Raw genomic sequence first — 117,749 nt, 5'->3', positions numbered from 1 at the left:
CCGCATATATTATTTCCTCGCACTTCGAGTTATTATTGTTTTATGTAGTGACATATATTTCTTTTTCATGACTACTTACTTAAAGGGATAGTCCGGGCTAAAAATATTTATATCTAAATAAATAGAGTAAAATTCACAAAGGAAAAAAAAAATTCATAAAAATCGGATAACAAATAATAAAGTTATTAAATTTTAAAGTTTATCAATATATTGTGAAAACAATTATATGCACATTGTCATGATGATGTCATATCCCCACTTTCCCTTTTCTTATGTTATTACATGAAATCATAATTTTTAAAAGAAATTTCATACATGTGATGATGTGTAAATGTGTCTCCATTATGATGAAGGAAGCTGCACCAATAAAAAACTAATGCACTTAATCAGTTGTCAATCCACTTGTTTTAGCTCTTGGTAGAATTTTTTTTAATAAACTTGATTTTACATAATAAAATACAAAAGAACAAGTGGGGATATGACATCATCAACCCACCTAATGAATATTCATGAAGACATGCATTGCATGCCTAGAACTGCTTCACCAGAATATTGCGAATCTTTGAAATTCAACAACTTTGTTATTTGTAATCAAATTTTGATCAAATTTTCAGCATTTTGTGAATTTACTCTATTATATGAGTTATAAATATCTCCAGCCTGGACCATCCTTTTAAATTAATTGCCCCATTTTAAGGTCTTAAAAGGTCCCTTATCTGAATATCAAAAGTTTCAGCTCGGGCTTCGCGCTCGCATCATTCGGTTAGTGAAATACGTATGGTATAAGTAAATTCCTACAAACAAGCCTTAAGCCCCAGTCACATATAGACACGGATCAACACGGCAATGCCGGCATGATCCGGGGAGGTCCGGGATAGCTTTGCCCCGGATGACTGTAAACACGGCATCAACACGGCAGCTTCACACGGATCTACACGGACCATGCCGGCAGAGCACGTCGTCAACACGGACCGACACGTCAGCAACACGGACCTACACGTCAGCTACACGGACCAACACGTCAGCAACACGGACCAACACGTCAGCAACACGGACCATCACGTCAGCTACACGGACCAACACGTCAGCAACACGGACCAACACGTCAGCTACAAGGACCAACACGGACCAACGCGTCAGCAACACGGACCATCACGTCAGCTACACGGACCAACACGTCAGCTACACGGACCAACACGTCAGCTCAAGGACAAACACGGCAGCTATATTGACCAGCACGGCAAATGAAAATCTGTTCATAATAATGAGCTGATATTTATTTATTTAATTTTTTATTTATTTATTTATCTATTTATTTATTTTTTTCTCATCCTTGTCGCAACATTATATTATGTTGTTTTTTAAAAATATATCAAAACTCAAAACTTCCGTAACCAGTAAAAACGCTGTTTTTTTTATACAACACAGTTTACTGTTTTAAAAGTAGTTGTTAAGTACTTTAAATCTTGAACGACAAATTTAATTTCGATTTGATTTGATATCACTTTATTGAAATCACAATAAAGGAAAGAAATTTACAAAGTCAATAGAAAACATAATAAAAATTAAGATAGGCCCAGGTCATGACGCATAACTGTCGATGCAGGGCAGTAGTATAACACTTAATGTACAATTTCGATGTAACAGGTACATTACATAAATTATATACATATAACATATTTTAAAAAAATGAAATGTGAAATAATAATAACAGACAAAGTTGGGGTAAATATTAGAAAAAAAAGAGAGAAAAAAAAATATTCATACATGCACTAAGTTTACAAATATTAGGTTGGGGCCAATATCCAAAGCGTAAGAAAATATCCTGAATCATTTAATCATCCATTTAATCATAAATAAATTGAGCATGTTTGTGTCAACTGTTTAACAACTACTGAAGTTCATAAAGTAAATAGCGTTGTAAATATTTGATGGGAAAAAAGAACACGGACTGCCAAGGATACTCCAGGCAGCCACACGGACTTACACGGCAGCTACACGGACCTACACGGCAGCCACACGGACCTACACGGCAGCTACACGGACCATCCCGGATGGCTTTGCCAACCCGGCAGTCCACGGATGACGCCGGATGTTTTTGACAGTCAAAAACTGCCGTGTTGGCCTCCCGGACGTTCAAGGACCAACACGGACCACCCCGGACCTCCAAGGATGCCCAAGGCGCCAACACGGATCTCTCCCCGGACCACCCCGGATCAGATCCGGGATGGTCCGGGGTGGTCCGGGGTCTATATGTGACTGGGGCTTTAGAATGCACCTCCTCAGGTCTGCATTTCCTAAATATTCAGTTCGGTCTTCGCGCTCGCAATATTTGATAAGTGGGATGCGTATGATAATCATGATTACAATGACTACAAAAAGTGCTTCGTGTGTTTAAATGTAATTCTAACAAATCAGCAGGCGATTGGCACTCGCAATAGATGACTATGGTGAGATATATATCCTCTTAATGGATTCCTTAAAAAGATAATCCTTAGAATATCCCTGTTTGGTGTCAATATATACAAAAATTTCGGCCCATGCTTCGCGCTCGCATTGTTTGTTTAGCGAGACAGGTACGTATCATGATTACAAAAATTTGTTTTTTTATGTCCCTTATTAGGTCTGAATATCAAAAAATTTCAGCTCGCGCTTCGCGCTCGCATTATTTGATCAGTGACATACATATCCATTTAATGGCACTGTCCTTAAAATGTCCTAGGTCAGTATACCTAGCCATTTTGTTTGCTGGTGCCCCCCCCCCCAATGTCGTGACCCACGGTACGCCACTGCCCTCGCTCACCATTTCTTTTATTTTTATATTGTTTATTGTACAATATTTCAATCAATTTTTTTTTACAGATTTGACAATAAGGACCAACTTGACTGAACCACAATTAATGTTAACGAGAGGATTAAACATTGTTTCGCAACGGATGATGAGAATAATATTATACATTTCATATAGGCCCTATTGAAATACAAAAAAAATAATTAAAGTGAGTGGACCGTGATGTCATCAGTCCCCTCATTTCCGGGCCTCATTTACATATAACTATTTTGTGCCAAGCGAAAGTTTTGAATGTCATAACTTACTTATTTTACATCCGATTTGATGAAATTTTAAGTGTTATATGTTTGCCCAGGGGGGCAGTCAACTGCTGTACACATGCGTGACCCCAAAAAACGCGTATTGACACTGAATATGGAGTACTAATTCCAAATAATAGATCATAATGCCCACCAAACATAAATGATGACAATGCCCAACAAGAATTTCTCGAGAAATCCGATCAAGCGGAGATCAATGATCTGTTCTTGTTCTTTGGGTATACTGCCCAACGCCCAACCGGGCAGGAAGTGCGCAGACATTGATGGCATGGAGACAGAAGATGCTCTCCTCTCGATATCTGATTAGTGCAGGTGGGCCACTACACCGGGATTTCCCCTAGAGCCTCTTGTCGAGGCCCTGGCGGCTGCTCCCCGAGCGAAGCGAGGGATTTCCTAATTCGCGAAGCGAAGCGAATTAGGCCTTATCCCTTGCTTCGCCATGTTCGCTCGGAAAGCAGCCGACAGGGCCTCGACAAGAGGCTAGATTTTCCCCTACTCTTATACCAATAGTGCAGTGGGTTTTTAACGTGCAAAGGTGGTGACTCTCCTCTACACGGGGCCTCCATTTAAGTCCACCCCATCAAATTTGAATAAAAAGAGAAAATCCAACAAGCATAACACTGAAAATTTCATCAAAATTGGATTTAAAATAAGAAAGTTATGACAATTTTAAGTTTCGCTTAATTTCACAAAACAGTTATATGCACATCCTATTTGGTATGCAAATGAGGGGACTGATGACGTCATCCACTTACTATATTCTTTTGTATTTTATTATATGAAATATGAAACATTCTAATTTTCTCCTCATTGTCCAGTGAAACAATGATTAATTCCTCCGTGAACATGTGGAATTTGTTTAATAATATATTATTCAGTCAGGTCGGTCCCTATCATGGTCAAATCTTTAAAAAATGAAATATTGTATAGTTCAAACATTAAAAAACAAAAGAAATAGTGAGTGATGGACATCATCGACTAACTCATTCGCATGTCACTGAGTTGTGCATATCACTGATGTTTTGTGAAAAATAAGCGAAACTTTAAAATGCCATAACTTTCTTATTTTACATCCAATTTTGATGAAATTTTAAGTGTTATGCTAGTTTGATTTTTCTCTATTTATTCAAATCAACATCAATTCATTCATTCATTTAGGGGTTCCGTGGCCGAGTGGTCTGAGGCGCCTGCCTACACATGGAAAGTCCGGGGTTCGATCCCCGGCCGCGGCACCTACTGCCCGTGAGCAAGGCATTTAATCTACTTGAAGCTCTTTTATCTTGCTTTCAAATAAATGGAAATGCTATATGCATTATTGCATGGTAACTAGGTGCGCACTTGTTAAAAAAAATTCATCTCGATAAATTACTCTTTTAATAACTTAAATATGCATTTTTATATGTTAGTTTTTTTATTGTTCTTCTCGAATTTCAGGCAATGAGGCAAGGCATGTTTTAAGGTTTTGTTAGAATTCATATTTTAGTTTCTTCTTTATTATTACTGTTATTTCTACTATTTTCAGCTTATTATGTCATTATCGTATCGTTGTTATAATCATTCTGCTGATCTGCACATTCAATTGTTAAAAGTCATCCTCATATTATTTTTGCTTGCGTGTTTATTTTTTTTCCCGTCACAATCTCGAGGATACCATACACCGTGCACTAAACTATTGGTTCCAATTTCATGCACCGCTATGCACCAATCAGAATTCGACTTCAGCTGTTGTTATTTTCATTGACGCGGCGTGTTTAAAAAACCTCGGACGTCTTTGCCTTTTTTGAGACTCGAATAACTCTCGTCTGGTTTTTTAGTTTGTGAGTTATTACAACCTATCTAGATCTTCTACACCAATTTTGCAGAATTTGTGAATGATCTCCTCGTGAACACCGGTCAGAGCGATACAAAATCATTTAATTTTCAGGTAAGTGGACGGTCTATTTCGAGCCGGGCGTCTCGGGTGTGGCTGAGCTGCGGCGGGTAAGGTACCGTAACGAAATTCAGCTCAGCACAGGTCAGGAGCAGGGCCTCTCCTAGACCAACAAAAGCTTCAGTCTCTGTATTTTGGTTGTTCCGCTGAACTGCGTTGGCTCACTCACCATACATAGACTGAAGCGGAGGGGGCCCCTACCTACAGCCAACGTATAGTGAACTAGCGTTTTATAGATCGCGATTTAAAACTTTTTTAAGGCAAAATTGACATTTTCATGGTTTCCATTATCAGTGTAATATAGATAACTTAAGCTAATTGCATACCTTGGGCCGGAGTTATTGAAAAAAATCCTCTGGATGATTGAGAAATCTGTCATCTAAGACATTTTCACCTGACCTGACGGTTTTTCTTGCAAGTTGCCATCTTGAATGACGTCATTATCGTTATTAACTTTTTCATGTCTCGATTTATCGCGATTATAACTAGTATCGTTTATCTTCGTGTAGTGTATCGTATCGTATTATTTTATTCGTATATTGCCATGTATAACGTTAGGTGTGCTGATTGCTGGTGGTAATTTTATTTGATTCATTAATTCATTTTAGTAATTATGGCTGACTACTGGTGTTGTAATTGTGACCGTAATTTGAATAATCATCCTAATAAAAGAAGATCTTTGAATGCAAAATTGGATCACCGTGATTACACCACTGCTGACGCTGTCGAATCATTGGGAATTAAAGTGACACCAGATCAAAAATCAAAAAAATTCATTTGCGACAGATGTTGCAGAATAATTTCAAAATTATCTGAATGCAATTCAAATGTAATTGAAAATAAATCCAAATTAAAGAAAATTAGTAGAATCAATGTTTACCTGGGGAGGAAAGTGAAAGTGACCAGCTATGCTTCGCCATTTCTTCGGAAGAAACGAAGAAGACTGAGCCTATATTTTGGTGAAAAATTCCTGCGCTTCCACAGAGATTCCAAGTTATGACAGCCCCTCCCCCATATTCACGAAAGTGTATATTTAAAGGATGTTTGATTCGTTTAAGGTCCATAGTTATCATCATATTTAAAAGTCATTGGAATCTTATATTAAAAAATTGAATTATTATAAACATATTCCCATTACGCAGTGGATATAAATTAACCTCTGCAATAAGCTAAACGTAGTGATTGTCAAGGCCAAATTAGATTAAGCGCGGGGCAGAGCGGCCGAGTGAGAAATTTTTCATCTTTAAAATGGAAAAAATTGGCCAATTTAAGCACCTTGACTGCATTTAAAGATAAATCCACATACTAAAAGTTATTGACCATTTGATAATTAAAGAATATTTTTTTTCTGTGTTGAAAAGTGTGGGGGGAGGGGATGCATACCCCCACCCCCCTCTGGATTTACGCTCGTGTCATGAAGAGTAGACATATCTCACCAATCAGTGGAGTGACTACGGGGGACATGGGGGCACCCCCCCCCCCTCGGCTGGCAAAAATATTTAAAAAACGGGAAAAGGAGAAAAAGAGGGAGAAGGGAAGAGAAACGTAGCTTTTGAGATATGTACATGGATATGGATTCCTAAAATAGGCCTATTGTCCTTAAAATGTCCCTGTTTGGGGTCAATAAATACAAACATTTCAGCAGTTTTGCATTGTTTAGCGAGACGGGCACGTATCATAATTACAAAAAAATGCTTGTGTCCCTTTTTAGGTCTGAATATCAAAGATTTTCAGCTCGCGCTTGGCGCTCGCATTATTTTTTATCAGTAATATACATATCCGTTTAATGGCACTGCCCTTAAAATGCCTCTATTAGTATACTCATTTTTTTTTTGCTGGTCCCCCCATGCCGTGACACACGGTACGCCACTGTATGGCCAATGCACTAATGTCAACGTAAGCACGGACTGGAAATGTTTTATATTTAGACCTTAAATGCGGCAAATGTAGTAGTCATTAAAAAAAATCAATGTCACTACATACAATAATTTTGAAAAATCCGAATACAAGGAAATATATTTGGTGTATATTTATGGACTTGGAAACGGGATGATTTAGAACCATTTAATCTCCTTAAACAGGATTATTTATCTCATCAAACAGACAACGCAAGCACCAGTAGGGACTAACATTTAAGCAAATTATGTTTCATAAATAGTTCTGAAATAAAAATACACGTAATATAATTTCATATATTATAACATACTTTGTATTTTTCTCTCTGTGTTTTTCTTTCTTTCACTGCGCCTCGGGCACCCTGCCGAGTGGATTTGGCGCATTACACATCCATTATTATTATCATTATAACATAGGTCGACAATAATTCTTCTTTAACCCCACTTTCTTTCTTCCTTTCTCTTTCTCTCCTTTTTTTTCTTGCCAGCCGATTGGGTGGATCTGAATTGGCGTTCACTCTGTGTAGCATTAATTGGTCTGATTGTCTTTAAAGTTTTGCGTTTTTAGAATAGTTAGACCTAAAGGTCCTACATGAGAGTATAAAGGTCAATATGGATCTAATATTACGAGTCGTCTTAAACAAGCAGTATAGCCTCTATTGTGGTGATAATAGCGACGCAAAGGAGACACTCCCCTTTCCTTCAAATTTGAATGGTTCGATGATAAAGCCTATAATTGGAGCCCTCAAATAACACTTTGAATAGATAGCTATTGCAGAATTTTAACATCATTTCTTAGAGTTTGTTCCCCCTTTTTTTTTTTGGGGGGGGGTGTTTGAAGGTTTCTTAATCAGACATTTAAATATGATAGGTATAAAGATGTTGGAAATGTCTTTTCAAAATTGACTCATATCCCCCTGAGACGACAATCATAGCAACTCTGTACAGCGATTTGAACGTATAGGCCTATACGAGAAGATCCAGGACTTGACTGTGTGGATTGCAATAATCGACGTTATACTTAATTTCAGTCAGTGTTCACATAGAAAAGATTTAAAAACATTGAAATAAACAAATGCATTCAATGTGGCCAGTCATCAGAATAGCCCAACACAAAATAAATAGTGTAAAATGAAAGAAGAATAGAAAGAATAAGGTGTAAATAAACGTAATAAATTGTGTATTTGATTTAACTGGGACTGTATGTCTGGTCAGTTGGAGTAGTGGTCTATGGGAACTTCTAACCTATAAAAATATTTTCTGTTAAAATCATTTTTTCACTCATTTTATGTTCAGTGTTAGACTAGTATGCAGATATAGCATCATATAAGTGTTTTAGTGCCATTTGATATTCAATTGAAACGATTATGTAGTATAAATAGGCCATATGTTTATACTGCTTGAATTTAAGTGATCCACAAACCTAGATCTGGGTCTAAACGATGAAAGCTGCATTTTGAATGTCAAAGTTAATACTACGGTAGTTATCATTTTCCCAATATTTTATAATAAAGTAGGCCTATTAAAAAATTAATAACCTTTGATTTCCATATCGGAAAGACGGTGAAAATCGCCGACTTTCCATGTCCAGTGGGGAGCTGGACCCACAGGTCTCTCCCGTCCTCCAAACACTGTAGCGCTTCCCGCTGGTCAGGCTTGAGAGTGAAGTGTTCCCCGAATATCCCCTTGGCTACAGCATCCATCATGCAGGCCTTTCGTTTATGCTGCTTGAACTAAAGTGATCGTTTGATTGTCGTCTGCTACTTGTGATCGTAGCGGTTTCGCTCGCATAAGGAGCAGATCGTATAATATCGAAAGCAATATCGATATCACATTCGTGATTGTTGACGCCCTCTCCGTTCGTTTGTAAATATTTCACAGTTTGGCTGCCATATTGACTATTTTGATCGTGTTCAACCCAATTAAACATCGGTAAAGTATAATTTTTCATGCCTTTTAATCTATATCGTTTAAAATATTGCCTTCACTAAATATCATGGTTTAAAAGTTTGATGGCTATACATCCTTAGATTGTAAATTCGATGTGTAAAATTACATCAAACTTTGGACTGTGAATTGACAAAAGGGTGGGAATGAGAAAACATGCGAGCCCACACGTATACCCTACCGTCGGTTAATGGGGATTACAGTAAAATGTCAGAAATTGTTGAATAAATCCCCAGAAACGACGGTTATTCCTGTCTAGGCCTCTCCGAGCGGGCGGCGGCGCGGCCTAGTCTTGAGAGTTGAGGACTCTACTTCTCCATCATGGAGTCTTGAATCCCTTCCCATACATGCATAAGAGAATCTTGTAAATACAGATGGATTTCCCCAGGAAATCCATCTTTTTTATTAAAAATCACGAAAATTAGCAGGATTTTATTATTCTCTACACCTTCCTTCGCCTAATGCATAAGATTAAGAATAAGAATGTTTTAAAAAATATTGAATAAAAATCCTACGTAAAAATAAAGGTTTCTTACCAGACCGATGTCGTGTAGATCCTTCGCTCCACATGTACACAGCGCAAATACAATGGCGACGACCCTTGAACCGCTTATGTATGACGTACATGTACGTAGGTAAACACAGAGAAAAATAGTGCGCATGCGTAGCTTATTGTGCTGCACAATAAGCTACGCATGCGCACTATTTCTCTCTGTGTTTACAAGATTCTCTTATGCATGTATGGGAAGGGATTCAAGACTCCATGATGGAGAAGTATATGTCAAATTTGTTTTAAAAGACATCATCATGGAGTCCTCAAGACTAGGCGCGGCCGTCTCGTCAAGCGCGCGGAGCAGAATCTATTTCTACTTCAGTTTAGCCTGGACTGGAGGCTTCTGGAGAGTAAAAGTATTTCTACTGCCCGGGGGGGCCACTTACATTGACGAGTGGATACCATGCGCGACCAAAAAAACACGTAAAAAGGATGTCTTTTTCAAAATTCAAGATAGGGCACGTTACGTACTAGACAGGAATAACCGTCGTTTCTGGGGATTTATTCAACAATTTCTGACATTTTACTGTGATCCCCATTTACCGACGGTAGGGTGTACGTGTGGGCTCGCATGTGTTCTCATTCCCTCCCTTTTGTCAATTCACAGTCCAAAGTTTGATGTAATTTTACACATCGAATTTACAATCTAAGGATGTATAACCAACAAACTTTTAAAACTTGATACTCCATTATCAAAATACTTTAAACAATATAGATGAAAAGGCATGAAAATTATACTTTACCGATGTTTAATTGGGTTGAACACGATAAAAATGGTCAAAATGGCAGCCAAACTATGAAATATTTACAAACGAACGGAGAGGGCGTCAACAATCACGAATATGATATCGATATTGCTTTCGATATTATACGATCTGCTCCATACGCGAGCGTACCGAAACACCGCTACCATCACAGGTAGCAGACTACATTCGATATATCGAGACATTAAAAAGTTAATAACAATAATGACGTCATTCAAGATGGCAACTTGCAAGAAAAACCCTCAGCTCAGGTGAAAATGTCTTAGATGAAAGATTTCTCAATCATCCAGAGGATTTTTTTCAATAACTTCTGTCCAAGGTACGCAATTACTGAAGTTATTTATATTTCCCTGATAATTGAAACCATGAAACTGTAAATTTTGCTTAAAAACAGTTTTAAATCGCGACCTATAAAACGTTAGTTCACTTAATACGTTGGCTCCAAGCTCTTCAGTCTATGTATTGGTGAGTGGAGCCAACGTAGTTCAGCGGAACAACCAAAATACAGAGACTGAAGCTTTTGGTCTAGTTACGTACTACTACTAGTATTATAGAATGGATGGGAAAATCCCTGCAATCTGATTGGTTGAGAGCAATGCAAGAATTTTTACTGGGCTGCATGAACGATATCCCGATAATCAAAACGATATCCACTGTAAACAAGCTATCGTCCGAAAAGGTCATTGTGATGTCATCGCGCATGTACTGTTACGCTTGTTTACGTCAAAATTTTGAATTTTCGATCAAGGGCAAGGCAGAATGAATCAAATAAAGGATGCAAAATGATCTGTAAGTACAAATACGTTACCGTAAATGTCATAGGGATTAAAACTGCCTGCATACTCGTTAGTTGAGAAGTCCAGACATACGATCTAACGTTTATAGATCTACTGGCACTGCCCTGGGCTGGCTGTGCACAGCCAAATCTCCAGTGCGGGCCCAGGCAGCCGTAGGCACTGGCCACCAGAGCGGCCCGGGCATACACACACAGCTATGGCTGCCTCATAGATCTAGTCAATCACTCAATGCAAAGCTGTATCTGGCATTTTGGGTATAATGATGCCTTTGTGCCAACATATTATCAAGTTAGGCATACATATTTATGTTTTCCAGGGTTATCAAAGGGTCTGCATTACATTTTGGAATTTTCATGCATCCGGTAAAAAATCATGCGTCCAGTAAAAAAAATCATGCGTCCAGTAAATATTTTCATGCGTCCAGTAAATTGAATTTACTGGACGCATGAAATTATCATGCATCCGGTAAATCATTAATTTTTGTGGTTTATTCAATAAAATTTTTCCATTCTATAAAACAGATGATGCATGGGTTTCTTTCGTGGGTCAGTGGAACTGTGCACGCGGTAACTTTGGCATTATGGTCTAAACTCACTCGGCTGCGCCTCGTGGGTTAAACCATGCCAAAGTTACCTTGTGCACACAGTTCCTACTGACCCACTCTAACCCATGCATCATTTGTATACTGGCAGCCGTCTGTTTCGAGGAATTTCGTTAATTTTTTTTAATTTCTCCTCGTACACAGCTCGCTATCGTGCAGCCACCATTAGGGGACTTACAATGCAAAATCCCCCGGTCGGGGCTCTTCAATTTTTGTCTTTAATGAATCAAACTTTTGAAAATTAACGCCACCGAAATGCAAATTAATATTCCCTCTTGGCATTAATTGCCAAAAAACGTGGAAAATCAAGTTAAAAGGAACAAAACAGTGACTTACCTCGGCTGTCGCGCAACTTCACTGCCCTGTTTTATCCGAACTTAATACACATAAACATATGGCCATTGAGTCCCCTGTACAGATCGCGCTATTTGGTGAGTGAAGCCAACGGAGTTCAGCTGAACAACCAACATAACAGAGGCCGAAGCTTTTGGTCTAGTTACGTACGTAACGTGATACGGGTGTCAAAAACACAAAATTAATGAAAAAAGGGTATCTATTTCGCTAGGAAAGTTCCGTGTTTAGGGTCAAATTTGCGGGGATGATAAAACAAACATAAAATGTTAAAAAGGATGTCCTTTTTGCCCCAACACTACATGTTTAGAGTCCGATTTGCGCGAGGTGTGGAAGGTACTAAACCAAATGATGTGTAAAGGTAAAACCGACGACCGAAGGACATATGACATAACAATAAAATATTCCTGTACTTGTTTAGGGGTTCATTTCAGGGAATACTTGTCAACAGTACTTGTTAAGTGTAGGGTTTTACCAAGGAGATATCATAGCTCCTTGGTTTTACACGCCAATAGGATGGGGGATCGGGTATCCGGACACTTTATATTTTTGAAGCCTTCTTTTTTGTCTTTGGATTACACTAAAAATACGAAATCAATAATTGTAATCATCTTCTATTTTGTTCTCTATAATATTTCCTGACATTTTGTACTAAAAATTGATAAAACTTCCCTTGTAAATTTTTCCAAATGACTTTCTCAAATTGATCGTCCGGACACACAACCTGTCCGGACACACAACAACTGGGTATACTTGTTAAGGGGTGCATTTTCAGTATATAGAAAATACGTGTTTAGAGTGCTTTTCGAGACCCCATGGTCGCGCATGGTATCCACTCGTGAATGGAAGTGGCCCCCCCGGGTTCTACTGTACGTAGGCTAAAGGCCACCGCACACCTTACGACCCGACTGGTCGGCGACTGGCTTGCGACTGAGTGAGGGGAGATGAGTCGCAAGGTGGTCATAAGCCTCGACACCGCACACCTTGCGATCCGACTACCACGCTGTCTGCGACTCAAGCATGCGCTTTTTGCTTTTTGCCATAACAACTGAGAAAATGCGCTTACTACTGCGTATGCGCGTTATTCATCATTTACGCGTCGTACAACTCTGCTGTCTGATTGGCTGGAAGTTGGATTGAGCTTGCGATCCAGTCATAAGGATTCGACATGTCAAATCCTTCCGATTTTCCTTGCGACTTGTCTCTGACCGGTCTGCGACTCGAAGCTGACAAGAGCTGTGACGTCACATCTTCCCTCACCCAGTCTCAAGCCAGTCGGCGACTGGTCGGGTCGTAAGGTGTGCGGTGGCCTTTACTCTCCATGAAGCCTGGGATGGGATGCCATAGGCCCACACATACCGAGTATTTTGGAGACAACAATGTTGCTCCTACTCCTAGAGTCCTAGTCCTAGACAGCTGGCAGCCATCTGTTTCTAGGAGTTTTTTAACATTTTTTTTTTCCTCGTACACAGACGGCTCGCTAGCGTGCAGCCATCATTAGGGGTTTAACAGTGCAAAATCTCCTCGACGGGGCTCATTGATTTTTTTCTTTATTTCATAAAAATATATTAAAAAGAACTGTACTAAAATGAAGATTATTATTCCGTTTTGGCCTGAAATGCACCAAAACGGGGGAAAAACAGTGACTTACTTCGGCTGTCACGCAACTTCACTTCCCTGTTTTATCCGAACTTAATACATAAATATATGGCCATTAAGTCCCTGTAGGCTGTACAGATCGAGCTAGAACTTCGGTCTCTGTATTTGGTGAGTGGGAGCCAACAGAGTTCAGCGGAACAACCAACTTAACAGAGACCGAAGCTTTTGGTCTATGTTGCTCCAAAATACTCGTTCTCTTTAACTTACTAATAGTAATACTATACTTCTTCTGTACATGTCATGAGCTAAAAACCTCATTTCCCCCACTTGGAAAAAATTAAATTCTTTTTACACGAAAAATAATATTATAAAATAAGTAAAATCATGATGAGCAGTGCCAACTTAGATTTTTAAAAATACTTGCGTCGGCCGATATCCTGAATCGTAAAATATCATGAAGTGATTTCATGATATTTATTAACTGATGCAAGTATTTTACAATCCATGATATTTATCGGCCGACGTAAGTATTTTTTCAAATCTAAGTTGGCACTGCTCATGCCTCTATACCGAGTCTGTATATGTGGCTACAATAACAAAGACGGCAAGATGGCGACGACCACTCACACGTATTGCGAGGTTAGTATATACTAACCTCGCACAACCAACGTGTTTACGCGATGGATTTTAGAGTTGTCGTTAACATCGCTTCATAACGTGAATGATGTTAGCCGAAACCCATTCCGCTACTCACTAGCAGGGTTGCTCACAAGGGCTTTTTCTGGTGAAAAGCATTCCATTTTTAACATATTTTTTTATTTTAAAAGGACACAAAAGCAAAATCGCTTACCTCGGCCTGGAAAGTGGCTTCGCATGTTTCTTCCATGGAAATAAAAGGAAGGTCGTTGTTGGCGCTAATACAGTTCACAACCTTAATTCAGCTTGCCGGTATTTTTAAAACTAGATTCTTGATTCATTGTATGCGCAATTCTAATGATTGTTTGATAAAATAGAGACACCAATAAATGCAATAATTTAAAAAAGGAATTTTTTATCATTTTTGCTGACGATAATACTTTTTGGAAAATATTCAAAGCGATGACAAATTAAACAAAAAATATAGAAAATTCTACGTACCTTGAACGAAGCCCCGCAAGTGCTACCCGTTCGTTTGTCAATTAACATTCCACCAAAGTCTTTACAGTAAAAAGATTGGACACTTTGCCAACTTCGTGTAACGTTTTGCATCGATTTACGTGTAAGATAGTTTTTGTGTCTCGTCTTTCCCTTGTAGTGTCTTTGATATGAAGATAAATCGCGCGCCCTCTTTCGCTCATTAGACAAAAAATTTGAGAATTCGCAAGGTTGGGCCGTATTTTGTCAACGAGAAGAAAAATCAACGCTTAAATGACTCTATTCGAGGGATATTCATCATATTAGGAGGAATTGACTTCACATCGTTTGGTAAGTTTCGTAGGAGGACTTCATTCTGTAAATCCTCTTATTAAATTTGCGGGAAATGTTTAGTATCGTTGAATGCGCCGTGCCTCCAATTTTCCTGTACACGGCGGCAGAGATGCACCCATGGGTGGGCGACGATAACATCTGTTAGTATAGCTCATCTTCTTACATGATTTTACTTATTTTATAATATTATTTTTTGTGTAAAAAGAATTTGATTTTTTCCTAGTGGGGGGAAATTAGGTTTTAGCCCATGTACAGAAGTATAGTATTAGTAAGTTAAAGAGAAGGAGTATTTTGGAGCAATATTGTTGTCTCCAAAATACTCTGTATGTGTGGGCCTTATGGCATCCCGTCCCAGGCTTCATGGAGAGTAAGCCTACGTACAGTAGAAATACTTTTACTCTCCAGAAGCCTCCAGGCTACTTCAGTTCAAGATCGTGAACCCAGGCTGTTCATGAACTTGAATCTTATTCTTGATGAAGTGAAAAACTCAAATTTCAAAGAACCCATGTTATGGCCATGTGAAGACTCGCCAGGCAGAACCAAGGACAAAATAGAGAGTGATGCTTTAGGAGGAGATAGCCTAAAAGGCTAAACAAAAAAAAGGGAAAGAAATGGTCGGGCTTGCCTTAGCCTTGAGCATGTTGCACTCCGTGATGATATTTAAAAATATTTTTACATATACTTTTTCATCACGGAGCCTTGAAATGCTTGCCATATATGCATAAGCGAGACTGTAAACAACCCAAAGATGGATTTCCCTAGGAAATCCATAATTAGAGTTTATAGAGGGTGAAATCGGTTTGTTTCTCTTGATTATATTTAGATCTTAGTATCTATGAACCTTCATATGCCTAATGCGTATGAAGGGGTTAAAATTATTTTAGTATAAATATGAAAAATTAGAGGTTTCTTACCAGACCGATCTCGTGTAGATCCCTCAATCCATTCGTAAACACCACAAATACAATAGGCTTGACCCTTGAAGTTGAACCGCTTCGTTATGACGTACATGTAGCTTAGATTTTAATAAGCAATGTTACAAAATGCTGTTTTGAGATCAATTTATAGATAAAAATTATTATTTAACAAATAATAAAATTTGAAACTTGATTATGAATAATTATTATAATAATAATTATTTATAGTCAAGTTTCAAATTTTATTTGTTAAATAATCATTCTTATCTATTGATTGATCTTCAAAACGGCATTTTGTAACAGGCACCGCTTTTCCGACAGTGAAAAAGTTGTTTAAATCGTGGGAAATTAGTGTGAAAGATGTTTGTATTCTGAAAAAAAGTGAGAATGTTATTTGCATTATGTAACTGTATGTAAGTAAAGAATATAAGTGTAAATGCTGTATGAATGAATGTGAATGTTGTGTTATTGAAAATTTGTGTGATTTTGGTTTTAATTTTAAGTCTCACCTGCATAGCAGAGTGAGACTATAGGCGCCGCTTTGGCAACGACAGCGGCGGCGACGTCAACACCAAATCTTAACCGAAGGTTAAGTTTTTTAAATGACAGCAAAACATAAAAAAGTTTTGGACCTAGTTCATGAAACTTGGCCATATGGTCAGTCAAGTTTTACTTAACATCCTTCCTGAGTTTCAGGTCACATGACCAAGGTCAAAGGTCATTTAGGGTCAATGAACTTAGACCATGTTGGGGGAATCAACATCAAAGTCTTAAACTAAGGTTAAGTTTTTGAAATGTCATCATAACTTAATATGGACCTACATGTAGTTCATTAAAACTTGGGCATAAGATTAATCAAGTATTACTGAATATTCTGCCTGAGTTTCAAGTCACATGACCAAGGTCAAATGTCATTTAGGGTCAATGAACTTTGGCCAAGTTGGGGGTATCTGTTGAATTACCATCATATCTTTGAATGTTTATGGATATGATTCACCAAACTTGGACATAAGAGTAATCAAGTATCACTGAACATCCTGTGCGAGTTTCAGATCACATGATCAAGGTCAAAGGTCATTTAAGGTCAATGAACTTTGACCAAGTTGGGGGTATTTGTTGAATTACCATCATAACTTTAAATGTTTATTGGTCTAGTTCATAAAACTTAGACATAAGAGTAATCAAGTATTTCTGAATGTCCTATGCGAGTTTTAGGTCACATGATCAAGGTCAAAGGTCATTAAAGGTCATCGAACTTTGGCCAAGTTGTAGGTATTTGTTGAATTACCATCATAACTTTGAAAGTTTATGGATCTGATTCATGAAACTTGGACATAAGAGTAATCTAGTATCACTGAACATCCTGTGCAAGTTTCAGGTCACATGACCAAGGTCATGGACTTTGGCCATGTTGGGGGTATTTGTTGAATAACAATCATAACTCTGAAAGTGTATGGATCTAGTTCATAAAACTTGGTCATAGGCCTACTGTAAAAGTGGAAATTTTCGCGGATTTCGCGGCGAGCGCGAATTTAAAAACACACAAATTTATGAGCATCTATTTTAATGCAAGTTTCGAACCGCGGTTCAATTGCGTGTATAGTTTGGGCAAAGAGACTGCATAATTTGACCTATAGAGGGCGACATTTAAGCAAGCTAGCTTGAGTCCCAAAATCACATGCATCGCGAGAATTTGTTCCTTCGTTTTGCCTTCCCCGATGTCCGCCCCGTAAAGAAAAGTTGCGCTAAATGTCACAAAAGCTCATGATTGGATCAAAACAATGTTGAATTACGCCGCTTTAGAGCTAGAACTATTATCAGAAAATGCAATTTTGTCGCTGAAATATTAATTAAAACCATTCACAGATGGGGAAGAAGGAAGTGACTTTGTGATTATGGAGTGTGCAGCGGGAATTCAAGAACCCGTGAATATGTTTTGAAGCCGCCAAGCACGAAATATTAATCCCGCAAAAATAACAGCGTTTACAGTAAGAGTAATCAAGTATAAATGAACATCTAATGCAAGTTTCAGGTCACATGACCAAAGTCAAAGGTCATTTAAGGTCATTAAACTTTGGCCATTTTGGAGGTAATTATTAGATTGCTGTCATAACTTTCAAAGTTTATAGATATAGTTTATAAAATGTGGATATACTGACTAGTCTTAGGTTGCATGATCAAGGTCAAATGTCATTTATTGTCGAAGAACGTTGTATTGTATCATTATATGAATGGTGTTTTTTGTGAATAATTATTTTGTAGTAGTTTTCAAAGTCAGCACTGCTGCTATGTTGAATCGTGCGATGCAGGTGAGACTGCCAGAGGCGCTCTACTTGTCATTCTTCCATAACCAATCATGGCAATCAACACTAATACCCTCTTCAAAAATTTCCTTGTTCCTCTTCCATATCTGAAATTTCAGCTCTTGCACCTCAGTTCTAACACCTGTATCCAGATCTGGTTTGAGGATGGCAACTTCTTTTCAGCATAATGTAGACACTGAGAACCCAGGAGGAGTAATGGCTGGTAAACGAGGACAGATGCTGTCTGCAGGACCAAGGAGAGGTATGTCTAGCCTGTAAATTGCCACTTGGTCTCATCCCACACGGTCTAATCCTAGTTCTCCTACCAGTCCTTCATTTGGTCCAATTGTCACTTAGCCCACTTACCACTTTGTCCATTCTCCAGTTCGCTATATTTTCATTTGATATCCACTCGGTATTTAAGTCTGAATCTATAAGAGGGAAAAGTTAGTAGATGAAATAGAAATTAGACCTTGGCATAACACTATATTGGACAAAGTGGAAATTAGACTGACTTGATGGTAGACCAAGTGGGTTTAGCCATGATGATAGATATTAGAAAATTATACCATCTGCTAATACACCAACTTCACATCAAGTGCATATGAACCATTTATCTTTCCATCGTCAATGGTTAAATATGTCATAGCTTTCGTATTTTACATCTGATTTTGATGAAATTTTCAGTGTTGTGCTTATTTGGTTTTCTTTTCTTTTTTTTCAAATCAAATGTTTGTTGGGGTGGATCCAGACTTCCCCTTTAATAAAGAAAAATTATATACCCATTTTCTCTCAATCTCCTGATATGCTGGTTTAATCTTCTGCTTCTTCTGAATTGCACACATTATATGAAACATTTGCACTCTCCTTAAAGGTAAAATAAAGTAGTTGCAGCAAACAATTATCTGAAAAACCAATAATTCTGATGATCACTAACACAAAAAGGCATATGGGGGATAGTGTGTTAATATTGCTTTGAAAAATACCTGACATTTTATGGAATTCCGTGCTTATTTTGCTCATTTCTCAGCAATTACACAGTTTTTTCCAGAGCCATTTGACACATATTTTTTATTTATACATACAAACAAATTGGGTGGTCATTTTATTGGATTCTGTTCAAACTCATTTGAGATTAAGCACTTTTAGAAACGTACATAGATGACTGGTACGAGATGACGTCATTTTTTTGCGTTCCATATGCCTCGGGTCCTCACACACGTCAACTATCAGAATCGCGCTGTTTCACGTGGACGTACGTACTTGTACGTACACGTCGAGTGAAGTCTAAAGTATTCGCATCTGTAGTGAACAAGGGCAGACGACGTTAACTCGAACGATCAGACGACTGCTACGTCGTTCTCGTTCACTGCTCCTAAACCTCTCTGTTACCACAACTGGCAGTTATCTTTAAAGAATCAAGCATTAGTGTTGATATATTTTGTCAATGTATATTACCAGGTCTGGGCAAGGTCTTTTCATCCAATGAGAACTCTCTAGTGACGCCCCACCGGAAGGCTCTGGGTGATCTGAGTAACAACAAGGCTAGTCGTCAACCTTTAGGGAGTCTAAGTAACACCATTCACAAGACTAACCAGGGTAGTGGACTCATCAAGAAACCTCTTGGTAGTCAGCTCAAGACACCAGGGCCTGGCATCAAGGTGTTCGGAGAAGGACCAGCGCTAAAGGTATGGATTCAGGATCCGAAACAAAATGTTAATAGTACAGTAGATGTTACATATGTCAGCCTCCTATAAGTATGATAATCTATTATCTACCAAGTTGAAGCATTTTTTAAGACCCATATAAATCATGTTTTATTTACATCCTTTCAGTCAAATTTTTGTATGTCATTGTCAAATGTATTTCTGTGGACCAAAGAGATTGTTGCAGATTCTACTATGAATAAGTTGGAATTTTAAGATTGATTGATATTTATTTCATGAATTCCTGGATTTCACAAGTCTTTAGTATTGTATGATTAATAGATTACTTATAAAAGTCCACAATCGTCTGGATGTAGATGTCCATCCCTGTATACACCCACTGTACCCCTGCAAAACTCATATTATGAATGTGCTGAATAGTAAATTATTCAATGATAGAGTAATGGATATTGGATGTAGCTAGTTTCACTTGCTTATTTGTGTATTTTTTTTTTCTATAGGTGGACCAGAAGTTATCAGGAATTGAATTTAAACGTAAACAGAATTTTAGGGAATATAAGTGCTCAGATATGTTCTATTACCAACATATGTAAATTGTAAATTCTTTCCCATGTCTGAAAAATAAATCATTCCCTTTGTTTTCCCTTTACAATTTTTTTGTAAAGATGTCTTTGAAAATTTATAAAGTTAACAGCATGGATTCCTGTGTATGTAGCAATATTTGCTTAGGTACAGTGTACTTATATATTTCTCATTGTATTTTTTAAACATTATTTTAGGGTATAGAGAGCAAGAAGAGAGCCCCCAAGGTCAAACCAGAGATCAAGAAATCCTTAGCAAGTAATCCCAAACCAACCTTCACATTCCCTGATATAGAAAACATGAAGATCTTTAAAGATGATGGTAAGATCTTTTCTCAAAGTTTTCAAAATTCTGGTGATATGAAAAATGAATATTCTTCTGAGTGAAACGATATTGTGAAAGTTACAAATTGGATGTGACAATGGCTCACATCTTCTTTTTTCAATAAGATATACAGGAAATTGGTGTAAAAACTTAGTGTCCGTTCTTTCTCAAATTCAAAGGAAAAAAGATGGACACCGCCATACCCTATGTCTTCATTGCGTAATGTCTCACTAGATATTTGATTTCTAAAAGTTCTGACCCCTGTGAAAACATCACACATTATTATTAGATGATGATTATAGTACTGTCTCTCTCTTTCCTAGACCGGACCTTCAACAGGCTTCCTGCTGAGGATTGCTTGTCTTCACACCTAGATCGTCTTGGTACCATGAAGACCACTCTCTTTAGATACCCTGTCAGAGATGTTGATGACATCAATCCAGACTTCTCACATCTCTCTTTGGATAAGATCATCAGACCAAGCCTATCAGGTAATATATCACGTCCACTGGTTCTCAAAAAGGGGTTTGGGTAGAATGTTTGTTTGTTAGATTATTGGATGGCTCGGGATAGGATGTCAGGGGCCCGTTGCATCAAACTTTTGCCATAAAAAACTCTGGCAAATTTTTTCCAGAGTCTTTTAATGTGTAGTTTTCAATAGCATAATTTTGTTTGCCAGAGTTTTTTTATGGCAAAAGTTTTATGCAACGGGCCCCAGGAGAGCGTTTCATCGCTATTTCTCTTCTGACAAGTTGTGAGATCTGACAAATTTTTTTAAAACTGTTGGATAAACCTTGCTCTGTCGCATAAAACATCCCACAGATTTTTTTTTTCATGAAAGGCTCCCCAGAAGTATTCCACGAGTTAGAGAATATTGCACAAATCGTAGATGAGTGTAACATTCAGGTGCATAGCCGAGGGGGGTTGGGGGGTGGAGGCTGTCACCCCCCCCCCCCAAAAAAAAAGGAGAAAACGAAAAGTGGAGAGAGAAAAGGGAAAGAGGGTATAGCTTTATTATTTTTCCTTCTTATTTTTGGTCAAAAGAGTAAAACCCTAACGAGACGTTCTTCTCTGTTTTCATACAAAATTTTGCTTCCACGCTCTGCGCAGGAATAAATATTGAAAATGTCTTTCCTCTTTGTTTCCCACACCTTTTTCTACTCCTTTTTCCCCTCCTCGGATATGGGACTCGTGTATTTCTTGCCAGAAAGTATAAAGTATACATTGGTTATGAAATATGAGAAGTAAGTTTTGTTTAAGTACATTGACACAAAATTTTCGCTCTTCTGGTCAGAGATTAGTAAAAAATACCGCCACTCCCCGAATCGGCACACGCTATTTGTGCTTTTCAGAAAGCAGTTTTTGGCAAGTATCTGCTAAAGGGGCAGACATTATTCGCGCCGTGCTATATACAAAATTATATACAACAAAACTTTAGTCTACATTGCTGCCCATCCATTTAGTTTGTGGTGCTCATAATTGCTTTCAAAAACAAGTTTTTTATCTCAGCATTTCAATTAAATTTGAGTTAAATTCGATACTAGAGACGCAAGAGACCTCTTTTAATTTTGAATTTGATGAAACATCAAAAACTTTGGGGAAACTCCCCCCTCCCTTCACCCTCCTCCCTAGGGAGCGCGCTTTGCGCGCTCTGTAAGTGTTGGCATGCTTCGCGTGCATGTACCGCCCCCTACAAAATTAAATCCTGGCTACGTGGTTGGCAACATTGGCTCTAATGAGTTGAAGATTTATGGCCCCATGTAGATAATAAAGCAGATGTGAGGTGTTGGTGTTGAGAGAAAAAAATCTGGCTGCTGAACCTTCCAAAACAGGCCTTGGGTTTAAAACATGATTGTACCTTTACCAGCCTCAACATCAAGAAGATCATTCAGATACTGTACCTGAAATCACCCAATGTCTTTAGGCATAATATTTTCTATCATGTTACATGTAGAAAGAAAGTGGCAGTGCATGTAGCATTTGTTACTTGAATGGGAGGAGGGTTTCCTGTATAGGAACCATCTTGTCTCTCTCGCTTATTCTAATTATGGGAGCTATTTAGACATATCAGGGGCCATGATAAGTTTTCGGTTTTCAGGTTTTTGTGGACATAGACCAAAGAATCATGCCTTCGACAGGTTAGGTATTGATTTTTTTTTACTGCCTCCTGTACATTAGATTTTCACCCAAATTGCAAACTTTGTGAGATTATTGAACCCGTGGTTAAAGTGTAAGAGGGGAAACTGCTGGGAATACAATTGAACGGTGATTAGTTGTGTAGATGCAATTTAATTTTCCATCCTTCTCTTATCATGTATTACAGATGATGATCTGCTGATTCCACCTTCATCGACTCCAATGGAGTGCTTAGATCTTCCACCTGTAGAATCCATCGACTTCCTGGATATCAACAATCTTATCTTTGATTGAACCCTTCTCCAGCAGACAGGGTGCGGACATCATCCAGGAACTTCTGTCCTCTGAAAGCACTCCTGAAACAGATATTGACTGTTGCTGTAAAGTAATCTATCTAAAGTAACTTATCTTGTATGTAAATGCTGTCTCATTGCTGCTTTATGTCAAGCCAAAAACTGAAGCTGTGATGCCAGTGGAGACTTTGTGATACAGGTATTAAAAAATAAAGTGGACTTCTCTTGATTTTGAGACCTGTCTGGCAGGGATTGTTTGAACCGATGAAAGATGTTCACATGGATATCTTCAGTGCGCTGCAGGATCTATGGACACTTTCAAGATCTTTTCTCGAGATGATGACCTGGACAGCATCCTTGGGCCGTGCCAACATCATCATCAGGTGATTCTACAATGTTTGCTCCTGTGACAGCTGCCCCATTGGAAACCTGCACATCGAACTCAACCTCAAACCTAACACCAACCTTAATTCCTGATGTTATTTTGACCCCAAACCCTATCACAACCCTAAACCTATGGCCTATTCTCAAGTCCAGTTTAAGTTAAACCATGAACAAACGATGTGCTTAAATTATGGAAAACTCAAATTGTCAAAGCTTTACTTACATTACTGGTTTCTTATATTCAATTTGTTCTCCATGTTTAATGATGACAAAACAATTCAGATAAGTAATAATTCCCAGACAGTTATGAATTACTGGGGTACCAAAAGTACTGGGGAAAAAAATGAACATCTAGTGGCTATCAATAACTTTAAACCAGAGGTTGAATCCAACAAGATTTCAGATTACATCCCGATGACTTGCAGAAATTGTCACAGGAGCAAATGTCCGCTCACCTTATCATGTAGCCCTGTCATGTGGAGCTTTTCATTTGAAGAACAGGTGACCAATCTAGTGAGTGCCATCATACCATTTAGAGACAGTGATTTTCCATTTAAAAAAATTGTCTTTTGCGTTTCTGAAAATCTGTAATTCCGTTTCAACTTGATCTGAAAATGGAAATTCCGTTTTGTCACTGAAAATGTACACAACAAAAACCTGAATTCCGTTTTGCAAAGGTGAATTCCATGAATTTTTACATGAAAAGTGTAAGAACCAAACGGAATTTCCGTTTTATTTACCGGTAAAATGGAAAATCACTGTCCCTAATCATTACATCTCTTAAACACCATACTGTCCGACTTCAGTTATCATGAAGCAACATCCTTGTCAATGCCACTTAGTTATATCAATGTACTGAAATAGGAGTCTGTGATACCCAAGGTATACCACTGCAGAGAAGGACTGCATTCATGGTATCCAAGGCCAAAACGGGACAAAAACTCTTCGAAGTTAATTAATAACTGTATATATCATAATCATGTACATGTATTTACCATCAAGATGTCTTTTTTAATGTATTTTAAGATGATAGCAAAAAAAATCATCCTGGGTCCTGGAACCCACACATATGAAAGAACAATTTTGATTGGTTAATAGTCAGTCTGTTTGACAAACAGTGCATACAACAATGATCTTTATTAGCCATTACCAATCCGTGAGCAATTGATGACAAAATTCTTTGTCACATAAATTATGTCAAAGATCAGGGTTTTCCAGCTTCTTCATTTCAATAGTTTTTAAATCTGTTTCTTTATTTGAACACATGTAAAGTGCTGCTTTTTTTAATAACAAATTTTAGACTTATTGAGCATTTGTCCATTTTTTTTTAGGAATCACCCATAGTTGATAATTTTTCTGGTGTAGATGATGTGACTATCCTTTGTATTTTTTGTCCAAAGTTTTGTTAAAAATTGAAGAATTCACATCTTACAACCTGATAAACTTCAGTAAGCCATCGAAAATAAAAGCAGAAAAATATATCCATTTATGGTATTCCTCTCATACGGGTTAATTATACAAAAAGATTCAGGGGGAGGGATCTAATTATGAGTGACTACATCTATTCTCAATGCATTATCTTTCATTGCACTGCTAAAGTACATTTGAAAAGGAACCAATATTGCATCATGTCTGATAAATTAGGTAATATTCCAGGACTGATGTCATAAAACAGAACAGGATATAATAATTATTCTTTGATATTTTTCTTAAATTGGTGGTATAGAGATAGATAATGGATCTTTTGGACAAAATGTTGCATCTGCAAGCAGGGCAAGTCAGTTCAGTTTGAAAAGTTTGCCCACTCCTTCTCCAAGATTGAAAACGATCATGATACAATGTGCAAAGTTATCAAGCTCAAGTCTCCCTCAACCTTAAGTTGTTTGAATAAATGAAGAAAACTAAAATAAGCATCAATCTCAATCTGGATGTAAAACTGTGAAATAAGAGAGTTATGTGATTTTAAAGTCTTGCTGCATTTTAATGCACAACACATATGATATTCAAATGAAAGAGCCGATGATGTTGCACTAACACTAATTCTGAGAGTCAAATCAATTTTCTTCTTTTTGCAATTTTTGAGAGTAAGTTGGTTTTTTTGTGAGGGTTGAATCATGGAATATATAATGATGGTGATCCCATATATTCACATTGTAGTCAAACCTTGTTTGAATTACAGGAGGGAAAATGTAAATATTTCATGATAATAATGAAATACACAATAGTGAGTGAGTGATGTCAATAGTTGCCTCATTTGCATAGCGCCCCATGTTGTTCATTAACTTGTGAATTCTTTGCGAAAATAAGAAAAGAATATGCCTTAAACTTTCATATTTTGCCTCCAATTTTGATGAAATTGTCAGTGCTTTGCTTGTTTGAGATTTTCCATTTAATACAACTTGATGTTTCACAATCGTTAAGCTTGATATGGAAGCAGTAGTTGGTGTTGATGTCCTTATTTTTATGTGAAGTATTACTAAATTCATTTTGTTTGCTTTAATTTATTTTGTTGCTTTAAATATGGATAGTTTCATTTATTTGCTAGTACGAAGGGAAATTGCTTGCTGGAGACGGGTGGTTGCTTTAAAAAGCCTATATGAGAATGATGAATTTTGGTAGTTAACATGAAATCAAACTTCTACTATCATCTATCATTGTCACATTGCTTTAAAAATGACAGGAACTAAGTGTCAAAATGTGTATTATAGCAATTCAAAACAATTAAAACAAGACTATGAAACAGGACCCATGTGTAATGAATGTCATGAAGATTTTGTTTAGGGCTTTAATGAACCAATGCTAAAATACTGTACAGATGAAATCAAGATGCCTGTATATGACTATTTATGTGACATGAGAATAACAGCATCACTCTCTAAGTAATTAAAGTCATTTTTGTTGTTTTTGTTTTAGTTTTGTAATAAATTTCTTTATATATATGATATATTTGTCTCTTTATTTTTTCATTTTTTAAAATTATTTGTAAATAGATTTGTATTTTTTAATGGTACGTACTCACTTTTAGAATTCTTGGTTCAAATTTAGAAGTCTTCGTTTGACAAAGAATGGTAAGTATCGAAAGTCATTGAAGGTCACATGACTGTCATTGGTATGCAATTATTAGATATTGACCGGCTTTGGGTGAGATACTTCCCAAAGTACATGTAGTCTCATATTGCCCCGAGTGATAACAAGGATATGGGTCTACTGAGAGAAATGTGACAGTATCTCCCAAAAACTAAAGCTAGTCAATATTATTACCTGTAGGCCTACAGCTGTATGATCTGTAATTTGAAGCAATTTTTTGTAGCAATTTATATCTGTTTGCCTGTTGGTATTTCTGATTTCATGTTATTCATGAAGATGATGAAGTAATCCTGGGGGTGTTTCACAAAGATTTAAGTATGACTTTAGTCGCACTTAAATGCTGATGCGTACATGATATGCAATGTGCAATCTTATTGATAGATATGCGGTGTTGCGCGTCCTCATAACACGATCTGACCAATGCGGTCAAGCCTTTCATACCATACTCAACTCGGTATTTAAGTGCAACTCTAAGTCATACTTTAATCTTTGTGAAACACCCCCCTGGCTAAGTAATTGTGACGTAAAGTGTACAGTACAGGCCAAAAGTTTGATGCCACCCTCAGACTTAAAATATAATCATACATAACACTGCATTCTGCATGTATGCAAATGTATTGATACTGAATGGGCTAAGACAGTTCCATGACATCACACAAGCATGTTACCAACCAGGTTTTGACTGCACTTCTGTGAACCCCAGTCGGTTTTCATAATATATTCAAATTTATGCAAACCTTTAAACTTTAAAGGTATGCATAAAATATGAATACATTTAAAGCAAAGGTTGTTTTTGACAACCTGAAAGTTTGTCTGAGGCTTGTATGACATAAAAACAAATGTTAAAAGCTAGGTTTGTATGGTGGCATAAACAATGATATCACTGAAGTGGTTTATATGGTACACCAAGTGCAAAGTCCTCGAAAGGACGGATAAAAGTGGATAGAGGTCGAAAAGAAATGGAAAGGCAAGAAAATAGAGAAATCTTTCAGAAATGAGTGTAATGTAAAAAGGACTGTAAACTAGGCAGAAAGTTTGGGTGTAGGTAGGATGAGAGGCTTGAGTAGAAGGCTGGTTGTGTTTGAGGGGTGAGAGAAGATTGAGTAGATGAGAGTAGGCTATCTTGAGTTGGCTAGTGGAGTTGTCGAGCAGAAGTGGGAAAAGACTCGACGTATCAGGTAGGTTGACTGTCCGCTGTCAGATAAGCTTTCAGTTTGTCAAAAAAAAAACCTTTGCTTTAAATATATTCAAATTTATGCATACCTTTAAAGTTTAAAAGTATGCATACAATTTGAATATATCGTAAAAACCGACTGGGGTTTGACAGAAGTGGAATCAAACCCAGTTGGAAACATGCTTGTGTGATGTCATGGAACTGCCATAGCCCATTCAGTATCAATACATTTGAATGAATGCAGTGTTTTGTCTGATTTTCTTTTAAATCTGAGGGTGGCCCCAAACTTTTGGCCTGTACTGTATATAGCGCAGGCTCGCATCATGCATGGCGCACGCAAGTCTAGTTCTAGACGATTTCAATTGAATTCTATTCTCCGTCGTATCGTACTATCCCGTACGTGCTTCGCCCAAGCCAGGTGAGCACACATATCCGTGAACCTTTACACCTGAATTTTTTTTTTTTTAAACAGGAGGGGTGTATAAATATCATGGTCCCTAGTCGTGCAGTTGAACCCTGGCTCGGTCATTGTGACGTATTTTGTGTCGAGTCAATCAATTAGACAAAATACACGTTTATATGAGACAGGTAATAATCTAATTTAACTAATTGCATTTTGTATATATATTTTGAAAAATATGAAAGTAAACTGTGATTGGGATTCGGAATACACTCAAGTACACCTTACGAATGGTCCATGATCTGATTATGGAACAAATCACATTTTACTTGTTATGAAAATTTGTATGCGAAGTATCTTTATGTTTGAGGATGAAATTACCTTTTAAGAATAATAAAACAATTTTAGATGATCGCAAGCCCTTATTTGGAGTAAGGGTCAAATTGTACCCAATCGTACGATTGCTATGACGTCATTACGACTAGATATTTAATTCGCTTTTATTCCATTCAGGATGGTCACAGATTTGAACATGATTCCATGAAATCATTTTGCATACTTCGAACTCCAAATTTTATCTCCTTTCTTTACGTTATGAACTGCTCAGGCCAATAATTGAGAGCATTACCATGTGAACTAGAAAATAGATAATTAATTTCAGGATGGTCCCACTTGAGAGGGTCAGATAAACATATTTGCGGAATTATCCTTCAGTATATTTTAGAATTGTATGGACTTGCCAAAGTCAAACTTGCCTAATGTAAAGGACAAGTCAACCCAAACAAAGAGTTGATTTGAATAATAAGAGAAAAATCAAACAAGCATAACACTGAAAATGTCGTCAAAATCGGATGTAAAATAAGAAAGTTATATTTTTAAATTTCGCTTGATTTCACAAAATAGTTATATGCACATCCGGTCTGTATGCAAATGAGGGGACTGATGACATCACTATTTCTTTTGTATTTCATTATATGACATAAAATATTCAAATTTCCTCCTCATTGTCCTGCGAAAAGAAGTTTTATTCCTCCCTGAACATGTGGAATTACCAATGTTTTAACATTTTATGGTTCAGTCAAGTGGGTCCTTATTGTCAAATCTGGAAAATTGAAATATGGTACATTTCAAACAATAAAAAACAAAAATAGTGAGCTACATCATCGAATCTCTCATTTGCATTTAACTGAGTTGTCCTTATAACTGTTTCGCGAAACTTTAAAATATCATAACTTTCTTATTTTACATCCGATTTTGATGAAATTTTCAGTGTTATGCTTGCTTGATTTTTCTTTGATTCAAATCAACATTATTCTGGGGTGGACTTAACCTTTTAAGTATTCAAATTTCACTTCTCATGATCCCCAACAGAAGCTTTATGAAAAGATGACACACCTTTGAATGTTTTTTTTGGTAATATATAAATGTCATTTTTCCCTTGTAGTTCCTCTTTAATCCACCCTCCAATTGCTCTCTTTATGACTCTTGCCCTTCTATTTTCATTTCTTTATCATCTCCTAAACACTTTCCACATTCTATTCAAATTTCTCTCAATACTCGTCTAACTTCCACCTCTCTGTTGATATTGCTCAAGTACAATCTTGTTCCTTTAATCATACAGACAGAATGAGTATCCAACAAATCCCCTTCATAGCCACACAAATAATAGAACATCACAAAATTGGAAGTTATTTTTATGTTTTTGTATTATTTGTTTTAGTCAACTGTATAACAAGATTTTCTTCATTTTCTTCACTTTTTTTAGCAAGCCAAGCCATGCACAAGTCAACTGATTTCATAAAATAAGAATGTCATATTCACAAGAATTTACAGATAAACACAATTTCCTTTTGACTATAAATTCTATTTCCAACCGAAATACATTTCATCGTCTTCTGTCAACTAAAAAGGTCATCAAAGTGATCTCGATTACAAACTCATAAAAGAGTGATAAGGAGACAGGAATCCCTATCCATACAAAAATATCACTATGACCCTAAGTATATACATTACCACACATATTATTCCCCAACACAACAAACACAACTACAAAGAAATCAATCTTTGTTGTTTCTTGTAAAAATCAATTTCATATAAATGGGTTTTATCAACAGAAAATATCACAATCAAGGTGCATTTTTGTAATTGTGTTTAAAAAAAGAAAAAAAGATATCACAGCTTTTCTAAGAGAAAAATCCATTTTGCTGCGAGACAAGAATTAAGATATAAAGTACATAAATGCTATATATCTATCTCTCACATATTTACAATGATCATATGATTTTTGCCATAGTGACAAACATTTGATTCTGTGCTACATATATTGTTCTCTACATCGCTGTACAAACTACACTCTCACGAATCCATTTCATCACAGAAATGACATAATTTCCATAAATGAGGACAAGATTCAACTATACATGTACAACCATAACCTACAAACATCTGGAAAGTTTTCAACTACATGATGCTGACCTAGCCTAAGCTGAAAAAACCCTAAATGTACTTGACATAAAATGGAAAAGGCAGTTTAATCAATGAATGCAAAAAAAAAGTCCTCTGAACTATCATGAACACACACTTATATAATTGTATGGACATAATTTTAACATAAAGTTATTCCTTCTTGTTCTAAAATCAATCATGGATCAACGAGATCACAGTTTTTATATTTCAATATTTCCTTATGCCAGTCACATCCTATACCCATTTCTACAATAAATCGCCCAATTTCATTCATTTATTTATCAGGCACATTTAGTTTTGGTCAAATGATTTTCTGAGGTTTTTACAAATCTTGATATAAACAAGAAGAAAAAAAAATCACTACTAATAAAAAAATTCATATGGAATGTTTGAAAGAATTGTAATGAAATCAACAATGCTGCATGCCATGCAACCAACATGATAGCTATACATACAACACAATGGACTGCCAACTATAGAAAAAACATAAATAAATTAGTTATCCAATCCTTATCACGACTCTTGTACTATCAACATTTCTAACCGTAATGCATCGCACTTCTCTGCAACTCATTGATACAAAAACAGAAGTGATCATTTGCTCGATTTGATGGTTAATTTCATTCAAACTGTCCATTTCACATTTTGGCCAAGTCAGGGTAATAAAATACATGATAAACATAGCGAATTGAAAGCTTAAATCATGCATATCACAGTTCAGTCTTATACATGTATGTATGATAACTCCTGGCGCCCTTCGTTATTATTAGACAGCCAAAAGACACTTCCCATTGCTTTTTGTTGATTTCTTCATTTATTACATCTTACCGCAATGTAAAAAATAAAAAATAAAATTATGATCTTATAAATTTTGGTTTCCTTTTCCTTCTCAAAATAAGACATTAACTAATCGAAAATGGCTCCTAAAACAATGGATTTGCAAGTGATTATGTCTTTCTTGACATCTACACCTTTGTCACTGCTGCTGTTCCAACACAAAGCAATGAGGCATTTCAAACCCTGTTCTGGGCACCTAGCCTTCACTACATGAACCAAACAGGATGCTCTCTCCTGCTTTCATTCACTAACTTTGTACAGACACCTCGTCGTCATATAAAATCAATTTCAAAATTCCATTGGAAAACGCATAAATATATCTCACCCATTTACGAATTCATCGAAAGTTAGAAATAAAATACTTGAAATTCATTTCCTCCATCCTTTTCAAAATCTTCCAATCCATCTCTCTCTTCATATTCCAATAGAGGTCATTCAATATAGCTCTAATATAATCTTCATTTCTTGCTCCATGTCTAAATTAAATTTGCTATAGAATTAGAGCACCTTATCTCCACGATTGCTGAGGTATTTGGACAATTAACATGTACATCACTGAGTCTTCTATATACTTTGCTTCAAGTACATGTATACAGTGGAAGAGACAAAAAAAAAGAGACAAACTAACTTGATTAACGATCATCAAGCCAACCACAAAATGTCTTTCTCATTTCATTTACAAGTGTATTTTATTTTCAAAAGATTTGCTCTGAGTAGTAAGCAATATCCATTATGACATCCCTTATTTTGAATATCTAATTGGCATACTCATTTTGGAAGAATCAAAACCCAAGAAGGGATCTACTTTCAGTAAATCAACAGGTTCCTGGCACTTTACATACCTCATGGCAAAATCTGTACCCCACTGCTTCTCGCTCCAGTCCCCTGTGAGTTTGTTGGTTTTTGACAGACATTTCTACCTCTACCTAAATAGAATATATTGGTTCTTTGGGGTTTCCTAGACTATTACACATTGCAGCTCGTCAGGTTGAACAATGACAAACATCTAGTTTACTTGACACCCGATCCTCTCCAGTTGAAACGCCCGTTTTTCCTTGGCTAATTGTCACGAGCTACTGCAGGTGTTGTTGCTTGTGACCGGTGGCGTTGACGCAGGAGAGGGCTTAGACTGCGGTGATTTCGCAACCAGTTGCTGGGGGACCAGCTGTTGTTGGTGTTGTGGCTGCTGATGATGTTGTGATGTTGCAGTGGGCTGTGGCTGCTGCAGCAGAAGTTGCTGTTGGTGTTGCTGTTGCTGCAGTGCTTCAAACACCTTACCAGCTCCAAAGGGGTCGGTCAACTCCCCGGGCGGTGTCTTGGTCACCAGCAGCCCAATGGTGTCCTTAATGGCATGGTAGATGATGTTCTTTACTTGCAGTTTGTCTTCATGGTTGGAGTGGGTAGCACTGAGCTGACGGAACTCCTGAGTCAACCAGAAACATTCACTGATGTGCTCTGGAGAGACAAAGTCCTCTGCAACCTTGATGGACGAGTGGACATTCCTCACCTGAAATGAAATCAAAGTACAGACGTGGTCACAACAGTCTCATGAAAATCACAAGTATTAAAAAACCAAAGATTAAAATCATCTGGATGGATCACAAACCAAACATCCTACATATTTATAAATGAATGGGTTCATAGAAAGAAAGGATTATTGTGAGAATGATTAAGAACAATATGCTGCATGCTTAGTAAGATCACACATTCCTATCGACTGCTGAAAACTCCTTGTGCAACTAATCATAGTTGAACGAAAATCAAATTTAGCTTATGCTTCTGAATGTATACATACAAAGCAGGGCAAACAACATGTTCCATATGCTGATATGTGATAAAAGAGAGCCTAACAAAGATTAACCCCATTGGACATAATGATGGCTAGAAATCAATCAGTACACTAGGAAACAAACTTTGAGATATTGCAGGATCATTTCTCAGAGCAACATATATATATATATATATATACCAGTCCCTTGCATGTATGTTGAAACTTGTACATAAAAGCATGTAAAATATGTATTTTTATCAAAAATAATCATGAATCTTCAGATTGATATGGGTAAGCTTACCTGATGTGGAGCGCCGGCAGGAATGAATATAGCATCACCCCAGCACTGAGCGATAGCCCATCCCTGTACCCCGTACTCCTTATAGAGACGATCCAGCAGCTCGTTGTCCAGATACCAGCTCTGGTCATGGATGGGGTCGTGGTCGGTGGGCACATCCTCGCCCTTCTCTTCAGACAGCTGTATGCAAACGAGATCAGATGGGGATATACTATTTAGAAAGGAAAATCAGTTTGCTCCAGAATATGGTATATGGTTGCTTATGACCTACGTATTACTATCTTTTGGTACCAGACTGAGAAGTCAAAATTATAAGCTGGAGGAATCAGACTTCTGTATGTCACTTCATCGTTCACATTTACTATTGTACAACGCCTGCTTAGCTTGTTGTACGCAAGCAAATGAGAGGCTGAATGTCAAACATTCGTACCGTTGCACAAAAGACGTACCATCCAAAATGTACCGTCCAAAATGTACCGTTGCACGGCTTTAGGAGGTGACGTCACAATATGATTCAATTCATTGCGCTCAGTAAAAATGCAGGTGCAATACGCGTATAGCCTGCTGGCTAAATGCACAATTAATGCTGCCCGAGGTGTGTGGGATTTTGCTTTTCGCTTTCCATATTTTTGTCCTTTAGTCTAAAGCCAAGATGGTTTAATTTCCACTTTTGTCACCGAAAGATAGTCATACAATGCATGTTGTCAAATGAGAATTTCATTCATGAATGTTACGTACTGACAAAAAAAGACACCTATAAATTGTATTGAATGAAAGGATTATACTGAACAGGAAGTAGACATAGTGGGTGTGGGCCAAGAGTGTCCCAATGCCATTGTAGTCTTGAATGGTGGAAGGCAGACTCACCTTGCAAAGAAACTGTCTAATCTTGTTAGTATCAGCAGCCCTGAAGAGATGCCAGATGGCTCCTGGTCTTTCCTCCTTCTCTCTGACTCTCTGTTTGGTCTGCTCATCCATACACATGTGATTCACAGCCTCGATTGCTTCTGAAAAACCAAAACAAGAATAAATCCACAATAATTCACATCAATTCACGCCATTTAGACAGTGTGTTCATTTAGTTTTTACTATTTGCTCCTCTAAAACTTTTCTTTGACAATAACGTAAATCTTGATGGTCGATACAAATCCTTATCACAACCCGAGAGCAAACCATAGGTCCTTAAAGAGAATTAAGACAGCAACAACTTGCCAAAAGTTAGTTTGCAATGATGACGTAGGGTGCTGGAGGGGTCTAAAGGCAACTTACCCCCCCCCCCTCCAAATACTCCATCTGATATAGATTAAAGCCTGTATCCACTCACCTTTTTCATATGAATCACATGTTTCTTGTCCGTCTACGCTATGTGGCTTGCCTACATATACCATCACATTGACAGCATCAGAGATGTCTAGATGAAGGTTGGTAGTGCCGCATGATGAATAGCGGGCAAGGCCTGGAGCAAAAGAACAATAGGAGAATGTTCCTTTATCAGGAATGTTCCCATGTAACAAAAATCTAGTGCACTATTTATGGGCACTACGATCTAAATGTTGGTGAGCATCATCATTTGTTTTCTTCTATTTCTTTTCATCACTTTCCTACATACCATTTCTGAGGTTTCCAAATGCACCAAATTCAATTAATGGAGTTGAAGTGTTTGATCAAAAGATGTAATGCTCTCAAATTATCATGGCTTGAGAAGTGCAATACATGAAAAAAGAATGGAGAAAAATGGAGGCCAGATGTTTAAAATGGATTGGCTATTTTTTTTTTTTTTTTTTTTTTTAGGGGGGGGGGGGGGGTTAAATTACCAATAAATCAAAGCATATTCAATTAAATCTGAAGTGTGCCCAATTTGAAGAATGCATGATCAGTTCAGTTTGTAGTTACTTAGGGGTATATCATTCAGCACAATACCATGTCACTGGTACATAGTCATGCATAACTTACAAACTGCTTTATGAAACACCCCCCCCCCCCACAAGTCATGATCGAACATCAACTCACCATAGGCATTGTACATCTTTGGTCCAAGGTCGGGTTTGACGAAGAAGTCTGGCAGTCTAGACGATAGATTGAACCTACCATCCCTACGGGTGTAGTCAGGCAAGGGTAGGTTATTCATCAGATCCTGAAAGTGTCGAGGTAGAAGCTCGCTGAAGTCTTGCGCTGGTGGCCAATCCTTCAGTTTCAGGATGATGGGTAACCCTTGCTTCGTCTCCAAACGATCTAATCAGAAAACAGGAATATTTCAATTGTTTCAGTACGGTCTTATAGATATTGAATAGAAATTTCAACAAAATGAGTAAAAAGTTACAATCAGTTGTAAATAGTACCTGTATCTCTTAAAGACACACCCCTGATGACATTACTGTCAGACAATGGTAAGGAAGAATCAATCAGAAACCGAGGTGGACATATGCTACAATTTCACATACAGCACCTTACCAGACAAAAGTCTGTGGTGCATCTTTCAGCATGAATCCTCCTAGAAAGGAAGGTGCATCTCTTCACAGCAGATTTTCTCAACATTCCATTTGTTTTGTCTATGATGACATGTGTACATTGACAGTGAAAATGCGGCTGCCAGGCCCCAGATCAATTGGGCAAAGCAAATTTTTGGAGTATTTCATTTCATGACTATTTCAAACAACACAATAAAATATGCATTTAAATAGATTCTTGCTTGAAAGATTCTTCTGGAAGATACTTTTGGCAAGGTACCAAAACAATAACACTGCTGTATTTTTAGAATATACGACTACTGCTGCTAATTTAATCACTTACTTGAGATATCCTCAAAACCATTCCAGAAGTCTCTCATAGGGGCACCTGTTATAACGTCCCCTGATCGACAGTCTACAAGGTCATTCTCAAGGTGACCAAAGTGTTTGTTGAAGAAGGTTGGATGCCATAGGTTATCATCAAGCTGCTTGTGAACATTGCTAACCAAGATTGGCTGGGTACAGAGAAGAAAACAAAATTTATTCCAAACTTAATAATAAATATTGACTTAATACAAAAGACAATAATATTTTGTTAAATAGCATGCAGTGCTTCAAGGATGCATATTTAGAGCTTAGATACACTTAAGTTAGACAGAGGGTCATTGGATACTTGTTAGCCAAACCACATGGTGAATGCGTATTCTCCACTCCCCAAGAACTGTTCTAGCAAGACACCATAGTGCTTACAATATTGAGTAAACTACATTTTCTTTCACACCTGACCGGTAGTCATTTAAACCAAGATGGAGAAGAGCAAACTATGTAAATCAATGCCTTACCAAATGAAGGCAGTGTCATAGCAGGATTCAAAATCATCTCAGTTTGAGATACAGTATAAACAGATTTTAGCTTAGCGAAGTATAATTACAGAATTTAACATTCTAATTATAGAGAAAAGTGTCAGATTCCCATTCTGAATGTAAGATGAATATGGCTTGACTAATCTAATAATATTAACACCAATAGAAAGAGATTGTTCTCACCTCTCCTTTCCTCCATTGTTCTTGAAAGATACGTAGATTACCAGCATGAGAAGGATCATGTAATCTTAGCAGCCTCCCATCACATAACCATGAATGAGGTACATCAGGAAATGTTACACTAGATTCAACAAGAGTGTTCCTATTCCCTGCAGTCTTTCCTTTCCTCTCCACTTTGCTGCTGTTGCTTGGTGACGTTGTCATGTCCGTGACAGACGATGTGGACAGTCGAGGAGTCTTGACACCGCTTCGATCCTTCCCAGGAGCGGAGATATTCTGCTCAACGACCGTGGCGATGATGTCTTCAAATGTGCTTGTCATCGTGCGGGACGTCTTCTTGGAGATGCAATCGACTTTGGGCAGTAACTGCGTGAGAAGGTTTCCATCGTTAGGTGATGGTTTGCATAGCTTCCCGGCTGTCTTGGTGAGTAAGTCTCTGAGCGTGGAACAAGGTTCACCCTTTGCATCAACGTCAACAGAACACGCTTTGTCAACTGATTTAGAGTTGAGGCCATCCACACCACGTTTGCCATCCTGAGACGTAGCAATATCAGCTAGGAAGGCCAGTGGTGAGGCCGACTGTGGAAGAGATGTCAGCTTGGGCATTCTATTCGAACGAGAGTTTGAAAGATGACCACTGAGGGCGGTAGATGATAGAAGGTCATCCCTCTTCCACTCTGAAACAATCTGGCCTCTTGTCTGTACACAAGAGAAAACACAAAATGATTTAAATCAAGACAGTGTGCGGATTGCTTTGACAAAATAACCTCATTCCTAAAAATCAATGCACAGTCTTCCTTTCCATACTTTATGATTAAAAAAAATTTGGATACATGAACTTTTCAAGACAAGCGGATGGTAGGAAATCATCTAGTAGGACCTACTATTCAGTCAAGACAAAACAACCTATTTCCATAAAATCACGCACTGCACATTAGCATTTCAACATAATGCATGGTGTGAGATTGAGGCACTAAGGGCTTTCTTGCGCCAGAAGGTGAAGGAGTTGAAGATTGGGCTTACCGGTGACATGCCGTTGACGGCTGGTTTACCATCTCCAAGACAAGGACAAGCAGATGGTATCCTCCATTTGGTGCAGACCTGATGCATCAGCTCTCCCACATCCCACAGAGCTGTGCAATTAATACAAAAGGAGGGAGATTATTATCATCTGCAAGACATTCACCAACAACATGCTGCACTCTACCCAGTTTAGTAAATAGATACTTTATCACAAAGAGCAATGGATACCACTCCCTGATGAATTGCTTTATAACCACTGTTACACACCGAGAAAAGAAATGATTCATACAAGAAAACGACTAGGCATTTTGTCATTCCAAGAATCTGGAAAAGGCATACTTAAAATATGCATTTAAGGATTTTCATTGCACAAATAAAAATTCCCTTTCAACATGCAAACTTTCATTGATAAACGAATACATGTCCTCTTGAACATAATTTATAGCAACAATGTTCAGTAAATACTCCCTCAAAATTTACCGCTCCCCTTCACTTTACTCTTACAAATTTAATTAAATTGGTCTGTGATATCACCTTCCTCTCTTTTCCAATTTCTCCCCTACCATCCCCTCCTCATCCCCCTCCTTTTTTTCTCCTAAAAGAAAAAAAAAAGAAACTGTAATTGAAGAAAGATCCTCACCATTTCCAGGGATCATCTGAGTTAGCATGAGACTATCGGGTTGATGAACTTGATCTTTGATACACTTCAACCACTTGGGTCCATTCTCTGGAGTGTTTTCATCGTCTGTAAAGACAGGAAATACACTCAATCTTGTTATCAATCTTAAAGGTAATGTTACACTTTTTAAGGAGTTGTGTTTGAAAAGTTACAGGAAACAATCATTTGAAAGGTCTGTGACATGGTAATGATTACTATGTTTTTGCATTTACATTCCTGTTTCTGACAACCTGTTTCTGACAAAGATAACAAGAGTAGAAACCGAAGCAAGAGTAATATGACTCTAAATTCTGATAATTGATTAGCTTCACATTAATGAATGAATGAATAAGTTTAGTATAATTCCATTCTTTGTTTTCCCCTCTTGAGTAATGCTGCATCTAATTACTTATTTAAGGCATATCAATAAAACTCTTCAGATTTACATGACATTATCATTTACAATTATTCCCAACCGAAGTTATATAGTACAAGATGTCTTAATATTGAACAGAATACTGACTTTAAAAATAAAAGAAATTTCCTCAAAAACAATGGAACTTACTTAAAAACATTTACATTTTGAGAAAATTTAGCAACACAAAGTAATGTAGTACAAGATGGGTAATATTGTGCAGAACAATGACTCCAAACAATTGTAACTTCCTCTTTAAAAAAATTAGAAAAGTTTAGCAACATAAATAAAAAAGAAAAGATATCACAGAAGGTTGACTTCTTTGATCCAAGAAGCGTGGCAGTTGAACACTTGTCTAACAAGTACAATAATACAGCATTGGGTAACATCACAAGAGGACATTCCCTGTACTATGGACTCGTAACCATCCATTTAAACATACAACCTGCTGAGAAAAGACAGGGCACTTGAACAGATGCTGTTTATAAAGGACACTAAAGAGGTACTTACTCTTTTCCTCATTGCTCTTTGAGTGGTAGCAATCGAGGCAGACCACAAAGCCACATTTAGAGCATGTCCAATGGATATTGAAGAGAGTAGTGTCACAGGTATCGCACATCTCACGAACACCGATCACGGCCCTCTTCCATGCTATTTTGTCTGTGTAGGAGAGGAAAACGGACATTTATTTAGAGAAGAGTCAACCAAGGTTAATGATTCATAAGCTTCGTATCCTATCAATGCATTGCAGCAACTGCTATCCACATAATTCAGTTGCCATTGATACGCCACTTTGTGAATTCGATCATTTTAATTCATGAATGTACAAAACAATTGACAATTTAATGAAAGATAAATGAACTTCAACCATATTAAACCAAACTGTACATTTAAATAATATTCTTCAGTAACGCTACAGTCACAGCAAGGAAACCGTTTTCCCATTGGAAATAATGCAATAATTTGGTTGGTCTGAATGTGGCATGATGGTGCTGTTTGTGAAATTACAGCAAAGATGATATGAACTGACCTGGGGTTGGACACCAAGTCTTAGCCTGCTGCTCCTGCTGCACCAGCTGACAGAACTGAGGTCCGACCCTCGATAAGATATAAAGACACGTCTCTAGATCCAGCTTGCTCTCGGAGTCCGGAGGGTAAGGTAACCAGGGGCTAAGGTCTTCTGAGTCACACTGTTCAGGCTCAGAGAACCCGGCTAAGGTTAGGTTACCTTTGGTACTGTATTTCAGTCTGGAGAGGAGGAACGAACAGGAAACTTGTGATTATGACGGTCACAGGCAACAATAAATCAACAATGCCGGTAGAATGTAATCATCATTAATCACAAAATTAAAGGGCCTTAATCTAACTTTCATCCAAATTAGTGTTTAAGAGCTATTGCCTAAATATTTTGTTAAATTAGTCTCTTACATATTACCTGTGAGATATTTGTCATGTTCAATATATTTGTATCTTACATTTTATATCTTTATGTTACACCACTCATGATATTTCATTCAGACAAATGGATACAGGCAAATCGTCATGTGATTATTAAAAAACTTTCAGAAAATCTTTGTACCAATGAAGGTGTAAGACTAACAAAATCATTGGAATTGAAAGATGAATTAACATCTGTCAGAAACTCAGAAGCCCCAGGAACTCTACAAAAGGAAATGCCAATACTAATCTGAGGTTGAAGGATCCTCGAAATGCACTACCACTGAAAATACTGTATAAGGAACATTGACCTATGGAAACTCTTGAGGACAATGGCTTTATTTACCTTCGGAAGGCATAGAATCTGCAGAAAATGTTATTGAGTTTAGATTGCTTGGATGAAGGTTTGATCCGACATTCTCTGCATTTCATGAGGTTTGGAGTGATGTCGGAGCAGTAGCCATCTTGAAGAAAGGCCTCTCCAGACTTCTTGAGTTTGGTCACAGTAGGCTTGGTCACAGCAGGCTTGGTAACCTGTCTATTCAGTTGACCTGGGGGGGGGGGGTGTATATTGTCAAGTTATGTTTGTGGCTCATTTTCAAATATGTTGCAGTGAAGATTACTGAGTATACTGGAACTACAATAACTTCATTTCTGCTCTTTAAACATCAGTGTAAAATAACATCATATCAAATGCTTACTAAATGTTACTGTAGGAATCTTACTAGGGTTCTATAAATTAACATGTTCATTATCATTACTTGCATATCACCGTTTTATTGTAAATAATACCTATCATTCACCATTGTAATCATCAACATGCACTGTCACATTGCACAGACAATCCAGTTAAGCTTTCTGGCAAAATCATTTCTACAAAGTATAAGGTATTATTAAGTTTTTATTACCATTGCATATAGAAGGTTTGTAAATTCCATTACAAAAGGCATCAGAGCAATACTACATGCTGCTAATCTTTTGTCATTAATTAGTCTTATTCTACTATAGAAAAAAAAAACTGTTCAAATGAAAACATACCGTCTTTACTATCTTTGCTGGATCTTGTAAGCTTCCTTTTCTTTGGGGATTGTGCTATCAGATTTAGCAGTTCTGTGATCTATATGTAGGAAAGAGAACAAAGAAAATCATGTTCATCAATCTCATCCTTCATCAACTCATTAAATTAGTTATAACAAAGAAGTATGATATGTAGGGCTCTCTGCAATATATCTGTGATATCCTGCTATGTACATAAATTGAACAATTGCAATATGGACCTTATAGGAATGATTTTTCTACATAAGTACATGAACCTACACATGACCTTAGACTTGTTTACTTCATCATATTACACACATAATATAATGAATTAGGGGGGAAATATGATACATTTCCTGATTTTCCTTTTAACAAATGAAATGTCTCTTTTATAGTAGCGTATTATAACACTTTGCCATTGGTAGCAAATTCTAAGGTGATACAAGGATAATGATACATAACATATTACATAAAACTTACAATTCATGGCAATAATCATTCAAAGGCTACAACTCTCTGACAAATGTACTCTCAATCAAGCACATAGTCATACAATTATATTTCAAGTCAAATAAAGTTGAAATGTACATTCAGGTATGTGGACCTGCATGCTATATGTAGCCACTATTATTATTACAATTATAAAGATATCAAACTTTATTCAAATTCATTAGGAGAGCCTTTATGCTCTTATTTTGGCATTCCATACTCCAGTCTCTCATAAGGTTATGCATAACTTTACAGTTTTATGAAACAGTCTGAGGCCCCTTAATCAAGATATGGGTGAGAATCATTGTAACATGAACCACAGAGGAATACATAGTAAATTCATCTCCTCCCTGCCTCTAAGGCAATGATCCAAATCAAATAATAAATAATAAATGATCCTGATGAAGATATCAAAGGACAAGGTCGTTTGGAATTGAATAAAAGAGTGTGAGACATGAAATAGGGACATAGAATGAGAACATTGTGCCAAAGGACAAGAAAAATAAAAGTATAGATATTATGTGACCTATGTCATGATTGCGAGGTAAGTTATGGCAATGAACACCTATACAAGACAGGGAGATAGAAAAAGAAATATTTCAAATCAAAAGGTGGGGTAATTATAGGAATGAGGGGGAAAAAATGGGGGAAAACAGAAGGGGTGAACAGCATCAAGCGCATACACATCAAAACAATGATTTAAAAAAAAAAATGCAAGACAGAATGAGGATTTTTTTAAAAGATGGGAAAAAAGGGGGAAAGGTAATAGAAAGAATCAAGAAAGAAACAAATTAGTGTAGAAAATAAAACAGAAGGGGAAAGACAGAAGTAATCAAAACACTAAAAAGGGGATTAAAGAGAGAAATAAAACCTGGTGAAAATGGCATACTTATTACAAAACGGAGGGAAAGTTGAGAGAGACTCAATAATGAGAGGGGTATTCAACGAGGCCGGGTTGCGAGTGATAGAGTAAGGCCTAAAGGCAAAGGAACTATGGTTGTTGATCCCTAAGGAACATGAGCATCGCTCAGCCCTTCCTTCCCGCCAGTCACATGCCATCATATCACTAACCCAGCTGATGAACACTAACCAGCTTATTAGGATATTCCTTCATAGTACTCCCTAGTACACACGGGCCATGGGAATTCAGTTTACACAGAAGTTAAATGAAAACAATGCTAAAGTCAAGTTGGAAATGTCAGATGACTCTCCCAACAAGATACTATGATACTTGTTCAACATTCCTCTACCTTAACACTCAAAGAATAGGTGCCAAATTTATTGCAGGGTCAATATCACTTGTTTCCAACAACAACAAAAATGTCATGACACTTACATGTTAATACTAAAAGGGTTTTGTTTTTAATTTTCTTTCAACACCTTGTGACTGTGTCAAAAAATTATTTCATAAACAAATGACTCCTTTAATCCTATCTCTTAAAAACATAATTGGTGGGATTTCTGCCTAGGGTTGTCCTTCATGTCATACTAACACTTGAGCTGTTTGTCATATATGATTCATCATCAATTTAACACTATGCTAGTGTCATGTCAGCAGGTGACACTAATTTGTTATAACCAACCTCACCTTGATCTATAATACATGAACCTCAGCTTCTACAAAGCTGTAGTGTTGTTAAAAATAAACCCAATGTACTTTTTAAGTCGAGAGAGTCAGTTGAATTTAGAAACATCACCTCCCAATAAATAATACTTTTTAAAATGATAAAGCTGATTGTATTATGTGTATTTCTCCCCATATTTTTTTCTTCAATTAAAAAAAGAACATATTATATTCATAAAATATTTCTACCATTAAAATCATGAACAGTGCGATTTCCCTATACTTCAGAAAAGGTACTGAAATCCTTTCACATCCTGAATCAAAATAACTGAAGATTACTCAATACAGCTAATAGAGATCTTTGCTAATCATGAAGTTATCTATCATGCAATCATAATACAGTCAAAGCTGATGAATCAACAACCTGTATAGAAGGATCACCTGTCTATTAAGACCATAACTTTAGTTTTCCACATTAAAACATGTGTATGGTATTGCAGGAACATTTCTTTAAAGACCATGTACTTATCAAGACAATTTCTGGTCTACCATGGGTGGTCTTTACTTACACGTTTCATGATATATATGCACAAGAAATTATTTAACACGTAATGTCAATGTAAGAACTGTTCTTGAGCTCCCTGACTCTGTGCCTATGCGACTGCGTGACTAATCTAAACCCCTTTCCTGTTCACCCCATTAGGTACTTTGAGTTCACTATTAATTGACCCTCATAGTGACTCCCTATATCTGGGACACCAATAAGAACGACTACTTCACCCCCTTTGCTTGCGAGCGAACATCTTGGCAAGACAGGAGTAGATTTTTAGGGTTGGGTTTAAATTGGCTGCTGACGGTTAACTCTTGAGCGGATCTGATTCTGGTTTCCTGGCAGGGGATGTAAGGGGAATGTACATGCATTCCAGATGAATCATGTTCTTATTCAATGAATTCAGTATGCCAACACAATCCCACTGTATACATGTACATAACTGAGGTGGTTGATTTCTATCATTGTTAAGACTGCAACCACATTTCAAATGTTACATGGAGAATTAAAATTTGGGATGCTGTTCATTTTATATCAAATTATCGACACACATGAAAAGAATGTTTACACATGTAGTAATATTTAATCAGAAAAATTATCTCCTTTTTTTTTTAAAGGGGGAAGAGTATAACTACTCATTATGCATTCATGAATGCAATGCCATTTTAAGAATTGCTTCAAAGCAAGCTTCATCGTTCATTTACCTTGACTAAACACAAATAAAACATGATACATGACATACATGTACAAGGCTGATAAGCATTAGATGCAGAACCAGGAGATATGTAATGCTAATTTCTATGATACAGATCACGATATAATTTGTGATGCAAACACAACACATAATATGCTACATATGGTTTGTAAAAAGCCAGAAGGATATCAACTTGAAACCCAATTCAATGGACCACCATAAATGCTTGAACATCCAATGACTATTTTTTGTTCATTTCATGGAATTATTTCCATGGAGTATCGATGAATTTTAGACCTACAATGGTTTTATGTAACAATTACCAATATATTTAACGATTACCAATATATTTTAAGTACAACATACAAAAAATAATGCTCTTGCTCCAAAAAGATATGTTTTCATTTACATGGAGTGATAAGAATTTAATTACACTGACCTGTTGAGTACTTTTGCTTTCCATGTTGTTTGACATAATCCTACAGGCTTCCAGTCCCAGCACATATTCCGACTTTGGTTTTTCACAGTCACCAATCTTTTCCTCGCTCTTATCTCCTTTATCTTTCCCATGTTTCTTGGATTCAGCGGGGGAACCATGACGCTTACGATCCTTTTTCTTAGTCCTGTCCTTCCCACTTTTTCGCGATCGCGACTTGTGGCTGGATACCGTGGATGCTTCCGAGCAGGTGGAGGATTTGTCCTGATCAAAGTCATAGATGTGGTTCGGAATGCTTTTTGGAATGTCATCAATGGTGACTGATTTGTCAGCGTCCATGCTCTGCGCCACCTGTGCAAAGGTACCACCCATGAGATGTCCATTAGGAAGAGAATTTGAGAGCTTGGATGAAAGACCAGGCTCTTGTTTAGGATCAAGGTTGTTTGTGGATGATGCACCTGCAGAAGGCATACCAAACGGTGTCTTGCTCTCAGAGTGTCTGGCCAGCCAGGCCTTCTTGAGATACATATGTCCTCCTGCACGGTGCGGTGATGCCGACTTCAAGCTACGCCCCTCTGAAGAATCACTGGCAGTACTACGCGGTGAAATACACCGGTTGCTTTCACCATCCGAACACGTCCCATTTGGCGTTCTATGTGTCTCACCCGACAATAGAGACGCTGGCGCTGAGGAGTCTAGGCTCAATCGCTTGTACTGATCAACTTTTTCAATTTTCAGCTCAATGTTTTCAGTCGCTTTACAAACCGTAGCATTTCCAACAGACGTACTATTATGAGCATTGGGTTCCATCACAAAATTATGGTATTGCTCGATGTAGGACATACCAGTAGACTCCTTTTTGTCCAAGTTCCCACTATCACTGTGCATATCCTCCTTTGTTTTTGGTCTCTTTTTGTGGAACATGGCAGCCGCTGCCTGACTGGGCTTTCGCTTCATAGTACCTTGATCAACCTCCATGGCTTCACTCACTCTCGTCATGTCTTGAGGACGAAGAGCTGACATGAGGAGTGAGTTAGAGCTCGTTGCTGTAGTTGTTTGGGCAGTGGAGTAGACATGATGGGGATACACCCCCATGGTTGTTGTGGTAGTACTGCTGACAGAATGAGAGCCAAGTTGAAGAACAGCCGCTGAAAGCTGCTGTGGAGTTGCCACTTTGAGAGGGGACTGAGGGGGTATATGAGACTGTCTTACCAACTGACTCGCAGTGGTCTGGCCTGCCGAGCTATGCAAGGGAGGCGGAGTGCCTATTGTATGCTTGATGACCGGTACCGAATGTGATACCTCATTGTTTGTTCTTACATCTGACAACGCAAGATGCTTGCTTGCCTGTGTGAAATGGATATCATGACTGGAACTGGAGGCGGTAAACACTGCTCCAGCATGGTGCATAGTCTCTGGTCTTCGCTCACACCTGGATGCTTGAATCACACTAGAATGCAATGCTATTTCAGACCTGTCTGGTTCTCTCTTAATAAGAGGTGGTGGGGTTGGGATTGCTCGCCTCGCTCCCTGCATAGCAGCAGCATTAGCAGCCATTTTGTACTCGTCGCTATGCTTGCTAAACGTTTCCCCTTTCTCCCCGCCATGACTAGTGATGGTGTGCAGGAATGGCTGATATCCCACTAAATTATCAGGTTTAGGCTTGTAAGCAGATGCCGTTGCCATCTGCCTATTCTGTTCAGTCCTCACTGGCACACCTGCTCTGGGTTCTTCCGATTTCATAGACAAGGTATTGTAGTATGTTGTGTGTGCATCCGATCTGACTGAAGACTGATATGCCTTGAAACCTGGCCCATCGTGAGTCCTTGCATTCAATTCTGTTCTTTCAAGTTTAATTTTGGGCTCGTGTTTGAGATCCATTGGGTACTTTGCCAGTTCTTCCTGATATCGCACAAGTCCAGCATGCGCTAATGATTGCCTGTAAAGTGGATCATCGTAGGGATGTTTGCCCTCTGAGACAGGATGTTTGTACACGCTCTCACTCTCCATACCAGGAAACTGTAAAGGAAACGCATAAAACAAGATTCATATAAATATCATCCTGCTAAGAGTAACCTTGTCAGGAAATGCCCTCTCGGTTTCCTTAAGGGGGATTCATTGATTCCTTTGCTTCATGCTTCATCACATGAATTGAGGGAAAAAAACCTAACATCAAACCGATTGAAATATAACTGTGTCAATGTTAGAGACCAACTAAACCTTAAAAGCACAGTATTTCTGTTTAGGTAATTTTTTTCTGTCATATCTTATTCAAGTATCATAAACTCCAAATCATTTTCAAAGTAATGGCAGTACTAACAAGAACAGCCTTATATCATATATATTTTTCTTAATTTCTTAATCACATAAACAGTATTAATAAGCGTGACTAACACAACAATGATGTCAGGGACATAATTTACTATTACTGGAGGGGATGGGTGAACAGTTTATAGCTTATTCAAATATCTTATGATTCAACCTTCAGGTTTCAACATTGAATTTCAATATTTGATAGGGTTCTAAATGGATAAGGTCAAGTTTGACAGGGGGAAACGCCTTTACACCTTCCATCTTAAATGAAGCGGCCTCCAGAAGTTAGTGTTAATGACTACAGGAAGACATAATTAGAACATTGAGTAACATAAGTGCCTGGCTTCGTTGCCTTGACATTTTCACTGTTTCACTTTTCATTGAGTGATCAAAACTAAAATCAAACCATTACAGCTTCCTGAACTGTGGCAGCACTTCAATGTGAGCAACCAACTTGCAAAAGAATGTCTCACTTATCCAAGTGTCACTCAGAATCATGGGAAATTCGATATCCCCTTTCCAGATATTTTAAAGAGCGTCAAAACTGATCACCAACATTCAAGAACTAATCCTTGTTCACAGCAAACACCGAGTGATCATCCATACCATCATTCCACATCAAAACACATTGTGTCATCTGATATGATCGCTTAGTCCTCAGTAAATTTAAATTAGAGCCATGTGATTATACCTTTAACAAAATACTTGTATCCCAATATTCTTATCAGCATACATTCCCATTTCCACTTATTTCAGCATATTTTCAAGCAGTTACATAGATATTAAAAGGGCATAATTGCAAATCCTTGATGTTTTTCATTCAACTATTCAAATTTCTGTCCTACTTACTCTTAGTCTGGGATCAGAGTCTTGGTGCTTGCGCTCCTTATCTCTCTGTATTCTTTGCCATTCAAGTTCTTTCTCTTCCCTTTCCCTCCTTAATCTTTCTTCATGCTCTTGCCTCTCTTTGTGCTGTAAATAACATTGCAAAAAAAAAACTTCCACTTCATCTTTCAAAGCTTGATTAAGAGGGCTTTCAAACATAAATGGGGTCGTCTATCTAACACATGCATTCAAATATCACTATAAACAGGCCAATTAAGTAATGTAGTTGATTTTGAAGCACAATCGTTTTTGAGGTACTTGGCAGGGACCCCCGAATGGCCAATTCCCTTTGTAAGTCATGCACACACACATGTGTTTTCTTGCAGTTTAAATTCCAATAGACCATGATAGAGATCATATAATCCATACAAAAAAGATCAATGTAAAAAAAGAAGAACTTCAGAAATTAAACTTTAAAGGAGAATCTAGTTAGAATTTCAGGAAGACTATCAAATGAGGAAATCAATGTATGAAACAGAATAAATTGACCACTGAAAGTTCTTCAAGCTATTCAAAAGTGAATAATTTTTCACTGAGCCTTGCTGACCACAGCTCTGGCATGACCTGAGAAAACTCACCTGTCTGTCCATGGCCTCTTTGGGAAGTTGTCCTTTGTTCTTAGGAAGAGCTGTACCTTCTGTGATACTGCCACCTGTTGTAGGTGCAGAGAAAGAGAAGGGCACCTGCAGCTTCCGCAGGGACTCCTGGAAGTGTTGCTGGACAGCCGCCTGGATATAGAAGGTGTCAAAATGATTATTCTCTATTGAGCATTATGCACAAAACCAATTGCCAATCATGCAATGAGAATCCCTCTCACATGATCACTTGATTCAAGGCCATCAGTGAAAATTTGTTATCTGAAAATGCTACTATGTATAAAGAAATCTTCAAATCAAATATACTTGCAACCCTTACAATGTATACATTCTATTATATCTAGAATCTAAAAGGATAAAACAAAAGGGCGAGGCTTAACTCTGTAAGATCTACAAAAACATCAAAACTGTTTTGTTTAGCAATAATGGTAAAAAATATAGAAGTTAACTACACTTATATATACTCTGTAATAAAAATTTTGGGTGCATTACAATCACACACAAACTGGGAAAGTAAGATGGACCAAGAAAGATCCTGAAGACTGTACACAAACCCAGGGGCTGTTTTATAAAACTATTCCTAGAGCATTTGTAGAAGTACACACAATTTTACAAACTACTGGGGGGAAAAAAGCAAAGCATGGTTCAAAATCATTCTTAAATGCATTAGCTGAAATTTTTAAATGCTGATGTTAACAGTGATGTCAAGACTCATTTAAGCTACAGATTGATTAAATAACATTAATGTTTAAAAAAATCTTGTAAAAATAGAAAGTTTACCGTTTAAGTTGAGGACACCATATTCCACTTGTTCCTATAGTCCGGCATAAGTTTATGAACAGCTTTTATGAAACACCCTAGGGGGACTTCTAATTATAAACTTGACCTGTACCAATATCTAGTGCTAATAATAAAATGACAATGCATCAGGTTTGCCGTCTTCTTACTAACCTGTGCATCCAGTTCCTGATACTGATGTCTAGCATGGTGAGCAGCTACTGCGGCTGCTGCTTCATGTCCTACAAGACCCTGGGCACCACCCTGGGCAGCCTGGCTGACAGACATCAGCTGGGGGTGTGTGTGATGCTGAGGGTGAGAGCCTGCAGGGAGATGGGCAGGATGGGGTTTCTTGTCCACGCTGGAAGCAGCTGAAGGGGTAGGGTCGATCCGTACCTGGCTGGTTGGGGCTGATGGGTGGTGGGGTAAGGCAGAGGAACCCTTTTCAGCTGCAGCTGCGGCAGCAGCCTGGGTTTTCTGCTGTAAAACCAAATGAAACATTGTAGATCATTAAGAAGAAATACAGACAAAATTACATGGAATAAATTTACTTTGAGCTCTCTTTAAACAGAAATATTAACAGACATTCAGCAAAAACTAATATGTAGTTTGATATGGAAAATTTGCAACAGACTAACAGACGAACCATCCATCCACCCGACCTCCCCCCAGCACACCGTAAAATCACTACTTGCATATATACAAATTCATATACCTTCTGTCATTTGAAAGAATGTTTAGTACTCTCTACATGAATGTTCAAATAAACTTTAATCCAATTAGCAACTCATTTCAGATGCATCAGCTAAACAACTGATTTTAACAAGATTCATTTAATGATAATTGATTGAATGAACCAACCTGTTGTAGATGAGCCCTTTCCAGCTCTTCCTGCTGTATAACCCAACTTGGTGGCAGTGGTAAGCCAGGATGCTGTTGGTGTATGGCCTGCAACTGAGCTTGTGTCAAGCCAGTGTGCATGCTCCCCTGAAGAGCAGTAGCAGCATGTTGTGGAGACACAATCCCATGTATACCTCCCAATCGAATTCTGGTCATAGGATCAGGCTGGACTAGCCCAACGAGGCCCTGGGTATGAAGCTGTTGCAGCGAATGCCGATCCAGACCTGCGAGATGGTGTTGCGGGAAGTGTCCCGGTACGACCAGCTGCGAGGCCAACGGATGCTGCTGATAGAGTTGGAGGTGCGCAGGAAACATGGCGTGACCGTGGTGTTGGATGGGATGGTGGGCTGGAATGTGACCGACTGAGGGTGCAGCCACGAAGGCACTCGGCGAGGCAACAATGGCGCTGGGATTGGGAGGGGCTGCTGTGGCACTGGGATTCCTGAGTGCGTGTGGGGATGGAGTGATAGGGTGTTGTCCCGGGGAAGGGGTATGCTGTGCCTGATCCCCTATCTTCATCAAGTGAGCTGGATGATGCTGAATTGAATCCACATGAATCACTTCCGAGTCTGACAAATTCGGATCCCGATAAACCTGTACTGGAGTCTTTAGGTCAGTGACCAGATTTGTCTTTTTGTCTGTCCTGGACTGATCAGAGTCTCTGCTCCTATCTGTGGAAGAAGACTTCCCACCTTCACTCTTTTCACTTGTTGAACTACTTGTTTCTCTTCTTGGATCTCTTGCTTCAGGTCTTGCAATTCTTTCACCAAGCACTGGGTGTGGAGCAAAAGGTTTGGATGAAAGATTTGTAGAGTTTGATAACTTGGTATTTTCACTTGTAATTCCAGAGGAGTTTCTATCCATGCCTGGTAGTCCTGTCAATCCGCCATTGCCATGTGATATCACAGGTACAGAGTTTGATGAAGCTATCGTCCTATTTGGTAACACACTCTGCTGGCTACTACTTGTATATAACGCTGTGGTTATTGGTCCACTTTTCACTGATCTATCACTAATGCTAGATTTTGTAATACTACTATTGTTTGTTATTTGCTGACATACACTTGATGGTTGTATTTCCGATGTGGAAATACCTGATGTGACTGAATTAGGTTCTGGTTTCTTACCAACACCTGAGGAAACATCTGAAGAGTCTCTATTCAGTTCCCGAGCAATGATTCCAGCAATGGCCGATGTGAGTGATTGTTCTCTCAGAACATTTGACGGAAACTCTCTTAAGTTCTTCCTGTTTGCTTCCTTTTCAGGAATAGGTGGCCTCAAACCACCAGGCCCAGTTGCTTCAGTTTTGGACTCGACCATCTGTTTGGAGACACTGGTTGTCACATTAGTAGATGCAGTCACTCTGCTTTGATCAACAGCAGGTATTACTGGTGGAGTATCCTCTATGGGTTCTATTTGTTTGAGTCTGTGCTCCTTCTTTGATTTTGACTTATGTTTCTTGACCGAGTCCGGAGTAGAGGAACGTGAATCCTTGGTATCACTGCTAATGGCTTGTTCCTGTTTATTCACTGCCTTATTCTTGGTTTTACTGGAATTACAGACCACATTAATATCCTCTCTCAGTTTAGATTCCACTTGCACAGGAGTAGTGTTCGATTGCCACACTTTATCAGGTTTTGATACAGGTTCACTTTTATTTGTTTCACTACCAGGAATAACGGATTCAAGAGTTTCACCTTTGCTCAACTCAACGCGTTCTTGCGATGTTTCAGAATTCCCAGAATTTGACCTTGGTCGCTTCTCAGGTGTACAAGATGGCGGCTTCTTCTCCTCTTCAACTGGTTCATCCGATTTTCTCTTCCTCTCCTTCTTGCTCTTGTGTGCACTGGCACAGGTTCCTAAGGTTTTCTCCTTGCCAGGTTTTTCTGCAGGAAAAAGCAAAGGTTAAAGAAATATTCAGGAGGCATATCGTTTAGGCAGACGTACCAACTACAACCTGTTGAACAGGCATCAGCGTAGCAAGCTGAATGAAGGGGAATCTAACACTATTCCAGACCGATGACATATCTCATTGAAAGAGGAAACAGGATGACGCCAGGCCTACGAATCATCAAGCCACAATGTGGTTTGTGCCGCCAAAACCAACCAGCACAAGTAATAGCAAAACCACCCAACACTCAAACACATAACCCACTGGGGTTCATGGAGTTACCGCAAATGAAGCCCGACATTCGACTGGTAATTACTAATGACTGTTAAATAATAGAAGTAATCATACAATGAACAACTGAAATGCTCAGTCATTGCCTGAGCAAAAATCTAATTTTGATACAAGGAATAGGAAACTGCCAAGCCTAAGATCAATCGCTAACCTATCGTTTCATATATACATTGTATCTCTACTTCTCCCCTTAAAAACATATACCTGTACTTAATCGTAACCAATAAACTTCAAACCAATAGTTTTTTTCTTCTAAAATAACCAAAAAAGAGTAAGTATAAGATTTTCATAAGTCTATAAAGTAAAAAGAAGGATCTTTGCCGAGGTGCAAGTTTCATCTTTTTAGTCATCAGCACAGGAAACTTGTAATCAGTAAAATTATCCACTTAAAAGGATCTCTCATCAAGAGACATGGCTAATCATAGTACCTTGACACCCTGCGTGTTTGACCCCAATACCCTTCACTCATACACTCTAATTACTAACTAATTGTCAAGAACCGTCTGAAAGCATGTTCACATGTTCTGGCCGTCACTCACACACTCAAATTACATAAACTGTAAACATCTGTCTGAAGACAATGTGAAAGCAGCATAACTCACACACTCAAACTACAACTTTTAAATAAATGTCTGAGAATGTATTCACATATAATAGGAAGTTAACTGGAGCAAGAGCATTTTGCGATGTGTAAATCAATGAAACTTTTCCTAATCTTGGATACAAGGAATGAGTATGAAATAAATAATTTTGAACACATCTGAACGGGCTTCTGTCAAAGTCCTGTTGACCTTTTGGTTTTTCTTCCATGTCTCATGAATATTTTCCTCTGTAAGCCAATAAAAATTATTAAAGGTAATATCTACATGCATAAGAAAATAACAAATAATATCTAGTGTAGCATACCAATGGCATTTGAGTTTCATTTGAAAAAATAACAGTCTTTATATCGGAATAGGATAACCCTTACCCTGGTATCAAGACTTTATATCGATAATAGCAGTGATTTAATGTTAAACTTTGAACAAAAGAAGTTCATAAAAATATTTAAAAATTTCTCTGCCCCTCCCCCAAGGAAGATAATAAATATAATTACAAATAAGTATAAACACCTTACTTATCATCCCACAATGTAAGAATAAAAGGATTAAGTACACAGAGAAATTGAAGACTAAATCAATAATATTATTTAACAAAATATAACAAGCTTCATACAATATCAACAAGTGCACAATCATTAAAGTACATTGACAAGCCTGTTTTGGTTTCACAAGTATTTCTTTTTCATGTATCCTTCTAAACATCCTTTCGAGCACAAACTATGCTCTGACTATATAAATAAGTACTTCCCATCTTGATTTGGCACTTTTCCAACTGTTTCTCCCCTGCAACGTTCCAAAACATGGGTTAAGGTCCCACCCCCCCCCCTCTCTATCACATTACATGTAGGGTTCAGTTGTTTTCTTATCCTCCTCTTACTATCCACAAATACTTTTTTTATGTCAAGTGATGCCAACATGAAGGCCTGCATTTCCCACCATGTATTCATTCCTCCCATTATCCAGTGAGGCATGCCTCATTGGCCAGCCAAGGTGTTACCAACGTCTGGTTGATAAGACTACATGGGAGTGTGGGGTGACTAACTCCATTAGGTTTGGTTTTTTTGGAGTGCACCAGGGAATGAATAACAACTGCTTTCCTGATGGCTTTCAGGACCATCAATGCTGTAAGAGGTCAGGTTTAGTTGAGGTGTAAACATGGGGACAGTTGTCTTTGGACAACAAGATTAATGCTCCAATTGTTTCAATCTGACACTTATTGCCCTGCTCTAAAAAAAACTATGATGCCCCAAACCCCAAAGCCTCAAGGTTATTAGTTATGCACCTGATGTAAGTCTAGAGCAAGTAAAGGACTGTAGGGAGTCATAAACTGTACTTGTTTCATATTGAATTGGGAATTTATCAATCACTTTCTATAAGTCAATGTCAAATTAAAAAGAATCATGTGCGCATAATGATTTAAAATGGACAAATAACTGGAAAATTCTGGCCCATGATATTCCCCTCACACAATGCAAATACAACCTTAAAGGTCAAGTACATCTGAGCAAAAACATGATTTGCATGAAAAGAGAAAAGTACTGAACAGAAAATTCTTTCAAGATTTGAACAATATGGATCATTCTATAAAGAGGTTTCAACTATACCATGGTACAAAACCATGGACTATGCAAAATTTGTGTACATCACGCTCATTTCATTGCGTCACTTCATACACTTTAAGTCCAATTACAAATATGCCCTTTTTGTAAAGGGTGCCTACATGTAATTGAAGCACAAAAATACAAGAAACCCACATAGTCCATGGTTTCGTACCATGGTACAATTGAAACCTCTTTTAAAAATATGGGCCTATGAATTTGCATTTTTTTCACAAAACAGTGACATGCACATCATTCATGGGCTGTATGAAAATCAAGGAGCCAATTTATGTCACATATTTATTAGGCCTACACATTTTGTATTTTACTACTTGAAATATCAATTATTTCATTTTTTTCCGCTGATGATGTGAAACTTTAGATTCGTCATGGAACATGTAAACTCATTTTACTTTATTGTGGCTGATGGAAGAGCTTAATAATCAAATCATTATCAACAAATTAAAATATTTCATATGAAGTATAGGCCTAATCGAAGAATAATAAAATACAAAATAAATAAGGAGTGTGTGGTATCATAAACTCCCTCATTTCAATATAAGCAATGATGTGCATCTACTGTTTTGTGAACACAGGAAAACATAGAGATTAGAGAAGCCACTTTCTCATATTTTCGCTATTTTCTCACATTTTCCCCATTTTGAAGAAATTATCAGCATTATACCATGTAATTTTTCTCTACAAAAAAACTTAGTTATTTCTGAGAAAGGCTTGGCCTTTAAAACAGTCTAACTCTTCGGTAACTGCTAATGTGCACATGATATCAAACACGTGTAATAATCTCACTGCTGAATAGTGAATACGTGTTAGATGAACATGATCTAATTCATTCACTTAACGCAATGACATGTTATGAATTTGTGTAATTTCAAGTTGCACCTGCTTGAAAAACATCCCCCAGGACTGACAGCGCAAACACCTTTATCACAATTGATTAGCCAATGTAGTAAAACCACAAGGTCAAATAGTAGGCCTGTGTCCTTTCTGAATATACAAAATAATCAAATTACAATTTCATTACAAAGCAACATCATGTAACAGGAATTAAAGTATAAGACCATAACAAGAGCATGTTTTCAATTCAAGATCTAATAAAATATTGAAAAACAAGCAATTAGGAAAGCCTAACCGTAAACTAGCATAACAGATTCGGTACATGCTGTTTGCAGACAAGGATGCTTACAATATTTCTTAATCCCATGGTACATTGATTTTTCAAACGATTAATCAATAAAAATACCACAACACACAACAGTTAATGGTGATACACACCACAGCCCCGAAAGGACAGACCCACAAAATGATGTGTGGGAAATATCTTCACACATCCAAGACAAGGATGTATATATATAGCACTTGAGAATTTTCACATTCATGGCATGTCTGATTGCCATGGTTATAAATCATCACATCTGTAATGCCCATTAAACTTGGGTTTCATGATCATAAAACAGCCCCATTTCTATTCCATGCACATTTCTTTATCTTTAACCATCACCCATGACCTATAATCACTTGGCAAGGTCAGCCAGTTAGTTATATTGTCAGAGTTTATTGGAATGTGGAGGAGGCCTTGCTGTGGATTGATCTCTGAACATTACAATGTCTTCCTGGCACCATGAGTCATAGAATATGAGAGATAAGGAGGGGGGGGGGGTGATTTCAAGTAATGTCTTTGTGGTGACTGACTGATGCATGAGTTGGCTCTTTCTTCATGTTTCACCCAAAAAAACCTCTGCAAACAAATCAAGCTTATCAATCAGGATTTGTGTATGGAGAAAATAACACACTCCTTTGACCCTAAATTGCATTGTGTTTCCAATTTTATGTTGCTATTTAGAAGACAGGTTAATCCGATAGAGTTAATCCATATGATCCTATTTTTAATTGCGCATTACTCAAGATAAATTAAGACTGGACAGGAAATATCCTCTCATTTGCAATTTTCAACTCATAAAGACAAGTCAAGGCCAACCCATCTTTGCTTTACAAAAGTGCTAAATACAGATTAAAATTCAACTGATCATTTTCAACACTACATTTTTGTCAATGGAGCAACAGATTCAAATTGACTGAAGACAAGGCAAGTAAGTCTAAGATATCTATGCCTCATGTAATTGATTAATATGGAGATGCATACTTATGCCCCCAAAACAAAAAGCTTTTTAACAATTAACCCTGGAAATTATTCCTATGATTGATTACATATATTTGATATAATGATCAATGTGAACCTTATCAAAAGTCAAGGCTGCATCTTTCATACAAATATCCCACAAGCATCTTTTCATAAAATAATGGAGCACGAGCGTATATGGTAAAGCAGGTGTAAAATAATAGCTGCATGAGAGCGTAACTATGATCAGCTCATTCAATGGTATCAAACACCATGAACTTTCAATTGACCAACTATCAGGAAAACACTTGTTTTTCATTTCCTCTACTAACATTCTTGATAATGTAAAGAATTAGAAATGACTGAAACACCTTGGGCTAATCCAAGAACAATCAAGACATTTCTTCCTGTGAGCAGCAATTTTTAATGAAGACAGGAAAAATATAGTGAGATTCAACACCTGTTGTAGTGATAACTGTGCCACGGTCAACATCCTAGACTCGCTGATATCCTGATCACAACCTCAAAAAATAAAAATACTTCACTCAAAATAACAAGAATTAACCTCAACCTAACCCTAAAACTCACTAGAAGAAAAAAAATCTGAGACTTACGACACTAAATGAAACCCAAAATCTCATGACAAACTAAGTGAACTAATCGTCCTTTCATTAATTCCTCCAATTTTGGTCCATGTCCTAGGGACTCAAATTTTTGTTCAGTGCTGCAATTACTAAATCCACACACTTTTTAGATTATTTTTCTTCCCATGAGTAAAATTAAAAGATTTTGAATCTGAAGATTTGAATCTGTCAACTTTGCATATTTTAAAAAAACATTTCTATTTATTCTCATGAAAAAGACAACAGACAACAGCGCAACTTTAGATGTTTTTTTTCTTCAAATATGTAGTTCTAAGATCTTTTCTTTACAATTATTCATGCAGGTTTATTTGACCCTACATTAAAAAAATGCACATTGGATCCTAGTTGTTTCAATGACTTTAAAAACTATCACTTACCTAAAGTCTTGTCAGCTTTCTCTGGTTGTTCTTGAGGGACAACGGGCGGGGTGGAGACTTGGGTGACATCTTTATTTTCTTTCCTTTTCTTCTTACTGTTACTGCTTCCACCGTTACCTCCGCTACTGCTACTGCTGTTGTTACTGATAACTGTAGTCTGGGGTCCAGAAGGGGCATGACTTGGACTGTGGCTTCTCTGCACTGTCCGGGTGTGGGTTGTCTGGATAGAGGGAAGGTGATTGAGAGTCAAGATAGGGAGTCATCACGTGCATGACAAAAAGGGTATTACAGGCACTGGTTAACCTCTATTTGACATATAAAAATCAGGGGCAGGAGTCTCTTTGACAACACTACATGGTCGACCAGAACCAAGAGTTTGCTCAAGATCCTGCATGGTTACATTTACAAGAATGCTCATAAATCAAGTAAATGCCATGTTAGAAACTAAATTTTAGGCTCGAGATCCAGAAGAAAGATTGTGAAATAAAAAATGGGATTAAGTTCCTGAAGAAATAAAGAAAAAAATTCCTATAGTTCCAGCCATATCAATTTTAAACTTCTATAAAACATAATCAAAGATAACCCTTTAAGATGTGACTTTTAAGTATATAAAATCTTTGTTATACCATTTGAATTTCTATTGAAGAAAATAAAAATAAATTCAATCCCGGATACCAAATCATAATAGAAGATTATCAATAGTTCCCAACCAGGAAACTAACACTTGAAATTCAACAACATACTATTACTTCAAGATCAGCCTACAGACCCAGCAGTTTCATTCTCTGTAATGTGACTAAATTGAATATAATACTAATAACTTTCCTCTAGTCCTAGGAGGCAATCATCATTCTAATCTTACTCAGTCTGTAAGCTCTTGAGATTGAACCAAGTCAAGGAAGGACGCAAGGACTACGACAGTCGAGAACACAAGCTTTCAGTTTCATTATTAGTTATTTGAGGTCAAGAGGAAAACTTCAAAGCGGATGTGATATTTTGAGATAGCAATAAAGAGACAATTTCAAGGGATCTGGAGTGAAAATAGCAGCATGTAAATATTTCCTGTACGACTAGTACATTTGGATAGTATTTCATGAAGCATTAGGTCAATTTTTCAGGTATCTGTTAAAAGCTACTGAAATCCTTCAATCTGATTGGCCAATGGCAATCCGTCACTGAAAATAACTGAATAGATGGTTCATGAAATATGACCTTATAATAAAACAGAGGTTGCAGCCCTGTTCAAATATTGGGTAGTGCATTGCTTTCACAAAGTGATCACACAACTTTGTTTTATTATTCAATCAAGGCCTGCATAACTGTTTTAAGATTGTTATGTGAATTCATAATTGTTTGCATATAGAGTTGATGTAGCAAACAAATGAAACACTCTTTGTAAAGACCCAAGAGAACAATATACAAAAGATTTTATATCAACTGTAATATGAAGTGCAATAAAACCATCTTCATCCATTTATTTGGTACATGGTACATGTAGGCTGCTATAGTTGTTTGAAGCAGATAACTGTATCACATATGAACAAGGCTCTAATGGTTGTTGGAAAGTCTGTTGCATTGAAGATTATCTGATCTGTAAACACAATGATAACTGAAGACCTTCATGCAGACAGGCATTGAAGGGTATTTAAAGGACAAAGGTGATTCCAAGGATAGTTCTTGCATGCCTTGAGTTCATGTGATGGGTAAGATACTTTCATACCAATCCCATCACAGAAAACATCAGGTGTTTGCCAGTGGGCAAGTAAAGTACTTGTAATATCCCTGAGCCAAAAAGTAGGGAAGAGGTAACTTGGGTAATCTTTCATACAAATTTTTCAATTCTGCATCAGAAAAAAGGAGAACTATAACATGTGAGGCGAGAAGAAATATGCATATATTTAGGCTTAGACAGCTTGTAACAGATTTATTTTGTTGATCAGGTGGGTCTGAAATCACCTTGTTTCATGTTATTCAACTTCAAGTTGGTCTACTATTAGGCATCATGTTAATATGCATGGAGATAAAATCAACTCTGGGAAATCCTGTTAGTCAGACTTGAAAAATATCACATGAGAAATCCTCATTGACGATTCTTGATCGAAATTAAATAATATTCTATATTGAATTCCATGATTTTATAATATACATCACATAGGGCCTATCTACTTCTTTGTTCATGGAATTTCTTTTGAGATTACCTCTTATCTTTCTATAAATAAATAAAGTTACCTCAGCACACATTTAATTTCAACCCTATTCAAATACCAACCAATTCAATGTGTTCCAACTGCTGGTTAATAACCCAATCTACATACATGTACATGTTAAAAGGGTTTACAACTCTTTATACATCACCATTGAGGTAATAAATGAAGCGCAGGCTTGAAATGCAAATTTTATGCAGCACCGGCAGTAGGATTACCATTCCACACAAACACACACACAGGATGTATAATTGCAAAACGTTTCAATTTGCGAGTGATAAAAATCGTTCCCTTTTTAGTCAACCCATGTCTGATAGTGTGTGTACTGATCACTCTTGATGTCAGTCAGAGTCGGGTTTATTATCATCACGCTATATATAGGCCGAGATACATTAGGAGAGGAAGCTTTATCACTGATCTTCTTGATGGCATTTGAAGAGCGCAAGTTGACGATTCTTGAGGCCCTTTCTTAGAAACGTTGATCATCAGACCCATATAATAAGAGAGTTTGATAATACTCAGCGGGAAAGCAAGACAGTGGAATAAAAAGCATCACACTTGTCATATTGATTGCCGTCTCTCATTGTTCATTCCAGCAATTATTAAAATCAGGGAATACGAGCTACAGGCGATCGCGTCGATGTGACGCAACCGCATCTCTCTGAATTTGATCTTCCCCCGTCTTCTTTCATCTATTTCACAAACAACCCTGACCTCGTCCTCGTTTGGAAGATTTCTTTATTATTTTGGTTTGTTTTGGGCTTTTCGCTTACAACAAATTAATGTACATGTAGGTCTAATTACCCTACACTGCTATTTCAATCAATTTACAATTTAATTTCAGAGTGGGATAATATGCCAATCTAATTTTCGTGCTTCTTTGTTGTATTGTTTTTTGTAATAATGTGGACATTTTTTTCAAAGTGCATTGAATTAATTGGAAAAAAAAGAAAAAACCTGAAGACACAGTGATAGAGAGATGTGTAATACTTACAGTGGTAGCTTGGGTAGTAACAGCTGGAGCCCTGTTAGTACGTCTTGTAATCCCAACGTTTTCTCCCTTTAGAAGAGAATTCACAACTGCAAAAAAAAAAAGAAGAAGAAACATAATATTCAAACTTAAATAAACAGTGGTCTGACTTAAAAATATATACTTAGATCATAAAAACATTAGTTCTTCAAAACATCCAGGAAAAAAGCTGGGGAGTATTCAGATATTTCATCCTGCACAGTCAGATATTCAGTTCCACAGCAAACATAATGCTTCTTATCCAATCAAATACAAGGACAGTTTTCAGATCGAACAAATTGTCCAACAACACAGCACAAATAATTTATGAATATCTGATGGTACACAGGGGATAGCACAGTTTCCACAATAACAATAATCATTCAAACTTATTTTCCATTGTACAGCATTCATAAAATTTTTCTTATAATCAGAACCAAAATTACACATATTTTCAATAACACTACATTCACATTCATTCATACAGCTTTTACACTTAGCTCCATGAACTTACATTCTTTACTTACATACATACACTAATGCAAATAACATTCTCACTTATTTTTCAGAATACAAACATCTTTCACACTCATTTCCCACGATTCAAACCACTTTTTGACTCGATTTCCTTTAAAATAAATCAACAAGCTACATGTGAATGGCAGAACATGTGACACAAGAATCATACAAGGAGCACTATGCAGCATTTTAATCTAAATGTATCATTATAATGGAGCTGTGTTTAATGTTCCATGCTAACCCATTGTTCAAATCCCAGTCTACAATCCCTATCTTTCCCACAAGCCACATACTGTCAATACAATCTTTGTTTGCTGAAACCGTACTCACTGTTGACAGAGCAAACCGCCTGAGTATATTCCACAGTTAAAACATAATGCAGATGACCTTTTAGCAAAGTTTGCCCTGTGAAGCTTTTGAGAGGCTGTCTCATTCATTTAATGCAATTTCCTACATTAACGACAGATTAAAATGAAATCGAGAGTGACATGTGTTCTGCATGGAGACTTGGCTATATCGTTTCAGGAAGTAGATCCCCTTTATAAAATCCAACATGGTTGCAAGGCAGATTTATTCATATGGATGTCATTGATAGTGCCTCAAAGTATATGCCAATCTACAACACTACTAAAAACACAAATTGGGAATGTCATATATCACGAACTTGTTGGATGAAAGCTCAGTCCAGAGCACATAAATTAGGCATGTTACACTGTCATATTTACCACAGAAGGATAATGTTCTTAAAAACTGACAGTTCGGAACCAGAAAATGATTCATCTGTCATATCATTCCTCATTTCAATTAAAGAGCATTCAATTTCAACGAATACAAAAGATTTCAATCCCCTCCGAGTGTTTTCCATCACTTGGAGTAGAGCCAGACAAGTCCTCTTGGTGTTTTCCTATTGAAAGGCAACTCATGCATAGCAGAGCTACACAGTTAGGGATCACCTCAGAAGCTCAGTCATAGCCATCCAAGCAATGTGGGACAGGAGAGCAGATCACTCACTCACTGCTAATACCTTCACGGTTCTGTGAGTGTATCAGGTAACAAAAGGCCACTCAACAATGTCCTTCCCTTGAAAAAAGATTATCCATTTCCCCACCCACAGGTCATTGAAAGAAAAAAAGATTCCAAACAAATTGTAACAGATATGCTCTCTCTCTCTCTCTCTCTCTAAATATATATTTATTTTTTTGCTGGTATACAGCAACTATTCATTTCAATGGATATTGTACTAGGTACATCATGTAGTAATGAAACAGAATTGATTTGACACCAAATTGACCTTAATGTAATATAGTTGTACTAGTTGTTACTGTTTTTTTATTTTTATATATTAACAGGTTGATTCTGCAGACTGCCTAGTAATAATATATCATAATCAACGTTAATTCAGTAATGCAGACAGAGGTAAGCTATTTGAAACAGATGACAATTCACTTGCATCGCGCTTCTAAGAAGTAGTATCCATGATAAATACACCTCTCTTTAAGACAATGAATGAATATTTACTCTATGCAAACTGGTACTGTATCTGTATGGTCTATGCACAAACTACAAAGTATAAGGAATGACAGAACTTTGAAGTCAACAGGATAATTATCATTAGAACACCTCCCTATGTGTACCTTTGTCAATGATATAATTTTAGCAGTGTTACAGCTGTAGACAAACAGACATAGTTTGAAAGATTGAAATATCTTATCTCTGGTCAAACATGTACTCCTCTCTACCTTCACAATCATACCAAGAAGATTCTATGACTGGAGTTCCAACAGGCAAATTAATTCAAGCAGCTGTTCATTTCTAAAGAAGCACAAAAAGAAAGAACGGCAATAAGGACCTTTTGATGTCCGCCTTCGAAGCTGCCAGTTTCAGTGAAGAAATCCGAGGGGTGAAATTTTACGAATATCCGATTGTATCAATTTCCCATCTTTCATATTAATAAACAAACTGAAATGTGAATGCATGACAAAACATCAATAACCAAGCACTATTACAACAAGATATTTGCCAAGATTATATCAATTAACCTTTAATTAGTGAAAAAAGAAAGAATTTGTCCTTTACTGAAACCAGATTTTAACACTTTCCGATCGTTCGTGGCGAATAAAAATTTCAAATGTGGTCGGTGGAATATTGTTGTTCATTACTGTATATGCCAGATGAGTGCCCGCACATGCCCAGTCGAGCAAATTTGAGTCATATTTCAGGACATATTGCATAGTTTATTTTCGCATGCTTCCGAATTATGTACTACACATATAACCAGACCAAGATGCGGCGAAAAAGTAATTATCACAAAAGCCTGATTTCCCCTTATGTATGACCTATAGCTGAGGAGTCATGCGGGAATCATTTGTCTACACAATTGCAAGAGATGTTGAGCAAAGTGAATGCCTGACATACTTCCTGCTGGCGGCTTTTAACCTTGTTCAAAGAGATTTTATTTGCTGTTACTCCATCTCATTTGAAACCTCCTTGATCATACCAAGAAAATACTAATCCAAAATGAAGGTTACTGTATTATAGGCCTATAGATAGAAATGAGATCAAAGTATCACACTGGTTACAGTTAATCACCTTGGGAAATTGCATCACAATCTTATGACCACTAAAGCACATCCCGAAACCAAGATTCTAATGCTACTTCACATGTTGCAATTGAATCTTGCATCATTTCATTATACTCTTGTATGTCCCAACACTCGATGACTAAGAGAGAGTCGGACAAATTTGCATTCCATCTAACAAGTACTGTATGCATTGCATTTCAAATGTGTATTTCTTGTAAGTCTGTCTTTCACAAACTTTACTATTCTATCCAGTTTGTGTAAATCACAAAAGGAACATGTCCTTATCTCAATTGGAAATGCTTTTGAGTGTGGCAGGAGGGGTCTGTTTTTTTTAGAAATATGTTTGCATCCCTAAAATCCGATATTACCTCAAACCCTGTCGTATATTGAAGAGGCTCAATACCTTAAATGATCAACAATCACTCATTGAATGGCTTTCTCTTACACAGACCATTGGTAATATTATTAAAATCACTTTCCGAAGGCCATTCCCAGCAATTTGTCCCAGAAATCTCTAAGTGTGCAGGTGCATCCAATTAGAGTGATGTATCTATAGAAAACATCCAACATTACAGAAGTAGACCTATGTTGTTGAATGCATATATACAGTAGCAAACAAAAGAGGAACATGGGGGAATTGTACCCCCCCCCCCCCACACACATAAAAGGATATCCTCACCACCTACCACATCCAAGGATGAATTACTAGCCATGCCATATTGCATGTTCCTTCATAACTTGGGATTGCTAATCTTGGCATGTTATTCTAGTATGCTTTGCCATATTTGGATGAATAAAATAACAGAGTACTTCCCTCATCTTCTCTCATATCAGGAAGAAGTTTTTCTTTCTTTTAGTAATATTATGGAAAAAAGAGGTCAACTAATTTCCTACCATTCCCGATCCCAATGTCTTCCTTCGACCCATCACCTCCTGAAATAATTGCATTCTTGACTTTCCATGTGTAACCTTATCCACCCACCTACCTACCAACCCTGAGGCAAAGGATTCCTTTGTTCCTCAGCATGCCTAGAAAAGGAAATGTTTATCAAGACTCAACAATGACTAGTCTGCCCTTTGAACCCAACTTGACCTCTAGGAATCCAGGCCCAGGGAAATTAGATTTAGTGATGGAGTCATACAGAGTCATCACACCATAGACAATTTATCCATATCCTAGACACCACTGTTTGAACAGACTCAAACATTGGGGTAATAAACATATTGTAATCATACAAGCCCCTATGGATAATATGCAAGTATAGAATTATGACACAATTATGTATTGACCCAGCTAGGGAAGATGTTAGTTGCAGAAAAATATTTATTATATTATAATAACCGATAGGCAAAACCAAAACAGAACAATCACCATCACTCACCGTGGATTATAAACTATATCCAATAGTCTGGTCTCCAAGCTGACAAGCATCTGGCAGAATCACGACCACACACATCATCATCATATCTTATTGTTTCCATCTCTTGTACTTAGAACAAGGAGAGTTACTAACAAATGATTTCACTCAACAAGACGTCATTCATCACTCCCAATTGCGTGGCAAAAATGCAGAGAGAAAGGGGCAACAAATATCCTGACCACATTAAAATTGAATCACGGGGCGAATGGATGGAGCCAGAATGAGGCGCTGCAAGGATAGCATGCGAGGATAGTGAGATAGAAAGACAGCCGATCTTCTATGGCATCCCCGCCATTCACTTCGAAGTAGGACTCCACCATATCATCGTGAGAAGAAAAGGAATAAACCATTTATTGGGTACTTCCTTCACTGTAAAGTCGGGCTAGTAATGAAGAGGAAAAGAGGGTAGCGACCCAATTGCTGTATTGCACTACACCTCTAGCCTTCATCATTCGTTCTCTCTTTCTCAAAGACACACACCATACACACACCATACACACACTCACTACACAACAAACACAGACGAGACGAGAAAGCCAGGCACATGCTTCAACACACAGCATGCAGCAGATTTCCTTTTAATCACCCCTGTCCTATTCATCACTGTATAGTGCCCTCATCAGTCTACGGCAGACATGATCCACGCATCGAGGCAGACATCGCTAATCCCACTTACTGTTACCCTTGAAGTGATCTTTATAACGTCCCTGACTCTTTGTTATCAATGGCCCCACCCCTCCAGTTTTACTCAAGTAATAAGCTTTCTGCATTAGCAAACGTAACTTGACAGACATTTCTCAGACTATGCAAAAAATCTATAAACCACCCCTTTTGTCTAGAAAGTCAATAACAAAACAATCAACTGACAATAACCCTGTGCCCCCACATGCCTGGTCAATAATGAATGTAAACCAACATCTAGGCCTTACATAGGCCAACATCATAATTGCAACTGAAAATAGAATAACATTGATCTATTACAATATATGTGATAATGAGGCTACTCACAACTATCATAAGCATGACTGAACATCGCTGTATGTTGCAACCATTAACCATGCTGTTCTTCCATTACCCCGATCGGTTTCCTCAAGATTACCTCCAACCACAATCAAAAGCACACAACAAATATGCTAATCCACATGTAATCATGGACTCCTTTCCCTTTTACTGTTAAATGATTCTGTTGCCAGGTCAGACGAATGAAGAAATATCTGTTCATTGAAGGAATAGAGCACACAATGTCTGCAAATGGCAAAGGACTATCCAGCAATACCTTTCCAGCTATAGCGTGTGAATGGAGAAGCACTACACACGGATTGCAGAAATGAGAGAGCTCAAGAGAGCAACGAACATGAGGCAAGGAACGCACAACTAAACAACAAGCCTTGCTTTCCGCTGCAGCAGAGAGCCTGCATGCCTGGCCTGCTATTTGCTACACAGTCTTGTCTGCGAGCCACACTGGTGTCCTTTTTCACCGCACAAGGTCACGTACACAGTTCAATGCAGGAAGAGGAAGCATTACACATGTGTGTAAGGCCACGCTGCACAGACTGCCTGATACACAGTCACATATTTGCACCCCTGCTTCTCAACACTTGAAATGTGAGGTCAGCAGGGGGCAAGGAGGGGCATGGGGAGGGGATGTGAGGAGAGGGGTATCATAATGAGGGGAGAGAGAGAGTGGGAAGGCAGGAGAAGGGAAAGGAGAAAGATGGGAGGGGGACTACAGAAATTGTGACAAACATTCACATACCGGTATTTGCACCCTACTTCTCATCACTATTAATTGTGTGAGGTCAATAAGGGGCAAGGAAGGGTATGGGGTGGGGGACGTTGGGGGAGAGGAGGATGGTATAAGTTGGTACAAATGCACACTGTAGTGAGGTCAATTAGGGGCATGGAGTGCAAGCTGGAGAATGGGAGCAGGGGTTGAAAAGAGTTGGTTGATGAATGCCTTCAGGTGCAGTTTACAGACTAAATCATTGAATCATACACAATCAATATACATGTAATGAACACAACACAATCACTTTATGTGCCCACATTTCTCAATGAAGGAGACATTCGTCCGGGACAAGGAAGGGTTAAGAGAAGACAACCCAAATAGGAATGCGAAGAAAATAAAGCATTTAGAATTACATTTTAGACTTACATTTCTTGACTGACACATTTTACACTTCACTTTAAAATGTCAGATGTCTCCTTTCAAGAAGGGTGATTGCTTTATCCCAGACCTTGCCACGCCATATTACTATTGATTGCAGTGCTTCACATGTAGTACATATTAAACAGGCTTGCACAATGTCTTTAATTATTGAATCAATAATGCAGCATGAATGAGCCAATAAAAGCAATCACCCTTTCAATCAAAGACATCTCCTACAGCATTTTGCAAAGCTTGAGCATATTCCAAAATTAAATGAGGTCAAGAAATGACAAGGTTTTGAATGAAATATAATAATCTAGCTTATTTTATAATGTAGTGACAGTACCCTTGAAATATGGCTTCAGAATCTTACACAGTAATTATGTGGGTGGCTTCCCAAGAAGCTTATCAATAAAGAGAAAAACATCTGCTGCTAATTTATAAAATGTAGACATTTTTTGTTAGAGAAATAGGTTAATATTTAGAGCCTATAGATTTAAACAAGCATTTGAAAAAAAACCTTGATTTGATACCTCAAACGTATGATGTGCACCAAAAACATCTGTAAGCATCACACTGACATTTAACAGGATGTGTTTAAAATTAAATCATGAAAAACCTGAGCCAATATTTGATAACATTCTGTTTCAATTTCCAGTTCTTTTAATGGTCGTTTCTATTCCTTGTTAGATCTAAAGATCAATTTAAGTTTTGTTTCTTAAAGATTGTATTACATGTGAATCAAAGTGTAAAAGAACAATCTAATTGTCTCAAACTGTTTTATCAAAAGAACCGTTTCAAAATAGTGAAAATCTAACAAATTTAGGTCCGAGCCAATCAGATGCATGGATTTCAGTGGCTTATAACGAATACACCAATGTTTCATGAAACATTCCCTAGGAGAAATGGAGGTGAGTAATCACAAAGTTCATGACATAAGACAAGGTGTCCATTGAAAAAAAGAAGAATGAAATGACTTGGAACTGGAAGGGGAAACTGAAGAACTTTGCTCTGTTTGAGCTATGTTGCCCCTTGGGTATTTATCTCTTCATTGCAGCTTCACATGAAATGCAGTACACCATGCCTCTCTCATTCATCACACTGCAGGTTCATTGACACACGAGGGCAGCTAACTTCTCTCTAAATTCCCTCCAAGATATCCCATTCCTTGGCAGACAGCAAGGCGTTATTCCTTCCCACGGACTCCGCCAATGTCTTTGGGAATATATTTCATTCATAAGAAAAAATTAAATCTTTTCCCAACCTCATCATATCTAAATGCAATATGCCAGACAATTTCAAATATCATGCTATTATAAGCAGCTACTTATATTTCAAAAATGCATCTGATGAAATTCAGCATGTCTGGAATACAGATGACAGATTCATCTCTATGTGGATAAACTGAGGGACACATCTCAAAGGTGTATTAAATGAGAAAAAATATCAATAATATGCAGTTACATATTCTTCCTTGTAAGCTTGTGTCTTCTAGGCGGAGACAACTTTTAATTTTAATTATGACTAGCCCAAAGGGAGAAATACATCTCATGGTCATGTAATACTACAATATAAACAAGGAATAGACCTTGGGGCAGATTCGGTTTCTAAATAATTGTGTAAGATGTTATGTTATATCATAAGATCTGCAAGGTCACATTCTCCATCCACACTGTCAAGTTTTGAAAAGAAATGATCTGGTAGATCTAAAGAATTAATACTAATCTGATGTAGTTATCTATTGAGAAATGAAAAGCCGTAATACATTTTTACAAGGTTGAAATTTTGCTCGCTACTTTTTCAAAATCTTGCCCCACATAGTATGTTCTGCCCCCCCCCCCCCCCTCGGCTGTTTTTGGCCCATGACGCCACTGCCTCACATAGAGTCATAGACAGACACATACTTTACATCATGTGATTACTGATTAGGCAGTACACATGTTTATTCAGCATCCAAGGGCAGAACTAAATAATCAGTTTATCGATTCTTAAAATGTAAATGGGAATGAAAGTTTGCCTAACCCATTGGTATCTGCATAAACACACATGAATTCATTCAAAGTTTGCATAAGGTAAACACTGTGTACATATTTGCAGACTGTTGGTTGTGCGAATCACGCAGATAGCTGATGCTGCTGCTAAGTGCTATAAATAGTGACCCTTGAAAGATGAACTTTAGAACCACACGTCAGTCTGGCATTCTCTCTCCATATCAGTTTTGCTCTTGATCAAATCTCATAACCTATATATTTTGACAATCAATAGAAGACTTTATCACCAACCATGTTCCCAACAAGTATATGTGTTAATAATTTGCCAATAGTGCAAATAGCAGTCAATCCTCCAGTCATATCTCTTGCTAGTACACATCTTGGCCTTAATGTCTCAATGACAGATATCTACATGAAATATTTGCTTTACCATCATATCTCCATGGTACCAGGGCTTCAATAGAAAAAAAAAGTTCAGGGAACATGTAAATTTGCTGCATTTTCTTGGCAGTGTTTGCACAAGGATACAAAGATCTGAGTAATAGGGGCTTCCTGTGTGAAAAGGGCAAAGTTTTCATCAATACATCATGGAAGAGAAGAGGGGGGGGGGGCCATTTTGAAACCAAAAGGGATAGACGGATGACTGGAAATCTCTGCAATTTACTCAAGCAATGAGCTGAATAATTCTAATTAGGAAGTTTATGAATTTATTGTTGCATTGCCCTTGATTCTTATTCTCAATCTCCTGCGATCCTCAAAAGAAAATCAACAATCATATTTCTCTAAATCTAGTATGAAATGTATGATCATTTATTTCCCCCATTAGACTATCGGTGCCACCAAAGTGGGCATAAACTTGTGAAGACTCCCGTTGGCAAAAGAGTGCAGTGTGACAAAGCCCGACTGCCAAGTCTAAATACATTCAAAAGGTCTTGCACATTTCTCATCATCTCATATGAGATAACAGGTTTGAATGTAAACAAACATTTGGCTCAGAATACAGCCCTTGAATATCAGGTGATAATAGAAGTGATTAAGAGTCATAAACAACCCGAACACTTATAAAATGGAATATGGATTCAGAATAACAACTTCTCTCAAAATACACAAACATGCAATGTAGGCTACATGTAAATATGGAACGAGGGGAGGAAGGTGGTGCCAGCGCTAGTTTAGTGGCAGAGTAAAAAAACATAAAAACAGAAACCAACAGCACAATTTCTCACTGGGTCGGATAACCTCCTCACGACCTGGGGAAAACGAGCCTCTCACCGCAGACTTGGGCTATGAAAAATAGGGAGTAAATTTGAGCAGGATGTAGTTGCTTTGTACAGACTTCAATGTGATAATACCACATGTTATTTCCAATTCAATTGTCACTTTGTTATCAGACCTCATGACCGTTCACTAACGATCTAATATGGTGAAATTGCTTTATTTCAAGGTTTTAACCCATAATGCTTTTTAATTTACTAAGAAGTATTGCTTCTATCAGTAGCTTTATGTTAAGGCAGTTAAATTATCAATGAAGTATGATTCCAAGCCCCCCCCCCCCCCGGGAAGAAATAAGACTTCATGAATATGTTAATATGAAAAGATAGAATTACAAAATTACCAAAAAGCTATATGTAAGGGCCATTTCTAGTATCTGCCTTGGATCACGGAGTTGAAAGTAATTTTCTGAATGGACCAATCAGTAGGCCTACAGAGTTCAGAAGAGTCCTGGGTCCCGTCAATTTACAAAGAGTTGTGATTGATCCGATCAATCACAACTACGGACGGCCAGCAACATCAATATCTAAAATGCAAATTTGTTCAAAATATTTTCTAGATATGTTTATTCATACACTCATCATTCTCTTGAAGATTCAGTGTGCTTCTCTTTGTTTACTAAGGAGATTTCCTGTAGAAAAAAATTATGGTATAGATGGATTTCCATACAGTTGAGATTGATTTGATCAATCCTTACTCTTTATAAGACAGGGCCATGGACTATTTTAATTATAAAAATGCTGCTTAAAATTTCTATACGGAGCTGTTTACTACAAGAACTTTAATATAATTGTATAAGTGTTTAAAATCTTTTATTTTTTTAATTAAATTTTAATATTCAATCTTCAATAACCGTAAAGTTCATTTATTAACTGCATTTAATAAAATTTCAAGCAGCATGTTAACTGTGTAAATCTCTCTAAAATGGGGGGGGGGGGGGTGATGTGTACTACAATGCAACTGTTGCATTCCAAATGAAGATCCAGAAGCTACTTTGCTTCAACAACACAATTGGTTACCTATCTATTTCCAATCATGCCAAATAAAAAAGAAAACTAGCAAAACATTTGAGTTGAACATTCTGCTTTCGATTCAAACGATAGCTCAGGTTGTGTGCAGATGTAGGAATTATGACTCTGACCTCACTGGGGAGGAGAGGGCCTAGGGACTGCATAAAGGGGTCAGAGAAAGGAAAAGGTCGTGACCAGAAGTGCAGAGTGACAGAAATCAATGCAGTCTATTTACCAAGGCCTGCCTGTCTGACTAGATCAGATGGCATTTCAAGTTCAAATGCATTCTTCTTCTCTAGACATATGGAAAAGTTGATGATCTCTTTCCCACAGTCATGCAATACCATACTGGATGCTTATTCCTGTCTAAAACCTATTCTCCAAATAATATTCCTTCTGTTTGATAGTCTACTCCATTCCTATCACAACCATAGACTTCATGTCATTTTTTTTGAAGGGCAGAACTCAAACTGCACAATTTCAAAACAATAGTTAAATGAATATCTGCAGTTAAAGACTAGCACATACTTATATAAAAACCTTGAAAAATTGGGGATCTGCAACATGTGTTGGAAAAGGAGAAGAATTAGCACATGAGGCTACCTATTTCATTTCACTAATTAATACTTATTAAGAGAAGCAACACTATCTCTCAAGTCTGCAAATCTCCCCACAAAAAGAGTCAAGATCTATTCAACCAAACAGTAATAAAAAAAAAACCCTTTCAAATTTGGAACCTCGGCAATGCAACCAAGGTCATGAAGTCTAAACCTGTGAATACATCCAGAGAAGTTAGGCACTATATTCATTTTTAAAATACAACAAAGACCACAATTTATAAATGTTGAAAAACATACCTTGGCAGTCTCAGTCGGTTTAAAAATGTACAGTCACCATTACTAATCCTAAAAGCATTAATCCATGTTCAGGCTTTAATCCCCCTCTGGTTAAAAAGCTAAGCCATATGCCACTCAGCTAGCACCTCCAAAGGCACGCACAAAAGCGGAAAGCCTCAACTTTGCCACTCTCCAAAATCCAATCAGTCAGGATACTAGCAGACGGGTGCATGAACCCTTTCAGGAGACGGGTCTCTCCAGCCTACGTATTCCACCAATCTCGTAGATGGGACCACAGGCGGGCTCACCAGTCTGGCCCCGACGACCCTGGTTACGTGCAGTCTGGTGCCAGTCATGCTCTCCACATTGCATACAATTTATAGGTCAGTCAAAATAATAAGAGGCTCTGATGGTATGTATAACAACTATGCAAACAATGACGATTGGAGTTTGTTGATTTCAACAAAGTTCATGTGCAATCAGATAGGGAGTTCATGATAGACACATGATGTATGGGAGGGGCATTTGAAGAGCGATATGAATGTTATGTCCTTGGTAACAAAAATATGGTTTCCTAGCTTTTTCTTCGGTTTTCATTACAATTAAATTTGCATAGGTTGACCTTTCTAATAAAAACCCAAGTCAAAAAGCTATGTTTCAGACGAAATTAGACAAAACATGATCAACTCTAAAATGTCAAGGATTTAAAATCAATCCAGAAATCCAGATCAGCTGTGAATAGTCACCAGCCAAATAATGGATTTATTTTCAATCTGAAGGATTAACCTTTAAATCTAAAAAGACTTAGATTCAAATCTTTTAGCTTTACATTCAAATCAACAAGGTTTAAACACAAATCTAAATATTTGGTCACTATCTGTATTTATATTATGTCCTTGGAATTCAGGTGTATCTCTCCTAGATTTAATTTCGCCCATGTCTGACACACTTTTTGGTCCCTAGAGATTTGATTTCGGCAGATTTACCTGTAATTAGGCCTAGATATTTCTAACTGCACTGCCATTAGCATCTTGTTCCCCAGTTCTCCAAGCCAAAACTAAAGAGCATCTTTACTAGCAAATTATACCCCCTTTACACCAGATGAAGTTCCCGCTATGTTCTTGAAGTTCAGAAGAAACCCTCGAACGTTGTGCCAACTTTGATTTTCTCGAAAGATGTGAAATTTTCATTTGCGTGCTACATCCGCGCCACGTTATTGTGAAGTTTATGCTGCGTGTGTTGTGTGCCCACCATAATGGTTAGTCGCGTGCATTTGAGTGTCCGCAAGTCCACACACACAGCTTCAACACAGGGAACAGTTGTTTTCATGAACGTAATATTGCAGAAATCGGAATATATCTTTATAACTATTAATAATCTCACACCAGATTGATAATAGTGTGAAAATTTTATCAAATTCCATTAATTTAATGTAAATATTATTACAATTAAGTCACTATTTACGTCTCGCTGTTGATTTAAAGTGTCCATGTTCACAAATCTTGCTATGGCAAACGGTCAAAAACCACCCATATTTTCGAGACACCAGCACCTTTGTTTTCCCCCTGGAATATCCCTAAGGGTCAGAAAGGTCGAGATTAATTGTCATCTTAATGCTAAATGGATTACCTACAGTTTGATGTATAATACTTTATGACTGGTATAATGGTTACATCTCATTTTTCTCCCAAACTTTGAGATCGAGCAGGCAGAACATGGCATATTTCTGCGTACACCGTCCGTGACTAACGTATGGTAGTTTCCGTTCCTAGACCCTTTTTATTTGAAACAATTAATACAGTCCAAAGAAACTTAATTAATGCATTCAATGTTGAAAGTAACAATGTTCTTGTACTATAAAGCTTTGCCTACTAATATTTATAATATAGCTACAGTTTGAGGAAGCAAATATCGAGCCCGGAATTGATTTTGATTTGCAATAGGGTCTGCGTAAGTATACTATATACTAGCAGGCTAGCATCGTCTGCCAAATGAGCGATAATGACCGAAACTAACCATTATGTAAGTTTATTCTACGCGCAGAAGCAGTCCCACTACGTTCTGACTACATCCAGCAGCTTACGCGACTTGCTGTACCTCGTCTAAATTCAGTGTGCTCTTTTGCACCAAACTATTAGAAATTAATCCAGGGGGATTTTTCGCAAAGATTTAAGCGCGATTACAGTCGCACTTAAATTCAAGTTGCCTCTGCGCTATATAACACATCGAGGCATTGGTAAGATCATGCACACGTGACGTGGACTACCACGTATCCATCAATCAGATTACGTGTTAATATCATATGTGTTGGCGTTTAAGCATGACAATTAACTCTTCATGATCACAAGCTGACATTCATGAAATAGCCAATTGAATGATCCCAAGATCAACTGCACCTTTGGCCGATCAGAGACCTAGAATTAGAACGAACGTTATAGAAAATATGAATATCCCAGTTCTGCTTGCTTGCAGACAAACCACAACTACCTCACATAATAAACTTGTAAAGCTATACGGAGACACGATAGCACATATACATGGCAATACATCAGTCTCCATGAATTCATTGATCTACTTTTAGTCACCTCGGAAGGGCTCTCACATCTCTACCATGCCAGACACTGATGACATTTAGCTTCAAGAATTCAAGGCAGCAACCTCTATGGCAAACATCAATCATTAACTAGATATCTAATTATACTCTGCTTCATAACAGGACCGCTCATTGCCAGACACATGCTACATGTATAAGCTCCACCCATGACAGACTGGCTGTAGTCTGGTCGGTGACATGGCAAGGAATGAATAATTAAAAGGCCAAGTCCACTTCAACAACAGTTGATTTAAATATATACAATGTAGAGATTAAAAAAAACTATCATACCACCTCAATACAAACAAATTCATCAAAATTGGATGCAAAATGAAAAAGTGAAGTCATTTTAATTTTTCACATTATAGTTATGAAATGAAGGAAAGGATGTCACATATTCACTACTTTTTTTAAATTAATGTAATACAAACAGCTTCAATTTAGTGAACAATAATCTCTACACCAAATCACAATATTTACATGAGCTCCCATACTTCTTGTACAGAGGAAAGCTAACATGAGCTGAAAATCAATATTCACAAACTCGTGCTGTAAAGTTATTTCCTCCTGCAGAAGTGAAGAATACACATTGATACAAAAAGATTTTGACCTTATGAAAAAAAAATTACTGCGATTCAAATCGATTTCCTACGAGGTAGTATTCTGAAGTGAGATATGCCATTAAAGAGCACAATGTTCAATATTTCTACATCAATTTTTAGTTCAATAAGCCAGATCCCTGAACTTTGATTTCTCTCACAAACCGGCTTTGTTCAATCAAGCACAATCAACAATCGTATTGAACGAAGGATGTCTTTATTAGGCCTGCGATGTGACCTTTTACCTCCTATCTATTAAAGTAATGTCTATTCAATAATACAATGGCTTCCTTATCATTTCCTCATCTGAATAAAATGAGGAATATGTGGGAATCAGCACTTCTATAATAACAATGAGATAACAATAAAATGATTATTATTTTGCCTTTGTCAACATGAGAATATGAGCTCATCGGGATAAATGATTAGGCATGTATGCCTTTTGAACTGGTTATAATGGGTCTTATCAATCCATAAAAGTTTGTGTAAATTGACATAGAATTAGAGGCAAATTTCAATTTCGTAAACAAGATGAACAAAGGTTCTGGATCAATCTGGCAGCGCTTCAAAAAATATCAATATGGACAGTATTTTTTCTACTATAGCCTGTAGAATCAATCTGTATTTTACAGTGGAATGCAATTACTGTAAACTTCATAAAATCTTGTCTGATTTATTGTCATCTAGTACCCGAACTGATCAATTGGGCTTTCCTAAAGAACTATCAGTACACCATTAAAAAACATTTCTGAATAAATGGAAACAGAAAACTAGAGACTTTACCTCTCATAAATATCCATCGGCTCACATTACAAATTAACACTTGAAAGTAAATTTCATTTGGAGACTTATTGAAAAGAAAGATCATTCAGTTTGATAAATTGAGAAGGTTTTATAGATTGATAATGATAGAATGAGTGATGAGCTCATAAGAGTTGAATACTGTTCTTCAAAGATTTCAATCACAAAAAACACACCAACCCTTAAGGGATTCAGCTTGATAAATCTTATCAGCGTACTACCTATTCTTTGTTTAGGTTTAATATCGGAATGAATTTGACCTTAAACTGTTACATCAGAGAGTGTGGGTGTACATACATGTGCTTCTCGCACAGACACAAGAAGATGACAAAAACACTTTTTAACAGTACTCACACACCATTTCACTCTCACATAGCAGACACTTGGGTTTACTCATGAGAAATGTGAAGCCGGAATACAAATCATAAATATCATGCAATCTTAAATTCTGTGACTTATTCAAATCTTTTGTTCCACCGTGTACCCTCATCAGCTTAGCAGCAAGCTTGAATGATAAATATATTTCCATAATATCCTGTTTAAAAAAAACAAAAACTTCTCTTTTCAATTCCTTGGAATTAGATTTGAAGAGGTTGTTTTATTGATTAAAATCATGAAGGAATTTCCAAATACCCACCTTGTGAAGTGCAACAGAAGAGCATTATGAAAAATATTCTTCAAGATTTCATAACAGATAAAATTGTCTAAAGGAACATACATATCCATATAATTCATCTTAAAATCTATTATACGATCACTCGAAAAGATTGTGAAAATGAAGAGTTTTCATCATCGCGTGATAAGTAACACTTGTCATTCAATAATAAACAATCTTACCGTCATCTAGGAACATCATCTGAATGTGAGCTGGATTCTCTGTGTGACTCTCCAGAACAGTGTCATCCATTACTCTCAACTCCTGAAAAATAAAACCACAAAAAAACAAAATAATTGAAAACAATTCATCCAATCAGCAGGACTTCTAATCTAATATATAAGATGCTTGATTGAACTGGATTTCAATACTAATGTGCACTTAACAAGAATACTGAATAAATTAACTAATTATTTGACATAATCTTGGTGATTATCACAGTGAACCCCCTAATGATCACACAAAGGATGTGTGAAAATTCCTCAAGCTCACATGAATATTCACAAAACCTGATTACTACCGATTTGTTTAATAATTAATAACGAAATGTTTCCTGCACGAGAAGGGTGGAGGCATTGGAAATCTGGGCCAATATCACATTGATCTCTAAAAGTGCAGTCAAAGATGCACTTTGCACCTCTCTTCATCTGAAACAAACAAGATAATTCCTGAGTGTTTTGATAAAACAACTTGTTCCATGTCAAGCCTATTTACAGGTATGAATATCGTTCTGAAACTGAATAAATAGTGGCAGATTGTCTTCCTTAAATGTACATTATTATCTTATTCCATTTGAGTCTTTAGAAAATCATCTGTGTATTTTTAAAGAGCAAAATGTCAATATGATCTATGTATGGGCAAATTGATGCCTTTCCCTTCGTGGCATGCAATACAAAGTGCGGTTCAGACGATGCAAGCAGAGCAACAAATTCTCATTGATATTATTCGCTTCAATGTAAGCTGGTCACAATCTATAGACACTATATTTTGCCCATTTTCATTATGCTTCTTGATGAGAAAAATAATAAAAACTATCTTTGCTAAAACAAAATACTGAGCTCAATCTGTTTTCAAGTCTTTAGAACCAAAACAATAATTGGTCTTGAAGTAAACATGACTAAGTTTCCATTATCAAGGAAAATATCAGTTTACAAAAATATACTTACATGGAATTGTGCCAAAATAGACCAATGTTATTGATATCTATTTGTGAATATTCTTTTGGTAAATAAAAAAAAAGAGAATGATTAAATTCGTTGATTGAATTCATTGTGTTTCAAACAAGAATCAATGTTTGCTTGTTTCTTGTGAGTATGCCATTTTGGTTTGTTGTCGTTTTGTGTTTTGCCTGAATTGACTTGTCTATATAATGCCTCATAAGAAGCGTACTAATGGACGTCTTCTTCTTACCATGCTCTCAATTTCAGGTTTTTCAATGATTTAAAAAAAATCTTTTTAATGCAATTCGTATTCATGTTCACCTTTATCGATCTGGGAATATGAAAACTGTGGCATCCATCTAAATGTGAAAGATGAAATAGGCTAGGAATGAAAATCAAACTAAATTGAACTGAATGGAGGGAACAGGAAGAGCGAGATAGAGAGAGAGAGAGACAGAGTGAGAAAGCTCCATTGAGTGAAATATTGATTGGTTCGTAATAATGAATCTCTGGAGCTACTTAATTTGATGACAAACTGGGTCAGACGATTGAGTCGATTGATAGAAGTGAAGATTATAATGGCTGCTATGTGTCTCTGTCATAAACACGAAACCTTGACAGATTATTTCTTAAATAGACATGTTGTCATATTGCGTTGAAACCACCAATAGGTGTCCTTCAAATAAGCTTTCTCTACACAGTTCTCATTGCAGCTTTATGTGGTCTGAAAGAAATGGATCTACGATAATGGACATGCTAGCGTTACTCATACTTTAAATGTCAAAATACTTGTAACATGCAATTAACGGAATATCAGTTGCCATTATGTAGCCGTTTTTAATGGTCAACGCAGAGCAATGTTTGAGAAGAGAACAAATTTACTTGCTGCTTGTATTTAAGGTGCCAATTAACTTTCATTCTACCATCAAACAAACGGATGCAAGCACATTTTCATCCCATCGCAAATATGCTTCCCAGAAAATCTATATACCTCTAAACTCATCATATCCATTGTCAAAGCATTTAAAGTCGTACCCCAATAAAATGTTTGGATTATTACTTCTTGCTGTGTTATTTCTTGAAAAATATTCATTACCAAAGTCTGGGATGCCAGCGCCAAGATGTATTGCCTCCGGGCCGACAAGACGAGACAGTTGTAGATGAGAAGTTCACCGCTCTTCTACATGCTTCCCTCTCTGGAGTATATAACAGAGCTCTTATCATTACCCAATTCATGATTATTCTCATGAACATTCATGTTACGTTATACTCAGCTTGGTTGTCTCAATTTTCCCCTGACCATTAAATGTCTTCAGTATTAGAGAGAGGAGGAGCTGGCAGACACTGTGTCTACTTTATCAGAATGACGTCTTCATCCCTCCTTGGAAGGAATATTAGAACAATCGAGTGGTTTGTTAGTACGCATATTATTACTCGTGTAAGAATCACACTGATGCGCATCTAAGAATGGGATCTAGGAAACTTATGGTTGTTGCAATAAAAGTCATATCTCCCTTACGATAACTGGGAAAATTGATTAACCACGACCACAAGAACTGGAGGGATTCAAACTGAAAAGAGATCAGACATTGAAATTAAAATTTTCACCTATATTATCTTAATGTATTCCTTAATGTTTGCTCACGTTATATTGACGTCCAATTCATACAAATGTTCATGCGATTAAACTACTGTAAAATGTGTTTGTTTATTCATGATCTTTTTTTGTGCATTGTGAAGTATGTAGAAAAATCATTTGATTAATGTATATTGATGTAATTTTGCACATATCTGATCTGAAAGATCTTTTTGCACTTATAAACATTGCATGGGTGTAATAATGGGTTGTAACTTTAAAGATATAAAGATGAATCTATTTTTCTTTGAGTGTATGAAACTAACTTATGAGAGTTGTAGATCATACCAAGTCATAAACCTGTCACTTACATTTGATCATATTTCATTTTGCTCACAGGGCACTTTCTGTCTCATGATGAAATTGTACGATTTCCATAGAGAGATGATTTCCCATAAAGAACACTTTTATGAACTTGTTCGCATTGGGAAAATTAAAATTCACTGGTGTTTTCATCATTTGAGCTTTTTGCTGCATAACCAATGGTTGCTTAGCAACTTAAAAGCAAATGTGCGGATATAAGAAAACCGTTACTTCCAATGTAAATATGCCATGTCCGTTGCTTCTCCTTGATTTTGCAGCAAGACTGAGACTCTTCCATTTCCATAACTGTTCAGTCGACAGATAGGTACATATTCATAACCAAACAGAAAGAACAGAATTTTCCCAAAAGACGATACAGGATGGTTTTGCCGATCAATGCATTCAAAACTTCCAATCAATTATACAATCTGTGTTTCCATTAATGTGGTATACATTTCATGGGAGGAGATGGCTTGTCTGTCATCAGTTCCTTTAAATTGTCTATTCCATCCTGGTCTGCTTTTGCTGTTCACATCAACTACCATGGGGATGATAGCACCAGGAGGAGTCTGCATATCATCTGTCAGGCTTGTATAAACAACCCTGTAAGTAATATATCCCTGCCAAAGATCTCCTGAAGAAAACAATTCCTCAAGGAAGACTTCCCTGGTTGTTTCTGCTGCAGATACCAGTACAGCAAGGAATGCTCAAAGGTCAAGCTGGGTATATCTTATCACACCCCTAACCCCCTAATGTCTGTCTATCTGTTTCTCTCTTAGGGCATATCTCCCTTCAAATCAAGGTCTTGAATATCTTCAGAAGAAAACTGGCAGCTTCCCAACACCTTTCGTTTGAGTCCAGCGCAGTACTTGGAAAGCGATAACATCAGTATCAAGTAAAACCTCCACAAATGTATATTTCTGCCAGGAAGATTTCAAGAAAACGGTGGACATCTTGTTTCAGCAATATCATTGAGGATACAATCTCGAATAGTGCACTGACGATTTGCATCCAAAAGCAAAGGATGAGAAATAAATTTCTGTCGCTCTCCACAGCCGAATGTTTGCTTTGTCATGTAGCTCTCAATTGTCCAGGAATAAAACATTTAACATATCTGAATGTTAATTCCTTCCTGTTAATTTTTAAGTAATACCTTGACTTTCTGCAAGTTTATTTCCTATTCTCCATGTAGGCCCCCTATCTGTTTCACAAAGAGTCAAGTCTGACTAAATATAGGCCAACACAGGCCTATATGGATCATGAACATTAATCTCACCAATGCAGTGGTGCATATACAGTAAACATGCAATTTTTAGTCAGACCTGAATCATTGTGAAACAACCCCACGCTATGATGCACCACAACCTGGGTGAAGTGTGGCAAATGCAAGATGATGCAGCACAGGATACTTACCCTTGATAGTAGATCGTGCCATGTGATGACTGCAGTGAACCACTGCGTGGTTGAACCTAGCCGGTAGACTTTGACACGTATCCCAGTCAGCTGATAGGGGGCGTGCATCAACACATACTGCTCCTTCTGCTCACGAAGCCATTTCTGAGTCTCGTCACGGACCTCTGGGTAGCGCTGGAAGATCGGGTGCGTGCTGTTCTTTACATTCTCATCCTAAAGATCATTTTCAAGAAATGGAAAAACAAGACATAGCAAGAATTATAACAGATGTTTCATCATCAATTCAATCCCAGCTCACGTTCATGCAACTGAAACTTCAATCATGTTTCTCATTAGCTCAACACCAATATTTAAAGAGCGATACAAATATAGATGACCAACAATGTGACAGACTAAAATAGGTCCGATGACCAAATAAATGTGGGGGTGCAATTTGGAACAATATTTTTACCTGAAAAATAAGTGATATTGAGGCCCTGATTGCCCCCATCTGGATCCTAATCCTATTGAGTAAAGCTGGGGGACGGCTGGGGGAGGGAGGGGGGTTGGGGTGAATGAGAATGCTTATTTATAAAGGCAACTCTGCTCTAGGACAATAATAACAATCATAATTCAACCATCATAATTTTATTGCTAGGTTTTTCGGAACATAGCATTGCATTCATCATAATAGCATATTAAATCAATGTTCATTGATTACAGACAGATTTTAAACTGAATGTTATTTTGTTCTAAACATAGAGAACATGTCAATGGAGGGCCTCAGACATGGTATCAACACATTCTGGCATATTTCATGGGTATTTCAGTACCAGTGACCTCAAAATGAACAAATATTGGATGAAAGGTGAAGGGGGGGCTAAATATTGGTAGTCTTATCTCAGTACCTCAAAATGAAGGATTATTTGAAGAAGGGCGGGGAGACTAAATATTGGTAGTCTAATGCCTCCAACTTTAATCTACACATTCAAATGTCTACAGAGTACATGTAAAAGGCAGTTGAGAAATAAACAAGAGAATTTGAATGATTCTAAACATGCACTGGTATGTAGTACAGTGTATCTTGCTACAAAAATCCTTGAAATTGTTTTCACTGAATTATTGATTTTAGACATTATCTACTGTCTCTGCTATAAGCGGGTATCTGGAATACAAAAATAGCACAACAGATTATATCTCCTTGTGTAATGAGTGACCACAATAACCCCATTCATATACGACAGCTTTCCACAAAAAAGCTTCCAATGATGCAGTTTTTTTAATAAAGGATATATGCTCCTAATATAGAATACGAGGCATGGGGGGGGGGTCAATGAACTGAAGTATTTTGCTTCCTCCTTTGGCAGATAACAAAAATACAGCAAGTTACCATAATATTGCAGTATGAAGGTTCATAAATGACATCCACAAAAAAGCCAGAAAAGCAGATATGATATCCACACTCACTGTAATATGCACAATCATATAATTAAAATCAATTCCTCTGTTTCTAGTGGATGATGCATAGGCATGTTGTCTTTGTAAAGAACAGTATTCTAGCTGACCCCCATTCATATAAGGCCTACTCCTTAGTAAAAATCCTGCAATATTTATGTATTCTGTATTGGGAGTTTGAAAAGCGTTTCACTAGAAAGCTCCAGTGACATTTCCATTTCGCAGTATTAGTTTATATTATGATCAGGGTATTCAAAATTGTTTGAACCCTGAATAATGATGCTCTTTTGAGATACTGCTGACAAACATTCATAGGGTCTGATTAATGAGACTACAATGAATGGGAGTAACAATGTGGCTGCACAAACAGCTCACCATCAGTCAACTGGCACCCTTGACCTCAGCCATGATGTTGTTTAGATAGCAATCACCCCCCCCCCCTCTCCTTCACAATGCCTGAGGGAATGGTAGAGGTGCAAGTGATACCACATGCCAACACTACACACACTGCACTGGTGGTATTAACCCCTACATTCTGTCACATTGAGAGTTTTGCAATGCAATATTATTTGGGCAATAATGCAGATTTTCAATGTCACCTAAAATCACAAGCTGCTTTTATATGGACAAGTGCCATGATTTTCTTTTTGAAAACAAATTCTATTTCATTCTGTGTTTAAAAAATTTGTAGACTTTTCATCACTTGTGTTGGCCAAATAATGATAAAAATAATTGGCATTTATATATCGTCATCTATCCAAAATAATCTTCCAGGCAATAGTTATAGATAGTAGTAATTGAAGAGGGTGAATTGTCTGGAGCTGTATTGTAATTCTTTTCAGAGTGATAATATTATGAAAGATAATCTAAACATATTCTGGCACTGGGTATAGAACAGTTTTACATATTTATCATATTTTTAGTGCCACGTTTTTGACAGAAACTCTCAGCAATTTTCTGAACACTTGCCGAGACCATCCCTAGAGATGGGCCAAGTTGTTTCATTTTCAAAACAATGGATGCTAACAGGGCATCTCTCTGCTTGTCACAGTGTAGTTATCCATGTAGAATAATCAGAATACATAAGGGGAAACATAGGACAAAGCAATATAAATGATTTATGTTCCTATTTGCTCCCTTCCTGACCTTCTATGTTGGAGAAAAACTGCATTTCATCTTTCCTTCCAATTGAAAGTGCTATGGAGCTATTTGCCACATAGTGTCACTCCCACGCACATGACTTAGGTTTTATTTCTCCATTGTTTAAAAGGAAACATTACTCGACCCTCCCTCTGTGATTTCCATTCTATTTCTCTTCAGCTCCTTTTTTATGTATCCTCCATCTTGCAGTCTTTTCCAGCTCGAAAACAATATCCTTCTGTGGAGACAGATTTGACCTCTGTTGCCTTGGCACGAAGGCCACACTTTAGCTGAGCTACATTTAGAGCAGGGATTTGATTGGAATGGGACTCAAATATCACAAGTGCATGCCACCTTCACGCCACCCCACTGAGGTTTGCGCAGTAGGAGGGGTAGGCAAAAGGGGCTGACACACTTCACCACAACAGCCTGCAGAGAAGGAGCAGGGAGGATAATTAGGGTGAGGAGGGGTGCAGAGAAGGGGCAGGGAGGACAACAGGGGTGAGGGGGCACAAGGGATAATGGGGGTAAGGAAAGGGGCAGAGAGAGTAATGGGAGTAAGAAGGAGTTAAAGGGATGGTCCAGGCTAGAGATATTTATGTCTCAATAAATAGAGTAAAATTCACAAAGCAAAATGCTGAAAATTTGATCAAAATCGGATAACAAATAACAAAGTTATTGGATTTTAAAGATTTGCATGATTCTGGTGAAACGGTTTTAGGCATGTCTCCATGAATATTCAATAGGTGGGCTGATGATGTCATATCTCCACTTGCTCTTTTTTTTAATTAGGTTTATTCAACATTTTTCTACCAAGAACTAAAACAATTGGATTGACAACTGATTAAGTGCATTAGTTATTTATTGTCGCAACTTATTTCATCATAATGGAGACACATCATTTACACATGCATGAAATAATGAAACATTTATGATTTCATGTAATAACATATTAAGAGAAAGGAAAGTGGGGATGTGACATCATCAGTCCACCCAGAATATTCATAACGATGTGCATATAACTGTTTTCACAAATGTTGATAAACTTTAAAATTCAATAACTTTGTTATTTCTTATCCGATTTTGATGAAATTTTCAGCATTTTGCTCTGTGAATTTTACTCTATTTATTTAGATATATATTTCAGCCCGGACCATCCCTTTAAGGAAAGGCGCAGATATGTTACGACAAGACTTCAATGTGACCTAGTAATGATGTAATGCTTTCAAGTTCACATGACAGAATAAAAATGTTTCCCTGATCCACAAATGCTTGATCATTCCACTGCATGTTTTTGCACCAATCTGGTCCTGTTTTTGGACGCTTTTGCAGGAAGAAGTAATTGGAAGGAGGATATTTGACATTGGAGATATCCTGCTCTGTTACTAGAACAGCCGCTTTCTAGCAGTGGCCAAAAAAATAACCAGCGAAGGAAAGAGGACTTTCGCTTGGGTTTGTGCGGAAATTGTTAGGCCTATGCGTCATCTCGAGACAGAAATGTAACTTTTACTTTCATTCAACACTTGAGGAAGATATATAAGGCCTATATATTTGCAACATGATTCACAATTTATAATGCAGTACCAAATCAAAATGAAATATGAATTGGAAGGGCAGTGAGGCTTAGAAGGAAAGGAGAGGAGAGGGTGGTGTATGAGACTAGAAAGATAGAAAGAAAAAAAATACTCATACAAGTATGCGCACACCATCTTACAACTGATGAATAATCTGTCACTTTGATTTAGGCCCCACTTCATTATCCTAATCAGAATTACTCATTGACCTTGTTGGCATAGTAAATAAGTAACAATATGACAAACTAGCAGGGAAAAAAGGGAGAAATTGGAGGAAGGATGTAATGGAAAAAGAGCCTCTGAGTTCAATAATAAAGAAGGCACGATGACCATCAGTCAAGTGAGTTTACTATCAGGTCAAGGTCACAATCTAGTAGGCCTCCAAATATACAATGGCCCCTGGGATTGTTTCAGGTCAGTGCTTGCATAGAATTAAATGATTTCTCACTACCTTTAATTCACAAAGATGAAAAACCTAATCACCTTTCAGCCTTTAAAAGGATATGACTCTTTAAAGGGGAATCCAACCCAAATAAAAACTTGTTTCTATAAGAAAGAGAAAAATCAGACAAGTTGATAGGTGAAAGTTTGAACAATATTGGACAAACAACAAGAAAGTTGTGAATTTTTAAAAGTTGTAAATATTGGTAATCACTATACCCATGGAGACTTCAAATTGGCCGCATATGGGATGTCATAGTGATGTAAGGCAAGGACTACTCTTCTATGTACTCCAATACATATTATGGCTAAAATGTCATTTTTCCCTAAAGTTTTTTTTCAAATTGTATTTTTCTTTCATGAGGACATAAAACAATATACTACCTGGGTTATATTTAGATTACTGCCCCAGGGGAATGGGTACTTAGGAGAAAACCACATATCCCTAATAATAAAGTACATGGCCTATGGGAAAGTTGTCCTTGCCCCTTGTCATAATTTACTTACCAAGTTGCCAATTTGAAATCTACATACTATTAGTGATCTCAATTTTAAAGCAGCTATAACTTTCTTATTGCTTGTCCGATTTCTTTCAAACTTTCACCATTCTGTTTAATTTATTTTTCTCCTTCCCAACACAACATTTTATGGCCAAGGCTGGATTCCCCTTTAACACCCATGTCATATTGTATAGTGCACAAGTCCAAGGAAAATGTCCCTTTCGAAAAGGATGGCTGTTCGTCTTATACCATCTGCACCTCGCAATTGCTTTTAGTCAAGTATGATCATTATATTCTAAGGTATGCCTTCCATCTAGTTATGCAGAGGCACAAAAGATTAAAATATTTCAACAAAGGTGGATCATTGGACATATGACAAAAAAAATTGTGTTTAAAACAAAACCTATGTTGTTGCATTTTCTTTTTGTTAACAAAAAATCAGTTAAGGTCTATCTCCAATGAACAAAAACAGGAGATCTGCACCTTGGCAGGAATTTGAACTTCTCTTCAATCTCAAACATCACTAGCTGACAGGGACCAGGCCTTAGCACTAATCAGTCTGTAAAGAATCTTGAGACAAACTAGCAGCTCCTAGGAGTACAGGGGAAATGTAAACTTGCAACACCCATGAATGAGTCACGATCATGTTGTTAGGAATGATGGTAAGATGTTATCACAAGCAGACTCCCTGCCCAAAAAAGGACGAGTGAATCCCCCTTCCAACCCCTACCCCTACTCATCCTCCTTTCATTATTGTAACCATACAAGAGGGTATATACCAAGAGGTGGTGTCCCGTAAAATATCCCTAAGAAAGCACTTTGAGATCAGCCAGTTATGATACTGAAAGTATCATAACAAGCAAAGTAAAACAATAAACAACAAATCATCCTTCCTTGTAACCCTTGAACTTTAAACCTAACAATAAATTTGATTTAAGATTGTTAAAGAAAACCTCAAAACCAAAGTCCTTGATTACAACCCGATGTCTGAATGGATCTTGTTGTGGGGACCTCTTCCAAACAAGCTGAAAAGGATCCACTTTCTTGAGGGATTTGATTCACTGAGGATGCACTGTTCAGACTTGACCTCAAAAGCTGACCTCAAACAATGTTCAGGGATCACCTCAGAAATATGAACCAGGCACTGCAAACTGCATGGAGACAACAAAGCCTGAAGGCCTATCTTCTAAATGGATATACCACATGGGGGATGCCCTGATCATGAGGACCAACTAATATTTGAGGAATACATTATTCACTTGTTTTGCATGTATCACCTTCAATAAAGCACACATTTACAATCACTAAATTACAGGATTTCTTAGAATTTCCATTGTGTGCAATGTGAACGAACCATTCACAATTTGATCAGACATTTGAAAGGAAGAAAATACTTTGGGGGAAACAAAGGTTACTGACAAATGCTTCATGAGGTGATTACTGATGTCAACAATATCAAAAGGCTTTTGATTTCCTCTAGACATAACATTGAAAAACAAACACAACTGGCAGTGCTCCAATACAGTCAGTCCTCATAGTTGGTGGTCTAGCCATTTGATTCATCCCCCCCCCCCCAAAAAAAAGAGAAAAATATCTATGCACATGTTAACTAAGATTGGGTGTGGAGTCTTGTCTACAAACTTAACCATGAATTCAAATCTTCATTTATCATCCTAATTCTCTTGGTTTTTTAATCAACGATTTCCACCCCTGGTATACTCAACCGCATTAAGGGCCATTCCCCCAAGCACTTGTCTGGTTTTCATTCAAGATATTTATATAGACGACTAGAGCCGGGATATCTGCTCGTAATGGAAACTTCCTCATGGTTTTCACTGTCTATACTGTCCACAATCCAGAAATAATTAATTGGAATAGTAACCTCTCTCTCCTGTCTGCATCTAGCATCATTTGAAGGGGATAATACATGGCTTCTTTTTTTTAAAGCACATATTGTGTGTAGAGTGCTTGGCAGTCTGAGGAGTTTCTCTCAAGATCAGGAGACCACTTTCATATCCTTTTTATCACACAATACCTGTAAATAATGAGAACTTCTTCAGGCCTAAAGATACCTTCTAATTTTATTTTGTGCATTGACATCCGCTTTTACCAGAGGAAGTTCCCGTAGATACAAGCCAGCAACAAAATTCTTGAATTCAATCCATTACAAAGGATCTTGGGCTCATTCTTCTTGCCTTCCATCAAAAGTTCTTGCAAACCTTTCACACTGCCAAATTCTTTGTGACCTTGGGGAAAATCCAAGCCAAATTTATTGTAATTTTGAAAAGTAGAGCTTAGACCTACATTTTAGGTAATGGTAATGGTTTATTGAAAATTCATTCGCAGCCAAAGGCTGAATTGCAGAATCTTACAAAACAAGTACAAGAATATAAAATAATAAATTGCATAGTGACACAACGCTTAAAAAAATTAAAAATATTTGTTTATACTAACTCATGGAATTCTCTTTCTAGGATACTATAAGTACTCGGCTTTCACACTGACAAATTACCAGGTTATTTTTGGATCTTAACATATTCTTGATCATATATACACCAGGTAATTTTTTTTCATTGGGTGGGTATGAGAGAACCTCACAATACACAGACATACATGGATGAAAATGTATTTGAGGGGAAAGGGAGACTTGTCAGATCGAATCAATATTCAGAGCAATATCTCTTCTTGGGGGGAAGGGAAGGCCAAAAATGGGAGAGCTGTGACCTAGGCACTTTGCTGGATGAAAATGGCTCCTGGGAGTTCCATTTTGCACTTGCTGACAAGGATTCATGTCCATGAGTGAATATGTGGAAGAAGACAAGGGGGCTGAGAAGATGTGAGGTTTGTCGGGAGATGGGGGCAGGAAGATGGAGAGAGGAAGATGGGGGGGATGGAGCAAGGGCTAGTCATGAATCTTTCATCCTATCCTTCAAGCCATGTATCTGGTTAGAGGCTAGATAAATAGAGCCTGACTTGCATACCAACTGACTATTCACAGGAACCCTTGGCTTGGCTGCTAAAGCAATGCTGCTCATGCTTTCTCTACATCCTCCGCTCATGGTCTCTCTACAACCTCATTTCGAAAACAAGACTTCAGGGGGAATGGAAATTTGTTAAGCTCTTTAAGTCTGTTCTCAAGTGTCATGTAACATGCCCTACATTTTTGTTCTGCCTATGTACTTGAAGGCCTTGCCATGAACGTAAACAAAGTCCCTCAATATAATCATCAGCACTTCATATATCCTCTCAACAGAAAATGGGGTTATAATTTAAATTATAATGCATGAAAGAAAATGCCAACATCACTGTTGTTATGGACTTTTTTTCTCATATTGCAAAATTATAGTTTCATAAACCAAAGGACTTCTTTTGAAGAATTGAGGCTTTTTTGTATAATTGTGACTCATTTATTAATCTACATTTTTTGGGCAAGGATAATTTTTCTAAGATAAAAATATTGAATAATTTTGTTTTTCATTTGGAGCTTTTATGGGATGATAGTAATTAAAGCCAGAATTCATATTTTGGCTTCCGATTTCTTTAATCCTGTGATAGTAGAGAGGTAAACGTCCTTTTGATTTTCAAGCTACATGATCTGAGGCGAGCACACGATTATTACTATCATGAATATATGAATGTCTTACCTTGAATACTTGAATCTCTTTATCCTTTACAAAGAGAAGATGTTGGTCTACCAAGAACTCAAGAGGGCGCAGTGATGCACTCGATATACCAACACGGTCAACAAGAACTTCAAAGCTCTGGAAAGAAAAAACCATTTCACAATCAGATTAATATATAAGATAAATTACTTTCATTTTGTAATCAGCAACCTGTTTATCTTCGAGCTGAAGATAAACAGAGCATTTTGAAATGTTAGAAGAAATGGTGTTAATACTTAATGATTGTCAAATGTAAAACTCCTGGCACTCAACACTAATTGGCACAACCTAAGCATAACAGCAAACAAAGTACTTTAGAGCATTTTCAAGGAATTCTATAGAATAGAAACTAAATGAGACTTTGATTGTCAACAATCATGATCTATAAGGAATTAACAATTCTTAATTCTCAAGCCAGACTAATAAAAGATAAGATATTTTATGATATCAAAAGGAAGTAATTTTCCCAAAAATTAATACCAGTCGTCAGCGGCTGCCAGTCATTAAAACAAAATTATTCATCAGGAGTCAGTAAATCTATCTATCAAAAGAATGTAGTATGAACATGTACATTGAATCAAAATATAATTCAACAATTTAATTGTTGAAAAAAAAAACATTCATCCACAAATCAAGAATATCTGCACAATATTGAAGTTTACATAAATAAGCCACCACACCACTCCTGTAGTAACTTTTTTTAAGGAAGTGCAAAATCAAAGTTGGTACAACACAAATTACATTACCCTTCTCTTAAAATTTTTCTGGGTATATTCCTATATTCTACATTAAAGAAATTAACATGACATATTCTGAATTTATTTTTGGAAAATACAGATTAATGTTATATGAAACCTGGCTGTACTACTAAGATAAACAACCTTGGCATAATTCACAACTTGAACTTTTGTTCATGCTATAAATATCTCTCTGCTCTGCTCTACCATCAGCTTTTTAAAGTCAATTAATCATTTATAGTTCAGATCTTTCATCTGTCACTGCGACTGGTTTCAAGTGTAACCATGGCGACATTTCATTCTATGTAGGACAAGCAGTCATTTGTCAATATTCCATCTTCCTGCCTGCTCATGAAATTTTCATCGATGGTTTGGTCTATAGCAACAATTGAGATTTTTTTTTAACCAGTGCATTGTTGTGATGATATCACCTGGTTGGTTTCCGCCCCTGCCTCCTCCGAGACAGCCCCTATGCACACACATACATACACTGCAACCCTGTTTGTTGATCCTCTCTCTTTTATTGATCAATGGCTACACCAAAGTTCAATCAATGCATGCGCCAGTTCCCCGCTCCCCAGGCCACGGTGGCAATTCTCCTCCAAATTGCACGAGACCCACATTTGGTGACAGCCCGTGCGGAAATGAAATGCCATGTGTAATCAGGCCAGAAAATGTTATTAAGCGGCTTGCACAAAACATCACGTCTGACTGTAATTTCCCCCTCTCCTGAATAAAGGATATATGCCAGCCCCTGTATTGATACATATTTCATATAACACTTCAATCTTCTTTTTTTCTGAAGTAAAATAGATTTTTGGCCGAGTCATCAATATCCAGCAACTGAAGACAAGCAATTAGATTGAATGTGTGTCATTGTCTTTGCTCATGAATATTTTTCAAACATGACTGTAATGGCTTTTGAAACATGACATTACAGGATTATAAGATCAACAATAAGTAATTCACTAGCTTTTGTCTTCACCTTCATTCTCCTAAAGAGCACAGACTATATAATGATTTTACCTATATCATTACAACAAACATAGACTTCTTTCATTTTTTTATCCATCATCATGAATCACGAGGGAAAGGGATTTTACAAAATATATGGGACATCTGCTGACATGTGGCATCACAATATAAAAACTTTAAATAATAATCTATTTTAATCTTTATTGGATTTTCACCGAACCTTCCATAAAATATTTCTCTCACATTTCTGCTTTTATTAAAACCAACCCGACAGTGAACTTCCATTTGGCTTTACCATGCTGTAATGTCGAGAGCGTGTGTGGTCTGGAATATCAATAAACGCTTTGTTCATTTGCCCAGGAAGATATTTACTTAAAGACAAAGTCAGTGCAAAATATTTTAGGTCTGATCACTTAAAAAAAGCTTTGTCAAAGAAAAAAAAAGTAAAAAGATGGGTGAAATGTTAGCTGACATTTCACCTGTCAACTTTATCATTTTAATTACTAAAATAATAACAATCAAGCAAAGAAATAATTTATGATGATAGCTTGCACTGATAACAGCCCTTGTTGTAAAAACCTTTCAGTTTTCAGACCTTTTCAAGTTCAAACACAATGTAGCTTTGAATGGGCATGGAATGACGTGTAATATCAATTGCCAATATTACAATGTTCTTTCATAGACTATCTTGTTTAGCAAATTTTCCAGGACCAGAAACGGGCTAACACGGACCACATGTGAAATCACAAGACCAGAGATTTCAAAATAAAGAAATACACTGCTCTCACATGCTTTAACTGCTCTCTGTCACTCTTTATTACAGCTTCATTTTTTCCTAATACATCTGAGTTTAGTAGAGGCAGGAAATTAAGTCATCCTCCTCTTCAACATGGCATACTTTGACTCAACTTGGCATTTCAGGACTGCACGGGGGTCACGAACATAGGACACAAGTTCTGCACTTGTACTTTTTTTTTTTTTTTCTTACTCCCAGGCAAGCAGAGACAAAATCCAATAAAGTGTAGCATTAGTAAGAACCTTGCCTACTTTACTACAGCTGTCTCCTGGCAGTCATTAGCATGTCAAGTGCTGGGGGCCTTCAAGTTGCTTTATTTTCTAGTGTTTTAACACGAAGTACATGTTACAGCTACATGGACATGTATCTAATCCCCTCCCTTTTCAACCTCCCTCACCCCCTCTCTACCCAATCAATCTGCAGCAAAACCAAAGTTCTTGAATATCTACTTTAGTGGAAGGTTGTTTTCCTCCGACACTGTTTCTGAATCAATTATCAAAATGAAATATTTTTACCTTGTCAAAAAACACTGCATTGTGATTTGATTAGACCATCAATATGAATTCAATGCTTTGAGACACCATATTGACCAGATGATAACGTGATGAACACTGTTGGCCAACAAGAATCGATGAACACATGAATATATCAGTTTCAGGCAGCCTGGGATGAAGCTGCTTGGTCAGAGCATGATGCAATGAAAAGCCAACATGGAATTGTTTCATTCATCATTACAGGTATTGCGATGTTTCATGACCTCTTGGCGACCTTATCTCCTGTAATTAAGACCCAAGCGTTGAAACGACAAACTCAGAATGTGTATCCTGAAGTACAGGATACGATGATGGGCATTAGGTTGAGCACCTGCATCCAAACAAGGGGCCTTCCGTAAGGGTACGCGTTTGTTACCTACTGAGCAGGGCCGGGAGCAACGACGACGACGAGTCACTATTTATCTTGTCTTGGATCACCTGCTTCAACTAACATCTATTATTAATAGATACAGGCAAGCTAGTTTGACAGTATTCGTGATAGAGTTTAATACATCACCAATGGATGTCCTCTGGTAAGAATCACAACTGCATTTACCTGGTTACCTTTAAACAGGAACGTACAGTATGCTCTTGAATAGTACAATTAGTTGTTTTTATTTTCATTATCAATTATCATTGACCCAATAACAACTCATGTACATGTAGCTTTCAGATGTGATTGATATAAGTGTTATTAGTAACCAGTCTGCCAGTGCTGATGAGTAACATGTCATTCACACGTTATCGCCATTTAAGACAAATTGCAACAACTGATCAGTTACATGTTAATAAGATGTTATCACTGCGTACAACGAATGTCACATTTTGCTCTCCTTGCCAACATCATTTTGTCACATAGTGCACTATGCATTGTTAGGCACCACAAACGATTAAAGCTCCGCCCAGTTTAAATCACTAAACGATCATGCCTTCATTCAGACGTTATCACAACTTGTTATCTAAAATACACAAATGGTAACAGATTGCAAATGGCAATCAGTTACCACTGAGAGGTGGAATACAGTGTACAATTCTCGCTACCCCAAATAGCGATTTCGCCGAGATCCGGGAAAAATCCCTGTAACGCGCATTGCATTATGGGATAGCTTTTCGGTATTACAACTTCCTGTTCGGAAGTCCAATGCACTGTTTTGCCATTGAGATCAACAGTGCCGTCATCCACAACACAACGTTGCTTTCGCTCAGAGTTCGTGATCACAACCCTCTCTTTCACGATACAGTTTAACGGCCTTTTCTGCTAAAGTCACTAATTCTGCCCGACGCTTTCCATTGCACGGTATTCCTCTGTCAGTTAAGATTTTTTTAAGTTCCGAAACTGATTTTTTATCCATTTTGTAAACGGAATGAATGCTGCAGTGTATATATTTAGCGTCTAGTCGAATACGATCGTGATGTCAGGCCAGTCGCTAAATGCAAAATTGTAAGATATTCATTTTTTGTTTTATTTTTTATAACCAAATAAAAACATGAATAAAAATTATTTTCACGTGAAATATATATTTTATTTTTATTTATAATTCAAATGGAATCAAAACTGACCAAATTAAACAAAATGTATTAAAATATGTACATATTACGCTGATTGGCATCGATTTCAGCGTGGTGGAAAACTCGTATCGCGAACCTCGCGCGAGTATGCATTACTCTGAACCGGAAGTGGTGATGACGACCCGACGGAGTGAAAATTATCTCGTCTCGCGCATTATGAGATTTTTGTTCCTATTTGGGGTAGCGAGAATTTAAAGGAGAATGAAACCCTTGGAGCAAGTTAGCTTTTGTGAAAGCAGAAAAATCAAAGAATAAGATCAACAAAAGTTTGAGTAAAATAGGACTAGCAATAGAAGAGTTATGAGCATTTGAATGTCGAGATCACTAATGCTATGGAGATCCTCCAATTGGCAATGCGACCAAGATCTATGATGTCACAGATGAACAACTCTCCCCTTTTGGACACTGAAAATATACCCAAAAACATCTCTTTTTGCTCATTCTAATCATATGACAAACGAATCATCAATGATATAGTGTTGTGAAACCTCTGTACTACCCTTTTTACACACGCTAAAATTTCCTTAACCCCGTACTATAGGTGGGGCTAAATTGCTATTTAGCCCCACCTATAGTACGGGGTTAAGCTTAGCCCACTTTCTTTTTACACAGCATTTTTGCAAAGTGGGCTAACCCCACCTTTAGTACGGGATTATTTGGCCCTGCAAAAAAGCAGGGTTATCCCAGCAATTGCGGTGCTAAGAGCGATAGTACGGGGTTTAGATCGCTAGTGTAAAACGAAAGTGGGCTAAGCTTAACCCCGTACTATAGGTGGGGCTAAATGGCAATTTAGCCCCACCTATAGTACGGGGTTAAGGAAATTTTAGCGTGTGTAAAAAGGTATGAGTGAACTACTTGTACTACGAATAATCGACAAAAACCACTACAGGGCTCGATTTTAGCGGGAGCCCGGTGGCAAAAGGCTCCCTAAAACCTCTGCGGGCTCCTTAGAAAGTAATTGAAAAAGCCCGGTGGGCTCCCTAAGATTTTCTAGTACCAGCCACCAAAAAAGCAATTTCTTACCAGCACACTAATCCATGCTTTATAAGTCTAAATTATGTTTTCAAAATCATAAAAAACCTTGAAAATAGCGAAAATAGCGAGTTTCAAATTGCTTAGCTGCGTCTTTTTTTCTGTACCACGTTTTTCCACACACATGGTACCTATGGAAAAAAGAATCGGGCTACACCGGTGCGAGAAACAGTTGCATGTACAGGGGTCCATTATCATTTACGCCGTGTGTAATTTCCAATGCACACATTTCCCTTAGGGATATCACGATTCTGTGTCATGTAGACTTCGGCTCTGCTTGTCAAAAGGGCGCCTATTAACATCCAAAATAACTTACCTCGGTAGTGAATTATTCCTGAAAAATCTTTTGTTTAATTTTTTCAAGGGAGGGGGTAAATATCAGACAGTAAATCATCAAACATGGCAACATCTGATTTTAGGAGGCCGTCGGATTTTACTCACGCACGCACTGACACTTGTGCAAGTCGGAGCTCTCTCTCTCTGCCTGAGCTCTGGGGGACAATTCGGTCAGTAAAGGCCTCAATGATGGTGATTTTCTGTTTCAGATAGAGTTTACATTTCAGGTTTTTTTTTTTAAACTACCAATAAAGTTGGATGGTTTCTTCATTGTGATATATATTTAAGTTATTGATGAATACTTTTTCACCGAATTTAGACTCCCCCATAGAAAAATGCAATTTTCGTGGAGATCTGCGTTTTCAAAGAACTGCAGGAAAAGTTAGGGTACATGCATGTACATGTAACATGTGCCTACATGTGACATACTTAGCCTGTGTGGTTTTTGTACTGATATAAACACAATATTTGGAGTAGAAATTAGATGATGAATTAATTTTTTTAACATATACATGTATATCCAAGTCCACCGCACAGTCACACCCACACAAACACACACCAACCCACATCCATGATTCAGCATGAAAAAAAAATCAATTTTGTTTATGTATTTAATTTATTTCCTTTTTTTTTTTTTTTTTTTTTTTTTTGAGGGGGGGGGGGGGCATTAAAAATGAAAAAAAAAGTCATTGACTTATGTGTTTGTGACCGGTGTCTAAGTGTGTTGGGGTGTCAAAATCTGATTTACCCTGAATAAATACAACTGGTGCTGGTGATTATTAAACAAAAAACGTATCGTGATGGTGTGCTTTAATATTTTAATAGGTAATGACCAGTATTATGCAAAAAAAAGGGATAAACTTGGGCTCCTTAAAACCCATGCGGGCTCCCTAAAAAAGTGCTTGAGGAGCCCGGCTGGCTCCCTAAGAAAAAAGTAAAGGTCAGGCCCTGCACTAGTCCGGGGTTAGCGAGTTTCGTGTCTGAAAAGCAAGCATTCCTTATCCGGGGTTAGCAATAACAATTTGGCATGTGTGAAAAGGGAAAAAAATAGTACGGGGTTAAGGATAGTACGGGGTTAGCGATAGTCCGGGGCTAAGAAAATCCTGTGTAAAAAGGGTATACTTGTCCTCTCATAAAGAGAACACCTCACCTTGTGATAGACTCTATAAAAGTGAGAATATAAGTGAAATAAGTACTAAAGTAATGAGGGAGTTGTACGTGTGTGACATCACAGATCTTGGTCGCATTGCCAATGGAGCATCTACATGGCATTAGTGATCTCGACATTCAAATGCTCATAACTTTCTTATTATTCATTCAATCTTCCTCAAACTTTCAACAATATGTTTCTTTGAATTTTCTCTTTGATATGGATTCAGCTGGTTTCAAGGGTTTCATTCTCCTTTAAAGAGAAATGCCAGTAGTTGCAGTAAACACTGATTTCATGAGAAAGTCTGTAAAACCAGGCTTAATTGTCAGTATATCATCTCGGATCTAGATCTGGTACAGTTACATAAACTGAACCTTGTGAAATCTTGAAATCTACGCTGAAAAATGTTCACACTGAAGATCGCAAACACAGATAGGCACACATGGGACAGTGTATTATTATTGCTGGAAAATAAAGACCCGACGGAAGTGACCGAATCCGCGCTTATTTTGCTATTTCTCAGCAATTACACAATTTCTTCCAGAATCCTTTGGCACATATTTTTTATTCATACAAACAGACACTTGGGTGGTCATTATATTAGATTCTGTAAAAAGTCATTTTGAGATCCTTACCAGAACTGGAATTTACCTTTAAAGTTTAACTACATGTAAATGAAATGGATAGGCAGTATAGAATGTGTGTATGTGGGATTGAATTAATATAAACAATATCCGTTATCACACCTGTAATAAATCTCATTAATCATTTCATCTGACATCAACTGCTTGAGTAAATAAAAGCAATAGTTGTTTTTTTCGCTCTTAGTTTTTCTTTTTCCTCAGGTAATCAGGAAACAAATGGGAGTAAATTAATAACTCTGAGACACACTGGTAATCTGATAATAGGTTAAATTTTCCTGGTACTACTATCTAATTTCCCATGTTTTGCTTTCAGACAGTATCCTTTCACTGATCAGCCATATTTACTTCCTGTGTGAATTAGCACTAATAATTGAATCAGGTTGCCCAACTGTCATTCATTTATTACATGTACTTTTGCATGGTATGAAAATAGTAACAATGCCTGAATAACACCCAGTCTGTTTCAAACTAATCCCTCTCACTATTAGTATGCAAGGTATGCAAATCCAATCAGCATAAATCAATACATTTCTACATCTACTGTCATTCAACTCAACACAAGAATGATTTATTTGTACAAACATACTGCCTAGGGCTTGTATGTGTATGGTCTACTTTTAATACTTTTACCTTGATTTTAACCTCCCCCCATATGTTCAACTGAGGGAAAATCAATTTTCTGTGTAGCTCACTGAAGAACCACATATTTACTCTTTATTATTTTCAATAATCAATCCTATTTGTAATAACTAATTATTTTTCTGGGGGGGGGGGGGGTATGATAACTTTAATAACAGTTCTATATCTACCCGAGTTCCCTCAATTTGCCATTCTATTATCTTTAGCCCAATTAACCTTCTTTGAGATCATTCCATAGATTCATGAGTCCTAAACTCTATCAGCCCAATCAGATATTCTCATTGGAATAAGGAATGATATTCTCAACGGTATGTGACCTTAGGCAAAGCATGTGAATTTCGAGCTGAACATTTGAATAGCGATTGTTGGTGAGATATCATAAATAAATCATCTAGAGCAAAAACCAGAGCGCATCTTCACTTTTCACATAAAGCTGAATAATTCACCGAAATATTCACTATTTTGAAGAAGAGACACCCAAGGTGTTCAAGATTGTATGAAACCTGCAAATAGCATGATACTCTTGGGATTATTCTGAAAAAGATTATTTGAAAATCTAAAACTCAGGATAATTGAAAATGAGGACTTCCAGGCAATCCTATTTATCCACTCATCACAAAGCTCTACAATATTCTGATGATTCTCTCTAATACAAGTCTGCCCATTAAAAGGTCAGTTCACATTGACATTTGTAGTTGTAAATCACCTCTGAATGCCACCCTGATACGTTTGATCATTGGGCCATTTTTTACAATTGCTTGCATTGACCAAAATGTGCAATCAAATATATAAATCAACTTGCACACGAACTACATGTAGAGAAGCTCTGGTGTTTTACTTTTTTAAATAAAATGATTCTGTGTGAACATGACTGAACATTGAGTTATCTGGGTCATGAGAGTAATGGCTGTTTGTCTCATTCACACACAATAACAAAAACAAAATGGTGAACAACCCCTCTCTCTTATTTCACCCTGACCTTATCCTACCTATCCATCGGCTTTTCCCCTCACTAATGCAATAAAACCTTAGCCAATTCAATGGAAACAACACTCACATTAATCTCTCAAATTTGGCACTCAAACATCTAGGCCTAATATATCATGACATCATTACTTTCTTTTCAGTCACATGACATAATAGACAAAAATATAACAGTGTCATCCGTCACGGTCATCATAAATATTGTGTTTTCATTTTCATTTTCACTTCAGAATATTAAAAGTATGTTGTACCTTAAAACCCATCAAAATCAATCTTATTCGATCAAAGTATTATTTTGTTTACAGTGAGACAGTATTCATCTTGCATAATTTACACTAACTTTATGTTACAAATACAATCAATGTATGCCTAAATTGTGTAATAATGTATAATTAAAAAAAACATGATTCAGTCACAATTCAACTTCAAGCGTAAATAATATATTATAAGAATAAACAGGTAGTTGATTCCTTTAACAAATATCAAACTGAATGCCCTCATATCCTAATCCCAAACATCTATTTAATTCCTTTGGATTTGACCTTCAATATCTTGAACCTGACTGCGACTCTGACTTTGAAAGAAATATACTTTCTTCATTTCCTTTTTCAAAATGAGTCATTTGAAACTGCACATAGAAACAACCATAGGGGTGAAACTGAATACTTCCCACTGTATGTGCACCCGGTTTTAAGATATTAAGAGGTTTATAAACAACACGTGTCAACATGGTTAATACACTTGACGTCTGTCTTTATTCTCTTGATAACTTGACCTAGATGTCCCAGATAGATACCAGTCTAAACATCTCCTTCTCATTACCTTGGTGAGTGAGAGTCAGGTTTTATAGTTGCTACTCCGTTCACATATGTCCCAATGCCCAATGTATCACATTCATTGGCCATAACATTTTTAAATATTTTGCTAGCTGTTATCTATTCATAATAATCAATATTTAGCTCCTGATAATTTACACCTTTTTTAATTACAAAGTGCCATTATCAACTTAGACCATATTTCTGCACGAATAAAACAATATCCGGTCAGGACCCATTGTCCATAGCCATGCATGTAAAGCCCCCATCACACTTATTCCGAATCAAGCAGAATTGGCCTGAATGAAAGGACTATTGTTTGACCACCAGTTGGTCATTTAAATCTACTTCGAACACCGTTCGAAAATATCCCTCGAATGTTTTGAACATGACCAAAACCTTCGGGACGGCCAAAAGAAATGACAAAAATATTTCGAATGCACTCAGAATGCAGTCAGGATATTTAGAATGCCCCTAGAATGTCCAAGAACGTAGCACGAATTATCAATCTGACTCCATTGTGGTTCATTTTGACTAGTGTATGATGATACACCTGGTCAATTTACTGAATTTCAACTCCAGTTTGGTGAATTCCTAAGTTCCTCCCAAAAACTTCTAGATTTTTTGAATATTTTTTTCTTTCCAGCTTCTGCTTGATTCCTGCTGATTTCGAATAAGTGTGATGGGGGCTTAACAGTCAATATCTTGCCATCAATAACAATCTTCCACACGTATGTGAACCTAACTTACCAGAGCAGGCCAGCGTACTGTGTTTGGTTTGGTACCATATGGGTCTACTCTCTCACCCCAGACCAGACTCTTTTCAACCAGGAATGCTTGATGGGATGGGTCCTGGACCTTCAACCATTCACGCTTCTCCCAATTTAGACTGTCCACTTCCACATAAACCTGAATAAGAAGTAAATAGAAAGGGGAAACGGTAAATTCAAGATGCAAAGAACACTATAAAACTTATCAATATATTGAAATAAAATTAATACCTCATGAGAAATATTTAAGAGAATCAGTAAAGGGAAAATTTAACAATAAAGTTAAAATGCACTCCAGAAACGTCTATAGGGACTATATCAAGTTGATAAATTCACTTGTTGGTTGTCACAGATTACATCATAATAATGATAATTACATTGATTTCTGTGAAAAACTGACATAAAAACATATCCTTAGTTGGCCTATCCCTTTAACCCCAAACCTGAGGCAAATCTAAAAGATCATTCCGCAAGGGACTGAGTCATGTCCTACAAACATGGCTAAAAGGATTCTGTGAACCCTAATAATATGTCCTACCTTGATAGAGGGCAAAAACTATTCATTCTGAGAGTGTAAGAGAATATAAGTTACACATTATAAGTATCAGTCCCTCTTTTTTCTGATATGTCTCATACCTTGAATTACTGACATGATTAATTTATACATACCCAAAGGAGATAATTACTGTGGTTGAAAACCCCACCCTTTTCCTCCTTTCAACATTCATTATACAGTACTTGGGCTCTAATAGTGTTCCAAAGAACATCCATCTGAGCTACATACTTTACAATTAGATTAAGCCAATTGTAAAGGATTTTGTTATTTTGAAGAAAAAATGCAGTAACATGGTTCCTAAACAAGTCCTGTTTGATTTTGAAAGAAATGACTCATGGACCTGTTTGCATTTCCATGGCACTTCTTCCTTGAATGGTTGCGTGGTTTCCTTTTGTTGTAGAACCATACCGAACGCACCTTTCCCAAACCAAATCTCACAGCTCACCATATTACTCTTTCTCAAACTTCTTCAAACAATCATACTGAGAAATGTTTGCCAATACAACAAAGGAGAGACAGACAGAAGATAACCAGCGTTCCTTTCCAATACAAAGGCGACTGCCTTCCAATTCAGCAATGCACACAAAAGCCATACACTCACACAATCATTTTTACAATACCTCATCAATAACCTTGCTTCTCTGTCAATATGTAATAACCACATGTTAAATTGAGATTCTTTGGTGGGGCATTGCAGCTACTCCCCTGCCTACCTGAGCACATTTCTCAAGCTTCTACTACCAGCAGTGAGGTGATGAGTAAATACCATGCAACCAGACGAGACGCCCAGAAAACCTTTCTTCACAATGAAGACGGGAACTGATCCCCATCTATCACGGTATTTAGAACGCTGCCACAAACCAAAGAGGGGAGAAGCAGGGAGAGAAAACTTTGCCAAGATGGCGGTGATATTCTGGGAAGTCTGCACAAGCTCAATCGCCTTCTCTTTAGCTAATGGGAAGTCGACCCTGCTTTTGCGCTTGCTGTTGCAGTAAGAAACCAAGTTGAATGCCCTAGGGGCATCAGTCGGAATAGCTGAAGAACAGAGAGGGAAGGTATGTGTGTGTGTGTGTAGAGTGGGAAACTGATCACACACAGATATTTCTTGGACACAACAAACCCATTAGCTACAACCTCTCCTGATGGTAATTGAGATATTAATGGATTTCTTGATGGGAGAACGGAGTTAATGCCATAATGGAATTTGAAGATTTTGTGAACACAATGTACATGTAGGCCTATCCAATTAATTGTACAATGCCTTCAACACACAAACACACGCACATGAATTTCACATTTTCACGTTTCATCTGGGCCCATATAGCGAATCATATTTGAACTGTATTTCCTTCGATTCCTTGTTGACCTACATGTAAATAAATAATTTCCAGGGGAGAGGGTATTCAAATCATTCTTTAACTGCTTTTTCCCCAAACATATAAAATACAACAAGGGTCTGGCTCTTAAAAGACAGTCCATTTAAACATTTCACTCATCAAAATTGGCACTTTACAATGTTTTACGTAGGCCTACTTTGGCAGTCCTTAATCACTTCATCCTTTTAGGGCCGTCTGCACCATCCCAAGTTTTCAAATTAGCGCGCTATTTCTGATCCGGCAAATTATCCCGATCTGAAAAATCTCGAGATAGTTGGCGGTGCAGACGCAATTATCGCGCTAGTTCGTAGGATTAATCTCGAGATTGCAATCCCAAGTCAACTCGGGTTTATTTGCAAAATAGCGCGCTATTTTACGAATTATCCCGCTAATTCGTCGGTGCAGACGCACTCGAGATTGGACTCGGGGTAATTTATTCATGACGTCAGTCCATAATGCAATTCGCATTCCACTTCCGCCTTGGTCAAAACATAAACACGTGCGGAAGTCAACTTTATACACGCGAATAGCGTTCATAAGCAACGATGGTGTCCCACCATACCAGTGAATGGATTTTGGGAGAGACCAGACCGAAGGGGGAGGCGCTCATCGACGATGGTCATATTCAATAACAACACTGACAGCAGTGTTGTCTTATTCCTTCGCAAAATGTAAGCAAATAGCATTTCTTTCCTCCTTCTCTCCCCCTCTCTCTCTCTGTCGTTGCCTCCTACTCCGCCATCATATTTCACGAAGAATACATCACTTCTTCACTCGCTGAGCTGAGAGGAATGTTGCATAACACCGGTTGAATTCGGCGAAAGTGCTAGTGAAAGGAGTACATTGCTTGCGATCTCGGGAAGTTATTCAAAAGCGCGGGCCGTTGAAACTCCAAGATCCGAAAGTGCGCATGCTCGAAATATCGGGCTTGTTGCCTCGCTCGAGCAGGAATCGCTCTTCGTGGGATGGTGCAGACGGGGTTTCTTGAATCTCGAGATTAATCGCGAAGAGGGCTGATCGGGCTAAAATCTCGAGATTGAGCAAACTCGGGATGGTGCAGCACCGCCTTTTTACATGTACTTCTTTATCAGACAAGACCCAATTCTATCACATTTTATAAATGCATCAGGAAGATGAAAGTTAAAAAAATATAGAGGGCAGAGAGTGAGTGGGAGAGAAAGAGGGCAAGAAACCTTCCGCAGTTCCGGGGGGGGGGGGGGCATTGTAGCAAACAACATAGTAATCGATTGTGCAATTGATTTGTATGATTGACTGCAGATAACGATTAATGAAATTGATTATAAAATCAGCCCTATGACCAATCTCTGGATTTTGTGTTGTGTGCCCCGATATGCATAAATGCAAGCAGAGCTGAACAATGGCAGCCATAGATGGCTTTTCAAAAAAGGCTATAGATGTCCTTCAATTATCTCTGCGTGAATTAATCCATTAGCGGAGTGAAAGTGATAGAATGCAAGCATGCTCTAATTAGTCACCATCCCCATGCGCCTTCATTGCTGTATGGCCTTGAATCTTGTCAGAGTGCATGCTATTATTACACGCCATTGATTGGAACATCAGAGCAAGGCCAATTCGAGTTCCACAATTGACCGACTGCTTTCTCCTCAGCATTAGATAATCTTTCTTTAATAGCCATGAATAATTTTTCTCTTCAGCAGCAAAATGCTGAAAGATATCAGAAATATTTCTGAAAATAAGCCTAAAATTATTTTGCCCTGATATAGTTTCTCTTTTTGTCAAGAAAAATGTGTCATGAAACACAGATTGGTTTGGGATGTGCTTGTTTACAATATAAATATTTTGTCACTCCTTGCTTCAACATACTTTCAATGTACGTGTACACCTGCATGGTTCAATTTGAAAAAAAAATTCTTTTAATTTATGCTAACATTTTGCAACAATTTTTCAAATTCATTTTTCAATCCTCCCATCATTAAAGTTGTTGCAAATTACAATTTCCATCCAATCAAAAGTACGAAACAGTGTGCAGTCTATAGTTTTATGAAATAATATAGACTGTGATTGGTAATGAATTCATATGGGGGAGGTGCTCTCTCTATTTCTCTATTCATGGAATGTATACGGTAATTTAATTACAGGCAAAGCTGTATCCTTCATCACATAAAAGATTAACTCAGTGATCTACAAAATACCAATCAGATGTGCAGGTAATATCAATTTCATAGATGCATATAATACTTTCACTGGGATTATAGTTCCGTACTATCTTTATAGGCCTATGTATGTACATGTGTATGCCCAATAGGAAAATTCAGAAACATGTGACAGATAGCAAGAGGTCAACACAATTTCTGAAGGCATGACCTTGAATGCACAAATTCGATCTCAAATGGCAGTTGAAAAATAAGTCAAGAGAGTTATTACCCCTTTAGGAAAAATAAAGTATGCTTTTTAATTACACCTACTACAAGGAAATGCTCTAACTATAAATACTAAAGAATTTTGAAAAATAACTACTTTCTGTTCTATATGAAAGGCCATGTACCTCCTCGAATCCAAATCTGGTCAGTCTATTAAAAAACTTTTCATCTTCAAGAAGCTTAATAACCTTATTTTTAAAAAGAACTGAATATTACTTAGGACATAAATCATCAAAGTAAACAAAAAATGATAATACATGTAAATATTTTTTTTACATACAGTGTATGTTGGAAATTGGTTGCAAAGAATGACATATTCTTTTTAAAAAGACTGCCATCTGATAACAATTTGTCTGGATACTTTCAAAAGGTAATATTAACTGTCTGCAAAATGATTTCAATTTGACTCTTCGGACCCTAACTATCTAACAGGAATAGCCTGCATCGAGACTCCTGTATACACTGAATATAAACTGCGATCTGTTTTATCAACATTAATTCCATTAGAATAATTCCTAGAAAATGAAAATCTATTTCCACCACAAATACCATCACAGATACAAAAGCCAGAGACCACTAGAAGTGTGAATTAAAATTAATTTCTATTGAGGGTGCTTCAGTTGAAATGAACGACCTTGATAAGTCTAGCTTGAATGAGAAACTGAACAAATTTGAGGCAGCATCCACTTATTGGAAAATCAATAAAAGAAACCACACTCCAGCCATCACAAAAGGGTCATGCTCAGCATGAAAAAAAAGTGTGAATAACCCCGATCGATATCATTCTGCTGGTTAAAACTCAATTCATTGTTCACCTATTGCTTCTAGTAATAACAGAACAAGGTACATGGAGTTGGATGAAAAACAAAAGAGAGCAACAAAATATCGCCTGACCTTACCTATAGCATGGCACACTGTATGCTTCATCAATCAAACTCCCGACTGCTATATTAGTTGCATGCCAGCTCTAATTCTTATCATGGAACCATGTATCGTGATAGTAACTCCGATAGAATCTCTCAACCCCACCAGCCTACCAGTCTAGAAAGACGACCAAGCATGCAGGAGACTTCACAAGCAAAGACTATGTATAGGGCTCCCTCGCTTGTTGATTGACCTTTGATATGGAATGGAGACATATCATGCAGGGGAGAGACAGAGGGAAGAGAGAAATTTGCCGGAACTACTTTCTTGCTTGTCTGACCCTCGTTGGCGGCGTACATGTGTTGATTTGTGTGTGCATGCCAGTCACTGACCCCTCAGAGCTTGTCATGTCATTTTCTGGTGGTTTTGTGCATTGGTATGGTGTTGGATTTTGTGGTGGAGTCATGAATAATATTATTGATGACTTATTATCAAAATGCAGGTGTGTGTTTGGGGAACATATCTAAAATAAATAAAAAAATCACCCACTGAACAGGATAATAATAAATAAAATGGACCACAAAGAAATGAAAATGGTGTTATCAATTATCATGCCTTATAACATTTTTTTTTACTTCAAAGTAAATGCAATCCTCATCTAACAGATGATTTAAATCACATGACATCAATAAAAGATATCATATACAAACTATTTCAAATCATAATTCTTATATTCTTTCTATGTATATTTTATATACAACCTTCCTAAAATTTCAAGTTCTTATCCTCTTCAAAACATATAAATTTTGATACATGAAGCCCAGGGTGTCAGTAAATCTGCATGTAGCTGGTAGACTTTCTTTTTAGAATGACTTGTACATGTGTAGTAGAAACTAGCCCCTTTCTTTGTGCTTTTTATACAGTAATTTTGTCTCAAACTCTACTTGTTGATTAAATTTCAAGTTTAAATCTTGGGTACATGTATGTGCCCATCCTGATTTGCTTTTATCTGTTCAAACAGTTTGAATGATAACAAGATTATCCACATCAGAATGTTTGTTCAAACCACAATGTGTCTTCCACTGTGCATGGGGGGGGGGGGGGTTCAACCACATAAATTGTCATGAACATGTACAAGAAACTTGCTTAGCATTGAAAAATGTTGCCATGTGTATACAGCAATATATTCAAGTCAGTGCAAGGCTTTATCGCCAATCACTTGAAGTTCATTGGAAAGAGCATGCCATTTTTATTCAAGAGGCAAAGATTGGCTTTGACCTTTTCAGTCTATAATGTGATATTGAAATCTGCCAGATAGCAGAGACCCACATGCTCCTAAAGTTCATGGGAATGTGAGTTATATAGGCGAATAAAATCAACAGATATCTCAACGATTACAATAGTGAGCAAAATTGCAAATAAGTAAGATGAAACTGGTAAATGTTGCTGATACTGTGAATTCGCGTTGAAGTTCGTACAGGAAAACCAAACATTGTTTGCTGGGAAAGGGGTCAGATAGCGTAAAAGAAAACAGCACAAAATGGAAAACTAGTAAACTTATTTTTCAGATTTTCTTTTAATAATTGATATAAAAAGCATTTCGGGCAAATGCTTACTACATGCAGGGTGGTAATTCAATACTCTGAGCACTGGTTCATTGATTTGAAAACACCAGGAGCCACATTGAAAATGAGTGAGGCAAATTCATCTATTAAGATAATACATTATTTAAAAAATCCCAATTGCTGTGGTAAATAGTCGATTCGATTGGTTGTAAAATAAGCATGGACGAATATAAATTCTTGATTTAACAACAGGCATATTCATACCCATCGAATCAGAGAATACCAGGTGTTGACACCTTCAATTTCCTTGTTTACTATAAGATCGAACCTAAACCTGTCATTATACCAGCTGTACAATATCATATGCACAATATTTATTTCATAAGAAAATTATAACTAATTTGAAGTTTATAAATACCTGTACATCGATCCAGCATTATTTTTAAAAAATGTACTTACTGTACATGTATGCAATATTTCTTTGACAAAGGAAAAAAAACAAAGGTCATCTTTATACATGCATGTGATATGTTAATCCCCACTACTAATCAACCCTGTCTGATCTCTCATTAGGCGGTGCTGCACCAGCCCGAGTTTGCTCAATCTCGAGATTTTAGCACTATTGGCCCTCTTCGCGATTAATCTCGAGATTCAAGAAACCCCGTCTCCACCATCGCATAAAAAGCGATTCCTGCTCGAGCGAGGCATCGATGCATTATGGTCTAACGCCATGTATAATCCTGAGTGCGTCTGCACCTGCAAAGAGGGAAAATGTGTAAAATAGCGCGCTATTTTGCAAATAATCCTAAGTTGACTTGGGATTGCAGTCTTTAAGATTAAGATAACTGTGTCTCCATTTCAAATAATCTCGAGATTTTCAGATCAGGATAATTTGCTGGATCAGAAATAGCGGGCTAATTTGAAAACTAGGGCTGGTGCAGACGGCCCTTGTGTGTGTGTTATCATGGACCTATTACGGTCCATGGTGTTATCAAAGGCTTAACTGGAGAATTGTGGTCAGAGTAACCACAAATGACATCACACTAGGGCCGTCTGCACCATCCCGAAGTTTCAAATTAGCGCGCTATTTCTGATCCGGCAAATTATCCCGATCTGAAAAATCTCGAGATAGTTGGCGGTGCAGACGCAATTATCGCGCTAGTTCGTAGGATTAATCTCGAGATTGCAATCCCAAGTCAACTCGGGTTTATTTGCAAAATAGCGCGCTATTTTACGAATTATCCCGCTAATTCGTCGGTGCAGACGCACTCGAGATTGGACTCGGGGTAATTTATTCATGACGTCAGTCCATAATGCAATTCGCGTTCCACTTCCGCCTTGGTCAAAACATAAACACGTGCGAAAGTCAACTTTATACATGCGAATAGCGTTCATAAGCAACGATGGTGTCCCCACCAGTGAATGGATTTTGGGAGAGACCCCGGGAGAGACCAGACCGAAGGGGGAGGCGCTCATCGCATCGACGATGGTCATATTCAATAACAACACTGACAGCAGTGTTGTCTTATTCCTTCGCAAAATGTGAGCAAATAGCATTTCTTTCCTCCTTCTCCCTCTCTCTCTCTCTCTCTGTCGTTGCCTCCTACTCCGCCATCATATTTCACGAAGAATACATCACTTCTTCACTCGCTGAGCTGAAAGGATTGTTGCATAACACCGGTTGAATTCGGCGAAAGTACTAGTGAAAGGAGTTCATTGCTTGCATATCGCGGGAAGTTATTCAAAAGCGCGGGCCGTTGAAACTCCAAGATCCGAAAGTGCGCATGCCCGGAATATCGGGCTTGTTGCCTCGCTCGAGCAGATATAGCTCCTCGTGGGATGGTGCAGACGGGGTTTCTTGAATCTCGAGATTAATCGCGAAGAGGGCTGATCGGGCTAAAATCTCGAGATTGAGCAAACTCGGGATGGTGCAGCACCGCCTACTGGGAACTAAAGCAAGAAAACAAACCAAGCAAAGAAACAAAGGAGTTAGGTTGAGGAATGTACTAATATGCCTCACAATACACTGGAATATGAAGCCAGAAAGGAGAAATACACGTGGTCGAAAGAAAAACTACCTGTGGCATAGGCCTATTACATGTAAGCAATGCAAAAGTTACCTAATGGTCAGAATATGATTAAATCTGAGCTTGTACATGTAAGGATAAAACTGCAATTTGTACTAATGCATAGTCATTACAAATTATGAAACTGAAACAAATGGTAGCTATAAACTTGATAAATCTTTCAAGACAAATTTGTTTTTAATTCTATGTTATCGGCAGGCATGCAATGCCCAATGTTTTGTGGTGAACATGAAATTGATTAACTTTCTATACCCACGCATACAGTGTCGTTATCATTATTGAAATCGGCTTAATGTGCCTCACATGTAAATGTATCTCGTTAGATACATGTATGGGATGTGTTATGGATGTCTGCATTAATCCATCATGCAACATTCATATTCAACATTCAACCCCCATATCATCTTGAGTCTGTCAGTTTGAATGTAACTTTCACAATTTGAACTGACAACCTATTGTTCATCACAATTGTCTTCTGTTCACATCTCAAAAGGGCATGCATCTCAGTCTGTGATTAATAATCAATGTTCTTCCTCAGCACATTCCCTCCCTCCCCCCCCCCCCCCACCGTCTTCTCTCAACATGTTGCAAACATCCACATTCCAGGGATGTAAATTCCCCCACTTTCCATAATGAAATCAACTAATGGAATGAATCTGGAGGGGGAAGTGCTTTCCTTGGTATCAGCTGCGCCTAGCAGTCACCATCCGACGAGCCTTCACTCATTGCGAAGGGCGCTATGGCAGGAATGCTATCCGCCTGGAATCAACACAGGCAAGAATATTAGGCAAGCCGGGGATAGAAAGAAGGATGAACTTTCATGAAGGGAGAGCTCGGCGCTGAAACCCTATCTGGAATGAGTCAGTGGGATGCCAGAAGCAACGCTCTCCTTCTCTCGCTCTACTCCACTACCGACAACCACCACCACCGAAAAACAGCGCAAATAGTGAGCAAAACAGGATAGAAAGGGAAGGGAAAAAAGGCTCTAAACCTAAGTAACCCTTCATCATATGAAAATACCCAGGGGAAATTACTTTATGAATCATAGCAGACCTGCTGGGGCAGACTTTTAAACAGGAGAGTGAATTGGCTGGAAGGATAATAGGTTAAACCAACTACTATCACCATGGCTCACTATGAATGAATAAATTAGGGTGCGTTTATCCGCCACTTTTTCACCCTAGAATCATGATCTGAATCATGATTCAAATCATGATTCTGCAGAATCACGATTGCGTTTAGTCGAAATTGAATATAATCATGATTAGAATCACAAACATGAAACACGAAAAAAGGGGCGTTTGGAAAGACGTTTCTGCAGAATCACGTACGAAAATGTTCGAATAAACGATATCGTGATTTGAATCATGATTACATGACCTCACTGTGTCGGGCTACTTTCGGTTTGACTCTTGCCAAGCTCAAGGCTCTCTATATGCTCATTGTATGTACATGATTACTCTGCATGCATTTCTTGTCATGTTCAAGTTCTGTGTTGGTCATCGCATCGTCCACTACTTTTCATTTTTTGGTCATGTCTTCATGTCATGTCTTCAACTTCAAGTTCTAGTAAATGAATGAACAGGACAGACAATGATCCCCAATGATCTCAGTTGTTGTTGAGTATAGAGTGTCAATATTAAGTTAGTCAATATTAAATTGGATCTACGCTGAAATTCACTTCCGAACACCATTTTGGATAAACTAACAAGATGAATAGAAGCATATGGACCCTATATGATAGAAGTAAACAAAATTAGGTATAGACTGAATTCTGGAAGCAAAAGATTTTTCGAGAGCCGAAACACGTGCGAAAAACTTCCTCTGTCAAACTGCGCACTAGTGATGCGCACTGGATTGGCCCGAATCTGAGGAGAAACAACATTGGAATGAAGGTCGTCTAAACGCTGATTCTGTGATATCGTGATTCATGTTTGTGTTTTGAATCATGATTCAAATCATGATTCAAATCATGATTCTGGATTGAGGTCGCATAAACGCAGCCTTAGTCTCATGATGATAAGGATTAAGAACCACCAAACAATATTCATTAAGTGATATGGTGCTCTACATGTAACTGATAGAGCTTAAGAAAATGTAAAGTTATGCTATCATGCAAATTAAAAGTTAACTCTAGGAATAATTATTATGGGTGTAGTAAAATAAAATATGCATACCGTACTTGTAATAAATCAATATAGGATGCAAAAAAATGTTACAGCATTTTTAAATTTTCCATGATTTTGGTTCAAAACAGTTCTATGCATATCATCATACTTGTAAATAGTAAAGAGTGCTTGTAATCTCTTTTTTTCTTCAGTATTACCATTTTCTGCTCCGCTCCAAGGGTGTTTAAAAATTAGGATTGACTACCAATAATGTGTTAGATCATAATTGATGTCATTTATTTTGCAACAATACTATGCTACTTTTTTTAAAATGACAATAGGATTTCAATCCCAAAAATATTTGGTTTATATGTTTACAGTAGTTAACAATTGATACAAAAAACATTTTCACTGTGGTCTTATTTTAGCATGTCTCCGCCAAAATTTCAACTTCTTTAAAAATGGTAATTGCTGCAGATTATAATAAAATACAGATCCTTCTGCAAGTATGAAAGATAAAAACATAATATAGAAAATTCAAGTCAAAAACAAATCTGCTCAAACTCAACCTGAAAGTGGGGCAAAGTTGACAAACGCTCCGTCAGCCCAGAAGGTACTGGAAATACAGTTACACATGGGGTGTAGAGTGATGCGAAAAGGCAGAAAGACAATGATATAATACAGCTGTCCACATAAACAGGAGGTTCCCCCATAGACTAAGCACATCACTGACACAGTGTTTACTGATGACCTGAATTCCATTGCATGATTTATGATTAGTTTGCTTTATATCCCAGTCTTCCAATGCCTGGATGGGTGGTAAATACATGACCAAGTACTGTTATGACAGCAAATTGTGTAATTTGATGGGTGACTGTAATCCACTTCTGGGGACAAGTGGAAACATTTAGTGGTCTAAATATGTAATTGTAAATATAACGCACAAGTAACATTCTGTACATGTAGGCCTACATGTATACAAATGCATACAATATAGGCCAATATTCTCATACATGTACATGTATGAACTGAGTGACACGTAGGCTTTACATTATGTCCATATTGCAAAATAGAAAATTAATGTTATTCTTCCCACCCCCCCCCCCCCCCTGAAAAAATGGTCTGAGATGTAGAAATAATCCCAATTCAACAGGTCCAGTATACAAGAAACTATAGGCTAGCAAAATTAGGACAAACATACACTGTTGTTGCAAGATGAAGAGAATACATAAATCCCATAAATAGCCTGAATACATGTGTTTACAGATTATTGGCGCACACACCCCTTTGATGCACACCACTCAACTCAACATAATTTGCATTGGACTAGAGGGCTTGTTCAAACACAGCGTTAGGTCAATAACTCAGCGCAGTGGAAATAACAAGGCAATGGACTTGGTTCCACACTACCAACTCACCCATGAAATGAAGGTACCCACAAACACTCATCTACAGTGTACATACATCGAACCACTATAGCACCCTACAAATATACTGCGTGTCAAACGTAGATAATTTAAGCTGTAAAAAAATAATTTCATACTACAGCTACATACGGTGTAGGCCTATGCATATTTTTAGGCTGATATTGATGACTGATAGCATTACTTTCTGGGCTAAATTTCACAACCTACTGCCCAAACCTGCCCAAAACTTCAGATAAGCTCAATGCATTGAAAAGGGATTTTCAGCTGATCTTATTTCAATTTTCCAGGGCTCTTTTGAGCGATTTGGGAGTGAAATCACCCCAAGCCCCACTGACGTAATTTTTATCCAGCTAATATTACCCGCATTATGTTTAAATCTTACTTGGTTCATATTTATTTTCCATTGTGCTTTCTGTTTGTATGTACATGTACACAAAATACATTTATAATTTTTTTTTTGTATTGGTGTGGAAATGAATTTTATTTGTAATAGTAGATCAACATCTCTTTTCAATATTCTTGGGGAATTTCACAAATAAGAGAGGCTTTCATGTACATGTCTGCAGTGTTTTTTGCAAATATTATTTAAAAATACATTTAGGTATATGTACGGTCAAATCCATACGAAACATAAATAGATTTCAATTGTAGCATATCAAGGAAAAAGTATACCGGGTACTGAATGAATGAATCTATTATACACGTCTAACCAGCCTACTTGAAATCATAACTCCAGAAACAAAATCAAAGAAGGAAAACTATAAAATAGCTGCCAATTATCATGAATTTCAATTTCAAGTTTGAAGTGAATGGAATAGAAGGAAGAAATTAATCAGTTGTGGTTTTGAGACCACTTAACCACATGAAACTAATCAAACCATGCACATATTCATTCTCTCTTTGGCAACTTTGTGAATATGTAGGCCACTGACAATGACACTGCACTAACAGGAAGGGTAGGGGGAATATGCATACACTTCATCACCATTAAAAAACAGACAAATCAATATTTGCAATGTCGATCAATATGCATGGATTGCACCAGCAGATAACGGGTCACCAGAAGATGGAGACTCTAATACCATAAATACTTTCACACCAGTCAAATCATAAAATGTCAAATTATATTATTTCACAAGTATGAAAGCAAAGGACACTGTTTATCCTATGGACCTAGAATTACCAGAAAACTAATACATATAAATAGTAACTACATGTATGAGAGGCTTGAGAGCTTTTGCAGGGATTTCTCCAAAATCATGATAAAGCAAATTACAAGACCTTTTGATGCGAGGCAATAAGAATGTATTGCATCTTTAGGTTGCTCTTAACAATGTGGTAGGCACATGTGAAAGTGCAGAAAAAAATTGAGGCCTGGACAAGTTCTCATAATATATTGTTTTCATAATTTATAATTTTCATTACAAAGGTGTGAATACTTGTCATGTGACCAACTACATGTAGAATCATGGTAGAATACATTCAACCCAACCCCTCATCAACACGCCTGACTAAATCTTGATAGTAATCTCAAACAAGAATAATTGGCTGTGTTTATTGTATGACTGAGTTTCTCATCTGTTGAGAGATTCAATAAAGATAATACAATGGCAAAGCAAGGGGTGGGGAGATTGGTAAGAAAAATTCTCCCTCCATTCATTGTAAACAAAATGAAAATGCAACGCAGCACACACCATCTTCTCTGATGTGCACAATTCACTCTTTTGTATAGATCTGTTTTGGACTGTAATTTAGTGCCTTGGGGAAAAAAATCAACAACAATCATCAACAAGTGGTTCCCCAAAACTACAATTTAGCAAGAATTTGTTGACAAGCATTTGTAGTACTGGTTCGTCATAATCTTATAACCTTGTAACTTACTCAGGATAGAACGTAGGCCTACCACTACCAGCGACAATGGCACCGCTATAAATTCCACACACTAATCGAATGACTTCAACCCTTTACTTTACTATACCCTACCCTAAAGTCCAAACCTAACCCTAGACCCCACATAAAATCCTATTGTAACACTATGAAAGCCTAACCCTACATAGACAAAATAAAGCATGGAGCAATCGCCGCTGAAACAAATGTTATAATACCGAAAACATATTATTAATAGGCCTACACATTATACATAATTTGATACAAATATCCCTCTCTTTTTAATACATGGCATGGCAAAAATCAATGACAGGAAAAGACGGGTATCTTTTTTAATAGTATCATCAACAGGTGATTAGCCATGCAATAAATTATCAATATTGCTCATTCATAAAGAATGCATTTTCCTGTATAAATTACCTGCAAATATAATTTTCTACATGGAGGTACATTTGCATACAAATGGGTGAGAAACAAAGACACTGTTCTCACTACCTTCCTAAAACTAGTTAATCTAGTTTAGTGGAAACTAGTTTAACGTGTATTTTCAATGGTCGAAGCGATCTTGGAAGCAATCTTCCAAACCGGTTCAGAAAAACCACCTCGTGATGGTAGTTTTCAAGATCGCTTTGTTAAACTGGTTTTAACTTAGGTGAGGACAACCGTTCTTCGGGAAGAAATCTTCATAAATTTTGAGCGCACTACTCCACACGAAAGGTGTAGAATGCCTATGCTGCAGTTTCGAATTTCGCACGAAACGTGTCACCCCACAGAGAGCATTTCCATAGCAACAAGATTGCTTTACGTGAAGTTATTTTTAAAACCACTTTCGTGTGATCAAGTGGGAACACTAGCAAAGCAATCTTCCAAACTGGTTTCTGAATCGGTTTCCAGTAAACTAGTTTTAGAAAGCGTAATGAGAACGGTGTCAAATATGAAGCCTGCATCCCTGGTTACCACAACATTCTATATACATTGTAGGCCTACTACAGTACATATACAAACTAGATATAAACAAAACATGTAGGCCTATGCATCATCATAAACCATCCCATAATAATTTGCATTCAGCCTTCTCAAAATGACCTTGAATTATACAAGCCAGGCCACCACAAGCGTAAACACAACAAACAA

At 37.4% G+C, this 117,749-nt stretch overlaps 3 protein-coding genes across 8 annotated transcripts; 1 reads left to right on the top strand and 2 right to left on the bottom strand.

Moving 5' to 3' along the window:
• Positions 1-18,320: 18,320 nt before the first annotated feature.
• LOC129273543 (uncharacterized) lies at positions 18,321-26,563 on the top strand. Its single transcript, XM_054910594.2, has 5 exons — positions 18,321-18,497; positions 19,697-19,923; positions 20,682-20,805; positions 21,132-21,299; positions 23,132-26,563. The coding sequence occupies exons 1-5, from the start codon at positions 18,401-18,403 to the stop codon at positions 23,236-23,238; spliced, it is 723 nt and encodes a 240-aa protein (XP_054766569.2). The 5' UTR covers positions 18,321-18,400; the 3' UTR covers positions 23,239-26,563.
• Positions 26,564-29,970: 3,407 nt separating this feature from the next.
• On the bottom strand, positions 29,971-67,799 carry LOC129272407 (probable JmjC domain-containing histone demethylation protein 2C). 6 transcript variants are annotated; one of them, XM_064107371.1, is made up of 21 exons: positions 67,203-67,799; positions 61,658-61,743; positions 58,460-58,679; positions 50,881-52,805; positions 50,194-50,499; positions 49,225-49,374; positions 48,611-48,733; positions 45,452-47,467; positions 41,716-41,794; positions 41,024-41,228; positions 40,271-40,488; positions 39,751-39,900; positions 38,808-38,912; positions 38,168-38,277; positions 37,148-37,843; positions 36,445-36,616; positions 35,665-35,886; positions 34,979-35,110; positions 34,522-34,661; positions 33,658-33,834; positions 29,971-33,092 (listed from the first exon to the last, which is right to left on the bottom strand). In XM_064107371.1, the coding sequence occupies exons 1-21, from the start codon at positions 67,225-67,227 to the stop codon at positions 32,652-32,654; spliced, it is 7,698 nt and encodes a 2,565-aa protein (XP_063963441.1). In that variant the 5' UTR covers positions 67,228-67,799; the 3' UTR covers positions 29,971-32,651. The 6 variants fall into 6 exon arrangements, with proteins under 6 accessions (XP_063963441.1, XP_063963444.1, XP_063963440.1 ...); XM_064107374.1 differs by lacking the exon at positions 67,203-67,799 and adding an exon at positions 66,156-66,662; XM_064107370.1 differs by lacking the exon at positions 67,203-67,799 and adding an exon at positions 62,917-62,986.
• Positions 67,800-76,377: 8,578 nt separating this feature from the next.
• LOC135156198 (probable JmjC domain-containing histone demethylation protein 2C) lies at positions 76,378-93,091 on the bottom strand. Its single transcript, XM_064107872.1, has 4 exons — positions 93,086-93,091; positions 91,346-91,462; positions 82,613-82,825; positions 76,378-78,364 (listed from the first exon to the last, which is right to left on the bottom strand). Exons 1-4 carry the CDS (start codon positions 93,089-93,091, stop codon positions 78,263-78,265), a joined length of 438 nt encoding a protein of 145 aa, XP_063963942.1. The 3' UTR covers positions 76,378-78,262.
• Between the last annotated feature and the right edge of the window lie 24,658 nt (positions 93,092-117,749).

This window comes from Lytechinus pictus, chromosome 12, assembly GCF_037042905.1.
Source record: "Lytechinus pictus isolate F3 Inbred chromosome 12, Lp3.0, whole genome shotgun sequence".
Lineage (NCBI taxonomy): Eukaryota > Metazoa > Echinodermata > Echinoidea > Temnopleuroida > Toxopneustidae > Lytechinus > Lytechinus pictus.
The sequence above is the reverse complement of the archived record's forward strand: the minus strand, read 5'-3'. Positions and strand labels throughout refer to the sequence as shown.

Excerpts from the sequence above, each read along its gene's own strand:
- LOC129273543 (XM_054910594.2), top strand. The coding sequence starts at position 18,401 with ATGGCAACTTCTTTTCAGCATAATGTAGACACTGAGAACCCAGGAGGA. Across the intron at positions 18,498-19,696 it reads GTCTGCAGGACCAAGGAGAG|GTCTGGGCAAGGTCTTTTCA; the intron begins GTATGTCTAGCC and ends GTATATTACCAG. Across the intron at positions 19,924-20,681 it reads GAGAAGGACCAGCGCTAAAG|GGTATAGAGAGCAAGAAGAG; the intron begins GTATGGATTCAG and ends ACATTATTTTAG.
- LOC129272407 (XM_054909560.2), bottom strand. The coding sequence starts at position 62,624 with ATGAGACAGCCTCTCAAAAGCTTCACAGGGCAAACTTTGCTAAAAGGT. Across the intron at positions 38,913-39,750 it reads AAAGAGCAATGAGGAAAAGA|ACGATGAAAACACTCCAGAG; the intron begins GTAAGTACCTCT and ends CTGTCTTTACAG. Across the intron at positions 36,617-37,147 it reads AACAATGGAGGAAAGGAGAG|CCAATCTTGGTTAGCAATGT; the intron begins GTGAGAACAATC and ends CTCTGTACCCAG.
- LOC135156198 (XM_064107872.1), bottom strand. Across the intron at positions 82,826-91,345 it reads AAGAGATTCAAGTATTCAAG|GATGAGAATGTAAAGAACAG; the intron begins GTAAGACATTCA and ends AATGATCTTTAG. Across the intron at positions 78,365-82,612 it reads GGCACGATCTACTATCAAGG|GAGTTGAGAGTAATGGATGA; the intron begins GTAAGTATCCTG and ends TTTATTTTTCAG.